The sequence below is a fragment of the Puntigrus tetrazona genome, chromosome 7 (genome assembly GCF_018831695.1).
Source record: "Puntigrus tetrazona isolate hp1 chromosome 7, ASM1883169v1, whole genome shotgun sequence".
Classification (NCBI taxonomy): domain Eukaryota; kingdom Metazoa; phylum Chordata; class Actinopteri; order Cypriniformes; family Cyprinidae; genus Puntigrus; species Puntigrus tetrazona.
Genome location: NC_056705.1, coordinates 24,615,968 through 24,760,146, shown reverse-complemented (window position 1 = coordinate 24,760,146; position 144,179 = coordinate 24,615,968). Strand labels below are relative to the sequence as shown.

The window sequence follows — 144,179 nt, the reverse complement described above, 5'->3', positions numbered from 1 at the left end:
ATAATTTTACTTCATTTGAATATCTATATGTCAATATGTTACAAATCCTTTCTTTTTCATTAATTTCTTGTTTTTGTTTTCCATTTACTGATTTCTGTTTTTCTTCCATCTGTTGATCAAAGCGTATTATGATTACGATAAATACAATTTAGTTTCATACCGCATTTCAAGTTGTGTGGAGCACCTGCTGTTAGTGTCCTCTTCTGGTCTGAATGGACACAGGACAAAAAAAAACTGTCCAAAACACGCAAGCCCCATTTAAAAAGAGATGGCTGACAACGAAGACACAGTTTTGACAGTAATAATATACCATAGTAATCAACTAATGCGCTCACAGATTACATAAATGTTCCTTGGAGACTTAGCCAACTACTTGAGAGGGTTGTTATGTGTTAATTGAACATTAATCTGTTATCATATCACTTCAAAGAGAAAATCTAAAGTTTTATTACCCCTGATATTTGAGCTATTATATAATATATTTGACAATAACTTGAACCACATTTTCCCATTTTTCTACATTTTTATGTGGTATTCAAGAATGCATTTTATGGTCCACCTGCTGAACATGCTCACAAAAAAATAATAATAATAATACCACACCACTCCACCATAAGCTCGGTAGTTCATAAGCAAAAAATCCTGTCGCATTTTATTTACCTTCCTGTTGGCCGATACCTGTACAACTTTCTTTCCTCTGTGGAGTTGCAAAGATGAAATTTTTATTTGTTTATTATTATTTTATTTTTATTTTATTTTTTTCAAACAGAGAAACTCACTGAGGCATTTTTTCCAAATATGGCACCTTTTTGTAGAAATGAATACATGCTTGAAACAGTATGAGCTTGAGTAAACAACAGAATTCTAATTTTTTTATTTAACCTACACTTAAGGTGTTGTGCCTGTAGCACAAACAATGCAAAATAGTTTTGAGGCAGAGTTTAACACCTAGAACTGGGTTTTCTCTTGCCCATTATTATGCAAAGCGACAAGTATATTTAGAATAACAACCTGGATGTTCTCTTAAGGTTCCTTGACACTTTGAATGTCATTTCTTCTACTCTTTAAGACGTTGACCTCAGATATCACTGCAATGTATGATGCACCATAAGAGGATATGATTTCTGCCATTTCAACTGTCCCTTCTCTATGCCCCACCCCCCTTAGTTACTGTTGCTATTTTGGTCAAATTTTCCTACCAGCACTTTCTGCTGACAGCAAAACAGCAAGTTAATTACAGATTAACTGAAGACTTACTTCAGGAAGTAAATAACATTGACATTTTGAATAAACAGTGAATTTCTATCTAGTGATTGGTGCTAAAAGGTCTCCTGTATACCATGGGAAGGTTATAGCCAATATGTGAAACATGTGACTTAAGGTTAAAAATCAATAAATAATAATAATATTTTTTTTTTTGCAAAATCTACCATATATTATAGCAGGAGTGATATGGTCAAAAAAAAACTTTAAAAGCTGGACATTCTTTCTTATTGTCATTCTTTCGGAGAGTGTTCTGTCTTGTACTGAAACTTGAAGATGTCATAATAGCACCTTAATAAAAACAATTATTTGAGTGGCTTAATTAATTGGTCCATCGTTGGAAGGAACTAGCCAATCAGTACACTGGTTTCAGCCTGAAACATGGTAATGGTTTTGGTTACTGTATTCAACGTAGAAGCATACACAAGAAAGTGCAACTTCAGCTGGACTTATATCCTATAAAAAAGGATATAAGCAGTATAAGAACAGAGCTATATATACAACAGAGCTTCAGTATGCAACAAAACATCTAATGGACTTGCAGGCTTGTCAGACAAAACTGCTGTAAGTTTGAACTCAATAAAAAAAGAAACATGCAGGCCTGTGTATTATTTACTTGCATATGCACTTTGATGGCTGTACAGTGAGCTCTGATGGCTGTCTCTCCCTTGTCTTTGATTATCCTCAGGAGCCTTTTTCGACTGTCGAAACACTCCACCTGGTAGCACTGCTGGAAGAAACAGGAAGCTGCAAGGAGTTATATATATATATATATATATATATATATATATATATATATATATATATATATACAGTGTCAGATGTGCAAATATTCAAAATGGCATTTACCAAATGTTTGAACAATACATTTGCTTTCAGGACTTTCAAGACTGATTTATTATCTTTATTAAGATACATCTGATACATTACTGATAGATCAAGAAGGTACAGTATCTTTAGTTCTGGACAGTTAGTTACAGTTAAGTTGCACAAAATGTTTTTTTTCTCAGTATCATTATAATAAGCTATCCCATGCTAATTACTGCCACAGAAAGTGACATAGAGAAGTCTGTGTAGAGTTGCCAGACTTTCCAATCTGAAAATCTGTTAACTGTAATTTTGTGGTATTTACACAAAAGCTTGTCATATTTCTCATTAAGGGATGGAGCCAGTCTAAATACAGCATCTCAAACAGCTATCTCTGAAACACTGCTCGTAGCCTACATTTTATCTGCCATCTTGAGGCTGTTGAAATAATCAAATGTGTAGTGACCCGCTGTGCAGGGCGCACAGCTTGACTGAGCACCAACAGAAGGTCATGGCAGGGCGTGGCAACCCAACAGGCATAGTTTATCTTGTCATATAATATATTTTATTGGCATTGTTTCGTCTTTTTCCTCTTTTTGGAGTATGAAAACAATGTTAGTTTTATTTTACTGCATCAAAAAAGTAGCTTTTGTAAAAAAAAATTATATAGTGGCTTAAAATAATAGTGGAATAAATAATAAACAGCATGTAATAACAGCTTATTGAGTCTAAATTATATTTTTTAACTAAGATAATCAAATAGATGCCACCTTATTGGAAGAGCATAAACCCTCTACCTCTGCTCAATACTTTATTTCAAACTTTTGGATTATTTCCCTCATTTTTATTGAAAATAAATGAATATAAGATTTGAAAAGAGAAAAAAAAGTTAGGCTAAAGATTGGATTCCCATTCTCAAGTTGATACGATTCTTTTGGGGTCTTAATGAAAAGTCTGCAACATTGGTTCTGCCCTGGCAAAATCAAGCCGTTTGGTTAGTGTATGTAGCTTTAAATGCTAATGAGCTTTACTATCCCCGCCCCTTTATTTTGCGGGTGACGTGCAGACTGCAAACTTAGCCTTAAAACTGGCTAACTAGGACGTTATAAGGAAAGCGATATTCAAAGATTCATAAAACCCCTTATACTCACTTCTACCAATGTGGACCGGCGCATTCCTTTTAGAAACTACAGCAACGTTAATCCTCTGCGTCTTCAGCAGTTTATATGGCGGAAGTAAACGATGGCTGTTATTGTCATTACTACATATAATAACAAAACACCTCAATCAGAGATCAGAGATCCAGTCTTCCTCTGCTACACTTGATGGAGGACAACGGAGGACTGATGACGGCTGGCTAAGGTAAGAGAGCTTGTCAATCAACGATTGTGGGAGGGGCCTGTGCAGATCCACATCATTCTGACCGGAATCTCGGAACAGCTTGATTTGAGAAAGAGGATTTTATATAGGGATTAAAAAGAACAAACAATAAGACTGGGTGGATTTTTATTATTATTGCTGTGTACACACACTTATGTTCAAACAACTTGTAAAGACAATTTTGCATCTGATGGTCATCATCAGGTCAATAAATAGGTTAATACATTTGAACTGTATGAAATAAATGTATTATTTGATGTATTACTTTTTTAACCTGGTACTCTCTGTATGTCTGGACTGTACACCACATGCAACACCATTAACAGATAATCAGAAGTATAAATCATTTTGTCATGATTTATTTAGAAATTAACTTTTATCTATTTATTTATTTTTTTAAGAATCATGCAGCTAGTCTGCAACAGCAGTTCTACAGTGATGTCAAGCTCCAAAAAAAAAAAAAAACCATATATATATATATATATATATATATATATATATATATATATATATATATATATATATATATATTTTAGAGTGAATAATTCAGGTAAGAAATAGAAAATTTGGAATGGGTTACAGTTCGTGAGACACCCAGTCTAGTTTTCAGTTATGAACAAAAAATGAACCGTAAATGATGACGCAATATTCATATTTTGCATACTCTTGGTTACACTTATAATATTATGCATTTCTCATAACATACTTTCAGAACAAACTGCCTTGGGAGAGCAGATATTCTTCACATCTCTTGAAATACACCTGTGACAGGAAAAACAAATGCTGTTCTGTGTATAGGAAGTTTTGGTGGTAAATCCAAAGTGACGAAAACATGAATAAAACACAATGATGCTGACATCTGATACGAAGTCATCACCTAGTTACAGTGGTAAACAGCTGCTGCTAGTTCTAGCATTAATGATGCAAACTTACCAAAAATTTGCTTAAAACTTCTACGGCAAGAGTGTGTAGTAAACAAAGTCCGGTATAATATGAGATCAAAGGAACTTTTTTCCCTCCTTTCTAAATTGTTAGTTAAGCCTTATATATCCATAGGTCATAAACAAATAAATGAATCAGATCACCAATACAACAAAAAATCACTAAACTATCAGTAATGCTAAGAAGGATATGATTTACCCGGATCAAATGAGTGTGCTGTCAATTGGAGGGTAGAGAGGTTGAAGAACCATGTGCGACATATTAATATTATTAACATAATAAACATAATATTATTTTGTCACACCCCTGGATTGTTTGGTTTGCATCCTAGGTATATGTGATTTTGTTCTTTCTGATAAATCCAGTGGGATTTATTTTAAAAACTGTCCAGACCTCTCCAAGCCTTATAATTGGAGTAAGCGGGTGTTTTATTTTAAACGTAATTCATTCCAATGGCTTGGGTCGCGTGAGCACAAAACTCCACAAACTGTCAATAGCAAATACTAAACTATTCACAAAACATCATACTTACAGTCGCAGCAGATTGTCATAGCAAAGCTGGATTTTTGTTTTTGCCTTTACACACCCAGCTCTTGACTCTCCCAGGTTAACAAAACTATCTTCCATAAAATGTACAAATATGAACATATTGGTTATGTCGTTCTGCTCTAAGTAATCATAATGATTCCTAACTGGATCTATTTTCTGGAATGCCAAAAAAAGTGTGTTTGTCTCCGTGACATGGCTGCATCAGTACTGCTGCGGTTACTGAAACCAAAGCTTCTTTTCTTTGTGTGAACGTTTGGACGACATTATGCAAATGTTACACACACTGTGACATAGGTATGTGGGGGGCGTGTTTTCATGAGGCATTTTAGCCCGTTCTGGATCAGCCTTCTCTTTTAGATTGAAGTCCTCTTTTAGTCCTCTTTTTGGAGACTATTTGTTGCATTCAAAAATGTTGCCACAATAACGGACTGGTGTGCAGAATATGTGCAGTTCTATACGATGGAAAATATTAATATTTCACACACTTTTGAAAATCCAGATTTCAGTTGTTCCTGATAAGCACTCGTCATTGCAGTTATAAACTTTGCCACGTTCATCTTTTCATCAGCAAAATAGACATTATTTGCTTGTGTTTCATTGTTTTATAGTTTATAGTTGTTAATAGCAATTCTAATAAAGTATTTTATCCTTAGAAGCAGTATGCATAGCTAGTTCAAAACGGGCAGGGTCAGACAAACAGCTGAGTCTGAGTCGAGTCAGAGTCCAACAAAACTCTATTTTTGTATTTTTGTCCTACTTTGTAAATGTATAAATTCAAGGGTGGGGGTTAAGGAGTAGCTATTTTGGTGAATAGAACCTTAAGAGCAGAAAATGCACCTTTTATCCAAAAAAAAAAAAAAAAACACACACGCTTTATATCATGAGTTTTATTGAAATATGAATTTAAAATATTAAAACTTAGTTTGTGTTTGCTTATTCTATTCATCAATTATGTTTCAACAATTAAAAAAGAAACTTCATTTTAATTTATGTGTAAAATAAAAAATAAATCAATAAAATGAACACAGATCTGTCAGGGCATTTTTAATTTTTCCTCTTGGAAGAAAATTAGGCTGTGAGGGATAAACCTGTTCTGTACAATGGCACACATAAAAGCTTTACATATTCTTGCCGAGTCACAGCCAATTCACACCTGTTTTATTGTTAAAACCATTTATAGTTACATCAATTACAATAAATTGCATTATGTAAGGAGTAATTTGGACCCAGAAAAACTATTGACACAAAGATGTTAAAAAAAAAAAAGTATTTCAAAGCTAGAAACTACCACTAAAGGCAAGTAAACACTACACTCCAAGCACACACACACACACACACATATATATATATATATATATATATATATATATATATATATATATATATATATATATATATATATATATATATATATCTTTTTTCAGGTAGTACTAGGCGTCTAGAGATAGCCTAATACAGACATTTCATGAATAGAGGTACAAGTAATCTTCACTGTAAACATTACATATATGTGATTCTTATCTTATTAAAGTTAATAAGTGATTCAGTCAAGAGCACTGAGTGATTTTCTCTTTTTCTTTTGTTTAATTAGCATTTATGACGCTTTTGGCGGGTGCACGTTAAGATCTGACACATAGACCAAATATTGTGAAACAGCTCCCAACTGTATAACTTCACAAAACCGAATGCATTTACACGAATAGTCTTCAAGACGGGTATTCTGACATAACCTTTCGCGTAAAGCTTGTCACACACCGGACGAGAAGCGCAGCGCCGCGTATCATCGCGAACACGTTCATTTCTAAGAGCTTAAGCGGACCGGCGGCGCCTAGCAACGATTCACAACAACTGCTCTTCTCGTCGAGCGACCAGCTTAAGTGTAGCCTACAGCAATAACGCAATTTAAGGAGAACGAGAAGTGCGTCATCTTGTGCGCGCTCTCGCGTGTGAGCACAGAAACCCGACATCTTTATATTAGCTACCGGACAAGACTTAAAAAAATATATATGCAAATACAAAGGCTTTTGAACGCTATAGAACCGATGTCTGGTTGTCATTGACAACAATGCAAAATACGTCATACGCCGTAAGGAAGGTGACGTCAACTTCTCGTTTTCTCCCTTTTCCCGCAGGCTGTCAGATCGGAAAGGCGTTTATTTTTTAACATAAATGATAACATAGTTAAAAATAAAGTAGGTTTAAGGGGAAGGCGTATAGGCTTTTGTCCCAATAATCCATTTAATAATTTGAATAAATATATGATATATAAGTCGGCGCGTACTCGCACGTTGGTGTTAAGTGCACTTTTGAGACACGTGTGTATAAAAGCAACACATGTTTGTAACTTCACAAACATTGATATTAGATCTATCAATAAATATCCTACGTTCGCTTCATTACGGTTCATGAAGGAAATGCCTTTTCTTTTTTTGTGTGCTCAGAATCCCTTCGAGATGAGGTAAACAGCATTGTAGCGAATTTATTTATTTATTTGATTTATTTTTCAAATACACTGGCCCCAATTTACAGTTAAAATCAGAAATGACTTGCTGTATATAAACCAGGCAGGCGTTAATAAAAGTGTAATGTTAATGAATCAATGTTAAACAAATAAAGAAATGGAGAAGCGACCAAATCCATCACCAGACTCTGGGTCTGAGTAAGTTTTTAGTTGCATTCAATTTTAGTGACAAGATAACACTTGGAAGATTAGTCAACTCTTCAAAACGAAATAATCATCAATTGGTTGTGCTTGGTAATTTAATAAAGGGGCAGTATCAGTTCTACGTACTTCTGTGCGACAGTATGCATAGTTATTCAGTGCTAGAAAAATTAGCAAATTTTAAAGTGCTTTAGTTGCATGTAAATGTAGTGCTAACTCATGGATTGGAAGTGAACTCTTTAATGTGCAATAGGCATTATTACTTTGCTTATTCGACAGAGCTTACAGCAGGTTTCCGCAGTAGATCATGTTTCACAAATTCTAATTAAATATTACAACCGCAACAGCTCGCACGGTGAATTTATACTACAATATTGTGAATATCATTAACAGCAACAGCGTGCACTTCAACTCAGTGTTGAAACGTTACTGAATATATAAATATCAGCGGTAGCAGAAGTGCTGCATTGACGCACTGCAGACAGCTTTACCTATGGTAACGGATCTGTTGACTTTGTCATATAGTGCTGCTCTTACGTCTTATGTAGACACAGTGTTAGAGTAAAATAGGTATTTGCCTGGTTACTTATATGCCTGAGTAATGAAACTTTCAGCACTTCAGTGTCTTGTGATTTAGCAACATGTTCTCACTCCCAAGTCGTCACATTTTGTTGCTGCTTGGTCAGGACTCTTTGGGGTCACTTTTTGACACACATGTTAGCCCTTTTAGTCTTCATTTAATGACATGAGTTTTTGAAAAAAAATAAATAAAAATAAAAATAAATAAATATATATATATATATATATATATATATATATATATATATATATATATATATATATACATAGATAGATGGATGAGACAAAATCCTATAAAGGCTATAACCACTGCGCACAGAGACTGTCTAGTCCTTTCACAAATCAGTCCTTGGAATATTAATCCTTTTTGAATAAATAATGGTTGTAGTTGTATGTGCCTGTTATATCTTGTGTTTTATTGACAAATGGTAGGTTTAGGGTCAGTCTAATGGGACTGTTTACAATGAAAAATCACAGCCCAACATATATGCATATTAATTGGCATAATGAATTTATCGAGGCTCTATTGGCTCAGAAACACATTAACAGTAACTCGGGTCACTAGTTTAAGCAATCTGGTTAACCATTCAGGTACTCACAGCAATGGTTCATAAGTATGTTTTTGAATACTCATGGCTCCTCATGGCTATATGCAATGGAAGTAGCTAGCTCCTGTACGTGCTTGAATCAGCAGCAGAAATAATCTTGGAATAGATGAAAGATCATTACCTACAGCATCTTGTCTTCCATTCCACATCAACTCTACAGCACGATTTTACTATCCAGTTCGATTCGTCAACAGTTAATCCATCAAGTCAGAAATCTTGGTGTAATCTTTGATTACCAGCTTTGAAGAACACATTGCTCGATCTTGCAGATTTGCATTGCACAACATCAGAAAGATCAGGCTCTTCCTAACACAGCATGCTGGACAACTTCTTGTCCAGGCCCTTATCATCTCTAAACTGGACTAATGCAATGCTCTTCTCGCTGGACTCCTTTCATGCACAATCAAACTTTTATAAATTATTCAGAATTCAGAAGCATGATTAGTCTTCAACGAAGACACATTTCTCTTTATCTTCCTTCACTGGCTCCCAGTTACGGCTTGCGTCAAGTTCAAGACATTGATGTTTTTATATAGAACAGCAACGGGCTGAGCACCCGCCTACTTCCACAAATTTTTAAGCATCCACATCCCCTTCAGAAGCCTGAGATCTCCTTGTGGTACCATCACAGAGAGGCTCAAAATCACTTTACAGAACGTTTTAATTCACTGTTCCTGGCTGGTGGAATGAACTTCCTACCTTAGTCTGGAATGCTGAATCCCTGACAATTTTTAAGCAACACATGAAAAAACTTCTTTGTTTTTTTTAACTTCTCCCTGTATAGCTGCTGTGTACTTTGAACAATGTCTGAAACTTTGTGTTGCAAGCATTTCCTGTGACTATTTGCCTCTTTATAATGACTCGCTTATTATATTCCTCAATATCAAATATTCCTGAACACAGCATTATTAGGTATAACTTTTAGACGAGTGTGTTAGGACAAGTTGAAGCTAAACTCTGCAACTCTAGCCCTCGAGATCCATCCACTTTCCTACAGATTTCTGATTAATTTTCATTAAAAATACCTGTCTGTAGATTTCTAGCAATCCCGAAAGAACATGATTAGCCTGTTTTGGTGTGTTTGATTAGAATCAGAGGTAAAGAAAATATTATTATTATTATTATTATTATTATTATTATTATTATTATTATTGTTTGACTTAAAAAAAAATCTAATCAGAAAACCATAAAATTGAATTCATACAGAAAGCATTTTTGGGGGCGGAAATTTATTTATTTATTTTTTCATTTAAGTGAAATATAAAGATTCTTGACATAACTCTTAACTCATAACAGATCACAGAGGAGCATAGTATTGAAAAAAAACAAACTGTCATCTGTCTTCTGCAGTGTAACACAGGAGATTGAGGACATGAACGAACGTGCTGCTTTGAAGCAGTCCAGCTCGCAGCATATAATCCAAATTATCAAAAAAAATAAAATAAAGTAAGAACACTAGTAAAAAAGGAAGATGTGATGTTTTGAGACACAACATTAAAAGGGGGGTGGAGGGGGTCTCGGAATCTATTAAAGTGGGACATCTCGTATTCAGTGGAGAGCTGGAGGCTGCTGCCATCAATCAATTCAACTGGCTTTAGCAGGTGCGGAAATTGAGAAACTGTGTATAGCTGCATATTAAACACCGACATTCTGCCATTTAATTTAGGAAGATATAGATAACAGGCCACCATTCAAACATCTAATTCATTTCCGTGAACTGGATCTTATAAACTGTTCATTTTAAACATTTTGCTTTGTCAAATGCAAAGAAATAGGATTTGTGCTTAAGCTAATTTAGCAACATCGTACTTTTATGGCACTTATTCATGTGTTTTGAAGTGTACCCATGTTGGCCAGTTTAACACCCTTAACAAGCAACCAGAGATATTCTCTAGTTTAAACCATTGTACAGGTGTTTTTACTTGTCTTTACTTTATAAAAACACATCCAGTTTAGGGCCTGTATTAATGGTCCCATATTGTCCCATATTAATGGAAGTTTTATATATATATTTGGGGTATAAGTGCCAAAAACAATGTCAAAATATTTTTACATCTCCTGTCTCAGGAGCTCTGGCAAAAACAGGTTGATTTTGGCCTGTCTAATTAATATTCATTAGCCTCTCTTTTGATTGCCCTGTTTTTTGTTTTTTTTTCTGAGTGATGGACGACTAGGCCAATCAAATGTAACAACATCATAATTATGTCACGGCACTAACTGGATGCAAAACAAAGGGAAGACTGGAGGCGGGCCATTCAAACTAGCGCAGATTCGGCTACATAAGGAGCTTAAAATATCATCTTCTTGTGTTGCTGGGTGCCAGAATTGACGTAATACAGCCTCAAATTAGAAATATGATCACATACCCGATGCCACTGCCAGACGGCATCGAGTAAAAAAAAAAACTAAGACAGCTGTGGTAAAACGCGATAAAACGAGCGGACTGGATCAGAAAATTTTGATTGCGAGAGTGATGTAAAGAATTGTTTATACGACATTTTTCACGATTTGTCACAAAAAGGTGGAAAAAGGCTTTTACAAAGAATTAAGGGCTTTAGATTTCGGGCCTTATTTTGCACCCTGTTCATGGAATGGTCCCTTTATTTTCACAATAAGTATTGATTCTTTTTTATAACGTGTGTCCTCTGTAGTTGAGAGCATGTAGTGGACCTTAATTAAAGGATGTTGTAATAGAGGATGGCAGAAGGGCCGGAGGTTTGGACAGTGTTCAAGAACAGTACAGGAGGGTATAATCTCCTGTGTTGACATGGTTAATTAGCCCAGGTTAGAGGGAAGTGAGGATGATCGTATATCACACTCTTATTCACAGCTCCATTTGCTATCCCACTTTAGGGAATTCTTTTCTCTTTACCCCTCTCCGCAAGAGGGTTCGAGGAGATGAGCATTGTGTGTCTGGGTGGAGAGGACACATAAGAAAGTCAAATATTCATTTGTCTAATTTCATAATGAGCAGGAACAGAGGAAAAACAGGGCTAATATTCCAGTGGGCCTAATTAAAATTGGTGAGAGCTTGAGAAAAGCAGTTGCACTGAGGTGATTTTAGACTCAGCTCAAATGAGAAGACCTAATTAAGGAGACTGATGGCCTTTACTTAGAAACCGCCTGAGATGTGTTGAGCACTTTGTGTTTGTCCCCACAGCAGATCACTTTGATTAACCACTGTCTGTATCAAATCTGGCAGGACAATTAATAAATAAGGTCCAGTTAGGAAAAAAAAAAGGAATACAAAACAATTATAATAATTATGATGATTGTGATGATAATAAATACAGCTGCAAGTTGCAATTATGAGGCCATGCATAATAAAACCTTCAACTCTTAATCTCAGCCTACATTGAACTCGGTACGAAGCAAGAAAAACAAAACTGAGCCACACGGGACATGACATTGGATTGCTTCCAAAAATGAAAGCACAAAAGTACGATACTGCTGTAAACAGGTTTTATAGTGTGCAGGTTTGAATAGAAAGCCGCTAATTGCAGACGTGTGGTCACATTTGGGCAGGTTGATTGTGTTGTACTCTTCATGACTCAAAGCAAGCTTATGAGATGACCAAATTATTTAAAAGTTATGACCACGGTTAACAACTTTTGTTTTTAATAAGCCAAAGTGCAGCAAAGACAAAGCCTCAGTCCAGAACCTCTCTTCATCCTCAAGTTTGTTTATGCAGTACAAGAAAAGCTGTCACAGAGCTTTTAAACGCTTTTGATGTTTAATATTTTATATTTTATATTTGCTTTGCACAAGGTGGCGCTATCTCTAAACGTCTCACAAAAAAAACCCTCTAACATTGAAGATAAATCTCTCTCGTGCTATTTGTAACTCTAATGAAGATACATTTTTCATATGTTATTTGTGTATTAATATATATATGTGTGTGTGTGTGCTCGTTTTTGTGACATATGAGGACACAAATTTGTATAATGACATGGGTATGACATAGGTATTACAAGGAGAAGGTGACTTATGAGGACATTACCTCATGTCCCCACTTTTCAAAATGCTTATAAATCATATAGAGTGAGTTTTTTTGAAAATCTAAAAATGACTGTAGTTTCCTGTAAGGGGTAGGTTGGGTTGTGTAGGTGCGATGTAGGATAATAGCACATACAGTTTGTGCAGTAAAAAAAAAACATCATGCCTATAGAATGTTCCCACAATTCCCAAAAACAAATGTGTGTGTGTATGTGTGTGAAAAGCTCGTTTGCAAAAACCGCTAAACCCTAAACATATTTTGTCAAAAATGTTCAAGTACTGTCAAGGGATCATGAATTAAGTATGTTGTATTCAGGTAAGGTGACAAGGCTACTTTCACTTTGAAAAGACACGCTAGCTGTTATTATTGAGAAGAGTTAAGAAAACAAAATGCACACGGATTGTCATGACAACAGCAAAGTTTAAAGTGGTTCTGATGTTAAGTGTTCAGAATGTAGGGTAGATTGAAAACCGTACGAAACGGAGCCAGTAAAAAAAAGTAAAAGTATAGTTTAAGGCAGTGGTTAATAATAGTAATTAAATTTTAGAATAATAACACAGCACATTTTATTTGTATTTTTCATATGCTCAAACAGTTACTAGATCAGCTACTATTGAGATCCCACTTTAAAGCGAGACCTTATGAATTGCTTCTGCTACTGTACCCTGTTTTTTAGAATTTGCCATTAATCAGTTTTGAAGGGCCACACATCCAAATAATGGGCCTTAAAAGTGATTAATCATCTACTGAGAAAGAATGAGAGAGGATTTGAGATGTTAGCCCCATAGCAATAAATCACCCTCATAGCACTTGGGGAAATATTTAAATAGTGACACCAATAAAACAATACAGCTCTCCCTCTCTGACCTAGCATGACAAATTCATAATCATTATCAACTTCCATTTGCTATGAAAGAAAGAAAGATTCATCTGTCAGAAATTCTGAAGGATATCAGGGTGTCAGTGATGCTCACTGATCAATTTCTTCCCACAGTTTACAACATGAATGCACACAGAGAATGACGGGGCAAGGTTAACTGGTTTTCACATAATGTTTTTCACTCAGTGAAAATATTTAGAGTATTCCAGCAGCTCCTGGAACCATTAAAACACTCTTTATGCGCACATTAGAAGAAGATAATTAAGCTCGGACTGTTATTAAGTACTTTTTAAGGATCCCTACTCTTATGATTCTTAGCCACGAGTCTGTGAGGGCCGGCATTTCTTGTCTGTGTTTCGTTGGCGGAGTATAGATGGTGCAGCTCTCTTTCGTTCTGACTAATCACTTAATGCCTTTATCCATTATAAATACATTTTAGTCTTAAATAATCTATCTTTTACCATAATCCGCCCATATTTCTGATGTGTTGCTTTGTGACTCACAATCACTTTCAGGAGTCATTTCAAGGCATTCCAGTGTGGCTTTCTTACCATATAAACCTTATTAAGCGAGATGCGAACCTCATAATTATTTTTATATACTTTAGCAAAACAGTTTGTTTTGATCTGACGGAGTTCATCTTGCCTTGGGAGAAAGCTAACAGCCTAATTTTTCTCAGGGGTTTTAGATGAGGTTTCATCTTGTAAAGAGAACATCAATTGCTGTATCCTCTCACTGCCAAGCGAGCTGTGTCACTCACATCCATCAAGCGGTGGAGGCTTGAGTAGTTTATTAATACACCGCATTATGTATATGAGATGTTTGCTTCTCTTTCTCTCTCTATCTTTCACACTCTCGTTCTCTTTTCCTTTTTTTACCTTTTTGAACATTACAGCTCCTCTTCCGTTCGACATTGAAGGAGCACTGTCTTCATGTTTTTTTGACACAATGCTAGAACTGGCGCTAATCTTAATCGATGACACCGTTACTCATCTGCTAAAAGCTACCTAAATTTATCCACTAGCAGAGCATACTCAGACTAATAGCGATTGCTTTCTGACACTCGTCCTTGGGAGGATGCCGGGAATGCAGCGAGAGGGCAGGAAGTATCATCTTAATGCTTTAAAGCTGCACTATATATCTCCGTGAAGAGTACTCACGCCCCACAGGCATTAGTGCAGCTGTACATGCAAACAAAACTCTTTACATCCGCATCAAACATACACCGTTGTGTTTAAAAAGAGCACTTTAAAAGAAGATCTTGTGTGCAGATGTACACTTTCATAAAAATAAGCGATTTCTGTGTTAAAGACTTGAGTGTGGGAATGAGTGGCACCTAACAAACCACCAAGATTTGCATTTCGCTTTTAAAACATTAAGCGGCGGAAATAGTTATTCCTGAACTCTGAAAATACCAGCTTAGACATTATTAAACACAACTAGGCTGTTTTATACTAATTTGTAGTTTTTTTTAATATCGGATTAAATGGAAGTTAACAACTGAAAGTTAGAAAAATTAATTTTTGTGACATACTGCTAAAAAAAGAATAAAAAAAATCTTCAAAATTTTCATTACTTATATCAATGGGACAAAGGGCATTTGAGACTTTGGCGGTGGCAAAGTCACAGTGAAAAAGAAGTTGCACCGGATCCTTTCAATTGTACTGTATTTGATCTGTAATGTACAGCTTAGTACAAAAGAAAAAAAAAAGTGTAGGGTGGTGGGACTTGGTTCCATGCATTCATTGTTTGATTGGAATTTAAGATGTGGGCGTTGCGCTGAAAAAGTATTGCAATTGACTGCTTGCGGTCGATTGTGGAGACGTCTAGCAAATGTCACCAGAGAAAAGTTATTTTAACTGGAAGATTAAGTTACGACATTTTGATGAATTAAGGTAAAGAAAGTCTATAAACATGCATGGACAAACTGGTCATAACACAATGCATTTACAAAATAGATATTTTAATTTCATGCTGACTAGCCGAGAGGCATGACTTTTTGATGAAGCTTGTTGACCAAAAACATATAGCTGGTCAGTCTATTTAAGAAACCTGGGCTGTGTTCGAAATGGCATACTTGCTTACTGCTTACTGCCCAGTACGCAATGTATATTGCCTACTATATTTTAATGAATAGTGTGTGAAACAGTATACAATAAGCAACAAATGTTTCAAAGTAGTATGCTTAATTGTCACATGACAAACACAAACATTAATTCAGCACAGCTCTGGAGGCTGTTATCTTACAAACAAATGTGCTCATTGTTCTTTTTACAAAGCCTTGTTAATAAGGCTTATAGTAGTAAGCAATGCAGTATTGCCAAACTGAGCTTGACATATTTGACTGAATCAACACTGAGCTGTCTTTAACTGGACATTTTTAACTGGACAAACTGGAAAACATATTTTCCAAATGCAAATAATGCTACAATAAACGTTTTATTTCCTCTTTTCAAATACTTACAATTTTTTGATTAAAAAAAAAAAAGCCTCTCTGATCTAGTATATGATGGGAAAAAGAGTAGCACAATAATTATTATTATGTTAGATCTCTGAGACGATCGATGCTGTATCAAGCGCTATACAGATAAAGGGACTTGATTGGAAACCTGCTGTAGATTAAAGTACAATTTATGTCCTACGAATGATATTGTTTTTAGATACAAAGAGAGAAAGTTTGTACGTCACGTGTATATATACAGTAGGCACATATAAACATTTACTATATTCGTTTGAAAAGTGTTCTGGGAAACATTCCCACTATTACTCAAATTTCAACCAATATAACAGGTAATCCGAGCATTTCGTGCATATAGAAAATCATTCGTATGCTTGAAGCAATACAGAAACACAGCTTCTGTACTGATTTCAGTGGACTTGAGTTACATTTAGCAGATTCAGGAAAATATAGTAGGTCATTCGGATATTCCATGCATACAGAATATTTGTCCTCAATACATACTGTACTGCAAAAATAGTAAGATGTATGATATTATGCATCAAAACAGCTCTGGTTAATATACAGACGTGGACAAAATACCCTTTGGTCAATGAAAGAAAAAGTCAAATCACAGAAATAACTGTTATCTGACATTTTCTATAAATGTTATAATGAAAGTCAAAATTGTTTTTCAACCATGCTTCAACTATTCTCAAAAACAGTATGCACAAAAATGATGGTACCCCTAGAAAACACTGTATGTGACTGGGACAATACAGTAGTTCGAACACAGCTTCTGTACTGATTTCAGGTGTGTCCACTAATTAGCATCACAGGTGTCTACAACCTTGTAATCAGCTTGGGCCTATATATGGCTCCAGGTAATCACTGTGTTGTTGGACTTGGAGTTAAGAGATCAGAAAGAAAATTATAGACAAGCATGTTAAAGGTAAAGGCTATAAGACCATAGTAGATGTCATGACTACAGGCATATTATTCATTTAAGATCCATGGGACAGAAGCCAACCTCCTGGGCATATTGATGACAAATCAAGAGACGGATAATCCGATAACAAAAGCCTAAAAGATTCTAAAGAGATTCAGTGAACTTCATATCAGTGTCAGATGCCATCCGTCGTTGTTTGAGCCAAAACTACATGGGAGACGACCAAGGAGGACACCATTGGTCATAAAAAAGCAAGACTGGAATATGCCAAACTACATGTTGACAAGCCACAAAGCTTCTGGGAGAATGTCCTGTCTGAGACAAAAATCGAGTTTTTGCCAGGCACATCAGCTGCGTTCACAGACGAAAAAATGAAGCATATCAAGCACTGTCCCTACTGTGAAACATGGAGGAGGCTCTGTTATGTTCTGGGGCTGCTTTGCTGCGTCTGGCACAGGGTGTCTTGAATCTGTGCAGGGTACAATGAAATCTCAAGACTATCAAGGAATTCTAGAGAGAAATGTACTAGCCAGTGTCAGAAAGCTTGGTCTCAGTCATGCAGGTCATGGGTCTTGCAACAGGACAATGACCCAAACACACCGCTAAAAACACCCAAGAATGGCTAAGAGGAAAAAATTGGACTTTTAATGGCCTTCTATGAGCCATCAATCCTATTGAGCATCTTTGGAAGGAGCATGGGAAAAGGCAACCAAAATACCTGCTGAGAGGTGCAGAAGTCTCATTGACAGTTACAGGAAGCGTTTGATTGCAGTGATTGCCTCAAAAAGGTTGTTGTCCATCATTTTTGTCAGGTCTGTTTCATGAGTTTATTTTTTTATAATTCTGTTGAAGCATGGTTGAAAAACAATGTCTGTACTTTTGTCAGATTAAAGTTATTTCTGCAGCCTTTGATGCACAGAGTCAAGGCTGTAAGTATTTATTTTAATCCTTATTCATTCCCATGGGAACCTTTGATTTCTGAAACTTGCAATTGTTGGATGCCTCTTAAAGTACAATCCAGGCAGACTTAGACAGTTCAGGACCCCAAGGTTCTATCACTTTTATATCATTAATTATCTATTAAAGGATGTAGAAGGGTTGTTAAAATTTTGCGTATCTTTATGCATCGATGATATTAGGAGTAAATTGTCTAACATGTACTATTTTAAATATCACAGTATAGAAAATTTGAACTCCAGAATGTGAACGTCATGGTGATTGACAGCACTTGCCTTTCTGTACTCCTCCCACGCTGTAATTGACTTGGCTGGGGCAGCTGTGTGTCTGTGTGAGTGTCTTCCTTAAATGGCTATTAATTAGCATTAGAGAGCGCAGTCTGCTCACACCTCGCCTCTCTTAATCCTGAGCGTGTGGCTTTTCGCGAATCCATTAGCCACGGCGTGGAAGTCGCTTCTGCGCCAGAGTCAATTACTTTATTCATGCCGCTTTGCTGTTTTGGAGACTCAGCTTTGACATTGTCAGCAGCCAGACTGAAACAAAAGCATAAAAAGGAACCAGCCACTTTTACATTTCAGACCTTGTTTGATTGATTTCATTTTTGCCTTTCATATTATTTGTTATTGGCCATTAGCCTCTTCATTCTCATTAGATATAGTGCTTTACCCCCTCCATGTTTGGTTTACTAACAGTCACTTTCTTGTGTATTTAAAAGGTTACGTAAGATTTTTTCCTGTTTTTAGAGACTGTAAATATGCTCTGCCTCGCCTCATTGCAGAACGTACGTGTGTTGGATTTTCAAGCATTATTTTAAGTGTGAGGAGGTTACATTCTTTGTCACATGTTTGGTGTAGCTACTAAAAGGCACGTCTTTCAGCTTTTGGCTGAGCTCCCAAATCCAAACCCCATTAAAAAGTACATCTAAAAGCTTTCAGATTGCCAGTGAGGGGAAGCCCATCCCTTCGGTATGAAATTAGATTGTACCGTGCTACTATGAGGCAACACGTGTTTCTTCATTCCCAGGAGGAGCTGTCACTTTCCAGGCGCAATGCTTTGCCATGTGGGACCTGTGGCTGTTTATGTTGTCCGTAGCTGTTTGTGGGGCAATATTTCCTACTTTATCGCCAACCTCCCATTTATTAGTGACAAAGCTCGCTGCAATAGTCTGTTCTGACCTATTCGTGACTGGCACTGGCATTTAAGAAATACCAACAAGAAGGCAGTGCAAACTGACAGGGTGGACTGGAGGAGTGGCGCGTAGCATTTTAAACGGCAAATGTTGGAGAGGACATGCTGTCACACTGTTCCTTCCCACCAGGCCTTCAACCCAAAGGGTGAGCGGGGCTCATCGGTAGATGATGAGCACTATAGGAGGTCACCTGCACCGCTGAGATTGCTCACTGGTAGGCTTTGGAATTCTCCTTTGGCCATTCAGTCGGCTTCCTTGTGAGGTGTCTAAAGGAAAATTGGAGTTACAGAAGGTCAGACCTTCTTGCATGGCTCCATCTACATCAACATATCAGTCACAGATGAACTGATTAACATTGATGTGCATGGCTTTTACCGTGGGGTTACCATGTTCAGTGGCTTTTAATATGTTGGAATAGTGCTACAGACGAGACTCTGTTTTGGTTGGTAAGAGCTGACAGTGGTTTATATTGATGGCACTCAGTGGGCGAGGGAGTGGGAGAGCGGATTTAGGGGAAAAGGCTCTAGTGGAAGATGATGGAGGGGCTGTAGGTGGCGTGTTCATAATGCTGGCTGGATGTTCCCTGTGCTCTGATACCCCTATGAGAGGCATAAGATCCTCACTCTGGACTCTAGGCTTTAAGATCAATAGGATTATGGGACTTGTGCTAAAAGCTTGTCTTAGTTCTCCCTGCAGCTTGCGTTGCACTTTCATGCCATCTTCACTTCTTCACGAACATCATCTCTGACTCAGTGCAGGGGATCATAGAGCATGCGGACCGTAAGTACTGTAACTATATTTGACTTCTGTAGGATATTGAGCATCATTTTTTTGTGTGTGCTTTTAAGTAAGAAGTGTTAAAACTTCTGAACAAATGAATTAGAAATACTGGATAATGCTGTGGCACTAAACCACTGAAAATCATTTCTTTAAAGAAATGGTCAAATTAATATACCAAATTTAAACATTATTGATTGATCAACAATAAATATAATTGGGCTTGAAGCTGACGTGAATAGGAGTTGTGAAAAGATTCAAAGTTGATATTTCACTGTAAAGATGCATAAACTGCAGTGTTGCTTATTTGAAAAATGTCTTTGGGTATGAGAATGGTCTGAATAAAATTATCACCTAATCAAAACCTAGTATACTGATATTCTGCTGGCACTGTAAAATACATACATAGATACTTAAAGTAGATGTGCTATTTAGATAAATGTGACTAATATCCATTTAAGTGAATGTGTGTTATATTTGGGAAAAGAAAACACACACACACATGTACAACACACATTTGTTAAATTTGTCAATATCAGTCATTTACTCAAAAACATTTGTTAAAGCAAAAACATTATTGAGGTTTTTCATCAGCCCAATGTACCATGTAATTAGGAATACATTTTGTGTATTGTTTTTGAGAGGTATTTTACCTGTATTTTGAATTAAGCATTGCATTAAGCATTGTGTTGTGTTTTATGATTTAAAGAAAGGATGTCTGGGCACCCGTTCACCTTGGAGCATTTCCTCAAAATGATGAACAAAATATTTCCCTTAGCCTTAAAATATCGGTGTATCTCTGCAAGGTCGAGTTGGGTGTAATGGATTCCATCTCATAAATCATTTCTTAAAGAATTTAAATCCCGTGAATAAGACCTACACCTATTTGCCCACACAAAGACCTCTCCTAGTCCCAGTGGTCCTCTCACAATGGGTCTACTACCATCCATTTCCTTAGGATCGCTACACTTTAAATGCTGTTATGTGGAAGCCTTCATTGTCACATAAGACATAACACTGCTGGTCAAAACATCCAGTTAAAAAGTGAAACAAAATATTGAACAGGAATACACAAGGGACTTGTAACCAAAACTGTCTTGTAAGAATGAAAAATGGAGGTAGAATTGAGAATGTGTGTTTGTGTGAAAAGAGTGAGAAAGAAGAGAGGAGTTGCATTGGTGTGGTGTTTGAGGCATTGTGGAATTGTGCATTATGATTCTGTGACTGTAATGTTGTACACTTCAAAGATCTTATTACAACACAAATTATTATTCATGTGCCATTCAAGTCCAACACCTGCATTGCTAACAGTGTGCTAGCAAAGAGACACAAAACGTGAAACAACAGCCAAAGGCAGTGCTGCAGTCCCTTATTTTGACTGACTGTCCAATACAATTTTTCAGTGTATTACAAACACAGGCTCAAACAAAGCAAGAAGAATTCAGTTTAACAGTCAGCTTATAGTATACATGCTATTGGTTAATTCATAAATCTGGTAAAAAACGTAATGCAATACAAATTAAACTGTGTGTGCTATATATTATTACAAATGCCTGCAAGAGCTCCAGAGGCCTGGTAATTACTGCTGCTACACTTACAGGATGATCAGATCCTTGTTTAATGGAACAAAATATAATTACATAAGAGTCAAATTTTAAATAGGAAAACTGTCGAAACTCTTTGGTCATTTTTGAACGTGATGCTACTGGTCTTATAGGATTCAGTGATAAAGTTTATGAAAGTTAAAATACTTATTAACTCTAGAGGAAGTTGAAGAATGAGCCTATTTCCAAAAAATGTTAAGCGTTCCTTTATCATTGACCAAACAATTAATTCAAATTTCTACTTAAAGGAATAGATCACTAAAAAAAATTAATTATGCCATAAACTACTCACCCCCGAGCCATCCTAGGTATATATTACTTTCTTCTTATAATAACTGACTTCCATTTTTTTTCTACACTTATTCAATCACGCAGTGAAACTGCATGTCCATCATTTTGTGCAGTGCATAGAAACGAACCAATGGCTCAGCAGAGGTGCTGCACAAACCTTGCATCACGAAACCCTGCTTATATATAAATGATATAAATGTTACTAATATCAGTAAATGACTGGTATTGACGGATTTAACACTTGTGTTCTGTTCTGTGTGTGTGTGTTTTTTCTTTTCCCAAATATAACAAACATTTATTAAAATGGATATTAGTCATTAATCTAATTGGCATATTTAGATTAAATGGCACAATTTTGCCAAGAGTTCACAGTCTCTCAGCCAATGAGTATTGTTTCTGGGAACACTACTTGACTCTTTGACAATGAGGGCAATGATAGAGAAGGAGCAGGTTGTGGCTCTTTAATAACTCATGGCCTCTTTCAAGACAGGTGCCACTCACCCCCTGAAGATGTTCCAAAAACTGCTGGGCCTGTTGGCTGCAGCCAGTACTAGAATCGTCTTATTCTTATTCGCATGTGCCCTCTCCAAACTGCAGGTTCCGCTTCATGCATGGTACCACGAAAACCTGCATATCAAGGTGAGCCAGGCATGTGTCTCAGCCCTGGCCTCTTGGAGGAACACATGCTGGATAAAAAGGGATGCCGTACTTAGTATAGTTTACAGAAGGAAGGTTATCTTGACAGACGTGTCCAACAGGGGTTGGGGCACTCTATGTGAGGGGTAACCCACATTCGGCCGCATACCTTCCTTCTGAGCAGGCTTCATATCAACTACCTAGGAATGCTTGCAGTTCTCTGAGCTTGCCAGAGTTTCCAGTAAGACCTAAGGTGACACCACGTGTTGGTCAGATCACACTGCATAACTGTGGTGTGGTACTTAAATCAACTAGGCGGGCTGTTATCGACAAACCTCTTCAGGCTAATATCTCTACTGCTGTTGTGGACGCAGCGCCACCTGAGCTCCCTGTGGCCAGTGCACCTGCCAAGTGGAATCCCCTTAGACGAGTGGATGCTTCACCCGTAAACATTTCAGAGGATTTGGGAGATCTTTGGCAGAGTGGAAGCAGATCTTTTTTGCCTCAAAAGACAACTTTCATTGCCCAATATGTTTCTCTAAGCACACGACTGGCCCAACCTCCTCTTTTACGCGTCCTTTACAAATGCTGGTGTCAACTCCATGGCCTATTCCTGTGAGACAGGACCTTCTTTCTCAGGAGGGCAGAATGATATGGCATCCATATCCAGAGCTGTGTAACCTTCACCTTTGGATAAGGGGCGATCCCCATCCACTCTCAAAGTTTACGTAGTGGCTATAGCACCGTCACATGTCACCTAATTGCCTGGACTACAAGGTCGTCCTGAAACCAAGGCATGGCTTTCTACACCTTTCAGAGCACAAGTGGTGACTCACTCTGCATTATGCCCAAAGCATTGGAGAATCAGCTTGTACGCTCTCTGGCCCTTAGGGTGCTGAGGCTATATGAGCCTGGGGCGATCAAACTAGGTCAGACAGAACCTCACTAAATTATTCTGCTGCCTAGTTGCAATTGTCATATCTTGATGTCAGTATCAAGTATGATTGCATTCGTTGTTTCCCCTTCTCAATAAGGTATGCTAGAACTGTGTTCACAGTTCTATCATAGAGGACGCAGTTCTTTAGAGGACGCAGTATGAGTGAAGTATCGAAAGGGAATGTACTTGATTATGAAGATACGAGATACGAAGGTACTGTGTTCCTTGCCGTGTTGAAAGGCTGCATGACCTTAATCCTATAGCTTCTTATAAAGCCAGAGGCCCGCCCATTCTGGCAGGTTTCGCAGTCTCAGGTTCGTGCAGCACCGTTGCCGAGCCATTGGTTTGTTTCTATCCACTGCACAAACTGTGCATGGCCGTGCACTTATTCAATCACAAAGTAAAACTTCAAAATCAGTGCTTGTTCACGAGAGTGACAATCTGCAATGCCTACTATTGTGAAGTCATGTTGTGTGAAACTCCCTGTCGCCGATCCATCATGCAATGTGGACACAGCAGTGACTGAATGCTACCCCAGATAGTCATGCAGTGTGAAAACCACGGTGATCCGACGAATTTGAAAATCATGCAGTGTGAACTCTTCATTACCCTCATGTCATTCCAAACCCGTAAAAGTTTCGTTTTCGGAACATTGTTTATTTTCAATGAAACTGAGAAGCTTGTGACTGTCCTATTGACTGCCAAGTAATGATGTATATTTTATATAACTTCCAGAAAATTTGGTGGAGGGGCACAACAATACAATTCAGTTTAGGGCAAACAATTGGCCCTGATTATATGTATAGAATATTATATATAGAGAGAGAGATTATGTATATAGAATATAGAAGCAATAATATAAAAGCGCTATAATAATTTTTTTTGTCTACATTTAAATTTCTTTGTTTAATCTATGATTATCAGACAGCCTTCTATCCGTATCAGACAGAACTGTTAAACACAGGCAGTGAACAAGAGGGAGAATATTAGCAGTGAAGACCATGTGCTCAGGCGCTGTCATTCTCAGTGCCATCAAAATAAAAGTCCTGCCTTAAACACATCGGCCAACCAGAAAAATTTGTTCCATGAAAAATGTTAAATATTAGCCGAGATACACCATGTCTATATGCCACTAATACATTATATATATATATATATATATATATATATATATATATATATATATATATATATATATATATATATATATATATATACATTTATAATAACATATGTAATATGTGAATGCTGTAGCTTTTATTGTTGGCTGGTTGATAGGCAGTTATTTTTGTTCTAGGTGGTTCCAAGGGTGTTGGACGGACACTGCTAGAATACTGTGTTTTGTTGTTATGGTGTTAATTTGAATTTTGTGCTAAAAAATTTATGAGATGTTTCAAAAATCTCAAGAAGTTAATTATGTACTTTATTTTCCTACAGAAAAAAAGCATATCCCAGTAACTTCCCTGCTGTATTGTCTTTAACATTCAGAAACCACAAACAGTCGATTTCACTGCTTTGATGTGACTACCCATCTGCTACGGCCCACAAGCCGCTTGCGGTGCTTAATTAGCTTTTTGTCAAGTTCGCTGTTTACAGTTGAAATTGTCACAGACCTCATTCTCACGTGTTGCCACTGGCTGTACGCAGACTGATGGAGAAGCATGTGCTGTGCCTCGGAGACACACACTTTCTGTGCTTCACAGTTTAAATCTAGAAGGACACTTTCAAAACCTACTGCAGTTTAGATTTCAGTTTGCAGTTCAAAGACATTCCTGTAGAGGTATGGAATTTCAAATCTAAATTTATCTGATGGTATGATTGCCTGCGGTAGAAAATATAAAGTAGCTAAGGATCTTCATTCATAGACGGAACAACTCGCTCTGCAGGCGTGAACAAGCAGCGGTAGAAATGTGTTGTGAAAAGTTGATGAATACAGTACTTTTTGAGTACTTGAGAATATTATTCACACCAAAGTATCTTAGACATTTCAAGTTCAAATGTCAAGTTTATACAGTGCAAGAAAATAATATGGCTGGTATTGAAAGTAGACCTACTTATTTACTGTAAAACATTTTGTTCTGTTGTGAAGCTGTACTTGCAGAAAAACAAATTCTGTCCAGAAATACAAACTGCATGCACAAATGAGCTTGACAGTCCATATAAATCTTGCCGGGTTGTCCCCAGTGAGGTGAAGTCTGGCTGCTGGCCTGTTATCAGCTTGTTTACATTAAACTGCATTATAAGCCCCTTGGGATGGATAGTGACAAATACAATGGCGTTATGATCAGACACCACATTTGTCTGCAGATCTTTCTCCTCATTTGGAGACTTTTGGGACTTTTTTCCCCCATGTCCTCATGAATTGTTAAACATAGGCCCCGGCATTTTAAAATACCGTTTTATTGTGGTGATACAGAAGTACTAGTGTGTGTTCTCTTACTGACTTTTGTGGTATGATGCAAAAATATTCCAAATGTTGCACATTCAGATGTGGAGATCAGATGATCAGTGTATGGGTAGAAAAAAAGTACTGATATTTCTCTATTTCTATGAACTAAAACTATAGCATTTCCCCTAAACATCCTTTATTGTTCTATGTTACTTTTAGGGTTTTTTTCTTTTTCTTTTTCTTTTTTAGTTTAGAGATGAATCAACTGTGACAAAACGGACAGCCCAAGTTGTACTACATCTTGCTGACTCAATGCCTCACTAATTGGTCAGAGACTAGAGTACTGTGTGAGGTAACAGTTGCTTTTTGTTAGTGTTGCCTCTGTGTTTCATTGCCTTTTTTCTTTCAGTTATTTATTTCTACTTTTTTAAGAGAAAACATTGTTTACTATTATGTGTTCTCCAATTAGTGTCTAAACTGATAATTTCATTGAAGTCTCAGTGTTCTTTCCTAGCTGTGCCTTTATCCATGCATCATCATAGACGCAACAAAAATAAGTACGGAAAACAGATCAAATAAAATTCTACCTGGAACATTGTTTCCAAGAATCTGTCCTGATTCATTTTTCTTTCTACTGTCTGTGGGATGTCATCTGAGGCTGAGATCAGGTTGGTACATTAAATGTGTAAATGTTTTACTCACCTGGTTGTAATTTGTTTTGCATGATCACTGTTGCTCATCTGTTGGAAAAATGCATCGTCTCATCACTCGTACTGTAAAGTCCTCTTTTGTAGGTTTTGCATTCGTTTTAAATGCAACATGAAGCAAATTATTTCAAAATGTTCTGTTTTAGCATGACTTGAGGGACTTTTAGTTTGTTTGTTCATTCCATAATTAACATTTTGAATGCATAGATTATGCAAACAGCTTACAATAGAAGCTTTGACAGAGCATCTGATGGATGTGAATCTGCAAGATCATGTTAAGTGTGTAAAAGAATTTTAAATAAAGCAGGAAAATGCTCAGATTCCAAAAAGAACACTCCCTTTTTAAGTTCTCACTGGTTGGTGGAACACGCTGCAGCAGAAGTTTTTTTTTTTTTTTTTTTTTTTTTTTTTTTTTTTTAGGATTTTCTCTGTCATAGTGTGTGAACTTACATGCAGGGGCAATTAGGATTTGCGATTTCCTGTTTTTCTTAACGGGATGTATCCACCTCATTTTCCTGTAAGAGTGGGCATAGCCAGTTGTAAATTTTATGGGTCTGTCTTTGTTTTTCATCCACTTCCAGATATGTACAAAACAGCTCATTTTGCTGTTTGTTATTGCAAATCAGTGTGTCTTTAAAGTGTTCGCTTTAAATACATTTTTTAAATACATATTCCACATATTCTTTACATTTGCCTTCTTTTCTTTTTGAATTTTAGGATGACATTTTCTCATTTGTGATACTATGATTATAGGATTTTTTTTTTTTTTTTACATTTGTGCATCGCAGCAAAACTACAAAGTAGAATAATCCTCACAAGATAGTCTTTTATATGAAATGTCACACATCAGGGTTTTACATTAAGAACAGGAAAGTGGGAAAAAAAACAGCGTGAGTTTTAAGTATTTCAGCTCTCTATTTCACTTGCTTTCTTCATATTTCAGTTTCTACCTTCTTATTTTGGGCTTAAAATTAGGGATAAAATTAGGCCGCGCTATAACGTGGTTTTAAAGCAGAGTTGAAAGTCAGTAGCTCATGCACTAAGGTGGTTAGTGTTCACTCAGGGAATTCAGAAACAATAAAAGCTTAAAACACACACTACTACAGCAACCAAAGAGCTTCGTGGTTTTCCCTTTCTTGATATTAGACCAGTTTCACCACTGACTGTTCATCTGACTTTGGACTTATGAAAAAGTATAAACTCAGGGCACGTCCTGGGGAACTCTGAGACTTTTAATCTGTGGTGGAACTGATCGCAGTTGACCAAATAATCTGCCAATTCCCTTCACCGGACTGCAACGGCAACAGAGGCTAAGTCCCTGGCCCTCTCATCCCAGAGAGCTTGCTCAGCACTATAAAGAAGCATTAAATCCCAGGAAGAGAAAATGAGAGGTTTCAAAGTAAGAAGATGATGAGTGGACATATATAGGTTGGGGCAAGGTTTTCATACTATCTGGATGCATTATAGCTGTCTGTATTATAACTTTCTCGGGAAGATTATTTGGCAGGTTTAGGTTACATATTTGACATTTGAGTTCTTCCGCCCACACTGGATGATTGGGATGATGACATGAAGTACATGGGAGGTTGTTTGGGAAAATGTACACACCATCTACAGATGATGACAGCTATAACGCTTGTTACACGCCAGTCTGTTGTCAGGTCAGAGAGGAAGTTGGATATCCCTACACGAGTAATAGGGATGAGTACAACTGCTGCTCTCGTAATAATATTTGTGTTTTAATTAGCTGTTTTTATTTCATTCATTTATTTTTTATTCGTTTAGAATTGGAGAAGAAATAACCGGTGTGTGCAAATGCAGTAGTTGTGGAGCTACAATGCTTCTCCTTCCACCTTCTCTCTCTGCTAATTTTATCATGCACAAACGTTGAAAACAGTCATAGGAAGCAGACGTTCACAGGCCACATTTATAGAAAGAGCCGTTCTTGCCAGAAGCAATGACAATGGGGATGAAAAAAGGTACATCCGAGTTATTTAATTCCACCAAATGACACAAATAAATATCATATTAAGGTTTATGCAAGTTTTATTTTTGTTTAAAAGTTCTATACGATTCTGTACTTGGTCATACAGTAGATACTGGAAAAATATACACATACTCTTGAAAATGTATAAATTATGTATACATGCACACACACACACACACACACACACACACACATGCATATGTAATGTTAATATGTGACCTTGAGAGACATGCTCAAGGTTAGCTTTGCTCTTTTTTGTCTCCTTCTCTTTTTTTGGTTCATTAATTGGTGCAATGTGCAAATGCATAAAATTGACTGAACAAAGTCAAAATAATTATATTGGTAAAAATTATACTGTAAAAAGGCGTTGATTCCTTACTTTAATAGATCTATCAGGATATTTAACATAACTTTACATTAAAATATTGTTAAAGATTTTATAATTAAAAATAAGAAATAATCTTTTAATTTGGAATAATATGGATAAAAAAGGAAAAAGTGAAGAAATATTTCCAGAACATCCTGTGACACAGGGATTGTCATTTGATGGATCACCATTAATATAAATATGTTTCCCCTTATCAGTTATGTACATTAAGTTTTAATGTTACATCTTATGTTGTTCTCTTTATAACCTAAATAAGCAAAACCTAGTTAAACAGGATGGTTATGGTAATTTTACAAAGAGTTTTAGTTTGTAAAAACAACAGGACTTCAATCTATTTTATTTGATTTTGCTATTTTATTTTATTTCTGTCTTTCTTTTTCTTTTTTTCTTTTTTTTTAAGCAAAGCGTCATCCTTTTGACTACATTCAACCCAGAATGGAGACATTGTGTATAGCTGTACCATTTTCTCTGAGTCTTGGTTTCTTCTCCTCTCTTACCGTGCTGCCAGTTTGAGAGGGGCAGCAGGCACAAGCTGGGAATCATTCCAGGAACCTTTCTCAAGCAGCTGAATATTCATCTTCATTAGGGCATCATCACCCCACCACACTCCACTGCTGATTCCTGTTAACACTGAGCGAATGTGCAAAACGGGTGCTGGGGGAGGCGACATGACGGGATGAGGCTTAGAGAAAGGAGGAATATTGAATGAGTGACAGAGCTGGGGAGGACAGGGTGAGCTTGAACAAGATTATGAAGGACACACTGATCTCATTGCTTGCTTCGGCAACGTGCCCCTTGTACTGATACTGCCATATGTGAAATTCTGGAGAATACAAGGACACTAGTAAAGAAACTGTTCGATTCATTTCATCTTTCTATAGTGTTCAGGTACTTTTATGTTACATTGATGCTTAATGAATGGGCAGTAGCACTTTATTTTACAGTACGCGTACTTCCCTGGTTCATACATGGTAAATATCTTGTATCTTGTAAATATCTACAGGCAAATGAGTGTTAACACAAGGTAATTACCTGAAGCATATGCACATGGTAACAAATAAGAAAAACGACTGTACTTAACAGTCATGCATGCATGGTGATTAGTTTCTACAAACAAGTGTGGGTAACAATGGTCACTTACGGATAGTGTATTTTACGGTCCTATTTCCGTATACTTACTATATAAGTACATGTTTTTTAATTTAATTTGTTACCATGTACATACACTTCAGGTAAGTTCCTTGTGTTACCACTCTTTTGCAGTGATGGGAATAACGACATTATTTTTTTCTAGTAACATGCAATCAAATGAATTACTGTGTCCTCCATTACAACACTATTACCGTTACTGACGATAAAATGCGTTACTAAAATTTATTATAGGCTCAGTTATAGGCTGTGCAGGGTAATGTACTTGTATTTGACGTACCATAAACTCTAGTGTCCGACAGTGTTAACCTCATGAATTTGTGCTGCCTAAAAAATGCTGGCGGACTGCCAGGTCATAGTTTGCTGGGTATAATGCTAAATTAGCACAATATCATATTATATATTATATATTAAATTTTATAAAAAAATTATATGCTGTAGATTAGTGTACAATGTTTTAAAACAAAAATTTATTCTATTTAGTGTGCTTTAAATTCATTTAACATATTTATATTGGGGACATCCAAGTTATTTGACATATTTGAATAGTTACTTTCACTGGTAATTAATTACTTTTATAATGATGTACTGTATACTCAGCTACTAACTCAGTTACTATTTGTGAGAAGTAACTTTTAACCATAACTAATTACTTATAATAATTAATAAATAGTGCCCAGCACTGCTCGTTTGCCTGTAGGCAGGCTAGAAGATATTCACCATGTATGTACCAGGAAAGTACACTCACTGTAAACTGTAAAATAAAGTGCTACCGTATGGGCTATAGATAACTTGTCTTACATGTTTCACTTGTCTTACTCCATTCTTCTTGCATTTAGATTCATTTGAATTAGCTTTATTTATTTATTCCCTCAAAATCATAATTTGTCCAGCCTCTTCTGGTTGTTTTGTCTTGCTGTTTCTTGCTGGCCTTCAAAGAAGTCCAGTAATCACTTATGATGAGAAGCATGCCTTGATGAAAAATACCCTGTATTGCTCATGTTTTATGTCAACTGCTAAATATTATTCATATAAATTCTATCTTTTCATCTCATTCGTTCAAAGCTCATTATGTTTACTGTCTTGGTAAACTTGGTAAAAGGAGTTTGTTTGGCGTCTAAAAAAATAGGATTTGTTTTACAATCTTGTGACGCATGCTTCATGCACATTATGTTATCAGTTCCATGTACCATTTTAGTTAATTTCTAATAAAGACTTCCTAAGATTACACCCTAATTGATGTATAGAACGGAGCAGGATCTTGTATGCTGGTAAAGGTGACTTATGACTTTTTTTTCAAGCTTTAGAGACCTTCTATAGAGTTATTAGTGGTGCTTTTTTAAGACTGAGCCCAAAGTGAATACAAAAACAGATAAACTGGGGCACTGGGTATTAAAAATCTGTATTACCAGCCAATTACAGCACTCTGTCTCCCTACATTACGGCTTGTGGGCAATGGGATTCCATGCTGTAATCAGTGATGCCTGTCAGATCCTGTCTTAATACGTTAGAAAACCTTCCAGCAGGCTATTGAAATATACATTAAAGATTTGTTTATAGTCTGTATCTCCTGCATTAGCTAATAAATATCCTGTATGTACCCTGAGACATGTTGTATTAATGTGGACAAAACCTGGAGTATTTGGTGAGGAAAATGGGATAGAATAAATTACTCATAGTTCATTTGATTTTGACTTAAACAGTGGTATATCTCTACATGTACTACTTCTCTTGGGTAATGCAATCCAATATTCTATTGCTATTACATTATGAATCTTGTGTTTGCAGTGTTTATGTAGGCCATAAATGCCCAAGCTCATCTGCAGAAATATTTCAGTGCTCATGATCAGTGCTCATGATCACGAAATAGGGGAGACTGCATGGCTGTAAGACCTTTTTGTTTTTGGTTTAAAAGTCTGAAACTTAGTACAAACACACATTTATCTCAAAGTTTTTGCATCCAACATTCAACTTGCATTCGTTTGCTGCAAAAAAAAATATAAATAATAAGAAAGAAAAAATAATCTGCAAATTTAGAGTCTACAAATGTTTTAGCAAAATATTTAATAGAATATTTTAAATATTTTATTTCATTTTTAAATGATTTATTTATGTGATTAATTAGGGTGATTAATGATTTTTGTGTGATAAAAAACTATAAGAATACACAATAACCAATAATTTGTATTTTACAATATTTGTCCCTCTATATTTTCATAATTACAATTTTAAAATTATTTTAAAAACACTTACTCCACATTTTTTCATCACAGAATAGGGAAGAAAACATTTATGTATAATGTAATTAACTATATGTCGATTAGTGCTGCGTTTTTCATATACAATTTTTTTTTTTTTATATGGCCTTAACTACTATATATTTAAAAATAATAATAAATAAGTACAAAGTTTTTATCATATTGTATTGCAAAACACTTCTGCTGCTATTGAGGTGGGATATGGGTAAGATTAAGGACAGGTTTGGTGGTCTGGGTAGGTTTAAGGATGGGTTAAGAATGGGTCAGTAGTGTAATTATAAATTAAATGTTAATTATAAGTACACAAATTTATTATAGATGTAATTACATGCTGTTATTTCAAAAAATATATAAGTACAATGTAAAAAAAAAAAACTGTATGTACACAATAAATGCATTGTAACAAGTTATTAAGTTAACTATATAGAAGGTAAGGCCACCTAATCTAAAGTGGGACCAAAAAAATTGTAAAAAAATAAAATAATAATTAATAGAAATAAACATTCACCTTTCCTTTCTCATTTGTTTAACTGATGGTGTTACAGCTCACCCTGTGTCACAACTTTCTTTCCCAGATTCATTTTTATATGGTCAGTCTACAAAAATTAACCTACAAATGGCTCACTTATAGTTACCCAGTTAGGCTTTAAGAAGTACATTTTAACACACAAAAAAATAATAATAAAATAATAATACATCACCTTTAACATTTAAACATTTACGCTTGGAGGAATGTGTTTATAGAACTGAAACAACTGATCCTGCAATGCATTTATTTTAAAAGCCAACACCATTATGAAGTCAAGAAGAGTTCAAGCAGTGCCTTCTGTCCCTTCTGCTGTTTGTCTACCTCCCTTGTGTTTAATATCACTCCATCACTGTGGGCATATATCACCAGTCCAGTCAGGCCATGAAGCTGTGATGCACAACTCTTTTCATCAGGGCATGAATTTCTGGAGCTGGATTTGGTCAAGTATCAGTATTATTGCACTGAATGCAATGTCCATTTTAGTTGTGTTTTACATCTATCACATGTCAATAATGTCATGGAGATTCCGGTCGAAGTAGAACCTATGCTGAAGAATTAATTGCATGGTACACCTCTCGTATAGAGCGCTGGTCTGCCTCTATTCAGGATCTGTGGTCATAATATGAAACAATAAACATCAGTCAGAAGAAATACCCTATACTTGCAGTCAATCTTTGTCTATGACAGAGTCATGGGATTCCCAAGAGCTTCGGTCAGATGGATGTTTTATGGGTTGTAGTGAACCCTTAGGGAATACTTAATAAACAGCCATAAAAATGACCAATAAACATGCTTGACTAGTCTTCCAATGGGCCAGTGCCATTCCTGTCAAATACTAGTGGGGACGATGTTGTAAAGCTTTTCTGATTTCAAAACAAGAGGAGAAAATAAAACATCTGAAATAATGCTTTATGACCGTGCTTTCCTTTTATGATGGATGGTTGGAGACATTATGCGCTCGGTTTAGCTGTAGGATAATATAAGGTGTCAGTTTTACCGTTTGGTCCGGGGCTCATTTTGAGCATGTTACACAGTCTGCTGGTGCTGCTGTTTCCAAAACATCCCCTGAAATCATTTGCAAGTCAGTAATGTTTGGACACACCATGCCCTCTGTCTCAATTTGTTGCAGTTGTGTCCAGCATTTGTGTTTCTGCTTTAGCTGCCAGAATTCATTATCTGCCATGCTAAAAATATTGCAGATTTGTCCTGAGAACGGGTGTCAGGGGGGCAGAGAATGGCCAAGAAAAAAAAAAATGCTGGCACGGTAACAACTGTCCAGGCAAAATTAATAACCTCATTCCCAAAGTACCCCTATATTTTAGTCAACTGAAAGGGAGCAAAGAACTCAATAAAGAACTCTGTCCACAGGCTTGCTGCTTGCGTCGATGTAAATCAAACCTTCAGGATTGCTTGAAGCTGCTGCAAACTTCAAACTCACTCTGCTAAAATTAGCATCATATGGACTCAGTGAAAAAAAAAAATCTATCTACATTTTTTTGCATACTATAAATTAACAGCAGTTGCTAGCTCAAATTATCACTATTGGAAAAAAAAAAACGTACAATTTTTTCATAAAGATTATGGTGACTGGAGAAAATTACTGTCAGACATTACACCCACAGACCATTGGCTAGTGAGTATACTTTAACATTTCATGTTTATACTGTTGAAATGAATGCTTATCAGCATTTACTAAATCAGGGGTCACCATACGCAGTCTTGGAGGGCTGGTGTTCTGCAGAGTTTAGCTTCAACTTGCCTCAACATACCTGACTTGAATTTTGAAGTACATCAAGCAAGACCTTAATTACTAGCTGGTTCAGGTGTATTTGATTAGGGTTGGAGCTAAACTCCAAAAACAAGTTAGGTGACCCCTGAAATAAATGCTAGATTTTCAAAAGTATGTTAAATATGTTTTTCAAATAGCCAGTTTTACACAAACTTAGCCTTTTTCAGTATGAAGTTCTGGCAGTGCAAGACTAACTATGTTATGACCTGAAAAATATTCATCATAGTGCATTATTTGTAAAATAATACATTTTGACTTTTGCATCACATAAACAGCTATGTATGGGAGAACCTGATTTTGCTGAGTGTAACGTGTTCCTGAAACAACATTGTAATAAACCAATCATATTTAAAAACAGTTTATAGTTTTTGTTAAGTTTAGGCTTACAATCAGTGTTTGGTGCTTGTACATAAGTGTCATTAATCTATCATTTTAGGCATTACTCATGGGTAAGGTTAAGTTTAGGCATAGAGATATGGTCAAAATTACATTTTTGGATTAATATGTTGTTCCAAGGTAAACAAAATGTGTTGACCCAGGAATACATAGAACTCAGAACTTGTGCGCTATGTATGTATGGCTTTTTTATGTGCAGTATAGTTTCTTACCTAAACTAGCTAAGTAGCTCTCCTGTTATAGCGTTGCGTTTGCTATGTGTTTTTGGGTACAGGTCCTGTGAAACATGAGACAAGCTCAAAGACTTGTAGAAGCAAACTAAAATTGAATGGATGCACCATAAATTGGTTTCTTATGACACGTTGGCTTTTATTAACACTGTTATTTTGAAATGTAATAGAGCCTTTTAGTGCAGCTCATTCTTGACGATACGTACAACAAGCAACATAGTAAAGCATTGCAGATTCACATCTGTTTTGTATATAATTGTCCTTGAAGTGGCTTACTAGATATTTCATTTTGAAAGTGCAGCAAACTTAATATAATGTCGCTACAGGCATGTTTTTCCAAAGACCCCTAATTGAAAATACCACCGTAGACTCCTTTTGACATTTCCTCATACAGATGTGTGGAGTTAAGAAATGCAAGTCATGCTGACCGGGTCCCAACAGGGATTTTAAAAAGGTAGGAGGTCATAATGAGGCATAAGTTGTGGCTGTTAGATATGTTATGCTCAATCAGAGAATATGGCCTCTGGAGCACATCCCCCCAGGCACTCTCCCCCCACTTCTGACAGACCGCCACAGCCTCACATACTCTTCTCATTTACAATTAAAGATTAATGGGAGAAAGGGATTTCAGATCACAGAGATTAATTGCATCCCCCACTTTTTTTTTTTTTTTTTTTACAGCTCTCTCCTATCATTTCCCACCCCAACATAAAGCTAGTGGTGATTTTTATCAACAAGAACACTGAGAAATTAATAGACCATTTAGTCAGATTCCTACGGGATCCTGCCACCATTTTTTGGTGTAGCTGAAAGGGGGTAGAGGTTCTGGCTGACTTGAGCTATTTTATCATTTACACCTTCCTTGTTTCCACTTCTTTTAAATTTTGCAGCATGACAGACGTATCTCCTTGATTAAAGCAGTTAGTCCCCGGTAGTGCTGTGTAAAGCACACAAGACATTGTGTATTAAGGCCCCTCTATATTATCTACTTTATAGTAATTAATACTTACATTTAAATTGCTCATTTGAGACAATGCATTTACTTTGTATGTACTTGCTTTTACATTGTACTTATATTGTAAAGAACGCCTGCATATAATTACATTAAAGGTCCGATGGCATGAAATCTAGTCATCAGCAAAAGTTTTTTACAATACAATATGAACAAAATAAGTACTTTTTTGTACTTTTGATGTAATTACATAGCACCTAAAGCCAAATATATAAAGTGAGACCAAATATAGTTATTGATTAAATACACTGAATTATAATATCCGAGTCTATGCAAATATATACAAAATTTAGTTGCATAGCATACCTATGCACACGTACAATCACTGTAAAATCTGCCAAGCCTCAGGGCAGCTAATAGGAAATAGGGCAAATCTAAAGGTGCTGTTGACTTGAGTATGTATCAGTCTCTGTGCTTTGTCTCTGCCAACTTTGCCGCTGCCAACGTCGCACTATGACAAGATCAACATGACTTTGAACTCCCACTACCTGTTCAAGACATTCACTTCTCTACTCTGCCCTCCACCACCACCACCTCACTGACTGCTGAGGACTTTTAAGGTGATAAGGTGGTAACAAACAGCAGCCACTTTTCACACATCCACCAAAGTTATATATGTCTTCAAGCTCCTTCACTTCAACCCACATCCACTCCCGACTTGTAAAAGGCAACAGTCCTCCCTGCATTCGCACAAATCATCAGCACATCACTTGCCCTTGGCATCCTTCCCAGCACATTTAAGCAAGCCGAACTAACCTCAATGCTCAAAACACTCTTAACTCTCTACTAGAGGACAATTACGGACTTTTCCTGGCAAAAACCCTTGAACGAGTTTTTGTTAGGCCGGTCTCTCCTTTACTTTCTCAGAACAACCTGCTGGATGACAAACAATCGGGAATTGGGCATTTCATGGAAACTGCCCAGCTCTCGTTTGCTGAAGTGGTGCGATCTGCTCTTCTATGACTTGCGCACATTCAACCGGACCTCTCTGCCACCTGTGCAGTGTGTCAACATGGCCCTGTCTGTCCTCTCTGCACTCAACATTGCAGGAACTGCACTTGCTGGTGCTACCTCACAGGTAGGTTTTGCGAAGGTAACTTGAATGAACAAGAGTCTAAGTCGCTTCTGCTAGCACTGGAGTACTTCAGGGGTTAGCGGATGACCTCCTTCAATCAATAAGTGTCCAACCTCACTCGACCCAAACATTCAGACAACTTTTTTTATTAGATCTTTTTCCCCACCAACTAGGATGAGGGCATGCAGACCTGCCTGTCATTTCAGTTTGACAACCACTTAGCGTCTGTGATATCTTGAGAGGGGACAAGTCACACATTTCTTTGTCTTGCTCCACTGGATATCAGTAGCTGCATCCGTTTCGAAGCAACGGTGGTTGTCTACAACCACTGAATGTGCATTCTACACTTACTGATGCAAGTATGATAGGAAGGAATACGCACTTAACACATTCCTCACCCTTAAAAATAATTTGGTGTTGCTTTGTCACACAATACTTTATGTAAGTGCCTGCATTGTTGTGTTCCACTTGAACGTTGCTTCAAATAAAGGCATCTTCTACAAGAATACATTTAAAGGTTTATAAGGGTTAAATAAAAAAATGCAGTATAAACAGAAGTGAATATAATGCAGAAAATCTCCACCTTGAACCTCAACAAATACTTAAAAAGCAGATATTTAAAAAAATGTTTGTCTTTTGAAACCTTATCTCACACTAAAACACATTATGGTTTTGGCACGTACATAGACTATTGTTCAGCTGATTAAACCTTTTTCAATAACATAAATGGAAATTCCACTCAGTATTACTGAAATAAAGGGGAAAATGTACGAGCTGTGACAAATGTGAGGAAATAACAGCAATGGCCATGCTATATAACTAATAACTATAGCGATCTCACTTGACTAGTAGTGTTTCTCATGCCCTCTGAAATAAATCAAACTTTCCCTGCTTTTAACATAAGCCTCTCATCTTGTTATGTGGCCTTTCACACAAATTGTTGCACTGTGTTTGAATGTCGAGGGTTGTTGCAGGCATTTTGAATCTGCACTGATGGATATTGGCAAACAGCTTGCTTTTGTGAGTAAGGATAACCTTCCATTTGATCAATCTTGCACCTGTCACATAGACTATTCCCCCCAATAAATCAATAACTCACATTTGTTTGTCCCAGTGCTTTATATTCCTCCCTCACTCTCTTTCTGCTTATCTGTCTTTCTCTCACCTCTTCCTCCCTCGCTCTCTTACTCTCTCACTTTGTCTCTTCGTGATAATCCACAGCATATACACATACCATTTTATTATGTAATTGAGGCTGTCACTGAGGTTGAGAGAAACGAGTGCATTTAAATGGTTAGCAAGCACTAATTATTACCTCTTCCTTATTCTTATTAAATGAAGGGTTTTGGCTGATGTGGAGTTATATTACAATGTTTTTCGAATTAACACAATAACTGTTTTCACGCAGCTTAATAATATAAACTGATTTTCTGATTACTTTCACAATCAAATTCAAAAATAACTTGAATATCGTGGTGTGTTTTCTTTGCAGAATAAATGCATTTTAAACCAAATGCCAAATCCATTAGAAAGAGTGACCCTCTGCGTATTTGTTGTCTTGTTTTCTCATCTTGGCTTTCTTTCTATTCTGTTTTCTTACATGTACTGTACTGTACTCTCATTCATGCTGCTATCTTTTTAAAGACTTTTTTCTGTTGACTAACTCATAGGCCACTTTCTTTGACAGGACTGTTGTTATGGTAACATTAATGCTGTTCATTTCATGCGTTGAAATTGTGTTCGGAATGTATATGACGCACATGAACTCTTTTTTATCTGATTGCGGAATTTAGGGAGGAACATAAATTGTGCTTTTGAAATCTGCAAATGGATTGAATTTATTCAGATGGAAGAAAAATCTATGCATGTAAACAGTCAGAAATTGCACGTCAAAAATAGAAATACATCACGCTTCTGGATGCTCATCCCACATAGTGTAGAAAGGAAATTGGTTGTCTCTGCAGAACGGCCTACACTGGCCTTCAGAGAAAAGGTTTATGGAATTCCCTATGGATACTAAATCTAGTATCTGGAGGTTTTGAACTATGTCTGACAAAGTAGACCGATGGGAATTTTAATCTGCAAACAATTGCAATGAACTTGAAAGCTGAGCAGAACTCCTGCCTGACAATAATATTGTTCCATTAAGATTATTTGAGCTCATAGAAAAGTCCTTTCCTTTTAATTTCATGTTCGAACTGAGTCATTATGTTGTAATACTCACAGGAACAAGTCTGTAGATTGTGCAATTAAATTTCTAGAACAAAACGCTTTTGGTGCAGTGGTGCATTCCCTGAGGTGTTTCGAGATCCTTGGTTGCGATGTTAGAAGGGCTGTTCTAACGTCTTTTGTACCAATCTTATTGGGTGTAGACCACATAAACCACTTATTAATTAGAAGATAGGAATCCCACTGTGGACTTTTCTCAGTGAACATGAGAGGAGCCTCAATCCCCATCTGCACGGGAACGTCCTGCTTAAAGCTTTGTGTAAGCACAGCAAGTGATCTCCGCACATGGCTGAATCCTCAGTGTGGGGGGTTCACAGGGTAATATTCTCAGGGCGACTGTCATAGAGGATTAGATGTTCAAAATGGTGCCACTGCAGTATTTCTGAGGTAGACGTTTGTTCTCTGCAAATCTGCTGTCCCACAGAGCATGTCTCATTTTTATTTTTTTTTTTCTGAAATGCTTATACATGCCTGAGATGTCCAGCAGAGTAGATCTAAATATGTTAATATACAGCAGAGAAAGATTGATAGTTCCACTTCAGTCTCTGTTACAAAACAGCAGCTCGCAGTCAGTGTGACTGTCAAGAAATAAAACTTCTTCCAAAAACAAAACAAAGAGACACAAGCAGGAGGCGACAACACTGTTTACACTGTCAGATGAATACCCGTCTTTTTGTGTGTCTGCTCGATGTGTTTATGGCGTCAGACAAACGATGACATCTGATAAAAATATGCTTTTGCTTTTGTTGTAGTAATTAAAATGCAAATCCGTCTATACTTAAGTATCATCACATACAAACACACGCACAAACCCAAATGACCTTTGAACAATCTTTAAAAAAAGTCACATATTGCCGCTTGTCACTTTTTGATGCATAGGTTAATCCATTAGCATAATTTTTCATTCGTTGTTTTCAATTGTTTGTCTGAATTTAATGATTTGAATGTGTGTATATATACATACACACATTTTATATAAACGTATACTTTCATTGGAGCACTTAACCCCACCCCTACCCTAAACCTACCCGCTTCTGAGCAATATAAAGTGCAGTCACAGGTATTTATTGCAAAAACTGACCATAAGCAGTATAAAAGCATTACAAACAAGTCGTGTTGCATTCAATGTCCTTCTGGAGCCATACGATGTCTTGAAGAAGAGAGTAAAAAAGGTTATAATTGCTGAAAATGATCCTGCTCTGTTATTGCGTTCACATCTCATTCAAAAATATTCTCCTGTCCTGCAGAATGATGCAGTTGATCATGAGACATATAAGAGCCAAGGCTGACGTAAAGCTTCTTCTGGCGTACTTTATGAATTTGCGCACAGAGACTCCTGCAAACAGGAAGAGCTTTACGGTGGATGGAGACAATGATCATATCAATTTCTCTCACAAATCAATCCTTTTGCCTCAAAAGACTTGGAATATTAATCATTTGAATAAATAATGATTGTAGTTTTATCTGCCTGTTATATCTTGTGTTTTATTGACAAATGGTAGGTTTAGGGCCAGGGGTTGGGTTACATGCTCATAAATGTGTAAATAATGTAATATAAATACAACTGATGTGATTGTTTACAATGAAAAATCACAGCCCGACATATATGCAATAATGACAATATCATTACCCAATATTTAATTTAATAATGACGTTAAAGTTGCCAGTATCTCACATCGGCATATTGACACCAAGGGTTTCTTATTTAAAGCAATGGAGGACCTGCACATCAATGGATATAATGAATGATATATATATATATATATATATATATATATATATATATATATATATATATATATATATATATATATATATATGCACATTCATTGCCTACATGAAAGCTTTCTATTTCAAATCAATAGAGAAAAAAAACACTGGGTTAACAAGTAGGAGTTGTAACAAACACAATATTAATTAAATTCACATACCAATGAAACATTCAATCACAGTCACAGTCAAACAATTAATCTAGAAACCTAGGTCCCTTGAGTGTATTTATATATAAATTTCTAAATAACCTTGAGGGAGCTATGACAACCATGACCCACCTTGTTGTAATGTCTTGCCACTGGACACATTTTTACTTTTTTTTTTTTTTTTTAATAAACATTTGTAAATAATTTGTTTATAGGAGGAATCACGCTTCATGAAAGACTTAACTCGAGACACTACAAGAAAACACACAAGTACAAGTTTTTATTTTTGCCACATTGTCACAGTGATTACATCGTCCACATCTAAAATTACCCACTAAACCGACCCGTGTTTTATTTTCAGCAGCAGGAAGGTAACTACGCATGGTTAGAGCTAAATAAAAATCAGGGTTAGTCAGCTATCAGAGTCGCTCCCGGATGTATCCGTCTCTTCCTCACTCTCTCAGCCATTTTCACAATAATATCCTTCTTTTCAGATAGCTGCTTTCCTTAAATTTACAAAAAGCAATCCACATCATTTGAAATCATTTTATTAATGAAAGTATTAGCTGCACAAATAACGCACGTTATGAATACTGAATGGCTATATTTTTAAAATGGCCGTTTTCTGGAAACACTACTGATTGCATGTGCCTTCAGAGGATGCAATCATTATGACAAAATGGCAAAAACAAATACTTGTGTGTTTTCTGGTAAAATGCAATCAAATGGCTTGTTTTATTAACTGTAAATCCTTCTGTGTTATTTATGAGCTGGAATGGGAACGTGGACACTTATGTGATATGTATGTGAGATTTGTTTAATTGCTTGCCTGTGCCTGTGTTTACTGGTTTGTGAGTGGGTTGTTTATAGCCACTCCCCCTTGTTAACCAGCTGGTCTGTTTTTCAATTGATTATTAAAAGGTTTGTGGACGATGAATCATATTGTATGCTGAGGAAGGCTGTATGAAGCTAATGCATGTTCAACAATAGTTTTAATGATTTAGCACAATTTATCAAAGGCCTTTTACGCTTAACAATGTGAGTGCTGTTAAAATTATGTTTGGAAACAAACATCAACACATTTCATTCAGAATTTGCCAGTAAATTCATAAATAACTACAGAAAAATGAATTGACTTAAATATGACATTTTGAAGTAAAAAGCAACATTTCTTTTTACTAAAATAATCCTTTTTTTGTAATAGCATCCCCCAGTATTAGAGGAAAGGCTTAAGCCTAGATCCAGACTAAAATGTAAATCAGAGCTCTTTCGACTGCCTTCGTTTTGTATTAAGATGCACATCAGTAATTTTTTTTTTTTTTTTTTTGCCAAGGCATGTTTATAAAAAATACGCAAATGTTCTAATTGAACTATGGGCTAATCATGGTTTAGGCTAAAGCAATGTCTTTGAAACCGGGCCTATGTATATCAGTTGCATTAGGCGTTGTATTTTTGTTTATTAATATTTCATAAACCTTGCCATTTTTAATGACACACGATGGATGATTATCAGATCTCAAAACAGCCTCTGCTAATGCCTATACCATTGCATTTCGTAAAGGTGAGTCACAATTTAAACTTTATTCCTCCACAAACGCCACTGCAAACATCTACAAAGATGTCTTCTATGAATGTTCAAACAAACACACGCTTACATGCGCGCGCACACACGTTCTTTACTCTGAGTTGCGCATTTGGAGCAATTATAATGAGCCGCCTCTCATCTCCTCCCAAATGGAGAAGGTGTCAGTCTTAATGAGCGCTATTAAAGGTAACTTGCACCATTATCACGCCACCTCCGTTATTTATGGCAACCATCAGCGTCTACTTTTAGAAGCCCCGCTCAAAATGGATTCCGCTAAACGGTTTTTCATGTCCAGTTGCTTCCTCTCGTGATGGGAGGTCTGCTACTGTATCCTATTCTAATCAACTTGTACAACTTATTAAGACAGGTAGACAGAGCCGCTTTGCCCCCGAGGAGCGCTTCATTCAGCCCCATGACAGTTTATGAATCTCGGTGCCAAAGAACGAGGTCTTGGCTCTCAGCTAAATGTGAGTGAGGCTTGTGGCCCACCAGATGCTCTCTCTAATTCCATTCACATCATACCTTCTTAGCGCGAAAGCTCACTGCCAGGATATTAGCATGTGCAAAATGTACGTTTGTACCCGGTATTCCCAGCAATCTATTTGACACGGCTCCATTTATGTGCTTTTGAGTCTAGGAATTATCGGAGAACAATAATTACTGCTATTGGGAAATACACTCTGTACATGTAAGTGGATGTAAATAAATAAATAAGTTAAGTGTAATTAATAGGGGGCCAATATGAAACCCATGATAATCAAATCTGCTGTGTTTTTCAATTTGCATGATTAAGATCTTAGTTGTGTTGTTCATTTAGGATCCAGGTTGTTCATTCTCAAAATGTCAACATATCAAAATTCTGAACACTGCACTTAATTATCTGCAGAGCTTTAAAATCATCAACGTAAAAACCAATTAACTTTAATTTGCTACCAATTAAAATTTGACTTTTAGGAGTGTTAATATGCTAATCATGGCACTAAACCTATGCTGGAAACTGTTTACACATCGCAAGCCCCCGAGGCCATGAATGGGAGCGTGCTCGTGTGTGTGTGTGTGTGCCGGCACAGAAAGATGGGGGTACGATGGTGGAAAGTCTCGTCATAAATTTGTAAATCATTATTCATGCATTTGGAGTGAACTTTGACTATTTAATTCCTTTGCTACATTAGCGAGCGACCTTTGGATTTCTGTTGAGCAGCTGTTGAGAGTGGCTGGAGATGGCTGTATGACTAGATTTTCCAAAATAACGCAGAGACGTGAACAGTCAACATATTGCGAGACTTTTATGACAAAAAAAGTGATTACAGTGCTTGCAATGCATTGCAACGCGCTTGCAATGCCATATTTCTTCTACGTTTCAGCCCAAACTGCTTAACATACCGACTTCAGTGTTTTGTAGCTCATTTCAGCCTATTGCGCTATCTATAGTTTTGTTTTTATAAACTCTAAAAAAAAACGTAAGGAGAGATGAATGGGTAAAGTTTATTAAACTTGTAATCTTACTAACTTACTAACAAACTTATAACCTATTCAGCATTTTTTATTTTTTTTTGTCCCTACTTGACATTTCGTTCTGTTGATTTACGCATTTGAGAAACCTAAACATCGCAGATTGACGTATTGATTAATTTAGCATTTTCTGAGCCTAATGAGACTGCGCCTAAACTGACAGCCATGACATCACTCTGATATTTGCATATTGGATTATGATTGTCTTCCGTGCTCATATGAACTATTCAAACCAGCCTTTGAGCTGTTGGTGTTTTGCGCAGCATGCTAAAAAAAAGGCAGTTGCTTAGTATCGTGATAACGACAAAGCAGCTCTGATGCAGCGTTTCATTTACACAGAACCAAAGCCAACGTAAACTAATCTTACCTAAAACTTGAACACGCTTTGCAAGCTTTACTCATCCCCCTGCAGAAGTTAAGAAGGAAATAGGTTGCTGTAGGTTCGTTCTTGCATCAGATGGCATAACTTTATTTGTTATTTGTGTCACAGAGATTCTATTACGCTGAATGAACACTCACTTTGCAGGGATGGAGAGTCATCCACCTGAAACTGTTATTATACAGTTGAGGTTGCTCTTTAAAGAATAGTGTCTCTTTCTTGCTTTGGTTGAAGTGAAATCGATAAACACAGTCCATTATCTTCTTGTCTTGTTGGATTGTGTTTTGAATGGAGAGTCCAACACTGATGCGCGTTCTCCTCTAGAGCTGGGGCATGACTGTTTTACGCTGGACAACTGTATATACTCTGATGCTCTGACATTAAATGCTGCACATACTTAAGCGTGGGCATCAGAAACGATATCAGGCATATTAAATATGTATTTATACACCGTGCATCCCACATATTCAGTTCTAGTTATTTTCTCTAAATACATTGGACTAAAACTTGAAATAAGCTGGAACTTGGAACAAGGAATAACAGCTTAACACAACAACAAACAATTGTTTTTATTATTATTATTATTATTATTATTATTATTATTATTATTATTATTATTATTATTATTATTATTATTATTATTATTATTATTATTATTACATTTAAATTGTTTATTATTATTATTATTATTATTATTATTATTGCTATTATTATTATTATTGGTGTTGTTGTTATAATAATAATAATAATAATAATAATAATAATAATAATAATAATAATAATCAATAATAATAATCATCTTACACTTTGTGGTGTCAAAAATGACTGGCCTAACAAAAATTCTGTATCATTTTCTTGTTATACTATAGATGCTATATTAGACTAAATCCAGTCCAAGTCGTTTTCTATAAAATAGTACAGCTTTCGTGTTTCTTCTTGGTACTGATTGATCATTGGCCACATCGATTCATCTGTGCTTATTCACCTCAGTCTTTGAGGAAACATCGACAAAGTTATTCACAGTTATTCTCAAAACCTGCGGTGCCCACACCCAGATCAATGATGCCTGAGACGAATCAGTTCAAAAGAGAAACGTAAAAAACCTTTTCTAATTTGAATAAAACAAGATGAAAAAAAGATTCCAAGACTGGACATTTCTGACTGGATTTAATTATCACAACATGTGTATCCATGTATGTACACGTTGGTGCACTGAAATGCATTTTTAGCATCTCTGAAGAATACTATGCATAATTTTGGAAGACTTATGAGAGTACATACAGTGCACAATAGTATTGAGACATGCCAACGGTATGATTTATGAATCACGAGAGATTAGAATTCATAGCAGGTACAGTCTTCAATAAGAAAGACAATTGTTTAAGACATAGCCTCACATCTATGTGAAACAGCTGGGAAAATCCCCAAGTAATTGCCTCTCTAAATGATTTGATGTAAATGCGGAGACAAATGAATAAATCACGGCTTGTTTCCTGTTTGTTTGCCGAGGCTGTTGTCGCCATTTGCAAATGACAGGGCTGAGGTGTGTGGAGAAGGGTGCCAGCAGTTCACGGCGCACCAGGCCTGTGATTAATTCCACTGACAATGTAGTAACCAGTGATCGATTGAGGAAGCTTGGGCTGTAAAGACCGTTTCCCCTTCACTTACTTTGCCTTTTTCAGAAGACGTCTGATATTTTGATCACCGGTAAAGGCTGTGTCAGTGGAATTAATCAATGACAGAGAGAAAGAACCACTGGAGAGCGGCTTGACAAACTGCAGAGCAGAACCGTAATAGAGTTAAAGAGGATGTTGAGCAGGATTCAAAATGTGAGCAGGTTTATCTCAGCGATAATTTTCGGAGGTGACAGTTGATTGTGATTCAGGATTGTAATTTTGTGGCATGTCACTTGATTGTTCGTGTGGGTGAGGGAAAAGCTGAAAAAAGATTGACAAAGCTTTCTTCAAGTTTTAACAAGGATTAATAATGATGGCAATAGTCACACGTTATTGATAATGTGCAGATAAAATAGCTTGATGTCAAATTCTCATCTTCAATCTTCAACTTTAATATTCGGAAATTGACGTTTGATTTATTGGTCAATGTTTTAACTACTGTACCGGCCGATGCTTCTGTGAATAGCAGGTGTAGGCTACAATTTATTTTTTATTCATATTATTTTTAATGAAGAGGTCTCGGTATCTTGCAGCGATGCCGGTCATTTATTAAACATCTGTATCTTCAAGACTTAAACCCGAAGGGTTGACCGACCGCGATCCAGAGCAAGCCTGATGTCTGCTTGAAGTTTGGCCGCTAGAGGGAGCCAGTTGAATCGGAGCTTCGCATGCGTCTCTACCGTAAGAGCGTTCAATGCATGTGGAAAAGAAACGTGTCGAGATGAAGCTCATGTGCGCCAATGAAAGCTGAAAATCGGGTGGGTTTATTTCAGTACACGTCCTCATTGAAACTGGAGTAAATGGGCTGAATGTTTGCAAATGGTGCATTTAATTTAATTAGGAGTTGATATTGAAGAGTGAAGCGTCGGTTCAGGGTCGTGTGAAGATACTAAAGTTGTTTGTTTATTCAGCGTGATAGGAACATTTGAATGTAGATTTTTGGTTTAAAAATGTTTAAACGGTTTGCTTATATATATATACCTGAGCTGTGCCAGAACCCTTTGAATTGCATCCCTCGTCGCCACATGACCCTCGCAGTCTCAAATGAAAGTCTTGCTCTTTTGTATACCGATATGTAACAGCCTGTAATCAAATGAGAGAAAAGTTAGATTACAAGTTATTACGTCGAGCTGGCTTGAGGTAACCATAACAACAGCGATCACGTGCTTTTCTGGCGGGATGTCGATCAAGCAAGACGTTATAGCATGTTATGATCATGCATTTATTACTGTAACTAATTATCACCATTATTATACATGTAAAGGAGATCGTATAAGGGCGATAGAGGTTCATCGGGACATTTTTCCCCAGTCATCTCGAGGCAAAAGTGTCCCAACGTACATGTCTTCACGCTCACACTTGGCCATAAAGCAAGTATGCAACCGAGATGCCTAAACAGCACCACGCATAGACTTTGCGTCCTGATCGTGCATTTAAAATCTCGCTGCATTCAAACCACGAGCCAAAAAAGAGAAGGAAAAACGGGGGACCGTCGAAGAAGTGTCAAGACGCGACACACGTACGGATGCTTTGTTAGCAGAATGCGTTCCAAAAAAAAAAAGGTAGGGAAAAACACCAACGCACTGACATAAAAGTTCAGTATTCCCAGGGTAGGGCGCATGCATTCATTGCCAGGGCTGAGGACCTGCCTCTTTATCAGCCCAATGAGCGCGGCAGAGGGGAGGCTCTTCCCACCAAACACCTCTCGTCCATCTCTCCTCACTCCTCCACTCAGCGAGCGGGCTTGCCGGAGCTCCCCGACACCCTGTCAACGCCAAGCAACTAAACTGCACGGATCCTAATTGTTCCCAACCGCGTCTGTCAACTTATTTTTTTTTTTAATTTTGTTTTGATCTTGCACGTTTTCAATTGACAGAAAATTGACAGAAAGACAAGTGCCAGCGGTATTGCGAAACAAGTCACGTCTCCCCCCCCCCTTCTCTGATATGTTTTTATCTTCTGTGAATGACATGGAACGGACGTCCGGATGAGATACAGTAAGTACTAAAGACTCATTAACAGACGCAGATTTGTGGTTTGGCGAGAGGCGCGTGCGTTTTTGCTCGACTGAAATACTGGATGTTTCGTTTGATGCTGTTTGCGCTACAGTGATTGATCCGACAGCGAGACAGATTGACAGTCTGCAGCAGACCAAACCGTAAATACGCGTTGTTCATTATTTCTTTTTGCATAACGGTTGGAGATGCCGCGCATCGAATATACGTGCTCACTTTACACCGGAACGTGGTCCGTGAACATCTCGGTTAATCAACTTGGTCAACTCGCTGTGCCGTGTGTTTTATGCAGTGCGATGCACTGCTTCTAGAGTGTCCTTCCGTGCTTTAAAATATCGAAATCCTGCATTTCTCGCTCGTTCCGAAGAGCCGGAAAGTGAACCACTTTTCTTGGCGAGGAGCTGTCCACTTACTGCTGGTGCTGAAATCCGCCAGCGATTCAAGCGTCGCCTTTGCTCGCCGAGTCTGTGTATGGTGTTAGAGTGCGATAAAGCTTTACCGCTCGCCGAAGTTACATTGTGGATGGGAGACTGAGCGGCGGATGTTTACGATGCGTGGCTCGCTCGCCGGTCTGCAGGTTAGTTGACTTAATTTGATGCGCAACTTTTTTTGGAAAACAAATATATACTTGAATGTTCTGTGCTGCATTGAAAGATTAAAAGTCGGGATTCCTCTTAGCCACCTTTCCGTTGCCTATTGATGCCTGAAACATGTGAAATAATAGATAACAGAGTTCTCCAGAGGATGCTGCTTTAAACTATTCAGCTATATAATCCGGTTTAGTGAAATACAGCTTATGATTGTTGTATGGTCAACAGTTAGAAAGAAAGAGGGGAAAAAAAAAAAAAGAGACTCGCTGCCGGTATCTGAATTGAAAACAAGTGTATGGACAAATCGCAAAGAAAATAATGTAAGTACAGAATCATAAAAATGTCCGGCTTATATTTTTTTGCCTAAAAAAATATATATGTTTTTGTCATTCTGCATACTCTAAATTACACCGTAATGTTGTAATATGTCAAGGGCATTGAAAGCAGTTGGTTCAGGGAAATGAAATCTGCACATGAGCATAAAGAGATACTGCTGTTTTTCTCTTCTCTGTGATTTTCAAGTTTACCTCATTTATAGTCTGCTGCAGCCATATGTTTTTTTGTTTAGTTTTTTTTTTTTTAAATGATGGTTTTCGGACTCTAAAATTGCTGTGGATCATCATTCATAAGCGTATCCCTTTCTAGATATTGATTTTAATATAAAAGTTTCTAGATAGTATATTTTTATATATTTATTAATCTTTCATTGAATGCTGTTAACTTTTGTGTGTGTGTGTGCATTTATGGAGTTAAATATCGATGCACAGAAATATGTGCGCCAGGAATGTGGGCACCACAAATACTGTAATCTGAAACTGTATTTGGCTTGACTGTGTAACTCCTAAATGTTTTCCAATATCTTAGACAGTCAAACGTTATTTTTCTTCTACGCCGTTCTACATACTTTTACAGGAGACAGATGTGCTCTGACTTGATTTCTGATGTCGTGTCCAACTGACCTTGAGACTTCGCTCCTCAAGCTTGTCAGTTTTATTTACATGCACTTCCAGTAAGTCTGCATTTGTCTCTCCCCTCTAGATCTCTCACTTTGATGAACCAACTAATGGATGTCCCATCTCTCCGCGCGTCTCTCTTCTCTGTGTTCTGGACACAGATCAGAGTGCATCCGTGACCCTCCTCGCAACATGAACTCAAGCCGGGAGATACGTAGAACAAAAGAGTAACCATTCAGCTGTCCGTCAGCTGGCCGACCCCTGACTTTTGGAGGGGAAGCAAAAACAAAGCGAAGACAAAAAATTGCGAAGATGCTAAAACGCGGAGAGGAGATGCAGCGAGATCTATGGACTTCTCTCCTGCTAGTATGGATTACTTGTGTGCCGTACTCTTCCATGGCTCCGTTAAACAATCAGTCGCAAAGTTTACAAACGGCATCAGCCATGATCCCGCGAAACCGGCCAAGCGAAGGACAAAGAATCCTCAGTCGTGCCAAGAGAGGATGGGTTTGGAATCAAATGTTTGTGTTGGAGGAGTTCTCTGGACCCGATCCAATTCTGGTTGGCAGGGTGAGTAGTCTAATTGTCGGCTGAATATTAAGCTTACTTATCATGTGGAAACATTAATTCTGCTGCCTCAATGCCTTTTCGTTTGACATTTTGTGAAGGAGCAATAATTGCCGTGAAGAAGAGGGCAAGGTTGGCATCGCTGACTCTCGCACAGTTTCCATCTTTAACAGTTCAATTAGGCCGAGGAAAAATACAGCTCTGGATGCTAATTTATGCATGGTGTTGTATTTCACAGGCTCTGGGAATGTTCTGCAACGAATATAGAATGAAGAGAACCTCAAAATGAATGTACGGATGTAGTGTGCAATTCGCCCCGTGAATGTGTGTTTATGCAGAGAACTGAGGTGATATGGAGATAATTACGGGATAGGAGAGTGACCTGGCACCGGACCTGTGTAGAGAGCTCTGCGTCCTGAGAGGACTATAGTATGAGCAGGCCAAAGCAGCTTGTTCACAGATCACTGCAAGCGTGAACCTCGGGAGCCCAACCTGGCACTATGCATGTCCAACCGCTAGCACTTTACCGTAGCCAACAAGACATGCTCGTTCCTCACACTTTCTTTTTTGAAGGTTAACCTCACTTAATTGTTTTGAATGAATGTTACAATTTTTCCTAAAAAACTATTTTTATTTTTTTTAAACTTTACCTTTCATGTTTTTTTGTAGTATTTTTTGAACATCTTTAAATATTTCTATCGATACTTTATTATAATTTTTCCATTTTTTTTTAATACAGCCAGTTACATTTTCTGATCGCACTTTATATTAGGTGGCCTTAACTACTATGTACTTATATAAACAATAAGCACAATGTATTTACTGTGTTCATATTGTACTGTAAAACATTTTTTGCTGTTATTGAGGTGGGATAGGGATAAGGTTAGGGACAGGTTTGGGTATGTTTAAAGTTAAGGTGTAAGGGATGAGTCAACAGTGTGATTATAAATATAAGTACAAAAAATAATTACAGATGTAGTTACATATAGGTATTTAAAAATACAATATGCGCATTGTACCAAATGATTAATTTAAATGTAAATAAGCCACCATAAAGTATGACCAATTTTCATTATATTATTTTATTTTTATTACTTGACAAATTACAGATGTTTTTTTTTGTTAGTTTTTTTACTGTAAAGTCACTTAAGCTTCACTGCACTGACTGAACACTATCCTCACCATCAGTGAGGTGGAAAATGCCATCCTTTGTGTGTCCAAAATTTGGCAGGGTCTTCGCTAATTAAGGCCTCTCACTTGAATTCTCCACTGTTTCTGCTTGCCTCCTCCCGTCACTTGGGCATGTGAATAAAACATGTGCTCTCATGTGGCCTTTACACCTGTGTTTTCCCAATATCTGCGTGACACAAAAAAGTCCTTAAGAGCGGCATCAATTTTTCAAGAGCTGCAATTAAACAGCCTTTGTTGGATTCTGCCGTAGCTTTTGATCAGCAGAAATGCATAAACAAACACAACAAATGGGCTCCCCGTGATGATCTCCAAGGTAGAAGGGCAAATGAGTATGAGGCTTTCAGGCTGACACATTCACAATGCTATAGGGCTCTCTGTGCGTGATGGAGACAGCTGGGAGAGCTCTGACGGTGATGTGCCATTCTGCTCCTCTCTAATGTGTTGTGCTTTATTTAACGTCATGAAGTATTTGTGCTGGGAAGCAGAATGATTGTCTGTAGGAGGACAATGCATGGAGAGCGGAGGTGAATGGGTGGACGTATGGGGTACGGATTGTGCTCGGCTGGCTTGGTGGGCCAGCATTGATTGGGCTTCAATTTTCAGGGTTTTTTTTTTTTTTTGTCCCTTAACAAACCGCAAGGTTAAGTGCTCATGAGCGTGGCTTGCAGAGCTCAGATAAGTTCTATGTTGCAGCGAGATAGGAAGCCACGCTGTTGGAAGAGATTGAAGAACGCTCCTCTCCCTCTCTCCCTCTCACACTCTCTTTTTCACCGCCTCACTCCATCACCTAAGATCTGCAGTCCTCCCTCACTCTGTCTCTCTAATTAAAAAATGAATCAAATAAAGAGTGGGAGGTGTGTGATTCAAATGGGTCATTCAAATCAGCATGTTTTTTTTTTCTTTTCCCTTTTCCTGCCATCTCTGCCAGGCATGTGGTTGTGGGCTGATTATCGAGGAACCTCAGGCCGAGATTACACTCATTTCATCCTTTAGCTTTTATTACGTGCCGGTCTGATGTTTAATTATACACCCGGCTCCTGTCTTGTCAGTGCCCGAACTCCCCTTGAGCACCAGCTGCCAGTCGGAGGAGACGATTAGCATACGTGTAGAAGTGGGCATGGCAGGGCTAAGAGAGACAGCGGAGAGAGCCACCGAGGAAGGGGGAAGAAGAGCTAGCTGTGGTACATGACAGCAGGCGTCTCGCTGTTTCACATGGCTTTGTGGTCTCGGGGGTCTCGGTGGTCTGACTCACTGGGAAGGCAGCTCAGCTCGCCATCACCTGGTTCTGAAAGGTGCGTCAAACGCGGCGCAGCTCGCGCTCCTTTAACATGACCGAGCTTGTTTCGGGTGGCTGTGGAGTTACAGGGGAGGCTAGGGCTAGTTGTCACACTTCTTACTCTAGTGAGCGTTTCTAAGACAAGGTTTTATTTTGTTAACTAGTTTACCTGTAAGTTACTGTAAAAATGGTACGTTTTAGTTTGGAGGATAACATTCGCGAAACCGATACATTTGATTTCCCCCTTTTGTTCTTAGAGAGTTTTTCGAGCGGGCTATTTAAAACCCGCATACAAAACGACTGCTAAAATAATACATATCATGCGATTTGACTATTCAGTCTTGCTAAGAAATAACCCCGCGCCCCTGTCTCTCGTAGAGTATGATATATCCTCACAAATATTTTTGCTACTTTTACATCCATTAGCTTTTACCACAAATAAATGATTTATCCATGAATAGTGTTCGGACTTGCCACCAAAATAACCACGCCGTACGTCTTCATCGCTTACCTCTAAAATCCATTACTGGCTTATATCCCAAATATGTGGCTTGCACATGAGATTTATAACTAAGTGCTAGATGTATTCGATTTAGATGCATGATGTTTTTTATATAACTCTCATAACAGTGAGGGGGCAGAAAAGAACACATTGTAGTCTTTGCCCAACAAAGAGCAATTTAGATGTGTTTACTTAAAACATTGTCAGATTTGTTACAACACGTGTCAGTTAGATTCTATCTTGCGCATGGCTTTGTTCCCCTTCTTTAGGCTGGAGCGTGCTGTAAAGCCTAATCACAATGGACATCATTCTTCTCTTTGGAGTGCAGATGTACTCTGCACAAATTAATAGCGCTGCTGTGTGATGCCTTTTCTTACCGTAATGTGCTCTTATCTCTGATGGGATTATGTGTGTTTGTAGCAAAAAGAGAATGGATAATACGCGATTCATATTTAGCAATCCGAGCTAAAGAACAAGATCACTGGGAGTGTCGGTTTGAATACAAGAGAACGCCATTGATTATTTATTCACAAAAGAAAATGGATACGTGTCTGTGGACATTTGTTTGCCTTACAGGGGGCATGACAACACTTGATAGATAGCTCGCATGAGCTGCAAAGCCATCAGCCAGGCTGCAAATGATTCCCTGTTTCTTTTATTATGGAAAGATTTTCAAGAAATTGTGTTTTGCTCAGGCAAACACCAGTTGATTTGACGCGTGTCGCCTTTATGCTGATGTCCAGTGTACTGTGAAGCTGATTTCAGCATTAAAGCCAGAATAACTGCTCATTCTATGCTTTTGGAACCTATTTGTTTAAGGGGGAGGGGAGGAAATTAAAGGGACATTTACCAGCACAGATCTGGCCTACATAAAGACATGACTCCATTTTGGGTTTAAACCCATATCATTATCTCTCATATTTTCATTCAACCCAAATTAAGCAATAATGCATCCGTGTAAACAAGCGTGTGAGCTCAGTATCGTTCTCTGACGCTTCATTAAATGCGAGCCTACAACTTAACCTTGAAATATTCATTATGTTATTATTAATTACATTACAATATTAAATATGAATAACTTTGCTATCAAATATTAATTAGTAGCGCTCTGTCATTTTGTAATGAAAGCCAGAGTGGATTAGTTTCAGTGAGCACAATGACTGGAGCTGAGAAGGGATATAAATCTAACGTCGGTCGGGCGTTAAAGCTACACTGCTCCAATTCCGAAATAAAATAGCCCTTTTTACAGTCGAGGGACATCGTGGAAATGCTGGTGTCTAAAAAACGCTTTAGTGGCATTTGGAAGTGTGCCCTATAGCTAAGGGGAAAAGAGAAATATTGTGACAGTTTGAATGTAAGAAGCAGTGAATCCCTGAAACGGACAATCGATTCATGTTCTCTGTGCTGCCTGTGATGGGATTTGCTGTTAACTGCCACTTTGTTTTTTTTTTGCGACCATGACACATTGCTGAGAATCCACTGAAACTGTCCCAACTATTCTTACCGAAGAAGCGTTTTGCTTTCAAACGGTGCTGTAGCAAAACCTCCTTTCTTTTTCCAGGAGAGAGCGTCTCTGTGGAACATTGTTTGAGAGGATTTCTGGATGAAGCTAGGATTGATCACAACAAGCCGACCTTGTATATTACTACTATGTTAATAACATGCACACAATAAGCAGTTCTATTGTTCCGTCGCTCCTGGTCACGGTCTGTACTGAGTGGTGCGAGTCAGACCACAGAGCAGTACTTGCCCTGTTCAACCTTCTTGACACTTCATGAATTATCTATATTCCTCCCACTGATCCACTCAGGAGAGTTACAGCTCTAACTCTCAGCTGTTTTGCTATGTGTTTCTGCTGCCCTGAAAAAAAAAGCTACAGCTTCTCACTTTCAGGTAACTAAACCTGCTTACCAGACTGCTAGCCTCAGACTGCTTGCCTACGAACCGCCCACAGACCGTGCATTAACCGTCTGATACGTGTTGCATACAAATTTGGAAAGCGCTTTATCAATCTAGTAAATTCCAAACTGATTGGCTGATTTTGCATAACTTGTGAGATTAAGGTCGCAGAGGTGTGTGCTTTTAATCAGTTCTTCTGGGAACAAATACGTACAGATACAGCTGGCGCTTTTGAAGATGAAGTAATCTCCGGATTTGATTCGCTTGTTTAAAACTTTGATAGCTTTGTGTATTGCAATTTTAATAGATATACTCATCTAAAACTATATATATATATATATATATATATATATATATATATATATATATATATATATATATATATATATATATATATATGTATGTGTGTGTGTGTGTGTGTGTGTGTGTGTGTGTGTTTCTGGTTTGTTTTATAACGTAGTATGAGAGATAAATTGTGTTCCAAATGATTTACTTTATTTTATTTTTTTTTTTTTTTTTGGGTGGTCTTAGTGCTTAATTAAATGCATGATCTGGATATTTGGAGTTTTTGTATCTTTTTTTTCTTCTTTTTTTTTTAATTCTCAGTGTGAACTCATGCACAAAAAAGTAAAAAAAAATACTACTGCTATAAAAAATACTACAGACAAATCATAATAGTAATAATAAATGCATAAATGAATAAAATAGTTTTAGTGTATTAGTGCAATGCAAATTGGAATGAACCTATAATCTGTACTCATTTTTAGTTTACTTTGAGTATTTTCTGCACAGTCATTTGGAAATGACAGCATTATTTATTTGTATTTATTCGTTTCTTTATTTCTTTATTTGTGTGTGTGTGTGTGTGTGTGAGAGAGAGAGAGAGAGAGATAACTCTTCCGTTCTAAGTGGGTGGTTCTTGGCCAGAATGAGCTGCTGTATAGTTAAAGGTCTGACTAACTTATTTTTGTTGGTATTTAAGGGGTAGTTCACCAAAAATAAAGAACGATAAATAATAAAAACATTGGCACATAATTTACTGCTCCTCATGTCATTATATTACATCAACCTGTATGACCTGTATGAAAACACATGAGTAAATAATGACAAGTTTTACATTTTCGGGTAGACTATCCATTTAAGAATGTGACGCGTAAGTATTTGTACTCGCAAGTCTTCACTTTTATTTATATTTATTTATTTTTTTCAGTGTCTGATTCATGTAATTACATACATAACAAGATTATAACGAGTGTGTCCAGGCCGCGGCTGTGACGTATGGTTCTGTCCTTTAATTCCATCACACACTTACGGTGCGTCACACGGCTTCATTCCTCGCCGCTATCTGAGGAGGGGCTTTTTATAAGATCAAAGGTCTACCTTCTGATCCCCTCCCGATTTACCCCTGCCAACGCGCACTCTGATCTGAGACGGCCCTGTGCATTAATCTGCATTTGCTCAGGTTAGGAGGGAGGCAGTGCAGGTTCTAATGGATATCGAGCAGTTGCGTGTGATTGAAGGGCCGGCGAGTGGGCACTAACGAGGGTATTAGTGGACTTATCAGTAAACCAAGTAATGAGATGCTGATGATCACCACTGGCCACTGCATCCATCTGCAGCTGCTGATCTGACCTGTGATTGGGATTGTGCCACTGGTGATGCAGAAGGAGAGATTAATAAACCGTCGTCTTATTTGAACTTTGTAACTTTTTTATGGTTAGGGCTGGCAAAGACTGAGCAGCAAATGGCACTCTCATTAGTAATCGCAGCTGTGTTTGCATAGACACTGAAGTTTATATAATTAACACTGGCGGCACGTAAAATAGCATGTTAGCTTGTTAGCATGTGTGACGTATGAAGCTTGTACTTCCAAAAAGTAGAAATGTTATAAGTAATGTAATCATTTTAATTCTATATAAAGTACAAAAATGTAGTCTGTTGGGATTTATCGTCACTGTAAATTTATCCAGATTTTTAGTTTGTTATTGTTATCACATACGTTATCTATTTATTCACTTATTCGTTCATTTATTTTAGTCACCAAGGCTGGATCTATTTAATCAAAATACATTTAAATCAATATTATGACATATGACTACAATTTAAAATGCATGTAACTGTTTTATATTTTAAAATACTAAAAACATATACCTGTAATGGCAAAGCTGTACACATTTCTACTTATTATCAATAATAAAACACACGATATGCTGCTTAATATTTTAGGAGAAGCTGTGACACCTTTAATGATTCTTTGAGGATAAGAACATATTTAGAAAGCTTTTTAAAAAACGATTTAATGTTTAAAAAAAGGTTATTGTCACCTTTGATCAATTTAATGCAGAATAAAAGTATTTTTAAAATTAGTAATTCATCAAAATAAAAAATAAAAGCATGCACATACTGACCCCAAAATTATGAATGGTAGTGCAAATAAAGTAAGAAACGTTCATACTTTTCTTCAGTGCTTTAAATGCTGTCAGTATGTCCGTATTGTAATATTTAGTGTATATCCAAATGTATAAATGTGTGTGTTTTGAATGTTGCATACAAACACCTGCAAACACTAAAGACACCAGATTGATAATAATTAGGAGCAACAGGATTGGATGACGTTGAAATGAAAATCTGCACAAATACATATTGCTCACTGCTCTAAACTGCTGTCCCCCATCTCCAACTTAATTTTTTTTTACTGTTATCAAAATGAGTTATCATGAAGTTTTGGTTATAGCACTGCAAGATTGTCAATAAGCATCCAAAAATAATCCTCCAGCACAAGTCAGTGCCCGTCTTGTTCTCGTTGTCTCACCATTAAATTCAGCATCCTTTGTTCCTTTTTATTCCATGCCTCCTATTCAGTGTGTTATTTCACCCAAGAGCTGTGGGTCGTGCAGGCCTTTAAAGCCATTATATCATCGCAAGCTGCACACAGTCTGTTGTCTCTCTGTCTGTCTCGGCGTCTGTCTCTCTCTGTAATAAACCACCAGGACTCTGCACAGCGTCCAGCTGAGCTGTGGGATCACATTAACACCTCTCGGACCAGCCGGACAGCTTGTCTATACCTCCGTGTTGTTGTCTTTGTCCCCATTATCAAGGTCTGCCTGTGTATGTGTGTGTGCATGATTGCTACATGTGTGCGAAGAGTCATAACTTGACAGAAGAGCATTTCTTGAGCTAAGCGTATTTCCATTACAACAGCAGGGTCACGGTACAACCGCAATTACAGACAAAAGCCCCGCTCCATCTGCCTTTCACCAGGTGCGTTCGAATCATTAAATATGCATACTGCCCAGCATTTAAATAAATAACTGCTGGCATTTTATTCTTCTCTCCGATCGCCACGTCTTCATACCCCTCGCAGCATCTCTCCTCTCATTCCTTTCACACACACACACACACAAGAAAACACATGATATACAGCTCCGGCAGGCGTAATGAACCAGTGTGGCAGAGGTGTGACAACAGCAGTGCACCTTTGCGGTGACTTATAGGGACTGGTCGCAGCGAGAGTTGTTTGAGGTGTAAATCCCACATCCCTCGGTGGTAACGAGAACACAAACAAACATAGGCACACTTTGTCCCTGCGCTCTGAATCCTCTGCCGAAGTGACACCGGGGCTCGGGATGAGGAATCTGCATGCGGTCCTCATCGGTTCTCCTCAGAGCGTGCTGGGAATCCACAACGAACGCTGCTGTATAAACGATTTCATGTGGCGTGGACGAGGCAGGAGTCAAGCCAATGAGGAAGAGAGAGATCACGCAGACGCAACCGACTGTACACAAAGACGATTTCATTCACGCTGTCAGGTAATGGCAGCGCGGTACTGAACATCCACAGCCATCTTTTCTGCTCATCTCTGTTCATTAAGTGAAAAGATATCATCTGTACAAAGGCCGCCCACCTCGGTTCTTACAGGCGAGGGAGAAAATCCATACATCGACAAAGCTTTTATAACCGTCTTTCTCTGTGGGCCAGATAGTCACATGACTTTTGAGCCTTGGCTGTAACCTCAGAGGCCGCGGTGTATTCTATCTCATTTCTGCTGTTTGATTAAAATTGAGCATGCTCAGGTTGGAACTAAACTGCTTAGGTCAAGTATTCTAGCCTTCTTTAGAGGAGAAAGTGATCGCGATATGGCCTTGAACGGGATGGTAGGGATACACTTGGGTACTTCACATACCTGATGTTACCTTTGTTTGCCAGCAGTCTCTGGGTTTTGGCTGTTGAGAGAACTTGTGGAGGTGGTGCATGTAGCTGCTAAATGAAGGCTTTTGGCAGAGAGCCTTGAACTCTGCGTGGACTAATCACTGGAATTAAGCAGTTAACCTTTACTGTGTTGCCTGGGCTCGATCTTTCACTGCTAAAGCGTGTTATATGGCCCTTTCACTCAGCTCTGCGAGAGCTTCTGTGTACACTGTAGTCAACTCACTATATAAACTGTAACCAAAGGTATCGAGAGCCATTTTTTCTTTAGTTTGTTCTTATTCGTTTCTTTCTCCGTTTACCTTGAGGGGTCATTCCTGGAATGAGCATTTGGAATATTTGTGCTTGATTTACTGCATAGACACAATGGTACACTGTGTTACCCTATTCAAAATGCAATAAGTAGTGTAACCTTTCAGTTAGGTATGTGTGAAGTCAATTTTATGGAATTGTTTGTAAACACATAAATGTTAAAAATGCATTGCTGAAACATGTTACTAAGACTGTGAAATGAATAATACTGATGATACTTTATTGGGCGGGTCTAATTCGGAGCTCGGTGACACAATGGAGCCACCGAGCACTGCCCCTTCCACGAAACTATAAGAGCTGTGTTAGACTTGAAGCAGCACTGACTGCATAGGCTGATCGCTATGTGACATCAATACGGTGAGAGCTGTAGAGAGCAGACGTTCTGTATGCTTTGAACCGTACTTTGATGTCAAACACTGATCGTTCTGCGCAGTGCCGCTTTAAGTTGAACACACTCATAATAACTAGAGAGCATAAGCATCAGCGATCCGTCCGTTTAGTCATGTGTTACTGTCATTACCGTTAGATACTGCAGCCTACAGTATGCTATCTAGCTATGCCTTTGTCACGTTAATTTACAAAACAACTGAGCTTGGTATCCTTACAGTTGAGAGAGACGGCAGCTTTGCCGTAAGTGGGCGTCGTTTCAGAGCTGCGAACGGACACGCCCCCAGTGATTGAGAGCAGAGATTTTATTTAGTTTTTTTTATAAGCGTTGAAATTTGGCGGGGTGGTTAATAACGCATTTTTCTGTGGTGCAACAATCTCAGAACACACATTTAATAATGAGTTTATGCGGAATTCAGTCATTTTGAAACATTTAAATCAGGCCGGGTTAACCTTACAGTAGCACTTTCAAAAAGTTTAATTAGCGGAATTAACATTATAACTTTATTTTGCTATAACGACTGGCTGGATGCACGTTATCCCGCTTATTACACGGCTGCTTGCCACAAAAGTAAATAATCATGACATGAAACGCTGATCTGAGTTTAAATATTTGAACACAAAGCTTCCGAGAAGAAAGCAGTTTCTAGCAAGTGGCAAGTTGAAACTAGATGGACCTTTAAGGGATATGGTGCAGACCACTTTTATTACACAACTTTTTACCACATAAATAATGAAGTACTAGTACTTCGTGTTCTAGCTTGTTAGATATCTTATAATCCAGTGTACAAAGCTCAATGACAGCAGCTGTGTTTGTATGACATGAGAGAGTGAGTTCATGATATAAGGATGATAAAATTAAGAAATTGTACACGTAATTGAATTGAGATTTATCATTATTATAATTTTTAAGCTAAACAAATGCAAAGCTTACACCAACAAAACCGTTGCCTGTTATTAGCTTTTATCAGCTGTTATCGGGGAGCAACATATGTAATATGTACACGACAGCAATTTCATTTAAAGCACAGCCACCACAAAATCAGGCTAAACACCTCTTATTTATTTCTTTTTAGATCATTCTGAGGTTATATACATATTTAAAATCATAACAAATAAATAGTTCAATGATACTGGTTTTGAAATCGAATCTGTGCGTAGTTATGACAAGAGACACTGGCATTTAACATTACCTTGAAAAAAACAATTAATCTTAAAAAATAAAGCACATGCCATAAACCCAAAAAGGACATAAAACAGTTATCGAATAAGCGTGTGTCATTGTATATAAACATACGTGTCTCATTTTGTGTGTGTGAAAATTCAGATGTAATCCCCTTTGCAATCATAGGAGGAGAACCACAGACTTGGCAACACTGATCTGAACTTTTTATTTGCAACAAGTTTAACGGATGTGTTATTGCATGTGATTATTCGTACCTATACAGTTTAAAGCTTCACTTAAAAAGTACAATAGCATTCAAGTATTTTATATTTCATGTATTTTATATTTTTTTAATATATCTTATGTACCAATGCTGCATATATTTAACCAAAAAATGTTAATAATGTAATGTTATATTTTGAATTAGAATTACAAATTATTTTTATAGTTTTGTAGAAATTGTGATGATTTGTCCTTACTGTTCTGTCCTTCCATTTAATATCAGTCTATTTAGAAGCTTTTTTTCAGGGCCAAAGTAAACAGGCTGAGTACAGTTTGTGTGTTTTATACATATTTTACATGCTTGTACAAAAAAACAATAACCATTATTGCTGTTAGAGCCCATTATTGTCTGTGAAAATGTTATTTTAATCTACTAAAATGATAAGTCCTGTCAGAATACAATGGACTATAATTAATGAATACCACTTGATGAAACTGTAATTAAATTTTAAGAATAATTTGAAATTTAAGAAGAAATAGTTTTTTTGGTTTTTTTTTTTTTCATTCAATGAGAATGTTATTTTTTCCCCTCTCCCTCCAGTTCTGGTGAAATCTATCTGACCATAAGAAAGGCAAATTTGCAGCCAAATTTGCATACTTGCTGAGTGCCTTGATGCAAGAGCACGTGGTTTAGTTTAAGCTCTGGCAGCTAGGCTAATTTCTCCATCATTTTGGATTGCAATTATTCAATCCTGATTACTTAAACACTTGATTATAATTATTTAAACCTTCTAATTGCTCGCTGGTATAGTCATTGTGGGCTGCTAAGTCATCATCCAGTGAGTCAGTGGATGCTTGGCAGGGCTAAGCAGCTCTCTTCTGCAGACGGCACCCTGCGTCAGGGGAACTGCAGGCAGAAGGGCTTATCCCAGGCTCCCTCAACCCATGAAAGCCTAGGAGCCAAACTGGGAGGATAGAGTAATCTTGTCGAGAATGGATGTCGCTATTGTGCTTTTTGATGTGTAGTTGGCGGCGTGGTTAACTGGGAGCAAACGTGGGCAAGCGAGGTGTAGACAATGAGAGCTGGTGGGAGGAAAGGCCTATTTTGAGATCTTTAGGAACAGCCACCATTCACTGCTGCCTTCTGCCCGAGCTCCAAAATAACAACAAAAGAGGAAGTAAACCCCTGCTTCCGGTGCTTGGGAGCATTGCGGCACCTCCCGTTGTTGGGGTCCTTTGCTGCTTGTCAGCCATTTTGAGAAGAACAAAAAGTAACCATGGTGAATCGATCGCCCCGGTTGTCTCAGTGACACACCTGCGAGATTTTCTGGAGCCAGCGAAGTGTGGCACTGACCTTTATTGCAAATGAATTATTTTTGTTTAATGATACTGCTTGGGAGAGTAAGAATAAAATAGAATAACTAAGAGAGAGAGAGCAAAGCCTTTTGTGCACGTGAATCAATAATCAGCATTCGAGCATGTGATGCATTATTTCACGCCATTGTGATTCTGTGTAATACATTTGGGCCACCTTTGTGCAGCTTTAGAAGTCTGCGTAAACACACTGTATCTGTGCTTGCTTCGACGAGGGTTGTGCCGTATAGGCTATGTAGATCACTGCTTCTAAACCGGCGGTCTGGGCCCGCTAGGAGGCCTCAGCAAGCCTTCCAAGATGACATTAAACAAAAAAAATCTAGTGTAGAAACACTCAAAAATGTAGCGTTCAAGCTGTTTTTAATTGATTATTTATGTAAATATTTAATAAGGAACTAAGGAATCAATCAGCAAGAAACACACTGAATTGAATTTAAGTAAAAGAACTGAAGTTTTTTGTTTTAGTCATTAACTGCTCTAAGATTATTATTTTTATTTATTTTTATAGAGTAAATGGTTTCAAATAAACATGAAAAAATGCAAATTAATTAAATTTTACATTAATTGATACACATTTCACTTTTTCTGCCAAGTTGTACAATTTTTATTAGATGAAAATGTAATTTTATACATATATATATATCAATCATTATCCATAAATATAAATCATGAACGACTGGAACTGATCTCCCAGTAAAACATCTCGAGCAAGGTCCCACGTATACTGTGGTGCACAATGTAGGACCCAGGATTCAAAAAAACTGAGAACCACTGATGCAAATTTTACCGTAAAAGAGTGTCATAACACTGCATAAAAGCAGTCCGTAGGCCATCATACACACATACACACACTTGCTCACCCACATATCAGCTGCAAATGACTTTTCTCACATCTCCATCTCGACAATGTCCAAACACGATCCATTCTAGTCCAGATATCCTAAAAATCTTGATTATATCCAACAAAACGAAGCAAATCTTTTCACGGGCACCGCTGTAATAGTACAAGGTTTTAACATGCTAATGCGCTGGGTGGATTTTTCAGACAACATTTCATCTAATTTCAATTCCTCCTTTCCCCTTCTTGGCATTGAGGGGTTGCATGAAAAATTCAAGGCGTTATAATATGAGATCCAGATGAATCATGAATCCTTAATGGCTATCAGGCCTGTATAGGCCGGCCTCTGGAATTACACTCAAAGAATGATGACTTTCTTTGTACTGGGCCAGTTGTCTGTGTTTTTGTATGTAGATGTGTATGGGTGTGCGCATACATATATATATTAAAGCGAACACACACACACATATGTGTCAGTGTGAAGAAGCAGAACAGCCTGTGTGGTGCTTCTCATTCAGGCATGAGCTTACACCTGCATGGTACACAGATGAAGGAACAAGAGACAGAGCAAGTGTGAAAAGAACTGGAGACACACTACTCCACTCATATCGGTCCGTGCCTTAAAGTTTATTAGCTTGTGCTGATGGAGTGGACATGTATGATGGTGTGAAAAGGAAAGGAAATAAAAAAAGGAAATAAAAGAAAAAGCTCTCTCTCACCTCCTACACTAATGTGTCAAAAAAGAGAGATATCTAAATCATTAGTATCTATAATTACTATTATTTAAGGCTTTCTAGGAATCACATTTGCTATTGAGCTGCCAAATTGATTGGTTGCAACATGTAACAAAAACAGTTTTCTGCAAGAACACACACACACACACACACACACACAGGGTGTTGAGACACATTGTGTTATTTCTCCAGATGGTGTATGATTTCCTCAAAGTGCTAGAGAGCTATCGGCATTTTGAAAATGATATTGGATATCTGTTGTGTGTCCTTGCTACAGGAAATTCATATGTGCCCAGAGTGAACACTAGTACTTTGACTGCCTTTCTTTTTCATTATAGCGCGCTCTCAGGCAAAAACAAACACATACGTAAAGCCTGACGTGCAATCACACAGGAACATGAACACATAAGCGGAGACAGACGGCACGCCGGAAATTCTTGGCCAATAACAGATCCGTGATGTCATGCCAAACATTACAGGTGCGCACATTACAAATGCAAGGTCACTGTCGTGCTGCCGCTGTGTATTTTTATCCGCGTGGAGGAAGCTGAAAACATGTCAGGTAGCTTTTTTCGCGCTCGCCTGGCTTTATGGCTCAATATTTTCACGAATGCTGGAACGCAACGCACTTAGTCAAAGGGGATGACCAGGCTAGCCAATTGCACTCCTGCGGATCGATGCAATCTCACATTGCCATGTTTCAGCCCATTTGTCTGTGTCTCCAAGATTGTTTTAGAAACGTTCCAGGGCATGTTTCTTTAGTTCAAGAAGGCATTCTGGTGTCAGTGTGTTGTTGTTTTTCCTCCAGACTGCAACGGTAATGCAAGTTTTGCTTATCACTCGGTTGTGGACGTGTGCCGCGTGTGCTGCCAGAAATCTATCCCAGAGACGGCCCGCCCATGCGCATGACCTTTTTCTTTTGTTAGCGCGTAGTGTTTTCATAAATACCGTGCTGATATCTCGGTCTTGATAATTACTGCGCTCCTGCACACCCAGCCTCTTTATTAGTTTCCTGACAATGGGCTGTCTCGTCAGCTACACCGCTCCAGGGCCAAGAAAACTTACTCCCCCTTGCCTCTCTTGTCCGTGACCTGAAATGAATCAGATGTCGCTGACACCCCCCTGACATCTGAATATTGGTAATAAAGCTAAGAACACATGATTTAAATTCAATCACAGAGCTTAGTGTGAAAAAACATCATCTTTTTTTAAGTAAGAGCAGACATTTATTCATACTCACTTACCAAGCTTACACACACATTTGTGTGTAGCCTTAAAAGTTTGCGTGTGGGAATGTTTCTGTGTAGATTATTATTAGTAGTATTATTATTCATCATTGAGTTCACAAATCATGTGCTTTGTTAATACTGCTACTACTACTAATGATAATAATAATAATTATTATTATTATTATAAGCCTCATTTCCATTGCATATGCATGGGCTAAATGAGCCAGCCGGAGCTAATGGTTTCCAAAGTCAAGGCCATAATCAAACAGCATGAACTGGTATTTATAATTATTTCACAAAAGGACATGTATTGATCCCATGTGTGCCGATTAGTTTATCACATGGTTTACTTTGAACAGCTCCCTTAAGCCTAAAAGAATGCACATACAGAAATCTAATGGTAAATATGTGAAATGTTCACACCTCATTTCATTACAGGTGATGATTCTATATTAGTAATATGCTAAATTATGGATCCTGAAGAGCTTTGAGCACTCCCTCCTGTCTCCCGCCATCAATGTCAAAATGTAGTAAAAATTCTAAAAAACAAAACAAACAATAGTCATTTAATGCATCGCTGTTTTTATAATATATGCCTATGATACGCCCATCATACAAACAAGGATCCTTTGCTTTTTTCTGAATATATGCACCATTGCAAATATAGCCTATTATAAACTGCAGCTTAGCAAATGAATGAAGCAAATGAATCATTTTTGCAGTCAATTAAAAGTTCTGAACTTTACATAATTTATGCCAAATTATATTATACAAAACAAAAAATCCATCTTTGGATTGACTGCGATCCTTTTATGGATTTTGTAGACAGTAATTCTGTTTCAAATATATATTTATTTGGATTTAATTCATTGAATTGAATAAATAAAAACCTGACATTTACTTATTTTTTATCTACCAACTGAGAGAACACATCTTGCTTATTGTATTAGAATTACTATTTGATATTACATATAAACATTGACTATAAACTAGACATGTTGCGTATTAATAGTGCTATATATGAACCTCAAAGTATATGTTCATTTTTGTGTTGCTCCATAATGATATTCTGTTTGAGGGGATTTGTAATGTATATGGCCCAAACATAACCTCAAGCCCAGGGGCCACTGGCCCTCTCAATACACTGGAGACTGGAATAATAGCTGCTGAATATTTTACAGCATCACTGTACTGTAATTTTAATTAAATAAATGCTGCCTTGGTGAACATAAGAGAACATTAAAAAAAAACATCTTACCAACCCCAAACTTTTGAATGGTATAGTGTACAGTTAAAAACTGGACAAATACTGTAACTGTTTTATTGTAGAGTAATACAAATGATCTGCATTATATTTGTATCTAGGCCTATATTAAAAGATGTTTATATTTATGATATTTGACTACCTTTGGGCACCATCTCCAATTAATCCAGAGGTATAAACATTTAAACACGGAATATTATACAAATCCACCTCTTGAATTCATCAAAAAGTTTATAAGAACTTAACATATGTAATTATTAATAAATGATATAAATTTATGTCCTCAGAACTTGCATGATTTGTTCATGCATTATGAAGAATTCAATTTATCCAAGTATTCAATTTTCAAAAAAGAAACACTTCATTCATTTATTTTCTTAATAAAAAATGCGAAATATTTCTCAGCAGAATGTAAAAGTGTGTTGTTTTAATGAGATATTTCGTTTGAAATATGTTTCTCTCTTACCCTTTGTGTATCTATGTGCGACCACCGCAGCGTCTCTCTATCTGTCCTTGCCTAGGCTTGAATCCGTAACAAGCCTATCAAGTGAATATGATGGCGAAATGACAAGGAGGAAAAGGAGATTGCAGTGTTGATGCTAAGGCTGTTGGAAGGGCCTGTACACATGTTATTGAATTTTTTGGGATCCCTTGCCAGTAGTTTTGTCCTTGTCAATACAGATCACACTCTGTAGGTCAGACTCTGGAGAATAGGTCGCCGAGGTTTGATCTGAAAGGACGGAGGCTAGGAAAGCAGAGAACGCGAGAGAGAAAGGGATACAGTCGTATTATTTTACCGCTCCCCTCAATACATTATATCGCCGCTCTTTATAATGGAAAGCTAACTTTTATTTTATCATACGTGTGCGTGGCAGCAGTGCCCGGTGATAAAGGCACATCCTGTGTGCTGGAGTCCGATCTGGACCTGAACTTACGAGAGCTAGGGGCTGGGCTGGATGTGTCTGTTAGGGAACATAATTACTACTAATGACCATTAGGAGTTCAGTTTTCACCCTCCAGGGATTGGTGAAAGGGCTTTCGCCTTATCAGTTGATTAGTGCAAATCGTGGAGGCCGGATCCAGCATGTTAAGTAAACGGGACTGAGAAGTGTAGCATTATCTGGGGAAGACTAATGGAGCAGCGCAGAGTTCATCCTGAGCTAATGTGAGCCTCATATACGGAACCACTTACAGAAATCAGATAGTAATATCAAAAATTAAGCCACCTCCCCATCCTACCCCAAATGCCACACGCATCACTTTCCTCGTGCCTTTTTTTTTCCCCCCGCTAGTCTTGCTTATTTGCATATGTAAATGGACCCTATATATGGATCTTTCCTCTTGGATTTGGCCTCTTGCGAAGGAAATTGCAGCCAAGGCAATTAGTTGTTGACGAAGCAATATCGCTAAAATGATCGCACGAGGTGCAAACAGGGCCACGTTTGATGTGTTCAGATTAATCCATAATTGGACAAGGGCTGGGAGGGATAAGACCATGTCATACACGCCTGGACATGTTCTCTCGCCTCTGGTATGCTAATGGCGTAGGTTTAGCATAAACCATATAATCGTGTTTACTGGGTAAACTCACATTCAATTTCAGGCCGAGCGGAATGATGGAGATTGAGAGATGAAAGTGGGCGGAAGATGAATAATCTCGAACGTCACATGCACCGCAGGTAACTTATGAGACATTTATTGATGATTCAATATTTGTACTCATCAATGCTTATTTATGATTTATTGCTTCTTGAAAAAAAAAAATAGCGGCAATAATCAGCGATCGCCATATAAACCGAGCTGTGAGATCCTGTTGAACAAACATTGTATATTAGTCGAGAGTCCTCGTTAAACAAATGTCTCAGATTGGCTCATAGATATACACAAACCCCATAATTACTCATGGAAAAGACAAACTGAATCAGACCCATATGATGATGCATCTCCTGCTGTACATGTGCGAATAATAAACCAGCAGATGTATTGTAAATATGTAGCCTTGTGCTGAATGAAAAGACAGCAGGCGGTTTATTGCGCTACATCTTTATGTCTGTGCTCTCAACCATGCGTTGGATACAAACATGCCAGAAAACGTTAAAATGAATGCCTCTGTAGTATTTCAGATATGCCGGGTTTGCTATTTGTTATTAGTCTTTTGGAATATAGCCTCATCATTATCAAGCGATACAGACGGTGTTTTGAGTTATGAGGTTATCTGTACAGTGATCCTTCAACGTGTACATGACATTACATTCATCACTGACTTTAGCCCTTCTGGACTAGGAAATCATGTGGCTCATGCACAAATCATGAATGGAGAGCATAAGGAAAAGGAAGGCAAACCGAGTGTGGTATGAATATATCACAACCTTTTGTTTTTGAATGAGATCTGAGAAATAAGGGAATAGTTCATCCAAAAATTTCAATTTGCTGAACATTTTCTCACGTTCAGACCATCCTAGATGTCGATGAGTTTGTCCATCAGAACTTATTTAGAGAAATGCTGCATCTTATCAGCAGCGAATGGGTCAGCGGCGGCCCCAGAGAATTTTGAGTCTGCCGGGCAATCAATAGTAAATATCATCAAAACAGGTTATTACATTTTTAAAGCAATAATCAAATCACACACTCAATTTTGTAGGTTTTTATTCGACTCATCAAAATGTAATTAAAATGTTTCGCATTTTTCATTTTCAATAGAGCTGTGTTTTCTCGCCAGCTTAATTTTAGGATGTTTTTTTTTTTTTTTTTTGGCTAGACTCAAAGGTGAAAATAAACAAACACAGACCCCCAGATATCTATACAAGAGGAAAGTGGTGGTAGACTTTGATTTGACGTCTTGTGTTACATTTACACAAGTACATGGATCAGTCAGTTATTCTCTCACATGTGTAGAAGAGTAAATCAATAAATCTATAAAAAACTATTAACCAATTTAAAAATAATTAAAGATAAAGATATGAGCTATAATACTGTATAATAAAATGCTATAACAACATTTTTGACTGCAAATCACATCACATATTGCATTGCAGGAGTTATGCAGGCATGAGTCAAATGTTTTAATGTTGTTTAACATTTTTTTTTTTGAAAGTGCTATGAGATTATTATTATTATTATATATATTAATATTTTATTTATTAATTTATTTTTGAATCCTTCTTGGGGTGCTGAAGCACCTGCATCCCTCTCCCTAGCACTGCCTATGGAATGAATACTGTACAAAAACATCATAATAATCTTATGTAAGTAACATATTTAATGTATAAAAAAACTGCATGTTAGTGATAAATTAATCATTCAAGCATTTACACTTTAAACTATAACTTCTGGCAAAAATATGGGGCAGTAATCTAAATTCAGTACTTCCTTCAGGGAAAAAAGTGCAACCTGTGATGTTGTCTTTCAAGGTATGGAGTCGCGTGGATGTTTGTGCTGTTTTTTAGCATTTGTTTACTCTCATTCCAACACCACCAAATCATTTAAGTGAATAGATCACTTTCATGAATATTATGCTATCATTTACTCACTCTCATGCCTTTACAAGCATATTTTATTCCATGGAAAAAAAAGAAAGTCCTAAGCGAGGCTGAACACATGATACCAGAATTTTTATTATGAGTAGAAGTATTGCTTTAATTTGATTCTATGTGTCGCTGTCCTGTAGACCTCTACCCCCTACAAATGGCCTTCGTTGATCTCATTTGAAATTCCAACCTTACTATGTGATATTTCCTTTGAGACAGTCTCAAGTGAAAAAAAATAAAATATTTCCTCAGAATATGAATTGCCCTCTCTCTTTCTCTCTCTCTCTCTCTCTTTCTCTCTTCGATTTTTCTTTTTTTATCTTCCTGAGTTGGAAAGTCCCCCAAATGTAGAAAGAAAATAAGTGGGAAAGAAAGAGATGAAAAAGAAATAAAAGTTGTGTTGCAGCATTTTTGCCTGTGCAGTGGAATCCCTTAAAGGGATTTCATTTTTCTTCATCTCCCTGGGACCACAGGACCTTTAAACAGAGCCACGCGCTGAAAGAAGAACACAATTATAATTCCGATAGTCTTGTACAGTAAATGTAAACAGATAGCAGCCTGCCTCTCTGCCCTCCTCTATCTCCCAAAAGGCAAGTAATGAGGTAGAATAGATGTAATCGTCTTGAGCAGCAGCTTTTTACCTCAGTGCTTCTTTTTTTCCCAAATTGAAAAGTATTGGCTGGTCTACGACTCCGAGGCAGAGAGATGGACTTAAAAAATTTATGGGAGCCCTGAGATTTCACCAGAAGCATTAAAGTGATTTGTAAACAGTATAATATATGACTGCTTATAAATGACGGTGTCATTTTTTCATCCTAACAAAAGGGAAATATCTTCATTTCCATTCAATAGAGATGTGTTTTTCCGCCAGCTTAATTTTAGGGTGTATTTTTTTAAGTGCCAGGCTCAAAGGGGGAAATAAACAAACATAGACCCCCAGATATCTATTCAAGAACAAAATGGGGGCAAACTTTGATTTTGCGTCTTGTGTTAAATGATAAAATATGGAATTCTCCAGAAATTTGTATTTATTTATTTTAACATTATTTTTTATTTACTTTTATTGCAAAAGTTACGTACTGTCTTCTGGACAACGTTTGCCTTTTTGTGTGCGCATTTCAAAGCTTCTGGTGAACAGAAACACTTGTGATGTGCAATTTTAAATGCATTATTGATCTTCTGCATTATTAATAGCATACAGTATTGAGATTTTTGCTCCTTCACCTCATTTCTCTCACAAACTGGCTGGCAACTTCAAAATGCAATTTGTTAGAGTGCATTTTGAACAGACTCGAGTCCTTTTTCTATGAGCTCTTGGACTGATGTATCTCAATGGTTTGGTATCAGGCTTATGCATGTATATATTTTTTCAGGTCTTATTTTGTGTTGCATTAAACTACGGCATGGCTAATTTTAAAGTCACCATGGATTCCTGGACAAAATCAACTCCCGTCCTGCATTTTTTTTCTTGTTGGAAATCTTGTTCACTCAGACAAACATCATAATAAGGATAGAAAAGATGGTTGCATTTTCCGTTTAATGCCACAATAAAAGCCTGGCTTGCTAAATTTTACAAACCCCATAAATGGATACTCAACCTGAGCGCCTGTCCTACAGAGCCTTGCACTTGCTCCCTGCATTTTTTTTTTTTTGCATGACATGCCATATATGTCTTGACTGACAGCTCAGAGTCAACACCTTCCACTTCACAGATTTCACATTGTCTGTGCATCACTAAACGAGAGGAGGATTGAAAGATGGCGAAAATGAGGGAAAAGTTAACCCCCCCTCCCAAAAAAAACGGAAAAAAGCTGGTTGCGCATTCTGAATCCTTGCCCGAGGACAAATTTTACGGCATCAGTGTCACAACAGACGGATGACTTGCTACGGAGTGTCTTCCCAATCTTTTTAGACAGTGAAGACAGACTCTGCCTGTGACTTCCCTTCACGGTTTCTTCGCTGATTTACGTTCAGTGGGGGTGGGCCATCTGGGATCATCACATTTACTGCTTGCCCAGGCTGGCCCCCACTAAATGACTAACTCCATGAGATTGAATTCGTATGCTAAAGGTCAGAGTAGTAGATCATGACTCCATATGGATAGAGAAATAAATTCTGGAACTTAAGTAAATGGATAAACTTGCTGCGCTCCAAGGGGTGTTTACAACTTTCTGTGTTTTAGCCACATTGAGAGTTCTGGTTTAAGTCTATTTGGAGTCGCCTGTAGATAATTGCCACTTACACATTTTTCTTGGCATTTGTGTGCGTATGTGTGTGTGGTCTTTATGAAAAGCACAGATGAACTGCTGTACATGTCATTCCGAGTGACCTGTTCATGGTTCATAGATGTCCAAGATTATCCCCGATATTTCTCTGAAAGTATAATGTGTTCTAACATTTGCCCTTGCAGTTTTGCTCCTTATTTTCCATAATTTCCATTCAAGCAAAAAAAAAGTGACATTTCTTCTAGATAATGATACGTTTAATAATTTTAAATGCTTGAACACGCTTCACAAAAGCACAAATCAAATGTATGACGAAGTCCATTAATACTAATCTTATTAGTAGATGACAGTCCATGCAAGTACTAGTGATTTAAAAAAAATGTATTGCCCTTATTGTACAGTCATATGTTCCTAGAGAGCAGTTTGATCTCAGTAGATGTCATTTTTGTTGTTGTTGTTTTTCTTGTGTTGTGTTGCTGGAAAAAGATTATAGGTTTGAGATCACTCCAATGCCGAGGTGGTTTGAGGTCTATTTATTGACCCATTTTCAAGACTGCTATCAGTGCTATCTAAGCTATTTTTAATAAGGCTTGGTGACTGTAAATGTAAGTGCGCTGAGTTACAGTGACACTAATCAAAAAGCATCACAGTATAAGTGACACAATCAAAGTGAATACATACAGAGGGGAGTTTGCTGACATCCTTACATTTCTGTAATTAAATATTTGTGAAAAACTGCATATTATGATTTTTCTATTCAAAAGAGAACAAGAGAGAGAGAGAGACGAAAAGAGAAAAAAATAAGGGAAAAAATATGAAAAAAAACACAGATCTGCATCGTCCCTTGGGTACATTATTTCTCTTAGTAAAAGAGGACAAATTATGAGGAATGGGGCACGAGAAAAAAAAAAGCGTCAAGATATCGCTCATTTGCATCTTTTCATGTTTTCACAGCCTGACAGAAGATCAGTACCATAGAAGAGCCAGTATAAAGTTGTTTGTTATTTCTTTTTCGGGGCTATTACTTTTTCGTTCTCACTTTTTTAGTTGCTTTTCTATGTTCTCAGGTCACCGGATTAGTGCCTTGGTTCTGTGGATGGAAGCATTTTTCCTCATGTTGTGACTAAATTGTTATTGGGACCTGCAAGAGCACAGGCAGGAGCAGAGGGCAAAAGTGAGATTGATGAGTGTTTGGGCACTTTCCTCGAGACCCCTTCGCGTCTGGCAAGCACAAAGGCAGGCGAGTGTGACAGCCGGCATCCATCTCCCAGTCAGGGGCGACAGGAAAGGGGCACGCATACAGGGACACCCCCTACTGCCCTCCTTCCAGTTGGCCTCTATTGGCAAAAAGGGACCCATGTGTTCAAGTGGCCTTCGTTGTTAAGACCTTTGATAAGAGCAGGGATTTTCAAAACTGTTCTATGTTCATTTTATCACTCTGTCATCTGTCTATCTGTCTACCTATTTATCTGTATATCAGTCTATTTATTAAATATATATTTCAAGTTACAAAATTAAAGAAGTGAGTTAGTCAAAAACAGCACGAGAACAGTTATTTTCTCTATTTTGTTGTTTGATTAGCATGAATGACAGACTATGGGAATTTGAAACTGCTTTCACTTCAAGAGCTTCCCAGAACTAATATTCTGTTACACATGTGTTTTCTTTCTCAGCTATTTTGGTTGCACTTAAGACGTGTTGTGTTGATGAGGATACTTGCAAAGATGTGTATTTTGACACATAAGAGTGTGTGTAACCATTTAAGGCCTATAAAGCAGCAAAAATGACTCTCTAGGAGCACCATCTTCTATTTCCATGACAAAGATGATAGTCCAAAACCTTTGGTTGAAAAATGTCTGCCAGTTAATTGTGTCCACCAGTATATAGCCATAGATCTTACAGAAATTTTTGCTTTCTTTACATTTTAATTTAAATTGCAATTGTCTTGTTTGCTACTCCATTCCAATAGATTTCAAATTCAGAAATTAAATTGTAATGGACAGAGGATTCTTTATTTAATTTGAAATGCCGCACAACTGTGCTGAAAGTTCATACCACTAAGCTAAGAAATCAAACAAGTTGGCTTCACTGAAGAGAGGTTTTAAATTCTCACAAGTGCAGTCAAGTTCGAACCAGGAACCTTTCTTGATGAATTTATATCCTTCAGAAGAAGCAACAAAGGTTCGAATCCACCCTGCTGTTTTATTCCTGACATCGGGAGTTTAAATGGTCAGAGTGACTTGTGTTCATGGTGCTTGGTCTAAAAGCAGGACGGCATTGAATGCTCCTCACACTGGTGAGTGGATGACACATTGTTAGAGCGTTCAGTCAGAGCAGTCCATTCACCAATGCCACAAATCTCACTATGCGTGTGTTCTGATGTAAATTGCAGGTAAGGGGGAAATGTCTCCGTTGGCTGATGTGCCTGCAGTGCAGCGTGAAATCTCTGTTGACACTACCAATGGGCATTTCAGACAGAGAATAAAAATGGATGCGTAATTTGTCCGTGTTCATTTTGAAGGGTCCATTTTCATGTTTTTTTTTGTCTTCCCTCCATCAACAAGCACTTTATTTTTTTCTGCAGGTGCAGCTGAACTTCCACGAGCTTGTAGTTGTTACATTCGGGAATTGTCTCTTCACAATTGTTGATGTTAAACAGTCCCTTTATTTTTGCATGGATTTAATACATTTGAGGTCGTGCCAATTTTCTGTTTAAAAACAGAAAATATTGATGGGTTCAAAAGTAATTCAAAAAACATAGAAGACCTCTATATTTATCTTCCCAAAGAGAGAAGATGAAAGTAAAATAAATATCTGCTGTGGGAATTTATTTGCTGGATAAACTGTTCATTTTGCCCTCGGCACACACCAAAAAAAAGATGCTAGAAGTACAGGTGCTAAAACAGTGCAGTGAAATAATGATGTTTTGGGACCTGTGAAATTTGTAAGATGCTTTCATCACTCAGTATGGCTTTCATGAAATGTACTGTACACCTTAAGGGGGGAAACAAGAAAGAATGCTCACCCTTTGTGTTCCTGTGCATGAAACACTACCCTTTACCTCTTGACTGCTGGTTTTCTGATCTCCAGACTTAGTAGTTGTGTAGTCACTTATAAGTGCACGTGCGCAATCATACAAACAGACGCACACACATTGGGTTTGCATGCAGTCTTCAGTCTGTGAGACAAAGGAACCGCTTGTTGCCGCGTCTACTCTGCCGTGATGTGACATGTTAAAACAGAGTTCTCTGTAATTCCACATTAGAACAGACAGCGAGCATAGATAGTGCTGCCTGAGCACTGAACCCCCCTCTGTCCCTGAAGCCTTTTGTGGGGACAGCCAATAGACACTTCAAAGAAAAGAACATGATAATTGCAGCTCCTATCAGTCCATTGGTCTCTGCCAAGAAGAGATGGATGAGTTATTTGCATGTCTAATGGCACTGTAGTACCTTCATGGCCTTAGGGAACCACTTGAAAATAAAAATGAACATGACATAGTGGCATGCAATTTTCAGTTCAGTGTGATAAAGATTAAATACATAGCTATATATGTTTATATATGCACATACACTTATTATTATTGTTATACATTACTTTTAAAAAGTTCAGTAAGATTTATAAATGTTTTATAAAAGAGTTTAATGCTTATCAAAGGCTTTTATCATTAATTTCAAGAAATAAATTATAAAGAAATAACAATAATTATTATTATTGTGTTTAATAGTAGTAGTAGTAGTATGATAGTGTAATAATAGTTATATAGTTGAGGTTTTATTTTAATATTTAACTAATTTCACATTATTGTTATTAATATTATTATTCACTTTCTTCATATTATTATTTTAATTTATTATTATTATTATTAGTAGTAGTAGTAGTAGTAGTAGTAGTAGTAGTAGTAGTAGCATTTGTTTCATTGTTAGTGGTTTCTAGGTTGAAGAATTGTTGTATATCTGATTGTATATCTGATTAGTTTTTAGCACAGCAGAAGTTCAGAGTCACAGCCAGTCTTAAACAGGACCAGTCCCGGCCCAGACCTGACATGTTGCTTGTGATGGTGTTACTTGTGTGAAATCAATGCATGTTTTAACAGGAGAATTGGTAATCACATCCTGTAGCAGTCCACAGTCCATTCAGCCACTCGGTAAATAAAGCAGCGGGTTTAAAAAAACAACAAAAACACTAAGCTAAAATATGAAATTAGATTCCCAATCTGTATTATCTGGACACAGATAAAGCTCTTTTGTAACAGAGTTTTGAAACTCGATATGTAGTTGGATCTGCTTCATGAAAATCTATCTGTTTTTGATTTGATTACATTTGCTTTGTATAGCAATAACAATTGCTCTGTTTGGTTCCTTCTCAACACAGTAGGAATAAATCAGGAGCACAGGAAGGCTAATCATGTACCTGGGAAGGTTACTGAGAAAGCCACTCCATTTAAGGCACCGTGTGGTATTCATTAGTCAAGCATGCATCACATGCTTACTCTTGTTGTTTTTCATTAGAGCATTTATTATTTTCTCTGAAGGTAGGAATCCTGTTTTATTGAATACATACAGTGTCAAATGTAGGGTGAACTGGTAAAAATAATGTCTCAGTTACGTATGCAACCCTCATTCCCTGAAGGAGGGAACAGAGACGTCATGTCGGTGACTGACAAATTGGGATCTCGCTTAGCAAGACCAATCTACTTCGAGTGTAAACTAAACGAACACATTGGCATGCAACGATTGCATCCAGCTGCAGCTGATCACAGCGTGAGTATAAGTAGGCAGCAAGTCCAGTGTATATTTCGGTTTTTACCGAGGAGCCGAGACGATGACCTAGCCGCTCAGCAGTGGTACAGCATCTGTGGTGACGAGACGTAACGTCTCCATTCCCCACTTCGTTGACTGTCAATTTGGGATCCCTACCAAAGAGCCATGGATGCTGCCCCTTTCAGTATCCTGTGGGAGCCTCCTGCACACCCTCTGTCTGGTGTAGGCCAAGGCTCACCACAAGAAGGCCAGCTACAGTTGTCATAGGACTATCCACTCAGTAAGGCTTGATAACACTGGGAAAGTACCCTGTTCTACTTAGGAATGGAATGTTGTGGAAGTCCCATCCTTCAGAACACTTACTCATATGGACAATTGTTTAGGTGCATATGGAAGATTGGAGGTGATTGTAGCCCTCTTAAAAGATAACAGAAGGTCTGCCAGGGAAGCACAGACTCTGAGGCTAAACCATGGAATTTACACATATGGGTTCCTATTAGGTCACTACATATGGGCCCGAGCGGTTCTCAACGGTTATCAAGAATTTATCGAGTGAGGGCTTGGTGCTGGACGCTCCACCACGTCTGGCCGTCAAGAGGTCAAAGGAGCTCAATAGAGTCTGCCGTATACACTCTCTGGAGCGTTTAAAGCATGCCGAACCGATACCGGCCACTCAGTGCTTCTACCTGTTTGAGATGAGAACACAGAAAGAAACTGGATCCACATGGAGGCTATAGACTGCTAGCGACGTGCCAGGAGCCAGCGCCCAGGTGGATGCAACATTTCTAGTAGAGTGAGCTTGCAGCCTGAGGGGGCAGGGCATACCATGTGAGCCAGGATTATGACATCTGCTATCCATTTGCCCATCCTCTGCTTGGAGGTGGTATTCCCCTCCTGCCGGCCTGAAGCTTTATGTCCAGAATGGCATGAAGCAACCTCAGATGCTTCTGACTCCAGAGGAAGAGGTGGCGGGCTAGTTGTGACATGTGACAGGAGCGTTAACTACCTTGTTGGTTGATTTACGCAACAGTGTTTGTCCATGTGGACTAGTATGTGTTTGCCTCTGAAAACTGTTGCTTGAACATTCAGGCAGTGTGTATGAGGCCTGCACAAGGCATGCTGTCTGTTTGACCAAACCCAACTCGATACTTGAGAATGTGAACACCCTGCTCTCTCAGGGGAACTGTGCTGTCTCTACAACTTTCTTGAAAACACAGGGTGACAGGGACTGCCCACAGGGCTGGATCTTGTTCTAATATCATATGTTCATTCTTTGACACGGATCACGGCAATAGTCTGAGGTGTGGATATATGAAAGAACGTGTCCTTCAATGGTAACCGTTTGTGAAGGACCCGGTACAAGACACACAGGTCAAAGATCAGCAGTAACCCACTTCTTTTTTTGGGTATGACTGTAAAACCCTATCTTTGGCTGGAGGGACCAGCTCTATCACGACCTGGTCCATGTGCGGAACAAAGAGGGGTCTGAGTGTCCTTTGGTGCAGTGCTTACCTCGTTCCACGGTTTTGCTGAGGGTGCCTGAGTAGGGCCTTTGATGACTTTCTCAAACTGCCCACTGCTGCCTGCTGGTGAGAGAGGAGCATGAGTGTGGTCTGGTGCAAGAGGAGCAATGGTCCCTCGAGGGTGAATGCTCTTTTATGACACAAGCCACACAAGGGAGATGCCTTGCAACACAAGCAGGTGTTGTGCAGCCTGATGTGTGCAAATCCACTTGACATGAGAAAACCATCACCACTGATGTGCTGTACCGCCAACACCAAGAGTTTAAAACTCGTTCAGTCTTCTTCTCTCAGGAGAGAAGTCAGGAGCTAAACAATGTGAACACTCAGCTCCGAAGCAAAAAGATGCTGCCTACATATACTCAAACTGTGACCAGAGACTGCTGAATGCAATCATCGTATGCCAATGTGCATCAGCTAGTTTACACTCAAAGTAGATTGATCTCTTTAAGCGAGATTCCAATTTGTCAGTCACTAACGTGGTTCAGAGTGACCAACTAAAAGGGAACATTCATTACTTTTATATATAGCCTATTAATTTTATCACATTCAAAATTTAGTTGTACATTGTGTTTGGGGGAATCTCTTACAGACAACATGTAAACAATATTTATTAGTAAGGGAGTACAGGTGACATCCTATTTAATAAAACAATTCTAAGTGGGTACTGAAAGAATTTAACAATAGGCTTATCAGGGAGTGTGCTGAAGAATCTTTTTCTGATGAAGAAATGTATTCATATTTAGATTCATTAATTATGTGCATATGTACATAGATTATTTTCCATACAGCCCATTTTCAATATCTGAAACATAATTATTTATATATGAGAGCCAGTGTTATATATATGAGCACTTGTTTATACATAAAGTAATTCTAAACAAAGAGCTAAGACCAATTGCAAACAGAATAGTGCTTTTGAATAATACAGTCTTTTTTGCAGTTATTAGTAGTTTCAGTTGGAAATTACATAGCAGATGGTGAAAGTACAGAGTTGAGAAATTAAAGGGGAAGAGGGAAATGAATTTTGGATATGTCACAGAGCCAAATCTAAACCTACATCTCCCACATGAGCACCACATGCCAACCACAATTACTACATCTTCATCTACATGAGCAAAATGAAAAGATAACATGTTAACTATGTTTTGCCAATATAGCATTGACATGAATTATAGTGATACTTCTCCTCCTCATCATCAGCCGTAAGTTAATGTCATCAGTGCCTGTTAAAATATAAATGACATCGCTTCTGAAAGCCCCAGAATCCATTATAGGAATTTGCTCTTGCAACATGCATGATCACCATGAAACCTTTTAGCAGACACCATGCCTAACCTGCAATGACCTTGAACGCCTGCAGTAGCCCATGGTCAAGTCCACAGTTCACTTAGTCCAAGCAGAGCACTATTCTGAAACAATGCCTAATTGACCGTTGGGTTGGGGCTCCGCTGACATTTTTGAAATGCTTGACACGACATCTCTGTAGGTGATGTGAATCTTCTCTTCTCCGCTCACGTCCTCTCTGCCACTTGCCCTGACATGAGGCAAAATCATTAATTTGCAATGTCGGGCTTAACGCTGCACTTTAGTGTGCAGTCGGCAGGCGTAGAGGGATGGAGGGGTCCTCATTACGGAGCCGCTGATTGTTCCTCAGGCTACTATAAAGGTTCGTCTCTAGCAGCCACTGACATATTTTCTCCTGAACTGACAATAAAAGCTGTACTCTGAAGCAGTGGTACAGAGAGAGACGGGTGTAAAACCCACTGTTGTTCCTGTTCAGCTCCAGTCGGCTAGCTCTGCATGCTAATCCACACCAGTGTTCTGACAGATTTAAGACTGCCCAGGATTTTACATTTCCCACTGTTGCCATTAGTTTTGAGCTCTGTATTTCTCAGAGTCTTGTACTTAACATGTTCAGTCAAATTTATTATGAAATCAAATTAGCATTGTTTTTTGTTGTTTTTTTACCTTTCTTTCTTTTTTGTACCTTCAGTGGAGTGATCATATACTTTTTTCTTATTTAATAGCATTGAAACATTTTTTTTTAAACAACTACCAGACCTCTTTCCATTATATGTGTTAAGAGAGTTGGGAAAATGCGGATGCCGTCAGATGTTAGAGCACTGGAGTTGCCCTGGCAACCCAGATAATGACAGACTGCCTTCCCTCCACAACCGCACTTTCAGTCGATTGTTTGCACATTGAGATTAAGCGATCACTCGTCAGAATGAGACTGGTGTGAGCGCAAGCTTGAAATGTTGTCTGTACACATAGGGCATAGGGATGAACAAATGGAGGAAGTGAAGTTTTGCAGCTGTGACATTTTGTTCATATATTGTAGGAATCCATAATAATACATATTATCGCTCATTTTCTCAAATACATGAACATTTCAGGAAAGAGAAAAAAAGTTTCACATCAGAAAAAAGCACATCATTAATTTGGGCTCATTTAGTGGTTTTCGTGGAGCGAAGACTGTTGTGAAGCTGATGTGTTAATGAGATAGATCTTTCATGTGGAATGATAGGACAATTAGGAGAACAAAAGTGCAAGGTGTGACAATTTAAGTGTGTGTGCTTTGTCAGTGTCTGGAAACGGCACCGCTGAGACAACATATGCATAAAACTATGGTTATTAAGCAATTGCTTTTTTTTTTCTTGAAGTCCGCATTTCAATGCTCGCGCTGTCCTTGTTACTGCAGTCTCAAGTGTACTTCCACCTCGCACCAGGCTGTATATATTGCCGTCTCAAAAATGGAACTGAAGTTGCTGTACATTATGTAGCTGCAGAACTGATTTGAGTTATGTGGGCGAGAAAATTCTAATTTCAGAAATGTAAAACTTAATAAGTTTTGTCAGAAAAAATGCCTTATTTTAATATTATTTTTATTCATTTATTTACAGTTCCCTAATCCCTAATCCTCCATAATACCTGAACCTAATAAGTGCCTTACTAACTATTAATAAGCAGCAATTTAGTAATATATTGAGGCAAAAGTTGTAGTTAATGACTTATTAATTGCAATAATTGGACCTTAAAATAAAGTGTGACCACAATTGGTTCAAATAATTTATTTGTTAGAAAAAAAATACAACAAATCAATGAATGAATTAATAACTAAATAAATCTAAGAGAAAGCTTAGCTGTTTTGGGACTCTTTCTCTTTTGTTTGGCAGATGTCTGTCTGTTTTTTCTCTGAGAAACAGGCAAGGATAGTTGCCCTTTATTTGTTTTATTTTTTTTTCCCAAACACAACCCAATTGCCTTCTCGTTCTGGAGCTGTGGCCTGGTGAGTTGGTAACAGGGCCCTGAGGCAGGTGTGAGCAGAACGCTTTGACCTCCACCCTCTACTAGCGATGTATGAAGAGGTGAATGACAGATAGATGGGATACACAGCCCAAGCATTACCTTGGAATCCAGGACTTAGCCTGCCCTTTTCCCCCTTTTGTCTGTAAGATTGAACAATTCAGCCGTCACAGTAAAACACTACAATTTTGAAGAGACTATGCAGCCCTGAACTTGACGGTGGGCTTTAATTCTTTTACGTGATTGATTGCAGCTCGGTCCGATGTGGACGCCATTGATCTGGTCATGGTCGAGTGGTATTAGCTGCAACTGGAAGTAGCCTCAATTCCCCTCCTCTGTTTCTCTTTTTAGCTCCATACGGATTTGGACGTGGGGAATAAGAACATCAAGTATGTGCTGGCAGGGGAAGGGGCGGGCACCATCTTCGCCATCAACGAGAGGACGGGGGACATTCACGCCATGAAAAGGCTAGACAGGGAGGAGAAGGCCGAGTACACACTCACGGCACAGGTCATCGACAGAGACACCAACCAACCTCTGGAACCGCCGTCAGAGTTCATCATCAAAGTGCAAGACATCAATGACAACCCCCCACAGTTCAATGAGGGGCCTTACAAAGGTTCAGTGCCAGAGATGTCCCAAGTGGGTGAGTGATCTCCTTTCATCATCTCCGGTTGTCTCAGCTGAACAATGACACGAGGCAGACAAAAGCTCTGACAAAATATACAAGTAATAGCGATCTAAGAATAGACAAAGAAACAGGAGGTGACAGGAATTTCTCATTAGTATGTCTGAAGATTGATACAACAATGCACAACATGCATACTGTGCCCATAGTCATGTTGTAACCTCAGAATCCAATGGACATAGTTTAGCATTAAAGCATAATGGGAGTCTGCCACTGAGATGTCCAGTATGACCATTAAAAAAATGCCTTTGTTTTTCAAGGCACATAATGTATTCATAAAGACTCGAGCATTTGTAGCCATGCATTCTAATGAAAGTCTCCTTAAAAACTTGCTTTAAATAGAGCTCATATTTAGTTGACAAGGCCTGCTTGAGATTTCCCTGTACAATCCCGAGCCTGACCTTGAGATGGATTTTGAATATGAGTTAGTCGGTGAAGGGAATCTCATAATAGTGCCACTTAAGGGATTCATTGTAACCCTCATGACATTCTGAAAGCCCTGTTGTGCTGCAATGTAGTGTTTTGCAGTGAAATCCTTTTTTTTCTCAGCGAAGTATAAAGGGATCTGTTGTGTATTTTCAACTCTCACGCTGGGGAATAGCTGTATGAAATGTCTCGACTCGTGACTTGTTTTGTTTTTGCGGTTGATGGTTTATACACAACATGAAATAATGTAATGCAGAGGATAACTATGTTCATTAATATAGATTAAAGATGAGAGTACTCTGAGTTACAGGAAGTGCTATTAATAAAATGATCGATGTTAATTTAAGCAGTAAAACAGCATTACGTCTGCCCTGTGCTTCAAGTGTTTTTCAACTCCTGACCCAAGGCTCACTTTTGAAGTGTAGAATGCAGAATGCAGGGGAATAGTGCTCTTCTCCAGGTACATTATAAGCCAGTCATGCGCAACACAGAGCTTCCTTGTTTCCTTTAAAACCTTGGCTTCTTCATATGGGCATTTTCTCCTCAGCGTTTGTTCTTTGTCATATTTTTTGTGCACTTAGAGCAGACGGAATTGGAGCTGTATGTGAGAGTCTTTCTTCTGCTTTCAGACTAATGCACTCAATTGAAATCCTCAGTGTAGTTTTCCGAGGGGTTTGACAGTGAAGTGTGGGATACAGCAGACGGCGGGGGTGACGAGCGCAGTGGTGGAGGAGGGCAGGAAGGGGAATACGGCAAAATATGCCTGAAGTTGACTTCTTTCACGATTGTTCTTTCCTTTTGTCACTGCTGATCAATTAAACATTAGCTGATGTTCTCTTGTTTGTTTGAAAGGCATTCTCAATGACTTGTTTTGGTCTTATAAAGTATTTATGTTGTGGGAGACACTCATAGATAGAATCAAAAGCTCTTTGGCTGGGAGAGAAAAACAACAAACAGACAAATAAGGAAGCCTCTTTTATTTCCTGTCTCATGTACACAAATCACAGAAGTTTACGTCTCATGCTGATGTCGCATGCATTGTTTTCTAATAATGGCCTGACAACAAGTTTTGTGAGAAAGTTGTGAAGTTTGTTTAGATTCTTAAAGTTCAGTTGAGAAAACAAACTGATTGGTATTAATTTATTTGGATTGTAGCTAGTAGGCTGTTTATTATGGAATTATAGTTCGTACACCAGACATATTTGAACTCACTTTGAAGTATTTGGCTATAACTGCATGTATGTTATGGTGTTGTCAAAATGTAGGTATTTCGATACATACCAGGTCTGAATATTTATTTTCATGACTTTGTCACATTATCAATACATTGATTCCAGTTTTCTCACTTTCGATTCTGACAGCGAGTTTGACAAACACGGCAGTGTGTGGCATTGTGATCATTTATACACTTACAGTTGCAAACTCCTTTTCTATGTGTGCTGTAAGTTCAGCGTGCATTTGGGAATGCAGTATGCTTGAGTTATGCTTTTTCACATTCACATCATTTCCAACATTTTTGTAGACAGTAGTTCACAGTGTTGCACTAGATTTGTAACGAGAAGCTTTTGTAAACCTGTTGTCACAGAATCTTAAAAGGTTTCCTACCACCAAAATAAAAGCTTAAAGGTTTAAATGGATAGTCTGCCCAAAAAAAAATTCTGTCATTAATTAATCACTCTGATGTCGTTCCAAACCCATAAGACCTTTGTCCATTTTCAGGAAACAAGTTAAAATATTTTGATCAATTCTAGTGTTTTCTGACCTTAAGAGAGCAATGCAACTGAAATGGTCCAAAACCTGGAAACGTAGTAAGGACATTTGTAAAATAGTTCACTTGACATCAGTGGTTCAGCTGTAATTTTCTCAAAGCTACAAAGGTCTTATGGGTTTGGAACAGCATGAGGGTGAGTAATTAATCACAGTAATTAATATTTTTTAGATGATGTATCCCTTTAAAGAGTTACTCCAATCCAAAATATATAATATTAATCACTTACCCCCATGTTGTTCCAAACCCGTGAAAGCTTTGTTTTGCTTTTTACACTGTCAGGGTCCAGAATTGCATGAAAGACATTGTCAGAATAGTTAATCTGCCATCAGTGGTTAAATACGAATGTTATGAAGCGACTCACTACGTATGCTGTTCTGTCAGCCGCAATATATTTTCTATGTCTGCTTATACACAGAAAAGCGTGCGTACTGTGTTCAGTGGATATTCTCCAAAATGGCTCTACTGTGATGCAGAGAGACCGAGGAGAAACATGATTTAATATAGTATAATAATAATATATTTATTTTATTTGCATACAAAAAGTATTCCTGTCGCTTCATAACATTCAGATTAAACCACTGATAAATATTCTGACAATGTCTTTTCTGAATCTTGGCAATCAATAGGACAGTCACAAGCCACTCGGTTTTCATCCAAAATATCTTAAATTGTGTTTTGAGGAGGAGTGAAGCTTTTGCAGATTTGCAAAGATATGGGGGTAAGTGATTAATGACACAATTTCAAATGGTCCCTTTTAAATATTCTGTTGACAATGAGTAACTTTGCGCCTACATGTCAACTAAATTTCATTTGAGTATTAGTAGACTATTTGCCCACTCTTTATTGTGTTGGACATTAAAAAAGCATCTTATTATTCTAACCCTAACCATACTTTTACTGTACTAATGCTCTAATGAGAGTTTTTAGATGTTCAGGTACAATGTTAGATGTAGTTAACAGAATGTGTTAAAGGGACCATCAGAATAAAGTAAAACCACATTAATTAATGGTAACATGTTAGAGTAGTTGCTCAAACTGTACCCTAAAGTTGTTTTTATTTTGTTTTCAGTGAAAACAAATAATGCTCAGATTCTACTGGACTGTTGTGTAATGCCAGTCGGTAATCTCTAAAATCCTTAGATCACCAAAGCCAGGCGAGACCAAAGAATGAATTATTTGAAAGACCATGCAGGCGAAACAAATCCTTCACCTTCTAAACTTAAAATATATAATGAGAATTTCTATATGTATATTCATGAGATTATCACATATTTCAATTCCATGTTATTTGTGAATGTTACTTTGTTTGCGTCGACCTGTCCACAATGGGCAGTGATAACTCATTTGCATGGATTGGACAAATCTCACTGGATTACCGGGTGTGTTTTTTTCCACTAATGGGGTCTTTGACTCTAAGGCCAATACAAGCAGGCGAATTCCCCCATCAGGTCTTCAAACCATATGCTGGCATTACAAAGCTCCCTGCCTTCTGCTGCTGACAAGAGGATTGTTACATTGTTGAAATTAGCAAGTCTACTTGAAGTGACTATTGGGGTAATTAACATTGAGTCGTCCATGCCGCCTCCCTTCCACGGAAGAAGGTGTGAATGACAATAATTGCTACAAGGAAAAATAAAGCCAGGAAAGTTGTTTTTGTCATCTGAAAGTCGAGCGTGTGTGAGGCCTCGGCGACGGGGGCTTCATTATAGAGTCGGGTAATAAAGTCGGGAAGAGACAGATGGCACATGGCTCCTCCGCCCTGCTTGCTGTGTGCCCGCTCTCTCCTGGCAAAATGAACCCGTGTACGGAGACACAGTGCGCAGGAATGTGTCAGGATCTGCTAAATTGGAGTGCTGATATAAAATTGAAGTGACGTTAATAGATTACCCAGAGTTCATTTGCATTTTCAGAGTTATTACGAGCTCCGGTAACAGGGCTAACAGGCGAGGGGTCTGTTCTTCTAATAACATTTCTGATTATGCACGCCATATTCCTGGCAGGTAAAAAATAAATAAGGTCTTGTCAGGGGGATTTTTGACAATGATTTGGAAGCTATTTTCTGAGACATATTTATGGAAATAGATAACATGTATCCAGCATACCGCTCGCACATTTTAAGCTATCAGCCCATGTAGATTTACAGTCTGCACACTGCCTTAAATATGCTAAAACTTATTGGAATAATTTGGAAAGGGTTTATTTTACATTTATTTAAAAGTCAAAAATCCTAGGTGTGTTTTTTTTTTTTTTCTGAAAATAATTCCAAATAAGCATATACTTTAGTTAATAAGAAACAAACTACGCTACTGATTAACAGTGCTTTTAGAGAAAAAGTTCCAGATTCAATACAAATATCAAGTTTACAGTGAGGATCTTGCAATGGAAGTAATTTTTATTAGATTTAAAAGCAGAAATGTGAAAAGTATAATAAAAAAAGAAAGGGAAAAAATCATAGAAAGGTTCCTAAAATCAAAGTAAATATTTACTAAATATGAATGTAATGTGTTTACAGTTTGGTCTCATTCACTTCCATTATAAGTGCCTCACTTTAACCACACTCCTCCTCCTCCTCTTCTTCTTTTTCTTCTTCTTCTTTGTGGTAAGTGTGTTAATCTTGACTTGTATTAAACCAGGGATATTCCTTTAATTCTTAACTCCTGTTCAGTTCTTGAAAGTACAGATTTTAATGGCTGAAGCTCATAATTGAAACATATACATTTTGCATTACGTTCACCACTGCATTTGACAAATTAGTGCCTTTCAGAGCAGACGTCCGCAGCTGCCAACCCGGCAGCTAACAGACATTATGCCTGGCTCAAAAGTTTCTAGATGTGCTAAAATCTCTGCAAGAAATATAGCTGTAGCCTTGAAGTAAAGTGATTGTAAAGTGTTTGCTCACATACTGTTGAACAAACTACAAAAAGGTTTGCTATCATAAATGTACAGGGCAACCTAGCTTATTTTTTATTAAAACGGCATCCAAGTTTGCCTTGCTTTGATAGTTTATACATTCTACAGATAAAGTCATCCACTTTTTGTAGCTTCTCTTTAATACTGTAGGGCAGCTTGAGTTGTAATCTAATTACACAAGGGTACACGCTTTACATTCAGTATCACATCTTAACGCTGGAGAATGCTTTCACATGAAATTGTCAGAGCCATAGGCAGTACATAGATCTCCGTACAGTAATTACCAGCTTCTTGATTATTCTGTTTTGCTGTAAGTATCTCTAATGACTTCTTCCTGACAAGAGCATGAAAATACGTGATTGCTTGGCCAAATAAAGCCATATCAGATAAGTTCTGCTTTGTTGAATATGCAATGACAGATGTAGCCTATATTTGTTACTAGGCTCATTTTGGCATTAAGGGTAAAGGCCAGTAACCATCTAGAAACACTTTCTCATGCTCATTAGTGGCTGAAATATGGTGCGTATTTCTCTGGTAATTTTAGAGGGATTGTGGTTATATACTGTACTTAAATGTGTTATCTGGTGTGCGGTGGTGGCAGATGGAGGAGGAAGTAGGGGGTGCTGGGCCTTTAACATGGTGTGCAGCTGGGCCGCTGCGGAAGCACATCTGCTGGTCAGACTCCACGCTGAGGTTTGCCCATGGCCTCAGCTGGCTTTGAGGGTCAGGGAGTTAACCCACTGCAGCCAAACCATGTCCAGCTAACCTGCACGTAGTGGTCAGCAAAAATGTGCACTGCCTTTGAACCTGTATGTGTGCTTCTCTAAACTCAAACTGACTAAATTAACTTCACTACATTAGATTTCACCAGCAGAGACCGGTGACTTCCCTAATCAGATAAGCTATTTAATTAAATAATGTATCTGAGATGGCAAATATAAGAAACACCATGACAGGTGTCGATTTAAAAGCGTGAATGTTGCCAGGAATATCCATTAGGTGTCAGCGCCTTCCCACATGCCTAGACAAACACGCACACACACACACACACACACACACACACACACACATATATATATATATATATATATATATATATATATATATATATATATATATATATATATATATATATGATCTCAGACAGTATGTGTGTGTGTGTGTGTGTGTGTTACAAATGTAAGATTCGCCAAGCATTTGACAATAAAAACTCACAAAACGTGATTTAATCAAATTAGCTTCGCATTAAATGCAATCTGATTTTAAGTAATTGATATATGGTTGCAATGAAGCTGATTTTTTAAAATTTTCGGACAGCTTTCCTTGAACAAATCGCCCGCAAGCAACCAAACCAATAATAGCCATGAACAATAATGACTATTTGTGACAATAGAACATAGGTGCTAAAGCTATTGTGGATCCTCTCACCTGATTCTGTTGGACAATTACTGTTGTTTGGCAAATAAATAATTTATGCACAGTTGCACATGTATTCGCAAAATTTAATTAATTAACAAATCATTGAATTCTTAAATGGCTTGAATATGCAGAGGATTCACATCTTATATGGATGCTCCTAGGTATGGGTCAGAACAGTCAAGTAGAAATAGCTCCTTCCAGTAACAAGTGCATGTGTGTGTGTGTAGGTAAATATATTATATATATAATCATCAGTAAAATTATCTCTCATTCTTTTCTCTTGCTTTCTTGAAAAACAAGCCATTAAAGTTATTACAAGCATTTTTTTTTCTTTTTGCTTGTAAAGCCTGACTGTCTCTCTCCACTTTCTTTTAGATTTATATTACTGACTTTTAAATCCACAGAGGTTTAGCAACAGGTGCGAGAGAAATAGATTTTCAGTTGAAATGGCCTTAGTGAATAAGATGTAAGCAATTCTTGCGGTGAATGTGCTACTGTAGTACTGGTTTCAGCACGTTTTCTTTGAAACCACCTCTCTCACTGCCTGGACATCAGTGCCATACATAAAATGTGAATCACGAAGAAAGAGCTTACAAAATGATCCTACTCCACTCCACTGCCTCTGCCCCTTATCCTACCGCAGTCATGTTCAACTGCTCATGAAAAGAGATGAAACTACAATAGACAGTTTAATCCATTTCCATCAGCTCTTCTTTTGTATAGTGGAATCTTCTTTTTTTTCTTTATATGTTTTTTATCCCATTTTTTTATCCTTGGTTATTTTGATGAATATCCGGTCTACTCATCTCTAACGTCCTTCCATTTTTTAAGCATACATATAGTAATTCACTAGATTTTAACTGTCATTTACGGCATTTACCATTTGTACTTAAAATAACATTTTATAACAGCTTTTTTTTTCTTTCAAGGTTTGTGAATTCTTTTAGTTTTTAACATTCTGTCGACTGAGAGATGCTTGCGCTTCACTCTAGTGCAGGAGTTTTGCACTGGTTTTAGCCTACTACTTCACAATTTGTTTTTGAGGACACAGAAACAAAGACCACACGTGCACAGGAAATGATGCCACTCAATGTGTTCAGCATAAAAGCATTTTTTTTTTTTCTAATACAGTATGCTTTTCAAAAGTTATCCCTTTTCATAGAGGAGAACAGCAGAAAGGCGTAGGGATGGAAATAGACAACAAGCGATGAAAGAGAAAGGAGAGAGTGTTTTTGCAGTTGGGTGATGAGGAGAGCCCATAAATAGCCTAGGCCAGCACTAATGGGCCCAGGGGGGTATTGTGTTGGCTTAGAGAGTGACACTGATGCCATATGACAGGGTAATCAGCGCTGAGGTGGACACTGACATTATCTGTCTCTCATGATAAGGGAAAGCATGGAGGTGAAGCTAACCTCACATCACTCAGACCTATCTCCCTCATCCCAAACGTGAGCTGAATGCTAGGTTCACGTTATTATTCGGGGCTTCACTATGAGATGGCGCAGTCGTTGCAGTTTCAGAAGGCCTAATTGAGCTGATTTACTGCAGATTGGAAATTAGCTTTGAACAAAAGCCATGAAATGCAGCCAAGAACCTTCAAAAACTGTTGAAGCTTAACATATTCGCTGTAGTTTCTATTCAGTTGTTGAATCACTTAGGCTATACAATGAAATTTTGGACTAATAGTATAAACATATTCATGAAAATCTTAAACAGTATGTGGGATCCAAATGTGTGAGGTTCCACTGTTTCACTTTTTTCATTAATATTATTAGTATTGTGGAATATTTAGAATTCTATCGTAGAAATAGCTGTGTATTGTAATCATTGCACACACAGTAAAGTTTTTTTTAAATTATTAATAAAATAAATGAAAAAGTATGTCACTCGTTCTGCTTTAAAGCGTTACTCCACCCCAAATGAAAACTGTGTCTTTAATTGCTTAATTGTTAAATTATTAATGACAAAATTTTAATTAGGGGTAAAATAACCCTTTAAAATGTAATGCTCATTGTCGCTTGCTGGTTTTATTTGCAATTACTTAGCAAATTGTAGATGTCAAAACCTTTGCTTCACCATTTTTTTAAGTAAAATTTACAGATATTTGTTTCCATAAAAAAGATTTCCTGATTACTTTTGAATTGTATATATTATTTAAAGACTTTTTTGATTTGTTATAAAAATGTCACTTGCAAAAGAAAAGTAAAAAATAAAAATGGGGAAGAAAAATGTGACTTTTCACTTTTGCATGATTATAAAATTGCGGTAAGACTTTAGAATAAAATTCTTGTAATATGCATGCTATTGAGCAACTAATAGATGTAACCGTGAATTAAAGTGTAACCAAAATTGCTTATTTCATTTGTCATCTCTAAATGATTCAAAATAATAAATCATGTCTTATTTAGATTGTGTTAAATTATAATATTATAATCTAAAACTTCATTAGTTGATTCAGTATTATCATTAATAAAGATCGTATAAATATTTCTTATTCATTCGCATATTTAAAGAATTCAAAATGTTTAACTTGTCTGTGAACTGATGTACCTCCATAGATCGGTTTTCAGCACAAGTGCAGGAGACTGTCTTACACGAGCAGCATTCTGTAGAGGACAGCTAAGATTTCGGTGAATGCTTGAGTGTTCTAATCTACACTCTTGCCTTTGGCACTGCTTATTTATATCTGATATGACGCCTGGCCGCTTTCTCACAGACGGCCCTCTGTTCAAAATCTCCTTCATCTATTAATTATGCAGGAGACACAGTGTGGATATTTAATGTTGCGTCAAGGCTTTCTCTTTCGTTTCTCACCCTAGGACCTCATTTCACTGTGCTTCTATTTCTACTTTTCTCTGTGTTTTACTCTTAATTTCCATCATTCTTCTACTACGACAATGAATCCACTGAATCCTCTGTCTGTCTCTGTTCTCTCTCGCTATGCATATTATTAGGCAGCAGCATAGCAGCAGTATGCACTTCCCATAGGCATTCAGCGTTGCCCTCCCAAATTAAAAGCGCTGATTACATCCTGTGGGCAATGTGTTTTTATTTGCTCTTTATAGTCCTTTTATTAGTCTATATTCTAATGAGCAGAGTAAATGCACAACCGCAGAGAAGCATGCAATCAAGCCCTCATATTGTGCCCGTTACACATACGACTTTTCAAGCGAAGGACACCAGGAGCCCGAACGCCTTTGTGTGGCTCAAGCTAACTGGGATGATGTGTGCAGAAAAGAGGCGTTTGAGGAAAGGTCTTCATGAAAGGTCTTCTCGCAGGGGTCGCACACGCAGAAGATTCATTGGTGGCTGTCTGGGTTGGTGGGGGGACATAAATGTGAGGGAAACGCATCCATCACACTGCGCAGATCTAAGCTTAGAGGAGCATCCAATCATGGCTCAGAATAAAAGGCTGGGCATAAAAGTCTGCACCGCAAGGTCATTTGAAAAAGAAACAGATAAGATGGAGAGATCAAACGGTAAATCTCTGCTGCATGGAGTCTTTGTGGTTCTCACAGGGGACCGGGCCCATTAAAGCAGGCCTCTGCTCCAGTGAACATCTCCTCCACGTAGGAGAAGCGCCGTCATCTCCCCCCTACCGTCTCGAATAGCTACACTCAAACATTTACAAACAAGTTTTGGTTTGCATCATTCAGTTGTGTTAAAGAATATTTTTTTTAAGTGGCTATAGTAATCTTCAACGTCACTTATGTTTGGCTCTTACAAGAGCTGCGGTGTCACATCAGGTCTTCTGGCTAATTGGAAGCACCTATGGTGAAGAGAAACCTTTTTTAAATGCCACACTTGATCAGATACTTAAGAAACCTCATTTATTTTCTTTCTGCTTTTCTTTTCTTTTCTTTTTATCCATCATTTATTTTAACAAATCCCTCTAGGTATATGCGTTTGCAGGTGTGTATACTGGTGTATGCGAGAGTATGTGTGTTCCTTTTGATGGATTGCTTGTCAGAAGGCACCAGGAGCGCTTCCTATGGCTGACTGAAACATTTACTCACCAGTCACGTTCGCTGGGTTTGGTCTTACCTTTCAGAAGCTCTCAGCAAATGTGTTAACCCTTCTCACCCAGGCCATTTTGTCTGAGGCCAAAGGTTTGGTTTGTGTGATTCCCTTTTGGCTCATACTACCAGTCAGGGTGTAGCCGGAGCCATCATTGCGTCCATATCGTGTGCAATTGTCATGTCAGAGGTGGCGCCGTTACCGTGGCAGGGAGATCAATGCCTCCGTCCACTCCCACGTCCTCCCAACTCCTTTGACCGTGATGTTTTTCATCGCTGTCTGACTGTTCTGAGCACACGGTGATAGTTATATGTCAACTTTGATGGTCCCATCATGCTTACAGGAAGTCAGGCACAGTGTTAGCTCATTGCCTCACCTTCACACCACACACACACACAGAGGCATACACACTCCCACCTGCTCAGTGCTGCCGTTTATCGCCTATCCTTTCCTCTTTTCACTTTTTCTGGTGAGGGGGAGCAGACTTGGCTGGCATGCTTTGTGATGATCACAATCACTTCGATGTGTCATTTATTCTCCTGAGTGCTTCAATACTTATCTCACTCTAGACACGGCCAAATATGGAGCTGGAATACACCCAGTGCGTCAAGCCAACTGGAAGGCCAGACATATTCCCTTTTGACCACATTTATGACACGGTTTATGGTATTTTCACTTTCCAAAAAGTAAGTAAGTGAATAAATCAAATTATTAAACATTTAAAAGAAAATTCTATTTAACATACAATTTAATGTATTTGGAAATGTAATGTATTTCTGTGATGAAAAGCTGAATTTACTCATTTGTTCATTTACGAGATTTTTTGATGAATAAAAAAAAAACAGTTTGTTGTTTTTTTAAGTAAAAATGGAAATGTATTTACTGTCACTTTGATCAGTTTAATGCATCCTTTTCTTTCTGTCATTCTGACTTTTTTTCTAAGTGAGAATAAAATAGAAGAGACCCGTGGCAGTGTTTTTATGGTTTGACAGAACATGCCACAATTCTGACAGGCCTCATGTCTCACTTGTTATATATTTGCATTGCAGCTAGATTAACTTTGTTTTTATTTAACTTTTATATTAAATCCATTGCTTGGAACATAGAAAAAAAATCCACCCTCACAATGTCCTCTTGACTTATTGTTCCTCTCAGTGTAACTTATAACTTACTTGTTTCCATTTGTTTCATTTAGTTCTGAATATCTAAGGGACAATTAAATACGTGAAGTGTAGCAATTTGTCTAGAATTTACTTGACAGCATTCTCCGCAAATCCCGCACACATTTCCTAAGAACTAATTAAAATGAATCAATGACATGCCACTTCAAAATGGCGCCATATGTCAAAGCCATCAGCAGCAAGCAAAGGACACTCTTAATTGTTTTGTTCCTGTGGTTCTTGTAAACAGCTTGTCAAGGACTGCACTCAAGCATCCATGTTACACGAGTGCTTTTTTTTCTCTTTTCTCTGCCTCAAATGCCTTTCACAAACACATACTTTACAACCTTTGCCGCCCCGCTGCCACATTAACTCACCCCAGGCTGGTAGCATGTTGCGTTAAGTGTTGGTTGTCTTGCTGTCTCATCAAAGGCCATTAATTGTGGCACCAAAGCGATGGTCACTTATACTACATCAGCCTGAGGCCTCTTTTTCATGTGAGAGCAGGTTTCAAAGCATTGACAGGCTCTTAAGTCTTCCTCACTGCTTATTCCTTTAGTTGTCATGTGATGAACAGAATGTTCAATCTGATTTAACCAGTCCTTTCACCTTCACAAAATCCAATGTTTTGAGTGTGAATGTGAATGAGCAGCCGTTATGAGGACAGATCAGGTGGACGGAGTGCTAGATGAGACTATTTTATTATTTATAGTCTCCCTCACTAAGCCTCTCAGCAACATTCATGTCCCTTGATAAACAACACAGAGGAAACACCCTTTTCAATTATACCTCCAGCTGTAAATCATGCAGGAATGAGTGGCGGCCTGAAAATTACACCCTTCCACATGACAGGCGGGGGAGCACACACCTTGATATCCTTCTCCTGCTGATAGCTTTTAGCATTTGTCGTAAACGTCCACCTGTATCGACAACGAGACAAGCATAGCTGTTATAAGCGTAAATTGGCCTCAATCCAGCATGTTTCAGCGGACTCTAGTGGACATTTTGACTCGCCTGCTGTACCGTGATTCACAGTTCCAAGCCTTGCCTATTATCCCTGCCGGTTGGTTTAGGCCGCAATTGGAGGAGAATGATGGCTGTTTGATGAGAGCCTTCAAGGCTGGTAATACATGTCTGACCAATGCATTTCAATCACGAGGGTCAACTTGACTCCCATCTCTCCAGCTGCTAGTACGGGACGGTTATTGTTGCGCTTCCATTTCGGGTCGAACTGACTCTTTGGTTCTTTGTAAACTTTTCCCAGAACTGTGTCCTTTTAAAATGGTATATTACAATTAAAATAATTGTCTAATAATTAATAGGGCTCCTGACTAACACTGGTGCCCCATGTTCTACAGATGGTCGCACTGGCAGGGGGCCCATTAAAATGAAAAATTAAAAGAAACCAGTATTAATAGTCACACTGTTATTGTGTTGCAAGTACAATTAACAATGATAGTTCATAAATGCATATTTTATAATTAAACTGTATAGTACTGGATGCTGATTGGCCCGTGCAACATTTTAGCAGTTCACCACTGTTTACTAGTATGGGAGTTAAATTTACTGAATAAGTTTTAAAAGCATATATATATATATATATATAACAATTCCCCCACTCAAAGTTACAGATGTTCTCACTTAACTCTAAAAAACAAAATGCTCTGTGACTAGAAAAGAGGAAGAAATAATACTTAACTGAAAATGAGTTGCTATTGTTTTTAAACATGCCAACAAAAAATGTTGGAAAAGATGCAAAGATTTAAAGGGTTTTAAAGGGTTACTGGCAGGCTTCTGGCTGTTCCATTGGCTAACATACCATTTGCACTGTCAAGGTCCAGTAAAGTATGAAAACATTGTCAGAATACTCAATCTGCAATTAGTGGTTCAACCATAATGTTATAAAGCTGCAAGAATCCTTTTTGTATGGAAAAAAAACCAAAAAAGTCAAAACAGACTGGCTCGGAATCGGCAGACTGACCGCTCTGGGCTGGTCAAGCGTTAAGCTAAGATCCTAACCTAATTCCAGTCCCTGGTTGGTCTATCAGTAAATCTCTATTTTAAACTTAAGTTACAGCTTATAGTAGCATACTATATCTTTTAGCATAGTCTTTTTGAGTTTATATGAGTTTTTTTGGTGCCAAATTCAGAAACCATTTTTGTTGTGAAAGTTCCAATTGTGTTGCTATTCCAGATGCCACGGATTCGGCAGATGACATGAGTAAATAGCTTTCAGCAGGAAGCTGAGTGGTACCATGATGGGATACCCATTTTTCCAGCCACGGTTCCTGCCTAGCTCAGCTGCACACCCAAAACAAGCCCATTTAAGCCATAGAACCCCTCATTATCCTAGACCTTGTTGCCTGACATTGCTTTGAAATGACAGAAAGCGTGAAGAATTTCTGAAGATATGGAAAATGTGCGCCAAGAAAAATATGCTATTTAAATTTTTGAGGGTCTGTGAGGACTCCGTGTTTATTGATCAGATAGATGTTGGCCAGAGGTCCCTATGTTGGTGTGTGTGACCGCATTCCAAGTACTCAAGTCAAAGACAAGAAACCTCTGAAGACTGACATGGGCTCCTGCCAACTTCATCACATTCAGTTCCTGCATTGATAGTATCAGTCTCAGACAGCACGCCTATGGACCTCCAGCAGTCATTCACTGACTGTCTGATGCACACAAAACTGGCAGGCTCTAATCTGATTGGCTGAATTTTCTGGAGTAAGGACAAACAGGTGTTTGTTTGTTTGTTTGTTTCCGCCTGGAAACAAAATCATGTTTACAAGATACCAGTGTGATATATCGGGTGTTTGAGGATGAAGTTATCATTGGATCGACCAGGTTGTCAGGTTTTGTTTAGTTAACTGGTTATCCAAGAACAAACTGTTATATTCTGCTTTGTTACATATGTGGAATAGTATTTATTTTGTAAAGGACAAGGTCAGCTATATAGTATATATTGTATGTTATTTTGCCTGCGCTTTCTGAATAATCGGTTGTGCCTGTCTATTTTAGTGGCATCATCCATTTGAGAAAAACATCTCCTTAAATTATTGTCTGCTTTACATATTGGTCAAGCAATTTCATCCTGTCTAAATAAACGATGGAGTAATTGCAGATGGGTTTTGCAGTGGTGCATGAGATAGACAGTTATAAAAACAACACAACATATATACATACATATATATATATGTGTGTGTGTGTGTGTGTGTGTGTGTGTGTGCAGTTCCAAATTTGGAACGTCTGTCTGTCTGTGCATCTGTTTTTGTGTCTATCCATACTATCTATGGGGTTCCACTGTTGTGTGTCAAATTTAGCCAAAATGCTATATTCCGAAATGTCAAAAAAGTCACATTTAAAATGGCATAAAATTGCCACAAAAAATATATATGTTACGGCTTTGTATTTTTTTTCTTCTTTTTTAACAATTTGAAGAGTTTATTTGCGAAACCAGATAACTCAAAAATGATGATTTTTTAATTTCTATTACGGTCTGTTATCATGTTTTTATTCTGTATTATTGTTTTTGCTTTATTTTGTAGTTATCTTTTAACCAAATTTAAATTCAAGTTGGTTCAGTGTGCAGACTGATCGGTGTATGTCACCGGTTCTTTAAAAAGCGCTACTGAGGTACTTTTGAATCAAAGCAATACAGAAATCCTGGCAAGGACGTGTCTGGGAACAGTGGCACAAATGGTCACCCTAAGCATTAGCCACACAGCTACAACAGTGCCTTCCTCATTTAGATGCAGTAAACTTCTTATCATTTAATATTCAGAATATTCAGTCACAGCTAAAGCCCAGATTATAATATATGCATGCTATGAGCTATATCAAGTAGAGACCACAACATGTAAAGACCTTCACTCAATAGAAAGAAATGACCTGACAAGTATAATATAATTTTCCTACTACGAATTGATTCACACCATTCGGTAACTGCTGGCACAGAGTGTGATCGTACTAAAGATACTGTGGATATGCCAGCGGATAATGATGCCACCGCAGACAGAACCACAGAGAAGCACAGCATGGCCCAGGGCTATAGGAGCAAAAGCACTGAGATGTAAACAGCTTGGAAGTGGCCTGGCCCCGGGACATGCAGTGGCCTGCTCAGGGTGATGCTTTCCCCCATATTCCTCAGTGGATTCATGAATATACATGAAATCCCAGTCACGCAGAGGAGGGTGGCTCGTCTCCGAGTTCATGATGCACGGACACCTATCTAACAAAGACAATCCTGGCCTCCAAAATCTCTGCAATAATGCAGCTGACAATACTGCACTTCAGTGTTTATCCACCACCCACCCAAAGCTCAGTTCATAAGGAGGTTTTGTATTGATTTTCTTTCACTGCATCCATGTATGCAGTAAGTACAAAGAGCAGTTTCCCTTTATTTTTTCATTAGGCCCAATGCCCTGGTGCAGTGTTTCAAGCATGCAGTTGACATTTCTCCAGACACAAATACGATTTTTATGGCTGTTCTGTTTGAGATCCCCCAACAACTCCCATGGCTGGAACGGCAATGAAACACCCTTGATTTCCCAAATGCGATGGAAGAAATGTCATAATATTTAGATTAATGTGCTGCGCAATTGCATCAAGCAAGCTAGGTATCATCTCCGGCTGGGTCAACTCGATCACCAGTCTTTATAGGTTTGTCAGGGACCTTTATGAAGTTTCACTCTACTTTTTTAAAAAACATTTTACTCTTATCTTTTATAGCACAGTTGACATTTGAAATCAAGTTTCAGCAATGTCCACCACCAAAGGGTGTCACCAATCTGTACCCAGGAGTCTCGGACTTTGCGGTGCAATACATTGCAAGGACGGGCTAATCTGTACTGATTTGGAGCTCAGCCAGTGGAAGCCTCCTCTAATCCCTCATTCTTTTTTATCAGAGGAGGAGAGGCAAATTTCACTTCTGCACAAGAGGGGGAAAGGAGCTATTTCATGCCTCACTGACTCCACTGTTTTTTAGAATGGTTGTCTTCTCTTTTTTTAGCACTTATTTTATATGCTGCATAGCTGCATTCTGTGGAAAACTTGCTGCATGTGTATATTTTCTTGCTGTTAAAGGGTGGGGAGATACTGTAAAGACACCTTTGCCAATTAGCACATTGGCCCTTAGTTGTCCTGTGTTAACACCATTGCTCTTTCCTGGAAAAGGAAGTCATTAAACTTATTAATGCAGCATTCATCGGTTTATATGCATTGCAAAGTAAAAGCATTCATTACGAAATTCCATTACATTGTTTTCAGCTGGCCTCCTACTCGCAGCAAAACAGAGCTCAGCAGTGGTAAAACAGATTAAAGACTGAGCGCGCCTGTTCGGAAGGTGCGCTTGATGTTTGTACTTTGAGTTTTTTAACAGCTGTCCGGTACATAGTAGCAAGAGGAAGAGTAGCTGCAATATCAAGCAGCTTTCAGAGCTCCACAAGTCAACAGTAATGTCTTTATTAATCTCTCTGCCTCTAAGGCAGCTTTGAGAGGAAACACTGAGTAAATAAAGAGAAATATTTCCAGTCCTAGATAAAGATAAAGGGATTGCTTTTATCTAAACATGAATCAGCTGTCTTACGCAAAGGGAGCCATAGAGTACCTCCCCAGGGCCGTACGGAGAAAGAGATCATATACTGTTAGCAGCGTTTGGGATTGAGATAAGGAGACTATTGTGCCATCTGCATACACATGCATTCTGAGAACACAAACACTGATATTCACGGGTAATGTAATTAAAGCGTTTGATAGCACAGTGCAGTATGTCAAGATCCTGCTGAGTGAAAGGAAGTAGCGTGTGTCAAGTAACAGATATCCTGCGGGGTGAATCGCTCATATTTCCATGGTCATGTTTCACACGTATCGTCCGCATGCGTACGCACTCAAGGACGTAAACTAACAGTCATCAGTCACCGAGGAAATCTCAGACACCTCATCAAACGTGGGTCTTAATGTGTCTGACATAAACTTTCTGACGTGCATACATCTCTGTCCGCTGGCAGAAGTTGTCACGTGTAGCGTAGAAAGCAATCATTTAGGTTTGAGTGTTTATTTCAGTTATCATCTATAAATAAGCATGATATATTTATCATTTTATGTCGTAACATATTGTGGCAGAAGTGAATTAATTTTTTAAATGTTCATAATGTTTTATTTGTGAAACCAGATAACTCAAAAATCATGATTTTTTATTTATATTACAGTATGTTATCATGTTTTTTATTGTGTATTATTGTTTTTGCTTTATTTTGTAGTTATTATTAACCAGATTTGTTAAGAGTAATTAACAACATATTAACAACATAAATACAATGTGGGTTTTTTTAATTTTAGAAAATTGTTAAAAATGGATCTGTTTTTACAAATGAACTCTTCATTTACAGAATGCTTATAATGAGCATAATGAATCCATCTCTTAAACTTTGTTTTTGTCTTGTCTAGAATCACTGAAGTTATCTGAAATAAGTGTTTATATTAGGACTGTTTCAGACCTGCTGGGACAACATTCGCCATTGAGTAGCCTAGTATCTGAATGACTCGTCATTTCCATATATATAGAGAAGTGGCATTCATCCGCAAGATGCATGTAGTTTTTTTACCCACTAGAGTGCCAACGATTACGTATAGTGTGCCTTTAATTATTTACATTATTTATTTTTTCCTTTGTTTTGCTGATAAGTATCAGAAGCGGGACAGAGTCCCATTATAATGTTTGTTAGGTTACTTTTTTAGACACAAATGTAGAACAAAAAAGTTGACTGTGGAAAAAGCTTTAATTTCACAATCTTTGTCAATCCAGCTGTTCTTCTGATCTATTAAAGTGTGCGTTGTAGCCTGCAGAAAATGTGTGTACTCTGTGTGTGACGGTCCGTCTGTGCAAATTCGATATGGACAGGACTGACAATCTTTATGTCCTTGATTTCAAACTATGCTGCGCTATATCCAGTGGGCCGTAATGATATATTTATGTCATATTCACTGAGAAAATATGATTCCCAGTGCACGCAGACTTAAAAGATTTCTGCAGCTGTAGCCTGCGGAAATCTATTAAATCTGTGATCATTGGGAATCATATTTTCCCAAAAAGAAAAAGTTATGCTAATTTGCGATTAATCGCAACCAGAAAAAATGATTTTTACTATATATATATATATATATATATATATATATATATATATATATATATATATATATATATGTACTGTGTATATTTATTATGTATAGAGACACACAAAATATTCACAATTATTAATTTGACAGAAGTAATAATAATAAAAAATAATAATAACAAATATCATAGAACAGTATGACAAGTTGCTTTCTAAAATAAATCTTAATCATACTTCAGAAAACATACCTTTTTTTCATATTTAGATGAAAAATAAATCCCATCCTTAAATTAGTATCGTCATATCATACTGAATACTGAATATAACTCTCTTAGATTTCGTCATCTTTCGTCAAAAAATCCTTGTTGCTCGACCTCAATAGTTTCCTTAGTGTAAGTGTCTTTTAACACTTGCTTTTTTTGCTGCTTTCCCTCAAGGACAGTTGTGGTACCTCATATTCCTCGCTGGAGTCGAGTCATCAGGGCTTCACTTTGTGTTGCTTCAGGGAGAGTAAGAGATGCACCTTCACTTCGGCCTAAATCAAGCCGTGCACATCCCAGTCTTTGCAGTGAACGTTTTTCTTGTTGTTTCCGACAGCTCCAGATACCTGTAGCTGCAGCGCAGGCACGCTTGCTGGTCAGACGCTTACCAAGCTGTCAGAGTGCTGTGGAACATGCTTTACAAACAATTACCACACCATCTGCACTGTCAGTGAGCTGTTTAGCATTAGCGTCTCAGTTTCTCTCCCACTCTCACTCTCTCTTTGTGCGTCTCTTTTTGTGCTTCTTATTTTTCCTCTTTCTTCTCAATTCATCCAAGCCATGGGTTAATGAAGAGGAGGTTAGGAGAGCAGCATGGATTGTTTGTTTGTCTGACTTTCTTCGTTTTGATCTTGTTAAGGCCTGGAGCTGTGATGTTTTTTCATCGTGGAAGTCTCACAGCGTGAGCGAGCGCTTGTGCACATCTGAACAACAAAACACACTTTTATGAGTTTATTCCACAGAAGCTCTTACACCATGGCCAGAGGTATTATTGAAACATCGGTAGGGAGAGAGAGAGAGAGAAAAGAAGATATATATATATATATATATATATATATATATATATATATATATATATATATATATATATATATATATATATATGTGTTTTTTTGTTTTTTTTCAAGTTCAGAACGTGGACACAGTGGTGCGGTAAATGGAAATAATTGATTTATTTGTTCATTCCAAGTCATTTTTTGTTTATTGAAGAAGATTGCTTTCTCTTCTGCTCCGCAGGTACATCAGTAACGAGAGTAACCGCAACCGACGCGGACGACCCGGTGTATGGAAACAGTGCCAGACTGGTCTACAGCATTCTGGAGGGCCAACCTTATTTCTCCATCGACCAAACCACTGGTAAGTTAATCAATCCACAATGTCCAGATGGTCATGAATCATTCAAATGACTCAACAAGCTTGTTATTATGCTTAGAAATAGGTGTAAGATGAATGTCCCTTCATGTACCAAGACGAGTTTTAGGTGTTAGATCATTTATTATTGTAATCATTGTTATTATGATCATCGTTATGGGAGACAGGAAATAAATATTAGAGAAAGACCAAATAAACAAGATCATTTTAACTGAAGGACACATGCAGATGCTGATTTTGTTCTGTAATAGCGCACAAAGCAATTTGCGGCTTCTGATTTAAATGACAGGGCTATCTTTGAATTCCATCTGCATTCTGCTTCCTTTTCAACCTTGACTTTGTTTTTTCCCTAATTGCATTTTCAGCTGACTTGTTAACAGTGTGTCTGTAAGCAACATGATTAAATAATGGTGAAATTACATTAATAAGCAATGAGATGGAAATGAACAGCGCGTAATTTGGAAAAACAACAGACAATAAACAAGTCCTGTATCTGTCCAAATTGTATGTGCATATTAAATGAACAGACTTTAAATATCAATACTGTTTTTTTTTTTTTTTTTTTTACTCACGAGAACACCTTGTGCACTTCATAACCCCGTGCATTCCAATCACTCACTGTCAGCTTTGTCTAAAAATGCAAATGGTCGAGAGAAGGTGCAAAAGCCCGAATTGAGGTGCTTCGTGCGTGGTTTGCGTGATTGCCGAACACACGCAGATGGCTTATTCAAGTGAGCCAGATGTTTTAATGAATGTTAATGAAAAATAAGAGGTAAAGGGAAAACAACCATTAGAAACCATTTGACACTTCCAACACCTCGTAGGAAATGAGACACACTTGATAAATAAGTAAACATCATGCACCAATTCATTACTTGGTTAATGGCTTGCAAAGAGGAAAAAAACTAAATAAATAAATAAACGAAAGGAAAGTAAACCTCCAAATACCTATGGAAATGAATGTTTGTGTTGCCTCGCTTCTGTGATCATCAGGAATTCATTTGAATAGATAATGATAAATCAGGATGACAATAAAATGAGTTTTGCAGCGTTGCAATGCGTGCGGCGCGCACACACATCTACATCCAGCACGCAGGGAGGCCTGCGTTTCCGTATTCCTATTGACAATCAGAGCACTTCACCTCTAAAAATGCACCTCCTTAGTTCGCTGAAATTATCCTGGTCTGTTGGTCTCCATGACAGAACAAGAAACAAAGACATGTAAGTGCAGCATAAAAAAAAAGTCTAGCAGACAATGAATGCACGCTGTGAATTATTCATGCGTAATGGAACCGGAGCTGGTCCTACAACGCTCTTACCTTTCTTCCTGTAGAATGCCTTTGTTTCCTTAGTTCTTTACTTCTATTATTTGACAATCTCTTTAATGTAGTCGCTTCTTATTATAGTTTTCCATTCTTTATACAAAAACTTAATTGATTGTGTAAGATTGCACGTCTGTGAAGACTCTCAGTCATCCGGTCTCACAGAATGTACAGCGTAGCATATTTTTCTGTTTACGAATAGGTTTTGTCACTTCAGCAAGTGACTTCATCAGGATGAGGGTGATTTCCCAGGGCTTAAGCTTGTTGTACGTCATAGAGACATAAGACTTGCAAATTGCAGTGGGAATCGCCTCCACGATGGTAAAAACCGTGGTCGTGGTGTGAATTGGGGCGAAACGTCTGGGGTTAAGATGAAAGGATAGTGTTAAATGGCGGGAAATCTCAATCTATAGCCAAAGAAAAAGTGCAAAACATCTGCAATGAAAAGGAAAAATAAGACCGGATGCTTTAAAAATATATTTAGCCACATTATTGGCAAATAAATAAATGAATGTGTCATAGCTTTTATTTAGTACTAGTGCTGTCAAACTGTGAATTGTGATTAAGGTTTTGTTTACATAATGCGTGCATTATGTATATTTATAATGTATATATAAACACACACATACAGCATATATTTTCGAAAATATTTACTTGTATCTACGTATACATAATACATCATTTATATCATACAGAAACATATTTAATACAAAAACGTAATGTTATATATAATATGCAGACCTTTTATTTTAGATGCGACTAATCGTGATGAATTGTTTGACAACACAGTTTAATACAGAATCTTTCATTTTATTATACTTCGGTTTTTATTGTCGGAGTAGATTACCTATGGGCGTTTTGGGGTTTTTATTTATTTATAAATCAATGATGGTGCATACAGTATTAAAGATTATAAGAGACAGACAGCATAATTCGCATTCAGTCGGAATATAAATGACTCCAGGTGCTGGGACAAGTCCTCAGCAAACAAACAAGCTAATTTGCAATGCCAAATGAAAGCAGCCCAGGCAATGCGTGGCACACAGTAAACTGGTCGGGGTGTCAAGGACAAGGGAAGAGCTAACAGATTTTGCAAACTGCAAACCTCAGAATGTACAACAGCATGTTTATTTAGACCATGTTCAATTTGAATAGCATATTCTTATGTATTTCAATGAGTTTCAATGCATTATTTTGTTGTTTTGTTCTTTATAAGATGTAATTATTATATGCAAATTGATGTATTTATTGTTATTGCTATAGCAATCATTAGGGTGGCTCTGGCAGGGATGGATCGTGAGATGAGGGAAGAGTATCTTGTTGTCATTCAAGCAAAAGACATGGGAGGTCACATGGGTGGGTTGTCAGGAACCACCACTGTGACAGTCACTCTTACTGATATCAACGATAACCCACCAAAGTTCTCAAAGGGTAAGAGAGACCCTCTTTTATTGACTATTATATACTACGGTTCAAAAGTTTGGGGTCAGTAAGATTTATTTTGAAATTTAATCAGCAAGGATGCATTAATAAAATCAAAACTGACCGTTTTCATTGCTATCAGCAAATCTGGTAACACTTTAAAATAAGGTTCCATTTGTTAGCATTAGTTAACTACATTAGTCAACGTAAACCAACTGTGAAAAATACTTCTAAAGCCTTAAATAAACAGATGGTTTTCCCCAAAAAATGTTTACAAATTGTTGCCTAGTATTTAAGTTGTTTGTCACCTTATAGACAAGATCTCCTATGTTCTTGTACTTCATATCTAAAGGCTCTTATGAGTTCACTATTCCTGAGGATCTTGTCATCGGGAAACCTGGAGGAAGAGTAAAAGCGAATGACAGAGACATCGGGGAAAATGCTAAATCAACTTACACCATCATAGGTGGAGATGAGAGGGATGTCTTTGAGATTGTCACTGATGCTCAGACACAAGAGGGAATCCTCAGACTCAAGAAGGTAAGACCAGAAAAGTCGGCTTAATGTGCCATAGGGACTCTATAACAGTTGTAAACTGTCTGTTACAGGATCATCACTGGGCTGCATATTGTGAAAAATATGAAAAGTGGCTCATTACCGATGACAAATGACTGTTAATATTGCAGAGACAGAACCTCTCAGTATGTATTGCAGGGGTCGGAAACCTATTTGACACGGCGTGCCATTTCAAATGTAATTTCAAACACTGTGCCATACCCTCCAAAAAGAAAGAATTAATCATGCAAATTAATTAATTATGCAAATTACCGCCTTAGTGTTCAGTGTTTTACTCTTTTTAAGGTTGGCTACATTATATTCACTGGTGTTGTTGTGTTTGTTGTTCCCAATGAGTTATGTGTCATGCGGTGATAAGCTGAGTGCATCTTTTTGTATAATTATAATGTTGTTAGGGTTACAGTCATTCTGCTTTGTGTAGTGGATAAAAACGATTGTGTTACAAAACTCAAAAAAAGATAGCAGTAACTTTATTTATAGCAAAAAGCAACAAATACAGCAGAACAAACTGTGGCCTATCACCTGATCAAATAGTGAAGAAAATAGCGTTTGGCTTCCCATTCAGCTCGTAACAAAATAATACAGGTTACAGGTTGCAAGAGTTACAGTAGACTGACATGGAAGTGCTAGCAGCGAAGTATTTATTTTATTTATTTAATATTTTTTTTAATACAGACCTAAAATAAAATAAATGTAACAAATGGCGAAGGTGTCTGACCCCTGCTGGGTACTCTTTTTTTGCAATAACTACTAGATTTTCTTAGACATATTTTTTACAGCTGAAATTGCACACTTAGAGTCCTTGTATACAACTAAAATTGGAAGTAATACTGCAGTCCAGGTGTTCTGAGGTTTGAGAACTACTGTAACTCTGAACCCCTTGACTTTCTGTGCTCAATTCTCAGCTCTTTTGTAGCTGCGTATATTTGCATATGGAATGGCCATTGTATGCAAATGAAGAACCCTTCATGGTGGATGAGAGGACAATGAAGCCCTTTTATCTTACAGGAACATCTACTTTGCAACTGTGCGGCAACATTTCTGCACGGAAAATGTAACAAAAATATGGGATTATATACATAATAAATTTGCTATTTATTTTCAATTACATGTCTAACATATACAACGTTAAAAGTGTACGTGATCACAAGTCTGAGCACATTATGATATAAGCAACATAATGAGTATGTCATGTGGCAATTAGTCTCGAGGACTTGGGCATGATCTCTATTAATAAGAAGAATTATACCAGAATTAAACATATTACATGCCTTATTCAACAGTTTGTTACAATTTCCTTAGCCACAGTTGTCTGTAATTTGTTCCTGTGCATTTTAGATGCAGACATTTATGGGTTTTTTTTAAGTGTTATAATTAATAAATAAATAATACAAATAAAATAAAATAAATAATGAATAATAATCATTTAAATTACATATAATTAAAAAATATATATATATATATATATATATATATATATATATATATATATATATATAGTAGTTTTTTCAAATGAAACAGTGAGAACATTCTTCATACTGCAGTTGCTGTCATAAATGCAGCTGAATGTCGTAACAGATTTGAAGACCTGTTTTAAGACCTTTTTTTTCTCCCCACAGCAGCTCACTCCATTCCCTGCTTAAATTTTAAGATACTTTTGCAACATCAAAGTATATCGAAATGAACTGTATTGATCTATACCTCCTATATCTTATTTGAAAACATATTGATATACCTTACAAACAGAATTTTATATATGAAGTTAATTTCATATACACAGCACTTCTCGTGTAGTGGTTAAAATACACATCCATAATGAACTGGAAGACCCATCCAAAAATGTTTGGCACAAATGTATGTACTCTTACACCCTCGACAGTAAATACCCCTTGAATATGATCATTTTCACGTAAAAGAAAGGGAAGAAAATCCAGAGACAAAGCGAGAAATAATAATAAAAAAAAGCAGTTACTCGGTTTGTCCCAGGTCTCTCGCAGCTGAATGCGTAATGGCATGCCTGTTTTTCCTCGTCTTCTCATCCCATAGCACTTGGCCTGGAATCTGTTGTCTGCATTACTAATAGCATGATGGATGGCATTGCATGAGAAAAACAGGCAATCAACAGCCCACTCCCCGCTAACCTCTATACCTCCAGACGGTGCCTGAGTTCAGGAGAGCAGAACAAGCTTGTAAAGCACACAACCCTTATTTTTCTTCAATTTTTTCCACCTGCCACTGTGCGCAGATACAGATTTTCCCCAGGCTCTGGTGCTGAGTCGACGTGTGCCAAATATTATCTGCAGCAAGTTGGCCGACGCAGCCCTCACCAACAATTAAATTTTGATTTAAGTTCTGCTAAATATCGAATGGTCATGACCAAGGAGCCTTTGTAGCAAGGTTAAACATATTGATCTGGGTGAGATGCCACAGGCTCAGACAGTCAAGATACTGCTTTGTTGTAAAAGGATGCAGGCTGTGGTGGTGAAGAGGGTTGCTGTACTTCCCCCGCTGCTGATCTTTGATGCTTCTAAATGTCCCTGTAAACACACTCACACCGTGCTGGGAGTTTTTAGATGCTTTTAAACATATATTTATATGTGGTAAAATCAGTCACAGCCGTGTGGTTTAGTATGCGTTCAGGCTACATGAAAGCCTGAACTGCATCATCTGGTAACGACGGAGGTCAAGTGACAGCCGTAGTCATATTCGGGCCTTTCCGCACAATGAGTGCCAAAATGGAGACCCAGAGGGATGCAGAAGTGCCAATTTCACTGTAGAGAGTCAAATGGCATGCATGACTATCAAAAGAATGAGGTGTTGGCATGATATTTTTAGATGGAACAGATTTGCAGTGTCTGAGATGAGAGGAGCTTGTTTCAGTCTTGCCAATATGCAAAGCTGCATTTGAATGGCGTTCTCTAAAATCTCGACTACAATTAAATGGTAACATTTCAAGCATGTTGCATGGTAAAAGAGAACTTTATTTTCTTTCTTTCTATCTCTCTCTTCGGATGTTCAGATTTCATTTACCCATTTTTATATATGCTGTCGTAAATGGGAGTGATACATATTTTAGCAAAACATATTTTCATGCATATATTATAGTCAGAACTTTCTTTCTTTCTTGCTTTCTTTCTCTTCAGATGTTCAGATTTTATTTACGCATATATATGTGTGTGTATATATATATATATATATATATATATATATATATATATATATATATATATTATTTATTTATTTATTTATTTATTTATATTTAAGACATAAAACTCTATGAACTGTCACCAAAATTCAATAGTCTCGAACAGCACTGACCTTTTCCAAAGCAAGCAAGGTGCCAGACTGCAGCTTGTTCTAAATTTTACATCATAGGGACACTTTTGCTTGTAAAGTCCTACTGAAAGGTTCAGTGTTATTTGCACAACCTACTTTCCCCCTATTTTCCATTTTAAAGAGTTCCGGGTGCTACATAGAAATGTAGCTCAGTGATTTCTTTATTTTTCTGTTCTGAAACATTTATTGTATTTAGATGCTTTCAATCTTTTATTAGAACTAGTGGTGAAAAAGACAGGAAATTATTGGAAGAGAGAGGACTGATGGGAAAGGGTCATAAAGTTTTAGAATTCTGTGTGAATAGCTTTGAAGGAGCTAAGGAGTAGAGAATGAAGTAAAGGTGCACCAGTCAACCATATCAAGAGCTCTGTATTACGCTGTGCTGTACAAGAAGATGGCACAAAAGAAGTACTTTGTGACAGCACATCTGGAGTTGACAGAAAGCCTAATAGTGAAAGCAATGAATTAAAAAAGTATGTCAGTATATACACTACCCCTCCAATTACAGATTGAAATAAATTAACAAAAATTAGTTTCTAAGTCAAACACGGGTTGTTGTTAAATGATTTAAATGACTAATATAAAGAAATTATTTGCACAATGCTGCCCAGCACAAACAACATTTATTTGTTTTTACATTTTTATTTATTTATATATTTTATTTTATTATATAGTCAAATAGCCCACAAGACTATCCAAGGGTCTGAATACTTTTGAACATTTTTTACCGCCTGTGTTTTTTTTCTCTGTCTCGACATGACGGTAGTAGCAAGGGAGGGGTGAAAATAAAATGAAATAAATTCCTCCCAATAGCTTTGTGGGCTGCAGCAGACAGAGGTACATGGGCTGTTCTCATCCGGGTCCCCTGCTGTCAGCCGCACTGACTTCAAAGTGTGCTGATAGAGGAACTCCAGCTGCTCTTCTCTCCCAGCTGGGGCTGCTCTCGGCCCGGCTCCAGTGTCCGTCTGACCTCCCCTGTGGGACAGAGGCTTTTGTTTTTTTCTTTCTTTTTTTTTTTTGATAACATAAACAAATGCTTCATTCTAGTACTTAATTCCTATAGCTTGTTTCTTTTTCATGTATACTTCAGCAGTCAGGTCTGGTTTAGTTTCTGTTAATTAAAGAGAAAAGGGGGAGACTTGAGCCCTTTTTCGAGTTCAAATGAGGTAGCGAGAGATGTGATTCAGAACACAATGGAGAAACAGAGGTGAAAATATAAAACTGCTCTCTGTGTCATGTTTTCTTTACTGTGGCATGTGCGTACACAGGTGGGGTGAACATGGGGGCTTTCCTCATACACTGAAATCACAAATATTTATCCTGGAGTACAAATAATTCCCAAATTGTATTTTATCTGCTACTTCAATAATACCTTACCATTGGATAATTGCCTCAGAGAATACATTAACAATGTTAACGTCATGGTATTGTGGGCAAGGATTAATTTTGTTTTCAGACAACACAAACACACAAATTGTATTTTTCATGATTTCTTAACAATTTGCAATGCAGTCCTTGTGTTTCCATTAGATTAACCTTATTTGCAGCCTCATTTAAATCCCAAACACATGCTGTCTCTGCCACAAATTAATAACACATCCCACGCTCCAGGTGAAAGTGTGGTTATTGCCACTAAATATTATTTTTGTTCACCCTGCTATTGGGCTCGCAGCAGCTTAAATCTTATCCGTTGCAAGGTGGGAGGTGCAATTACAGTCAGTCCTGCAAGCCCAGCAAACTGAGTCCGCTAAAACCAGCAAAAACTGTTTGTCTTTGTTTTTGTGCCCATTAATAATAAACATCTCCTTTTTCTCTATTTTCCAGCCTCTGGACTTTGAGTCTAAAAGATCCTACAACCTAACAGTGGTGGCGACCAACATACGCGCCGATTCGATTACTGGTGGGCCTTACATGGACCAGGCCACGGTCAAAGTTGTCGTTGAGGATGCGGACGAACCCCCTGTCTTCACGAAGTCCACTTATCTCTTCGACGTGCATGAAAACGCTGCGATCAACACAGTCATAGGAGCGGTAGCGGCAAGAGACCAGGATGCCACACACAGCCAAGTCAGGTAAAGGCAATCATTTCTAGCCCACGTGACCTCTGTTGTCCTCCTTGGCGAAATTAGGCCAAAAAAACTTCTTCATTAAACCAAGGGAAGATCAAGCTCAAGCTTCTGCATCAATCTAATATCCAAGTGCTCCTTCACCGCTGCATCCTGCCAGCCATTAAACGCTGCTGATGAAATTGCCTGTAGAGGTGCATTTGCATTCAGACTAAATGGAGCTCTCACCTCAACAGAATTGGTTGTACTGGGAAAGCGAGAGGGAGAGAGATAGGACAATGACACAATAAGATTCCACCCCTTCCTCTCACTGATGTATTTCACTTCTGTGACTTCCTACTTGAAAAATTACAAGGGCACCTTCAGTATAGGTTATACAGCCAATTTCTCTCAGTCCAACCTAGCATTCCATTAATTCTCCAGTGACTTGCGATGTTTCAGGGACAACATGCAACAGGTTGTGTAATTACACGGGGAACTGGGAGCAGGGAAGAAATCAGAGATTGGGTTTCAACGCAGCGATGGAGTTTACACCAAGTGAACGTTCTCATGTGTGTGATATATTTATTCCACGGATGTGCAATATATCGAAATAAAATCGAAATGGCTTAGTGGATTATTATATTGCAAAGGCTGTGTTTTAATTAAATATATGCTCTGTGCGTTTCAAAGTGAAGCGCGCCGCTGTGTTACTTTATGCATAAGCAGCTCATGATCCTGTGTGTTTTTAGCATCTCAGAGCAGCTCAGTTCATAGTAAATGCTGCTCTGCCACATCTGATTTTTAGTCTTATTAAATGGATCAAAATAGTGACAATGTGGCTTATGACAAATAAAGTATAAAGTTCTAAAAAGTGTTAACACCATTTTTCTTCAGCCTTAAAAAGATGGTTAGCCTTAAGAGTATGTTTGATTTTAATCATTTTTATTTCATATACTACCAATATTTTATATTAAAGTCCTATTCAAGTTTCATTTCAAAAAAGAAATCCAATCTCCATGTCTCTCTTTTGCACAATAGGCGTTTGTTCTACATTGTAGTGTACTTGTTTATGTCACTTTGTATTTCATAGCTATTTCCTTGAGCTGTCGCTTCAAAATATGAGGTATAATCATTTCAGAGTGATTTAAATGTTCCAGCTGTGACATCTGTGCACAGTTTGCATTATTAGGAAGAAAATCTATGGCATTTGTTCCCAAAGTGTGAATTTTTTAATTTTTATTTTTTCCTTCTTCCTCCCCGAATTTGTCTGGTCTGACATGCTGGCTTTTTGTGTGATGAATTTCTTCTATCCTGAGGCCATCGAGAAGATTGTGTTAAGCTAAACATCACAAAGTAGTTTAAAGCATTAAGAGATAAATTATCTTTTCTAATACGATCAAACGATTTTCGGTTGTTTGACTTTTTTGCTGAATTCTGAACCATAAAGTGGTAGGGCTGCATGTCTTCCCAAAAGAAGCAGAACTGTTGAAGTAATTTTAAAAGGTAAAAGCCACTTAGTAAATAAGAAACCTGATTTTGAAAAGAATTTAAAAAGATTACTGACTTTATCCTGCAAATAACCCATGCTGAATTTCATACAGAAATAAGATAACTAGACCTCACCTCAAATGACAAAATTTCTGCTTGAATACAGCTAATTGTGCATATCGGTGTGGTTGTCACATCAATGGCAGAAGCAATCAAGGTGAAACGGGCAAGAATAAAATAAAAAAAGAGTGTAAGTGTGGCTTTTAAAGGACTCTGGTTAAATGAAAATGTCAGTTTTAATCGCAGCTCGACATGGAAACAGTAATTCACAGAAACATTGTTTCACATCAGTCTGACCTCTCAGACCATTCCTACCTTCAGCCTTTCCATCTCTCTCTCTCTCCTTATAAGATTGCAGGGTTTCTCTTGTTATTGTGAAACTGACGTGCATCAAATGGTGCCAAGCTGAGTCCAAGTTCAAATTAGCCCTGTTAGGAGTATTGTCTATCTGTCAAAAGAAGTGTGAGTGTAATCAGTGGGGATCTTTTAACCTTCTCTGACAGAAGTCCCTCTGGCTCCAGATCTTGTTGTGGCACCTGATATCTAACATATGCTAATATGTGGTGACTGCTCTTGATGGCGATTGTGTTATACGGATGTACGCTTTACTTATAGAGGAGGCAGAGTCATTCGTTTCGGTTACTGCACATTTACAGAGTGCAGCCTACTGGAAAATATTTGGTACAGTGGAATAAATTGTGCTTCTGCGAAACTCCTCTTAATTACTCTTTTACTCGACATAATAACTACATGGCAAAAGGCCTAGAGAACATGTTCTATCCTGTGCTTTTTTTAGTGAAAAAAAAGAAAGAAGAAAAAAAAGATGTGTAAATAAAAATAGGATTATTAAAATCGCAAAAACTATTTCTTCTTCTTCTACTCTTTGTATTCTACTTCTTCTTTCTACATTTACTTAATTCTGTCATTTTTATTCATTGCTTAATTTAATCAAATGTTCACACATTAGAGATGTACATTAGATTTACATTAGAGTCCTCAGGTTGCGGTATAATTGCATAAGCAAATAGGGCTGCTGAGTAATACTAATCAACAACATGCACTTCATATGTGATTATTTTTTTGAGTGACTTCTAATTAAATGCCGTTTTTTGCTACCCTTAATTATATTAACGTGTAAGATGTGGATTGGCCCTTAGAGTTATAAACAATATAGTAATATACACTGATGATGTACATCAACATATTTGAATATATACTTTTCATAAATGTAAAAATTATAATACATTTTTGTTTTCAGAAATGTCTGTCTATGAAAACAAGGTATTTTAATCAGCCTGTAAATTCGTCTTTTTTTTTTTGATATGAGGAGTTTATCACCGTAAACGCAAAATATCAAAATCCAAACTACGCACTTCATCAAAATAACCTTTGACCCTTTAAATGTTTTTGTTCCCTTCTTTTTTTCACCCTTGAAAAATCCCACGGAATAATTAATTACAGATTTGATTGTTTGTTTCTGTTTTTTCTCCCACTACATTCCCCACTCCGACTTTGTCAGTTTGATTGACACATAGCAGAACATTTCAGGGTCTGTCTCTCGGTGGTACGTGGAGCTGTCAGAGCTTGACTGAAATCCACTCAGCCTCCTGGAGACTGTTCCCAGGTGGGAATGCTGTCTGGCTGCCTGCACAGCAGCAGAGCACTCCTCCTGGACTTCCACCCTCAGTCTCAGGATCTCTACCACGGCTGAACATTTTCCTCATGTTCAATATCCAGACCGATGAATTATTTCTTTTCTTTTTTTTTTTCTTTTTAAATTTGACAACTCATTCCTTATCCACTTGGGCCTTCTTAAATGTTATACTTCACAGTCTTATTTGAGAGAATGCCAAAGTAGACTTTACCCTGATTTTTCCACGTAAAGTAAATTATAGGTGCATAAGAACAAGGCTGAATATAAATGTTATATATTTCTGTGTGAAATCTCAGATTTTTTGAACTATGATCAAAAGTATATCTTCAGAAATAAAATTTAAACGATTTATGATGTCATTTTAACTTGTGTAATAAAGGATTTATCTCTTTTTCTTTCTCTGTTTTTCGTCTACAGTCAAAAGAGATAACTTTTTGGATCATTTTAACTCATGCACTAAAAGGATTTTATTTTCTCTCTTTCTCTTTGTTTTTCCTGTACAGGTATTTTATCGATAGACACACAGATTTAGAGAGGCAGTTCAACATTAATGTTGATGACGGGAAGATCACATTAGCTAAATCTCTGGATCGAGAGACGGATATGTGGCACAACATCACCGTGACAGCCACCGAAGTTCGTAAGTGCAATTTTCTTTTTCTTCCTCTTTCGATTGAAACATTAAATGTTTTATGTTTCGAAATGATTATATAACAATATCAAAGAGATTGTTACAGTAATGTGCAAAGAGATCGTTAAAATCTGTGTAGAGGCACTTCAGACCAATAAAAATTTCACATGGCAGTTAACATCTTTGCTAATTATGTAACAGGATTTACAACGAAGAAACAAATGCAGGTATATAAAGGCACTAAGATAAAAAGGCCAAAACCTGGGCTCTAACTATAAATGAACCATAAGAGCTAATGTAATAGAAGCTTTACCTTACACCTCAGGTACTAATTTGCCGTCGACAGATTTTAAGGTGCTAAAGTTTCCTCTCAGAAACCGAAGACAGAGATTTTACTGAATTAAACAGCTCAGCAGTCAATTCATGGGCATCTAATGAGTAATTTCTACTCACGCCAGAGCTGTTTGCTGTACATAACAGATAAAAGAACATCTGTTGACTGGATAAAGAACTTATTAAACACAAGCTGTGGACCAGAAATAAACACTGCACAAGCCATCCATAAACCTCGAGATTCATTTTGATTGGCATGTACAGCTACATTATTCAGATACTGGAGCCAAAAATCTTTCCCTGGAGGAGGAAAAAATACTGATGTTGTCATATACAATTAACATAAGATGTCTTTGAGCTCAAAGAGCTGAATAAACTGAATTATTTAAGGGCTCCTCAGATAGCAACATTGCATGTGAAGTTAAGCGTGCAAAATGTTCATCTTTCCCAGTGTTTTAACATGATGACCAACAAATCTGGATTTTTTTTTGGCTAATGCCTTTGGTGAAACAGAATTTGAACAAAAATGTCTGTACGGCATGGCTATGAATATGAATCTGCGCTACTGCATTATGTTGAAACGTCTGGTCAAGGCTCATGAGCTTCTTTCTTTTTTTTTTTTTTTTTTAAGTAAGAGTGATCAAGGAGCGAAATTAATTGACAGGTCAAATGCATTTCAAATGCTGTTTGCTGTTCTAAGTGTCACACATTACAGCAGTATGAAAAAGCAGCCCTGAATTACCCGTAAGCTGTTAAGGTACCATGTCATGTGCTAAAGCCAAACGAATAGATAATTGCTTTAAAAGTCAGCGGTTGCAACCCTAATTAAATACAATCATTTACATGGGTCCTCAAAAGGGACTGCGAATTACTGCCAATGAATAATTCCAATGAAAAGTTAATCTAATTAAATTGCCCTTTATTGTCTTCTAGACTTCAGCTGCCACCGTTTTATTAATATTCATTTTTTTAACCTTCATGTATAAAACATGCACCTGTACAGGGGATTTTAAAAGCACTTTGAATGAGTTTTTTTCCCTGCCGTAATCCTGTTTTGCATACTTGATAATGTCTAAAGCTCAGACTGATGCTGCGTCTCATCTGTCTCTCCATCAACCCAGAGGACGGGAGAAAAAAAGGAGAGGAAGAGAGCAAAAGAAATAGTTGTGAGACAGAAAGAGACCGAAAATAACTGGGTCATTGTATTTACCTGGGATTTGCAATAGCTGCCTTCTATATTTGGCCGCCGCACTCCTGTTTTCAGTGTTTTAATAGCTTGTCTCTTTTCACATTAGGAAACCACAGCCAGATTTCCAGAGCTATAGTGGCAATCAAAGTGCTGGACATAAACGACAACGCCCCTGAGTTCGCCACCGAATACGAAGCTTTCCTTTGTGAAAACGGCAAACCTGGACAGGTAAGAGGGCATCAATCAGACCCGCCAGCAGCATCTCCCTCTCGCAGCTCCTCCGTAACGATCAGCCACGGTAAATTACAGCCTATTGATTTAAGAGAGAGAAGTAAGAGACACCTGGGTGGCCTTTTTTAGCTACTCACTCTCTCTCTCTGCTACTGCAGAAAATGAAAACAATCAGATCCATTCAGGCCCGGTCAGAGCCTGCATCTCTCTAGCCGACATGCAGTGTCTGTGACTAACAGTATCAGTATGTACTTCCTCATCCTCCGCCCTCTAACACAGTCACCGTAAGAACATTCTCCATCCATGTGGGGAAAAGAATGACCGCGACGACGGCTGGGTCCTGCTTTTCAGCGAGCTGTAAATCATAAAGAAAAAGAACATGTCTTGAACAGGGGTGGCAGATATATAGATGGACTTGGCACAGAAAAGTGGGCTGCCAAAGCCTGCGCCCCTTAGCTTAGGGTCTCTACTTTTATGTGTGAATGGGACAGATTTTTCATCTCGTGTTGGCTGCTGTCAGTGTCTGGCCTCATATGATGTCAAAAAGAGAGTAATGGATGGCTGGTCCCTGTCTTTGTGTCTGTGTCCACAGGTGATTCAAACCATCAGCGCAGTGGACAAAGACAATCCTTCCCAGGGACACACTTTCCACTACCGCCTGGAGATGCTCAACAATCCCAATTTTACCATCAAAAACAATTTAGGTATGTTCGTCTACACATTTTTTTCCCTCGATTTTATGTTCAGTCACCGGTACCGTGATGCATATGTACTGGGATTGGGAAATCATTAAGGTTTTTGGAAAGAAATTCACAAAATACAAAAGATTACTGGAAACTGTGTGCACCATTAAAAAAAGTTTGCATATCATTTAAACTCTGATGTTGTTGTAAATCATTTTGGTGCAATTGGTCTTATTTTTGGGAAGGTAAAAGGCATTTTTATATAATTTTACATTTATTTATTTTATTTTATTTGTTTTATCTTATTTTTTTTATGTATTTTCCCTCTCTGTTATGCTTTGTCCATATTTAGATCTTAGACAATACAGTAGCTGTGTTCTGCCTTGAGATCCTGGCACCATTGTTTTGTTATTAAAAATGTAAGAAAACAACAATTTAGGTAAGACTGACATATGACTATGAAACACAGCAGGGAAATAAGAACGAGATGAACAGCGAGAGAGGGAGAGAAAGACATCTGTAAGCTCAAACGGTGTGTGTCAAGCACGGTCCGGAGGCATGCATTTGAAGGGGAAATCTGGTGGAATTAGTGTACCCAAAAGTTAGCAGATGCACAATTGTCTGGACATCAGCTATTTTGTACTCCCCAGTGCATTTTGAAAGAAAGCAAATGAACAGAATCCAAGCCGAGGTTTAGCGATGCAACTCGATGTAGGGTGACTTACTCAAAGCTGAGGCTGTGCAGCAGATGGTTCTAAATTTGTTTGCTAAATACACTGATTTTTTTCTTTCTTTTTTTGTATAACCTATCCGACCTTCTTTTTCACACTGCGCTCCTGCTGTTCTTGCTGCACAACCTAGTGTTGCACTATGCTTTCGAAGACTTGAGGGAGGACTGTATTGATCTAGTTCCATTTGGCATGTGGTCTTATGGCTGACCGTTGAAGGAGCTGTTGTTTTGGCTGCTCACCAAAAAGAGGAAACGTGATATTTTTGAACCAGACGGATCAGACGTTACATCAAAAGAGCTCTGCCTTCCAAGGGACAGTCATGATTTGAGTTAATATGAAAGTAAGGAAGAGTGTGAAAGGGAAAGAAATTGTGTATCACCCGAGTCTCTGTAAAGAGTTGAGTGACCAAAAATCTATATATAAATGTAAGGGAATAAATAGCTAAATAAAAAAAAATAAGAATAATCATAATAATAGCATACATTTTATACATAAAACAAAACTAAGATTTTTCACTCTTTCGGCTTAACTTTTAATTTTACTTTTTATATATATATATATATATATATATATATATATATATATATATATATATATATATATATATATATATATATATTTTTTTTTTTTTTATTATTATCATTATTATTTTTAATTTTGAAATGTTCAATTCACTAACAGTTTCTTAGTTAAAACTGTTTTACCACCATTTTTTCAGCGAACAAAAGCCATTTCAAAAGACACAAACAACAAAGAACTGGTATCAGTTATGATAAAGTTATTAAAATGAGAGTACGTTATTGTACAAAGCAGATTATTATTAATATTTAAAATTTCAGTCTTCAGTTTGTTTTAAGATGTAAAAAACAAAACATTTATGATAAGGAGAAATTATTTTTGTGTTGTTGTAAATTGCTTGCACTTAGTTGTATAGCACAGCTTCCAAATATGTCTAGCATGTACTGGATTTGGTAATATAATAAAATTCCTTCTCTTTACATTACTCAAATATAAAATAAATAGAAAGTAATAGAGAATATTATTATATAAATAATGCTATGGAGCTCGTAAATAATTCTTAAATTTGTTCACGTTGTTCTTTAATAATTTCAGTAATTCTGTTGCTAGGTATAATAACCATACTGTTTTATATCTGTTAATACAATGAACAAGAAACCCACAAAGAGGATCGGTATAAAAAAAAAGCAATTTTAAAGAGAAAAATAAAAAAAAGAAAGATGAAACAATACTGATAGGAAAAGCGTTGAACAATGGACTACTAAGACAAAGACAGACCTTGAGAATTGCAAGATGAAGCAGACAGGCGGAATGTCATTAGTGACAATCTCAGTGATATCTTGAGAGGCAGCATGTATTATGAGTCAGCCTGAGTGAGTTCAGGTTAAAGATGGCCACTCCATCTCAGAGACAGGAGAAAGCTCTGTAAGGACACCAGGCTTTGATGCACAGCCTGAGGCGTCTGGTGCACTAAGGCCGCTTTCTCATCTCTTCTGCTGTGTGTGTGTGTGTGAGTGTGTGTGAGTAAGTGTGCATGTGTGTTTGATCGCGCTTGGCATCAAAACTTGTTCCGCAATTTGACAGCATGTCCAAAGTTGTGCTATATCCTAGTGCTTTTCATCATAGTATGTGTTGTTACTTGTGATTCATGATTAAAAAGCGCAGTGTAGTGTATTGTTAGAATCCCTTAAAAAGAGAGTACACTCAAATATGAAAATGCTGTCATCATTTACTCAACCTCATGTCATTCCAAACCTGTATGCCTTTCTTGACTATCTGTTTTGAAAAAGTATAAAGAAACAGTTTTAGCGTGTATTTTAGTGTCACTGAGCTGCTATTAGAGATTTTCTTAGTATTTTGAATTAAATTACATTTTCTGATTGCATGTTAATTTTAGTTAAAGTTTTAGTAAGTTGTGTTTTGTCATGTTTGATGTTTTATAGCTTTTTTTATTCAAATTTAATTTAATTTTAGTTCCTTCAGTACATCAAGTTGAAAAATGTTGCCTTGGAAACTAGGTGAAATAAAATGCATTTATTCATTGCGTGTATATATATATATATATATATATATATATATATATATATATATATATATATGTGTACGATTAGCTAATGTTAGCCAATGTGGGTTAATTGTGTGTGTATCTATAGCTTTTTATTTTTTTAACATACAATTTCCATTAGCCCACATTAGATTAGATACAATTACTTAGATACAATGTTTCTGTCTGTGTATATTATATACTCTTAAATGAAAAGAGTATATTTCACACACTTGGATTGTGTTTAACTGTCTTCAGCTCATAACACTATTAATCATGTTTTCTGCATGCACGTGAAACTTTCCACACTGTGCATGCAGTTTTTTTCAGTCACAGTTTCACACTCAGTTTAAAGATAATGTGAAAGTAATGATATATAGGCGCAAACATAGTCTATTATGGTTCCCACCTGCACACACCAGACCTCTAGAGCTGAGCTGAGAAGGTTTGTTTGTGATGATAGCTGTAATTGGGGTGGTTGGTGATACGGAGAGGCTTATGCGAGCTAGGAACTGCCAGGACCACCAAGCTATCTTGACCTAAAAGTTATGCTTCAGGGTATCGTGACCTGAAAAAACAGAGATTGAGTACTCGAGCACAACGTAATAACTCACATATTCCACCAGAAGATTATATTAGCCTTTATTTTGCTATAAACCCAGGAGCATTTAATTTGACCGTAGCTGTGCGCAGACACGTTGAAATATAGTCAGATAAACATAGCAACAGTGACTGTGTATCAGCAAGTATTGTTTGTTGAAATAAGATACATTAGTTCAAGATAATGTTCTTCACACATAATGACACATAAAAAATATGGAACTTTAATTACATTGATAAATCAGCTCACAGCTTTTGCAGATAATTGCTTTGTGATCTCAGGGAAACAAAGAGAAAGCCATATTTACATTTTTCATTAGCATGTTTATGAGCGGAAATTAAATTCCGACCCTGTTTAGTTTACCATTATTTGTTCCAGTGAGCTTCGTGATGTCCTTTCATTCCGTGGTTTTAAATGATGAACTTCCTGTTCACCTTCATGAGAAGCAATAAATACATACATGCATACGCTAACATTGCCTCGATTTCTCCCAAGACTCTATTAAGTGATAATAGAGTGTTGGGACTCGGTTATTATGTTTCTGTCTGAGGTACTATCAAACCTTTCACTCAGTAGCTGATTTTATTCTTTTTTTAAAAATAAAAATTGAAGGCTTTAAGGGACACATTGTGCGGCGTATCAACTGAAGGAGCTCCTTGAGACACTGGAGAGCTTCAACATATGCTTGGGGTATGAGGGGGCAGATAATGAAGTTACAACTTCTGAAAAGAAACTCCAGTGGAAGCGCCAATACTTTGCTCGGTTTCTTTGTCTGCCTCCCTGAGACACTTCCACTACTCCCGTAGCCTTTCCTAAAGATTGACAGCAGAGATGAAGCTATTTATATCCATCTGTTTATTTATCGGCGGAATAGACATTGTCTTGTCGTAAATTTAATAGCGTGTCGTTTCCCTATCATTTACTTGCATGAATTGTCTTTGATTTCATACATCACAGCCAAACTTTATCTCTCCCCAGATAACTCAATCAGCGTTCTTGCCAAGCACGATTCCTTTCGGCGACAGAAACAGGAGACGTACCTCCTTCCCATCGTCGTGACTGACGATGGCGAGCCTCCGATGAGCAGCACCAACACTTTAACTATCCGGGTGTGCGGCTGCAGCAGGGACGGCATTGTGCAGTCGTGTAACGTTGAGGCTTTTGTTCTACCCATTGGTCTCAGCATGGGAGCTCTGATTGCAATTCTAGCTTGTATAATTCTACTTCTCGGTAGGTCATTTCAGCTGCCTCTTTTAGTCCTTACTAATTTTTGAATTTAAAATCCACTCTGTGATTTGCATGCAAAATTTGAATGGAAAAGGCACTTGGTAAACGAATAAAAAACAAAAATCGGTCCCACTTTATATTAAGTGTCCCTAATACCTGTGTACTGAAATAGTAACTAGATGTGTATGTGGAATGTAATTATATGTAAGTATGTACATAGTATGTAAGTAAGGTATGTAAGTACACATTGGTATATAGAATCTACAGCTGTAACTGTCCACATAATATAAAGTGTAACATTTTGGAAACTAACCACAATTTATATGTAAAGCGCAACTCAGCTGTGTAACAAACTTGTAATTACATGATAGATCCATAGGAATTGTCTACTTAATATAAAGTGCAACATTTTCTTTACCAAAAATTACTGTTAGTCTTGTTACATATTTATACTTATACTTATTTATACACTTACTCAAAAAGTGTTGTTACCAATGTCCTGTTAGGCATTTGTACTTACACACACCAATCACTGATATGCGTAGTTACACAAACATTAGAGCTGTAGATACTATGTACCAATGTGTACTTACACTGTGTACTTACATTCTACGTAACATATAGTTACTATGTAAGTACAAAGGTATTAGGGACACCATATAAAGTTGGACCCAAAAATCAAACCAAGACTAAGGTAGAGCTCACTAAGCAGATGTTCTTGTGCCTTTCAGTTATCGTGGTCTTGTTCGTGACACTGAGGAGACACAAGAATGAGCCTCTAATCATCAAAGACGACGAGGACGTGAGGGAGAACATCATCCGTTACGACGACGAGGGAGGTGGGGAGGAGGATACGGAGGCCTTTGACATCGCCACCCTGCAGAACCCAGATGGTATCAACGGTTATCTGCCTAGGAAGGACATCAAGCCCGACCTGCAGTTCATGCCCAGACAGGGTCAGCACTCGGGTCCGAACGGAGTAGACGTGGATGAATTCATCAACGTACGGCTTCACGAGGCAGACAACGACCCCACGGCTCCACCGTATGACTCCATCCAAATCTACGGCTACGAGGGCAGGGGCTCCATCGCGGGCTCACTGAGTTCCCTCGAAACGGCCTCCTCGGACTCGGACCAGAACTATGACTACCTTAGGGAGTGGGGGCCGCGCTTCAGAAGACTGGGCGAGCTCTACTCTGTGGGCGAGAGCGACAAAGAGACTTGACCTCCAAGCGAAACGGACCTTTTGCTTCCGTCCACATAACTTGTGTATTATGCTACGGGGATTGTTAGACACTGCTGTTTAAAAGGGGGTGGGGGCGCCTTTTTTAAATCTTCTTAGAGAGACCTAATAGCATTAGTCATCTACCACATCAGAGTGCATCGTAACGTCAGAACTTACCAGTGTCTATAGTAGGAGGTCAATGATTCTTGTGGAGTGTGAGTTTAGATTACCGTCACTGAGTGTCTAGCAGTATTTTGGGTATTTGTCGTTCACTGTGACCACCAGAGGCATCAGAACCTTGATTCTTGGTAGTCGCTTGAAAGGAATGGATGGAAAGAGGACTTTCGGACACCTTGTAGCCCGCTGTGGCTTGGCAGGAGGAAAAGGACTGCAGAGGCCTCAAAATGACACGCTCCCCAGCGACAACAGATCTCTTGCCGCCATTCAGCCAATCAGACAAAGGAACACTTAAAAAAAGAAGGTAAACTAAATAGCAATATATTGTCTACATTACTTATGAATGTATGTGTGGTTTAACAAATGCGAGCGCAATGAAAATACGTCACACTGGCTTTAGGATCTGCCTGCTGAGATAGCATTTGACCCTTTGATACTACGTGGCCAGATTTCTTGAGTAAACTGGAAAAGCCTCGAGGCTTGCTTTATACAACCCTTTGTATCCATATGCTTTAAGTGTGGTTCACACTCTAAGATGATTAGACTGTGTAAGACTGCGTTGAGGACAACAAGAGAATTGTGGAAACAATGAGGCCTTCGTTTTTTCAAAAGCAAGCATTAAATACAGTCGTATTCCAATGTTTTTGGAACATTGATGGTGTTTCTTCATTATTGTGTATGTTTTATATAAATATATAAATATTCATCGCCAGTCGTCTGTTTTGTGCTGCAGGTTTGAGTATATTTGTACTTTTTATTTTTTTATTTATTTATTTATTTTAGTACAAAAAAAAATTATTAGCATTTTCATTTAAAGCTTCAAGCTTTTCCTCTTTGGCTTTGTTTTTATTCTGCTGCATCACAATTTTTTTTATTCGCAATTTGAAAAGAATTTAGCTTTTCGTTAACTACACTGAGCTGTGAAATCCACAGAGGATTTGTTCTTGACCAGGAAAGAGAAGTCAATATCCTATTGACACTGTTTGTGTGTGTATATATATTCACATACTATACCCAGTGATATCAGTGATCATTCTAAGCACAATAGCTGAGAACATTTAGTTCATGTTTATATTTGACCCCTGCCATTTTTAAAATCAGAAACCAGAATCCATTGAGTAAAGAAATACAGAAACAGACATGCGTAATGTGCTGCACTGTATGATATTAGAGCAAAAAAAAAAAAAAGAAAAGAAAAAAAAGATGTACATAGAGTCATTGCTGATTCTCTTAGCTTTTCTTTGAAGTGATAGGTTTTGTCTATGCACGTTAGCTATTGCACATGGGGATCTGGCACTGGAGCTACGTGCATATTCTGTTTGTATTGATGCGATATATGGCGATTCTCTTGGACGGACAGTATATATAAAATAGTCTTTCATGCAAATCATATTTTCTACTGTGCTTTAATGCTCATACACTTGTATGTTTAATTAGCTACTCTCTGTATTGTAATCTAAGATATCCATGTATTGTTTCCTACTTTGTGAAATATATTTTTATAAATACTTGTGGGTGTAACATTTCTTAAGTCAAGTATGTCACAAGCCCTGATCCCTGTACTTGAGATCTCTTTCCTGCTTTTTTGATTTTATAAAAATGATTCTTCCATTTGTGGGTTGTCAGTTTTAAAGAAAAAAGATTTAAAATGATTACACAAGTTCAACAAAATTAAGCACATCTATCAATTTTTGCTGAGAAACCCGCTCAAATTCACAGCTTTTTTTTCTGGCGAACTAGCAAAGCATTGAATTTGAGTTTGTTGGATTTATATTTTATTGAACATAATCCCATCACTGGCCTACAGCCAGCAGTATTCCATTATGCAATCGAGTTTTTTGTCCGTCTTTCTGAGGTAAACGTAGACATTCACTCAGAATATGTTTTTATGTATTAGTTGTAATTTTGTCATTTCTGGTCTATGAAAACATGCACTAAAACGCTTTTGTCCTTTCTTGCTGGGTTATTTTCAGCATATCATGCCATAAGCACTGTGTTTTTAGAAAACATTGTGTTAAAAACTCAAGGTCTCTTTCAGTTTTTGAAGACAACGGCACGTTCTGTTTGACCGGCTCCTTACTCATTCTGTCCCCTCTTCTTTTGGTAAGTGTGGGCTGCCAAGGCAGGCTGCATCTAGAACATCTACTTTAGAAATAATAGACAGTATAAAATTAATATTAAATTGACAGCTCTACATAAAAACAAATAAGTATAAGCTTTATACCAGAGTTTAAATTTATAAATGTATAAAAAGGTTTGAAATTGTTTGCCTATATTTTATCCCTTGACCTGTTACAGTCACCTAATCTTTTATTGTGATTGGCATCAAGTACTTCCTTTATTTATATATATATATATATATATATATATATATATATATATATATATTTTTTTTTTTTTTTTTTTTTTTTTTTATATATATATTTTTTTAAGCAGCTTTGCTGTCAGACTGCAATCCTCTGCGAGAGATGCTGATAGATTTTAATTATCTGTCCCCTCCAGTGTTTTCCAACAAAGTGGAGGCTTATGAGTCATAATCCGCTCCTCCTTTTCTCCGTTCCCTTTGAAAGATTTGAATTTATCCTCTAACCTATCTGATATTAGATTGTTTTCATGAATAACAAAAGCTCATGATCTTGTCAATTACTGTGCTGGAGTGGATTTATCATTTGCTACACTAAAACTATAAACAACTACAAATGCATCCACGCAAGATTACTGTGCACAACTCAGCTCATCTGTACCCTATTTGTATGCATTTTTTTTTTCTTCCTTTTACTTTGACTCTTACGCCCTGGGTTAGAATTATAACATAAAACTCAATACCGGGATGTTGTTGTGATCCTCAAGTATATTCAGACACTGATTTACTAGAAAGAAAAGATATATAAAAGCAGTGTTTGGTTCATGAATTTTTAATAAAACTGAATCAAAAGGTTTAAATAATAGTGCAGTAGTCATTAAAAACTATGGTTAGTGGCTTTAACTGTTGTACCCTTGAGCGTGGCACTAAACCTCAGGCTGTTCAAGGTACACTCTCTCTTACTAAAAGTGTGCTGTAAGTTTCTATTGCAAAATCCACTGTTAAATCAGAATTAGCCAAGGAGAAAAAGTGAGAGGGACAGGTAGGAAGTAAAAAAATCTTGATTTGTTGGGAAGCCGCATTTGAGATTTAAATATACATGATACATGTAGGTTAGAAAGTAGAGTAAGTTAGAGACAAGTACAAACTGTCCACACACTCCAGTTTTAATTCTGCTCTATTTTCTGTTCTGTGCAAGAGGACCAGGCTGGTCAATTAAAAATCATTTAATTTAAGTGGGTAATACTGTATGACTTCGGATGTACTCTCTGCATATTCATCCTTGGCATTTTCTATGCAGACTAGGTAATAAATTGGAAAATGGCATATGTCCCCATTAAAAGGACATCTTTATAGAAGTCAAGCGAGTTGGAAAGGGCCATTACTCTGCCTCTCCCACAGATCACTGAAGCAGTGGAAATACACAGGCGCCATATGACCACCCTGACACGCGTATTAATATTGTTGACAACTTTCAAACTTCTGATATGCCATAGAGGATTTATCCTCTGATCCTACAGCAAATGTCTTTGCGCCATGTGCTGATCCAAGTTACTGATTCATGGCAAAAGTTTGAAAAGTGCCAGTAATATCAGAAAATGTGAGGATGAAAAAAAGTTAAGGTTCCACATTTGTTTCCTTGACCAAACTTGTCCAGATTTCAGTCATTTTTATTCATTTATAAATTATCTTAATGGTTTTAATTTATTTATTTTCAACATTAAATAATTCTATGTATAACTATTAATACAGTACCTCCTTACTGAAACCTGAGTAATGAAAACCTTTTCAAGATTTTGTTAGTATGCTAATCCAACCTAAACTTAAAGTCTGCTTTTTTCTGATGTGTTTAGTGTGTTTCTAAAAAGAGCTGCGTGTTTGGCAGCTAATTTATTTAGTTCCAGTTCCAGACAAGAAAAAAAAATGTGTCATAATTCTCTCTCTGTCTACATCTTTCCTGGACTGAAACAGCTTTCTATGTACATCTCCATCCTCCCACAGACATGAGGTCTCATTTGGGAGACCTTGGATGTGACTCAGACACACTTCGAGTGTCCTGGTTTGTATATCATCTCCTTCATATTTTTAACATATTCATGTTTTTTTTTTATTAATTTATTTATATATGTATGCTTTTTTCACTTTGTGATAGCAAGTTTTCAGTATCTCTTGATGGATCTTGGACATTTATCCAGGTCAAAATTGAATGATGATTTAAAGTGACTAAATGGCATTCGTAAGGCACTGATGGCATATTCATGCATATTCATCAGAAATGCAGATAGGTTTGATGTGCTGATGATGCTAATTAAAACAGCCCTGATGAAAATTAAATGAAATGGCCGAATGAGGACAGGCATTGATGGTGGGCAATAAACAACAAAACAATCTTTAGCAAATGAATCTATGACTAAAATGCAATTATTATTATTTGCTGATTTTATGCTTCACTTTTTCTTCACTCCGGATGATTTCTGCAGTTAAATATCGCGAGGAGAAAAGTAACTTTTCAAACTTTGCAAGTGGACAATACATCACACGAAGTGCTCAAAGCTGTGGTCACTCCTCTGACTAAACAGCCATTAACATCAACAACTCAGCTCTGGATGGCGAGAAATGTCAAGCTGATGAATTATACAGCAGTAGAGAAATATGAAAGCACTTCGAGGCTAGTGCTCCTGCAGAGAATCAGATAGAAGGCAAAACCTCTTTTGCAAGTGCCGTATGTAGAAAATCAATGAGTTCTGGTCAGAAGCTCTTCACCACAGTACCTACCCCATTTCAAGAGCTGAGGCACTGTTAATGATAAGACGAGGGCACGCAATCAACCGCAAGCAATTTCACATCTCTGCCTTTGTGGAAGTTGGGTCAGCTTGGTGTCAACTAAGTCTCCTCGCAGACAAACAAAGAAAAAAAGAGTACAACATTCCCGAGACCAGCCACAGCTGATCAAATTAGGTATTGACCAGATGCCAAGAATTGAGTGCTAGATGCTTTTTTGAGCCAGAGCCCAGTTAGTCTTTACCAGAATCCTTGTCTGCGTAGTATCAAACGACATTAGTACGAATTATACCACAGTAATACAACAAGATCTTCCAGTACAAAGCACTTACCAGTTCTTAGGTTATTTATATTATATATACTAAATAAAATTATACATACAATCAGCCAGTCGATAACTCTAGATGAGTACCCAGCTGACTGTATGTCATCCCACACTTTCATACCAAAGAAATAAACAAAAAGACATAAAATATTTGAGTTGAACATATATATGTCATGACAATTCTCTGAGGATTGGCATGGTAATGCACATGTGTGTTTGGGCTTTGTGAAACAGATCTGCTACATGGCTGCTGCACAGTGTACCGAGACTTGCTACTGCCAATGCATCCACATGCTGCTGTGAGCATATAAGACATACTGCTGCTGCAAAATAACATACCTGGAATAACCCCCATATAGCAAACATGAAGCACCTCATAGCAGATCTATGCAGGTGGAGCTGGGGAAGGTGGAGGGCTTCTGAAGCACACTGCTACTGCTACAGCAATCACTAGTCATATATTTGAAAGTTGAGCAGCGAGCTCATTGGCTAATAATACAGGAGAGGACCAATCAGCTGTGCCATATGATAATGATGTTGTTTGGTCAGACTGAGTTAGGCTTTTCGGACAATGCCATCTAAATGCTGTTTATTAGAACCTTTTATTTACTGAACATCAAGTTACATATTGTTTTTTTGCAAAAAATATTAAGCAGCGCAACTGTTTTCTACACTGATAATAATAATAAACCAAATGAGCATATTAGGCTGATTTCAGTGATTATGATACACTGAAGATCAATGATCAATGGCTGCTAAAACACTCAGCTTTGCTATCAAAGGAATATGTTACAATTTAAAGTCATTTTAAAAGTACAAATAATGCAAAATATTGCCTTGATGAAAAAAAAAGACTTCTTTGAAAAAAAGTTAAATGTTAAGAGTCCGTATTGAAGTTGATTGATGTCTTTATATGACAACGAAGAGAAAGCTGAGGTGAGTTCATTCCACTACAGATACTGAAGAGCCGCAAAATCTCATTTACTCATTACTTTCTAAATCAAATAAATAATAAATAAATATTAGCCTATGTTTTATCATCCATTTCCAAATGTGCAAGCTAAGCGCTTTATTCTGCAATGATGCATTAACGTAAGGTTTTGAACAGATCCACCCCCCACCCCCCCTCCTATTTCTTCGCACTCTCTTTGATAGTACCATCCATTTTTCATGATCAGAGTAATGCCAATGAGTAAAATACTAATCCATCTGAGAGCTGAGAGGCTAGATGGACACCAGGAGGAGCAGACAAGGTGAAATGAAACAGACTGGCATAAATATTGTACCACACTACACGACAGATTGAAACCTTTGATAAAAACGCATGTGGAATTGAACAAGTTCTGCTCTATCAAAAGATGATTAGAATATATGGTTAGCCTTAAAATGATTTCTCTCTAAGCTTTTATAAGTGGTGCTTTGCTGTGTTAGGCTTTGTTGCGAATTTATTGTTGTTATAAAAGAAAAAAAACACTCAAACACTCAAAATACAAGTATTAGACAGGGACAAATGCACTGGACCAGAATGATGATGCTAATAAACTAATGAATAACTTGCTGAAATGTTTACAATCCGGCACTGAAATAGGGATGAATTAGTGATTTGCTTACTGCAGAGAAAGTCGGCTTACTTTTTAACTCAGCCATCAAAGAAAAACTCAAATCCTGGTGGATTACACTATTTTGATGTAAATGGGGCACATTATACTGCATGTCTGGACAATATGGGTGTTTTTGCATTTGTTTATTCACAGAGGTTAACAAAAGACCTCTGGTTGATTGGACTCATGCACTCAAGGATAGTGAAGAGACCAGAACAAGTGGATCAGTACTGTGCTAGATCTGTCCAAACACATCTGCACACCAGCACATCTTGTTAATTAGGCAGAGAGACTTTAATACTTTAATCAAAAAAACGCAAGCTTAAAAAAAACTGTAAGAGAAAGAGAAGAGAAGCATTCTAACTGACTCTCAGCTGTGAAAGGCAGGGACTGATTGAAAAGTATACTCTAAACTAATTAAACCTGAGAGAACATGTCAAAGGGCAAAGCAGACACAATTAACTACCCAGGCTTCTCATGTGTACTGCTGCAAATGATGCTATGCGCAGGACTGAAATAGAATGCACTGAAGTCTCTGAGCATTCATTCGCTTGGTTTTCCCTTTGCTCAGTGTCAGGGAGCACCCTATGATTACTCCAGAGGTGAACCTTGATTACATCTCACAATGCCACAAGACTCCATTTGTGATTAAAATCGGGGCTCTCAGTTGGAAAGATTAATACATTGATATTAACAATTCAGCTAAATGACACCTCAAAGTGATTCTTTTGAACTTAACGAGCACAAGCCACATGGATCAAAAGAAATGAGTTAGATGAAGCGTTTGAATTCAGGACCTTGACACTAGGGAGAATTTGGCACAAGGCCGTACAGCTCAACAATTAAACTCGTCTAAACTCATTAAATTGAATAAATGAGCCAATACACGAAGAGTTGCATTGAGGAGCAAATCCAGAATAGTCTTGAGCGAAGAAAAAAAAAAAAAAAAAAAAAAAGATTTGCTTTAGAGATGTGACAGTACAATGTCTCACTGGGCTGCTTTAATGCGGGATGGTGATTCTGTAAAAGCGTGTGTTTTGCATCTGATGTTTTAGAAGACATAATCATGCCATGAGGGAATTTTGCAGGCAACCAGAACCTCTTCCCTCAACAGAAGTACTACTGTCTTACACTACAAGTCTAATGGACTGTCTACAAAAAGGCTTCTTCTCAAACTACGGACCTACATACTGTATCTGCAATCTCGCAACCTAGTTACATTTGTTATTTTTTTAGGGGTGGCGAAATTTCACCTATGATATAAATAATTAAAACTTGAGTGAACATTCTTGAGAAAGTAGAACTTGATTATATTCGAAGTTGTAATACGGTATATATAGCAAACAATTAATACTGCGTTTCTGCTTCTTCTGATTAGCTGAAATTCTGTTGCTATCTAAAAACCTGAAAGGAAAGAGAATATAGAGTGCAATTATTAGAATACTAGTATTTTCACCAGCTGAAGTATATATATATATATATATATATATATATATATATATATATATATATATATATATAAAAAGAAAATAGACAAAACTCTAATAGGGGTCTGTTGTGTTGCTGTGATTCCTGAGTGTTCGTTTACAATTAAGAATGCAGTTGGCATCACTTTAATGTATGTGCCACCCATTTTAGCTCTGGGATTTGGAGCAATACGAGATGTGACAAGAGAAGTGACAATGCATAGGAACTCTGAGGAAAACAATGTCAACAAACAGCTTTGAGATGCAACACTGAGAGGCATTTATGTAAATAAAAGAAGAACCCTATTCTGGTAAATGACACTGCTGCTTAGGAAAAAAACAACATTGGGGAAAATGGCACGTAAATGATGAGAAATACAACTGATTTAACTTCAGAGGGAATGGAAAGAGACTCAGAGGGATGAGTAATAACAACTAGCTTCTTCGCTATTCTGAAATAAAAACAGATTTATTTACAACTAATTTTCTTTGCATTTACCTTACAACATTCAGTAAAACAATCGAATCTAAAATGTATTCTTTGATTGCTATTCTTGTTTGTAACTGCCTTTCGTGAGGTAATAAATATACTTTAATGTATTTGAAATTTCTTTATTTCACGTTACTGTAAGTTAAATCCGAATATGATTTCATATTTAAGTACTTAATAAAAGAGTCCAGTCTCATGAAAAATGCGTATAAATAGTACCCTAAATAAAAAGCGAAAATGTGTGGTTTCGATACGAAAAAAAGGAATTTGTTGTATATGTCACACACAAGTTTGGCATGCATATAATATGCAGTTTTTTTGTGCATATGACCCAAAATTTGTTGCCATGCATATGATACCCCGTTTTGTACCCCACAACCCCAATTTTTTCCATTGTGTATAGCGTAAACACGCCAAAGTGAATATTCGCATCTCAATACCACGTTTTTGCTTTTTTATTTGCCATGGTATTTATATGTGTTTTCATAAAATTGGGTAGTGATAAAAATACCCTGCAATTGTACTTTTAGTATACAAAAGTAGTATACCTTAAAATAATTCACATTTTTTACTTAAAAGGTTAGTTCACCCAAAAATGTAAATTTGGATGTCATTTACCCACTGTCAAGCCATTCTAGGTGTATATGATTTTCTTCTTTCAGACATATCCTATTAGAAATATATTACAGATTTTCCTGGTTTCTTCTAAGCTCTATCATTGCAGTGTGTTTTCTTTTGCTAAAGTAAGGAAACTTTGCTCTTTTGCTTTTGAAAACAAACTTGTGATACCATCTGTCGGAATGCCTTTCAAAGTGTTTATTACATTTGAAATATGTATATGTGAATTTTGGGATCAAAGAGTTATTTTATATTTCTCAAAGGAAACTTTCATTGCTTCTCACTCTATATGTGAACTATTTTCAACACTATTAGTGCCTTACAACAGCCCCTAAAATGGTCTTTTAAAATGGAATTGTAATTTCTGCTCATTGAGTTTACAGTGTCCCATAAAATGTAATTTCTTTTATTTAGCCCGTTATTGTTTTATGTAGTGTCAACATGGGAAAGTGGGTTATAAGACTTAATCTTCTTTTATTTGATGTTACTTTTCTTCTAAACCTAACCCTAAGAAAAACGGTAGCTAAGGTAAGCATGCAGCTGGCCATTTAAAATGCAAAGTCAACATGGCTGCCCTGTTTTGACATTTACATTTCATTTTCCATAGGCACTTTGAAGAGCCACTATGTCTGTTTTCACATATGATCCTCTGACTCTCTCTAATTAAATGAAGTGAAACAGCCTTGTGTAGCAGTTTCATGGATTTCATTTATGTCAGCAAGTTTCCGAAGGCACCCATCTGAATTTCAAATGATAAATGTAAATATAAATCCCACTCTTAGTGTAGCAATTACATTAAATCCCACATTATGGAAATAAAGACAAAACCAACAAAACATAATTTAATTTTCTACATTTAGTTCCTCATAGGAGTACAGAGAGAGGAACAGTGCATTTAATTTAGTAATTTCTATGTGCTTAGTCTTCACTGAAACCTAATTAAGTCGACTACAGTATAAGTGAAATATTTATATAGCACCAATCCTCTAAAATGTTTTCTCGTACATATAGCATTCAAATGAAATATCAATGTGCTATAATACTGTGAAACACTATAGTGCTATTTAAATGGCATTGTGGTATTTACACTGCCATGGTTCTTGAAAACGGTGCATGTACAGAGGATGTAAAAGGATAACAATGAAGATGAAAATCCGAAGTATAATATTCTGAAACATTTAAGAGAAAAAAAGTGCATTCAAGGATTACTCTAAACAAAAAGGCTCAGTAAAATACTGTTGCATCTCTTCATTGAGTCTGGTTTACACAACATTAAAAGACATATGGATTTTAGCCTACAGGAATGCAAAAGAATCATTATTCCAGTGGACATACCAACGGTTATAAATAGGCCCATGAAGTTCTTGGGTAGCCCAATCTTTATCGTCAAATTGTCCCTATTTGTCTTATTGATCAGTATCAGTGTGGTGAAATGAACGGTTTGGCAATGGAAAGCTCATCTGTGGCCTTTCTCTCAGAAAACTAAATTTGTATAACAAGTGTATAACTAAAAAAAACTAAAATAAAAAATACACAAACATTTAAAAGTTTGGGTCAGTATTTTACTTATTTATTAAAAAAAAAAAAAAACAACTTTATTCTGCAACATGAAATTGACTTCTTCATTGTTACCAACAAAAAAATCCATTTCCAATAAATGCTGTTCTTTTGAAGTTTCCATTCATCAAAGATTCCTGAAAATAATATGTACCACTACCAAATTTTTCAATGATTCTGGAAAGATTTTATGACATTGAAGAATGGAGCCATTGAAAATTCAGCTTTTTCCTCGCAGGAATAAAATATATGAAAATATAAAACAGTTATTGTAAATTGTCATAATATTTCACAGTAATATTGTTTTAGATACTGTATTTTGATCAAATAAAGGCTGTTTTAAAGAGCATAAGAGACTTCTTTCAAAAACATGAAAAAAATGACTGACCTCAAACCTTTGAAAGGTAAAGTATTACTCAAAAATTTTGTGCATTTATCTTGTATTTCGGCTTTATTTTAAAAATATAGCTTAGCAAAGGCACTGTCCATAGCTTTCAACAACCAACAGAAAGCATTTTTTCTGCAGGTAGTTTATGAACTTGTCCTCCAATAGGTTTTCCCCTAGGTGGGTTTGCACCTGTACATTTCAACAGGCAATTTACAAGGTAATACCCTGCTCAAAAGATGTGGCTTTGACCAAAAGTGCTTGCAACGACATGCTGTTCAATTGCTCCATTTTACGTTCAGCTTACACATTTTCATTTCCGCATTGCTGGATGTTGGGGAGCAGGAAGCACAGATGTGCTCCACAGGGCTCTGTTCTTCTCTACAGTCAGCATTTTTCTTAAGTACCTCACATATGTGCACCTCCGGCCTGGATCCCATCCATGTTGACGACTGAGAAAGGGATTGCTGACTGTTAATTGTGCGCCCTATGTGTGTGCAAGAGCGCAAGAACTGAAAGATGAAGGAATAGTCAACTCATTGTCAACTAGGTGAATGGGGAGGTTGGTAAAAATGAAGAAGGATAGAGATGGATGCTACAGCTGAGACACTTAGCATGAGCCAGAGGGAATTAGAAACTCACAGAAGCATAAAATTGCCATTGGCAAAATAATTTCATCCTGGTGAAATAAGAAGTACTTCTAACCTCAGAAATGTCCCGCAACACCACTGCCTTCACTCCATCTATATTTATCTCAATCTTCGCTATCTGACAGCTTGTTTCAGAAGATAAGTTTGTTTTTGCCTCAGAGTCGAGTAAACCTTATCAAGTATCATTTGACTCCATGTTGTTGGCATATGCTGCGGATGAGAAGTGCAAACTAATGATTGCCTCTGGTGTGTCGATGAGGCTTGGATATTAACTGCCACTGGAGGACAAAACATTGGTGTTACATGACAAATGTGATATATTTTGTCACTACGCTGTCACTTTGCTTGTATTTATATTAATGCATTTGGAAGGCAGTTGCAGGAAAAAAGTCTATGGGATTAAATTTTGATTTCTGCATACATTTGATTGTTTGCTTAAATAATACAAAAATAACTTATGTGAATCCCTAGATTAATGACAAAACCTGTTTACAGTCCAATCTGTTAAAATTATTCAAAGACGCTGTGCGCTAAATTTGCTATTCACAAAATGTACCTCATAACATTTACAATTAGCAAACATTGACTTGTAAAAAGCTAGAAAAGGGTCACAGAAGTATCTCTGAATGTTTTTATGCTCATCAGTCCACGGTCACACAAATTGTTGTCTATAAATGGAGAAAGTTCAACACTGGTGTTACTGTTCCTAGGAGTGGGCGTCCTGCAAAGATGACTGCAAAGATGTTGCACATCTGAAGATCAGAAAAGAGCACCTGGATGCTGCTGGCAAAATGTACTTTGGTCAGATTAAACCAAAGCTGAGTTGTTTGGGAAAAACACACAATGTTTTGTGTGGTGAAAAAAGGCACAGTACAGAGCACACCGACATCAAAACCTCATCTCTGCTGTAAAGTATGCTGGACAGGCCATCATGATTTGGAAGAAGTTTTGTAGCCTCGGGGCTCGGACAGCTTGTTACCATCGATTGAAAACTGAATTCCCAAGTTTATCAGGACATTTTGGAAGAGAATGTAAAGCCTGTTGAAGCTCAACAGGAGTTGGGTGATGCAACAGGAAAACAATCCAAAGCGCAGAAGTAAATCAACAACAGAATGCCTTCAACAGAAGAAAATATGCCTTCAGGAGTGGTTCAGACCAGACTTGACCTCAACCTGACTGAGATGCTTTGTGGACAGTGAGTGATTCACCAGACATCCCAAGAATATTGTTGAACTGAAAGAGTTGAACTGAAACTGAAAGAGTTCTGTAAAAAGGATTGGTGCCAACTTCCTCCTGAGCATTGTGCAGGTTTGGTTCACAAATACAGAAAATGTTTGGTCTGTTATTAAATGCAGTGGTTCACAAACTGGTCACTGAAGATAAAAACACCAATGTGTTATTTGTTATTTTTACACAATGTGTTTGTCTATTATTGACTATTTTTTTACTGTTCTGTTTACACCTGCCCACGTAAATGTGTCTACCCAAAACAGATACATACACATATACATACAAGTGGATTAGAATCACAATGTATGTCTGTTAAACTAAATAAAAAAAATTCCTACCTTAGTCCTTTGGGCAAAATATGTCCTGCCTAAATATATAGGGCTGTAAAAGAAGATAACATTTTATGAGTAATTTATGCAGAAATCCATGGTAAACCTGCAACTATAACAAGAGTGGATTTGCTGTGTGACAAAGAATAAAAGAGTCAATAGTAAAGAAAGTGGGAAATTCCTTTGTTTAGAACAGCAAAGTGCCACCAATACCCCAGCCAATTTTTTATGGTGTGCTGACATGAATGCTACATGATCAGCGAGACAGATGAGATTGAAGATTACTGAAGATAAGAATATCCCCACATCTAATCTCCAATTTGAATCTTCAGAAACAACAGTGTGTGTGGGAAAATTTAATTTGAGTACGTCAATAAAGGATTTCAGACAAATAACTTCGATGTGGTTACAATCGCTGGACAAATTTTAATTAAAATATCCCTTCTGGATTTCATCACATGTTGGATATTGACGCTGCCACTCAAGGGAATGCATCATAATTGAATATTTTACACCACAGAGCTGCTGTGCTTCATCAATGTATTCCATACCTCAGGGGGCTAAGTGGACCGGAGAGTAAATCGGGTGAATCATTCTGTACTGAGCTTATAAGATTCCAATAGTGTATTTCAAGTTGATAGATGCTGTCCTTGAGAAAGTGTAGCAAAGTAGTCACTTAGATGTATTGGCAATGTGTCCCAGAAACATACCCAATGTTCTAAATACTAATGACACAGTGCTGCTGATCTCAGTGCCCTTCCTTCACTTTTTGATGTTGATTTAATTAACAGCCATGCACTGGTGTACATTCCAGTAAATTCAATCGACTGCCTTAGAAGAACAATTATGCAAGTTAAAGATATATGAGCAAGAATATAGAATACTAACTAATAAAAATGTCTTGGTAGATGCTATTAAATAAGAACATCATTTTGTAATATAGATCTTATGTCAGACCAACAACAGCGATTCTTAAACCTTCTGACCTGATATATATACATAAAAATTTAAGGAGACATACAAGGTAAGCTTTAAATTAAAAGAAGTGTGATTTCAAGATTCAGAAAAGATTTATATATATATATATATATATATATATATATATATATATATATATATATATATATATGATCTTTTCTGAATCTTAAAATCACACTTTTTTATTTAAAGCTCACCTCGTATGTCTCCTTAAATTTTTATGTATTATAGGTCATGTATTAACACCCAATAAGCTGTTGAAGGAGTTTTTGCACTAGGGCATGTATGATCTTTACTATGCCACTGTAAATAAATACAGGTTTGTGGGTTTTATATATATATATATATATATATATATATATATATATATATATATATATATATATATATATATATATATATATAAGGCTAAATATAGGAACAAGATTAAATTTTTAGCAATTTCTATGCAATATAAATCTGTTTTATAGTGTCACTATTAATCTGGTCTAGACATTAAATAATTAACCTATTACGACACACTGACTCATGGTTTAGTGTAGGTGGTACTATTTTGGCACTGTTTTTACTCGCACCCCTTTAATGCTTTTCTAATGCTGCACATGGTGCCTATCTGAGACAGCCGTTAAATCAAAGTTCAGTCTGTGACGAATATGTCACACTCTATTATGTGAAGTCCAAATCAAATCATGAGTAAGAAAAAAACTACAACAAAAAAAATAAAACATTCAAGTATAAAGTATTTTCATATTTGTAAAGGTCAGTCATAAGTTCTTAAAATTGTGACAAGTCTAGTCTAAGTCAGATACCTTTTGTTACAGTGCACCATTATCTCATTTATATTCTGGCTTAAATAACCGTTAAATTATTTTAATATTACTTTATTTAAAAAAAAATAAGGTCATCAGGAATATAAATGTCTATAAACGTTGTTCAATCAGACTGGAATTTACCAGACTATGTCAGGTTAATTTATTCATTATAAGAATGATAAAGTACGCTTTTTTTATTATTCCTACTATATTATTAAATCCACAACAATTGCATATATGTACACTCTCCAAAATATTGAAGGTTCGTGATACTCATAGATAATAAGGAGTGAGATTTGAATGATATTTTGACCACTGAACTCGGAAATGTCTGGGGAAACCTTAATCTTTAACCCACTAAAGTCCACCCGATGGGTCACCTGTGAAGACATTGCTGATATATTTTGGTAATGAGACTCTTACTCATCTTTGTTTCAAACTGTGGCACGGGCCAGCGCTGAGCGACGAGGATGAGAGACTAGTAGGGGATTATATGACCTTTCCTATCCCTCCTTTTATTGAAGCTGTCCTGCAGACTCTGCACCGGTGGTATTTACATTAACATTTCAATACATCCAGCCCAGCCAAAGATAAAATATTCATTTGACCTTTAAGGAGAAAGACTTACTTAAACACTGTCATGTCATTTAACCTTAAGAAATGTACAGCGGCAAGGCCCGAGAGCAGAAGTGACCCTCATTACTGTTTAGCGTCAGAGTTAAAGGGACGCTTTCATTGCTGCTGCGGAAGAGGTCATTGTGTAGAATTCATGCTGCCTTCTGTACACACCGTCTCATCTTTCCGCTCTCTAGATTTGGTAGGTTATGGCGACGAACAAGGCGCCACTAATTATGATGCATAAACACAAGAACGCTCCCTTTCTCTATTTTGCTCTCTCGCATTCACACAAGCACACACAAAAACCGAGACCCCACATCTGCTTGGAGCGGAAACAAAATGGATGCATGCCCTTTGGGAGCCCAGGCAAATGAATACTGTTGGCAGAACAATTAGCATTTAAAAGGGAGAGTAACCTTTGCTCAATACATCATTTTTATTGCTGTGGACGTTCATTTTCACCAAATACAAGGGCCCGGTGTGTACGCGTATATGCACGTGTTTGTTTAAGCGTCGGCGAGAAATAAAGAATTTGATAGTCCTTGGCTCAGGTAGCAATTGGGGTTCTAAAATATGGTAATTCCAGGGCTTTCATACATCACGGGTACAGCTGGTGGAGGAGAACTTCTGTCTGCAGTGCTTTCATGTCTCGATTAATTATTGGTAGACGTTATATACACTAATGAGTACACTATCTCTTTTTGTGTGTGCCTGTGGAGTCGTTGCAGTAATAATTGTTCATCTACTTGCATTATTATTTGCATTTTTAAAATGTTATTCATAGAGACGGTGGAGAAAGAGTGTGGGTCTGGGTGGCTAGATAGTGAAGGTCTCAAAAATGTATTGTTTCTGAGAATTAAACACGCTTTTGATCACAGTGTTGGACTGAGACCCAAATCACACTTGTAGCCAATAATCAGAAAGGGACGTTTCTTGAAATGAAGAGTTTGAATGCATAGGATGAATATTAGCTGTTTAACTGTAGATATAGATAAAAAAGTAAATAACAGTGGTACAAAACATTGAAAATAAAGGTTACATTTAGGCAAGAGGTAAGACTAGTGTGAATATCGGAGCAGCTTTCCAGCTGGAGAGAACTCAAGGAGCAGGAAAAGCTTGAATCAAACACCAAGGTCATGTTGTTTCTTCTTGATAGGTTAGTAAAGCTGATTTTGCTTTGTTTTACGATTTATCTGTGTTGGCTTTTGTTTGAATATATTTGTCTTTAATCTTCACTTAATAATCTTCACTTGCTTCCGTGATCGTCTTTATGTTAGGGTTGCGTACATACATGTGGGACGGAGATTTCAAACTACTGGCGAGGTTAGTTACTGGGCTATGAATGTGTCAGCTGCATTGCTGTCTACACAGGGTCAGAAAGCTCTTGAATTTCATCAAAAATATCTTTATTTGTGTTTCAAAGATGAAAGAAGTTGTTATTTATTTGGAACAATGTGAAGGTGCATAATTAGAATTTTCATTTTTTAATGAACTATCCTTTTAAGCTATACTTATGACCATGACAATAAGGATAAAGTCATATTTTGATTCATTGACTAGAATAGATTGTTTTATGCAGTGTTATTGATTCTCAGCCTTGAGTTGTCATCTCTGTTAGATGGTAAACATTGTTCTACAAAAGGTCTTGTAAGGTTCACGTGTGATATTCAAACACTGTATTTGGAGTCCCATAGTGACTCTGCCGCTAACACTAGCCGTAACGCTAATGCTAAAATTTGTAGTAGCAATTTTAGATTTTGTGATAGCTTTGCAGAACTTTAGGTAGACTGTATCAAATGCTTTAAATTTTAAAGTACTGTAAAGTTTGAGAAATTCCTTTTATACCAAAGAATAACCACACTAGGCTTACTTGATATTAACTGAACAGTGCTATTATTAAAGTAGATTTTTACCGACCATAAGAAGATTTGGGTTTAGAGAATCATGATTTTAGAAAAGCTAGGGAGGTTAGAGTAGTCTAAATGTGTTTGCAGCTGTAGTTCACATCCATTTCATTTTATTATCTGTTTATTTATAATTTGGAAATGCATTTTGATTCTTCCCCTATGATTATTAACAGTATTACTTTTTAATATAGTAATGTTTTTTTTTCATTCTGTACCTGAAGGAACAACATAAAGAAAAAGAACAAGATGAAGATGAGTTGAAAATGATTGACTCCATTTCAATAACTACCTTGATAATCTGCAATAATCAAAACTGGAAGTCTCTATCTGAGATCTGAATTTTCGATATTAGAGTTAACAATATTACAGCATCCATCATCCTAAAATGCTACATGCCAGCCTGTTGCACAGTCTCAGTCTGCTGGTGTCGTGTGATTTATAAAAGGTGCAATCTCATCTCAAAATGCAAAGATGCTTTCTATTTGTGTTCCGGTTTAAATGCATTAAATGTTTTGGATCCTGATCCAGCTCTCTTTGGTTGACATGTAAGCCCATCCATACCAAAAAGGACTATACAATCGAAAGTCCACAGCTGCTCAGACATGTAACGTCTTAAACACACTGACACCGTATTTTCTCTTGCTAGCCGAACATACTTTAAAATAAGTAAATATGGCCAGGATAAATCCAGCGACTGTAAAGCCGCCCCTTTTTGTGTATTTAATTTCACACATATTTGCACAGGAAAATTACATTTCATTTATCTAATATAGCAGGGAATCCTGGGTAAATATCAGGTCTGTGGATTTCCTCAGGACATTGGGCTGTAAACATAACCCTGCAGGTTTAAGAAGAGTGCAAAGAAAAAAATAAAAAATAAATAAATAAACTGACAAGTAACAAATCAATAGCCATTTAACTATAAAGAAGTTTTATTCGTGTTTATATCAAAGAGCGTTTAATGTAAGTGCATGCACAACGTTGCTTTCCATTGCATCAGTAACAGTGAAAAACGGACATCCTTTCAGTTTACACCTACAGTTTGGAATATAGAAAGAATATTTTATTGAAGATGAGTTTATTTGATTGTCGCTTTCATCTGTATCAAGAAAGCAACTATTCTGTCTCTTAAACAACCTTGAGGTTTTTGTAATATTTTGGAATGTTTGTTTTGTGTATACAGCATGTCCCTTGCTTTTGTTGAATGGATTTTTGTGGATTGGAGTTGAAGAGAACGGTACTGTGTGAAGTGGTAGGAGATTTCAGCTATGAATTTACTTGCTGAGAGATACCATTGGACTAATACAAGGCCCAGAACTAATATAATATTTATTACCTACACTTTAACTATGATAACAGGCAAAATATGACTAATATCTACACTCTGTATTTGTTTACTGATTCTGGAGATAAGACAAAACATTTCACAGAAATACGTCTGCTTTTTACATATATGAATAGCAACATCGGATGGTTAAAATGATTAGATTTGATTTAGTAGACATTTTGTTAGGTGTCCTCAATTGGTCTTAAGACCGTAAGATTTATTTAACGTTCATAATTCAGGCAATGTCGAAGTCAGCTCATATCCCGAAGGTCATCTTTTTTTTTTTTTAATCATCTACAGTATTTTAAAATGAATGTTTACCCATTTTTTTTTTTTTGAAGGAAGTGGAAGCAAGGTAGTGAATATTTCTAAACACATTCAGCAAACTGA

At 37.3% G+C, this 144,179-nt stretch overlaps 1 protein-coding gene across 3 annotated transcripts; it reads left to right on the top strand.

Moving 5' to 3' along the window:
• The first annotated feature begins 48,256 nt into the window (after window positions 1–48,256).
• On the top strand, window positions 48,257–126,140 carry cdh8 (cadherin 8). Of its 3 annotated transcripts, none has more exons than XM_043245789.1 (12): window positions 48,257–48,650; window positions 50,297–50,781; window positions 83,073–83,367; window positions 103,502–103,621; window positions 106,222–106,389; window positions 106,733–106,920; window positions 112,117–112,364; window positions 116,046–116,182; window positions 117,802–117,923; window positions 118,519–118,630; window positions 122,982–123,233; window positions 123,962–126,140. In XM_043245789.1, exons 2-12 carry the CDS (start codon window positions 50,524–50,526, stop codon window positions 124,453–124,455), a joined length of 2,394 nt encoding a protein of 797 aa, XP_043101724.1. In that variant the 5' UTR covers window positions 48,257–48,650; window positions 50,297–50,523; the 3' UTR covers window positions 124,456–126,140. The 3 variants fall into 3 exon arrangements, with proteins under 3 accessions (XP_043101724.1, XP_043101725.1, XP_043101726.1); XM_043245790.1 differs by lacking the exon at window positions 48,257–48,650 and adding an exon at window positions 48,704–49,245; XM_043245791.1 differs by lacking the exons at window positions 48,257–48,650; window positions 50,297–50,781; window positions 106,222–106,389; window positions 106,733–106,920 and having other exon boundaries at window positions 83,234–83,367.
• The last annotated feature ends 18,039 nt before the right edge of the window (window positions 126,141–144,179 follow it).

Coding starts and splice junctions, on each gene's coding strand:
- cdh8 (XM_043245789.1), top strand. CDS start 50,524: ATGCTAAAACGCGGAGAGGAGATGCAGCGAGATCTATGGACTTCTCTC. Junction 106,921..112,116: donor GAATCCTCAGACTCAAGAAG/GTAAGACCAGAA, acceptor TCTATTTTCCAG/CCTCTGGACTTTGAGTCTAA. Junction 118,631..122,981: donor TACCATCAAAAACAATTTAG/GTATGTTCGTCT, acceptor ATCTCTCCCCAG/ATAACTCAATCAGCGTTCTT.